The sequence below is a fragment of the Apteryx mantelli genome, chromosome 4, assembly GCF_036417845.1.
Source record: "Apteryx mantelli isolate bAptMan1 chromosome 4, bAptMan1.hap1, whole genome shotgun sequence".
NCBI lineage: Eukaryota > Metazoa > Chordata > Aves > Apterygiformes > Apterygidae > Apteryx > Apteryx mantelli.
The window spans coordinates 39,318,507-39,461,823 of record NC_089981.1 but is presented as its reverse complement, the minus strand read 5'-3'; the positions used below and the strand labels follow the sequence as shown (position 1 = coordinate 39,461,823).

The 143,317-nt window shown below is 38.4% G+C and overlaps 5 protein-coding genes and 1 long non-coding RNA gene across 16 annotated transcripts; 5 read left to right on the top strand and 1 right to left on the bottom strand.

Annotated features, from left to right (window-relative positions):
- Nucleotides 1–2,389: 2,389 nt before the first annotated feature.
- LOC106498335 (uncharacterized) lies at nt 2,390–37,864 on the bottom strand. Of its 6 annotated transcripts, none has more exons than XR_010884133.1 (6): nt 37,778–37,864; nt 36,844–36,916; nt 35,612–35,680; nt 26,539–26,665; nt 18,479–18,542; nt 2,390–2,740 (listed from the first exon to the last, which is right to left on the bottom strand). It is a non-coding gene; the product is annotated as an uncharacterized lncRNA (long non-coding RNA). The 6 variants fall into 6 exon arrangements; XR_010884131.1 differs by lacking the exon at nt 2,390–2,740 and adding an exon at nt 14,160–14,675; XR_010884130.1 differs by lacking the exon at nt 2,390–2,740 and having other exon boundaries at nt 16,707–18,542.
- LMO2 (LIM domain only 2) lies at nt 15,033–23,322 on the top strand. Of its 2 annotated transcripts, none has more exons than XM_067296283.1 (4): nt 15,033–15,198; nt 15,381–15,558; nt 19,609–19,824; nt 22,318–23,322. In XM_067296283.1, exons 1-4 carry the CDS (start codon nt 15,141–15,143, stop codon nt 22,535–22,537), a joined length of 672 nt encoding a protein of 223 aa, XP_067152384.1. In that variant the 5' UTR covers nt 15,033–15,140; the 3' UTR covers nt 22,538–23,322. The 2 variants fall into 2 exon arrangements, with proteins under 2 accessions (XP_067152384.1, XP_067152385.1); XM_067296284.1 differs by lacking the exon at nt 15,033–15,198 and adding an exon at nt 15,257–15,278.
- FBXO3 (F-box protein 3) lies at nt 37,783–56,347 on the top strand. The gene is made up of 11 exons (XM_067296281.1): nt 37,783–37,921; nt 41,493–41,582; nt 43,880–44,043; nt 44,900–45,014; nt 47,452–47,656; nt 48,903–48,948; nt 51,262–51,346; nt 52,211–52,333; nt 52,792–52,907; nt 53,293–53,483; nt 55,259–56,347. The coding sequence occupies exons 1-11, from the start codon at nt 37,815–37,817 to the stop codon at nt 55,382–55,384; spliced, it is 1,368 nt and encodes a 455-aa protein (XP_067152382.1). The 5' UTR covers nt 37,783–37,814; the 3' UTR covers nt 55,385–56,347.
- A 2,440-nt stretch (nt 56,348–58,787) lies between these two features.
- Nucleotides 58,788–65,692, top strand: CD59 (CD59 molecule (CD59 blood group)). Its single transcript, XM_067296280.1, has 6 exons — nt 58,788–58,873; nt 59,926–60,066; nt 61,172–61,244; nt 61,904–62,005; nt 64,037–64,189; nt 65,444–65,692. The coding sequence occupies exons 3-6, from the start codon at nt 61,181–61,183 to the stop codon at nt 65,581–65,583; spliced, it is 459 nt and encodes a 152-aa protein (XP_067152381.1). The 5' UTR covers nt 58,788–58,873; nt 59,926–60,066; nt 61,172–61,180; the 3' UTR covers nt 65,584–65,692.
- A 7,411-nt stretch (nt 65,693–73,103) lies between these two features.
- On the top strand, nt 73,104–120,256 carry LOC106498134 (golgin subfamily B member 1-like). The gene is made up of 30 exons (XM_067296279.1): nt 73,104–73,269; nt 76,266–76,323; nt 77,550–77,693; nt 78,779–78,925; nt 80,095–80,217; nt 80,844–81,011; nt 81,386–81,571; nt 83,119–83,241; nt 84,125–84,238; nt 85,936–86,257; nt 86,643–86,752; nt 87,140–87,257; nt 88,070–88,161; nt 89,126–89,276; nt 92,963–93,117; nt 94,023–94,146; nt 95,104–95,234; nt 95,945–95,992; nt 96,609–96,718; nt 97,007–97,175; nt 97,554–97,658; nt 97,945–108,840; nt 109,117–109,268; nt 110,833–110,992; nt 113,434–113,586; nt 114,711–114,878; nt 116,432–116,529; nt 116,876–117,010; nt 117,802–117,916; nt 118,697–120,256. The coding sequence occupies exons 1-30, from the start codon at nt 73,241–73,243 to the stop codon at nt 118,853–118,855; spliced, it is 14,763 nt and encodes a 4,920-aa protein (XP_067152380.1). The 5' UTR covers nt 73,104–73,240; the 3' UTR covers nt 118,856–120,256.
- A 717-nt stretch (nt 120,257–120,973) lies between these two features.
- On the top strand, nt 120,974–140,769 carry LOC106498226 (actin, alpha skeletal muscle B). 5 transcript variants are annotated; one of them, XM_067296275.1, is made up of 9 exons: nt 120,974–121,000; nt 125,348–125,494; nt 127,383–127,511; nt 131,861–131,971; nt 134,158–134,242; nt 135,483–135,644; nt 136,211–136,402; nt 137,829–138,010; nt 139,818–140,769. In XM_067296275.1, exons 2-9 carry the CDS (start codon nt 125,366–125,368, stop codon nt 139,959–139,961), a joined length of 1,134 nt encoding a protein of 377 aa, XP_067152376.1. In that variant the 5' UTR covers nt 120,974–121,000; nt 125,348–125,365; the 3' UTR covers nt 139,962–140,769. The 5 variants fall into 5 exon arrangements, with proteins under 5 accessions (XP_067152376.1, XP_067152375.1, XP_067152378.1 ...); XM_067296274.1 differs by lacking the exon at nt 120,974–121,000 and adding an exon at nt 123,450–123,542; XM_067296276.1 differs by lacking the exon at nt 120,974–121,000 and adding an exon at nt 125,151–125,176.
- Nucleotides 140,770–143,317: the final 2,548 nt, after the last annotated feature.

The window sequence follows — 143,317 nt, the reverse complement described above, 5'->3', positions numbered from 1 at the left end:
TGTATGAGCACAGAAAGAAAGTAATTCAGAACCAGAGGCATTATGCCTGGTACAGGCAAACAAATATGGCCAGGATTCTGTGTGTTTGTTCCTAGACAGGTCACACACCTGATGCAATAATAAATACTGAGCTCTACCACAGCTCTTCTTCCACTGTAGTGAATCGGGAACAACTGTGCTGCAATTAATGTATCTCTATTTTAGAGACAGGAAAAGGTACTTTGCTAAAAAAATCTTCCCCCAAAAATGCCAAATCATCAAAATTAAAACTTAAAAATATATAGGGTCAGCTTATAGGAATTTCCTATTCAAAAACCTAAAACTATCCATATGTCTTGTTTCAATATTTTCTAAACAGAACCTCATTTATAGCAAAACATGTTTTAAAAGTTATGATTAAAATTAAATGCTTCAAAATTATTTCAAACAAATTGCTTCAATATGCCAAAACCTTTTTGTGTGTGTGTGTTTAAAAGCTTTCTGACATTTAGGCTTTCTGTTCCAATTCAAGCTGAGAAAAATTCTCAAACTTTCAAATATTTCCATTGCTCAGTACAACAGTTGTCCTTATATTAATGAAACATTGGCATTTGCACAAGGAGAATTGGGATGAATTGCATATTAGAGTTACCAAAGGTGCAACAGAGCACAATTAAACTCACTTTAAACTCATAAAGTGTGAAATCAGCCTTCATACTGAGGGCAAAACCCTGTCACTTGAATCCTTCAGACCCGTTAAGCAGGCGAACACTGAAAGAATAGCTGTTTGGGAAGTCTTTCCAAACCAGGATTTCCCTTTAAGCCATAGCAGAAGCATGGTAGTAGGCACAAAGCGTTTGTGTGGAGCAAGGGGTTTTATTACTTGCCCAAGAGACATGAAGGCAGCAGCTACTACTGAGTTTATGGGAATAAACCAGGACTGTCTGAAGATGGAATGAATTTCACCCGAGGTGACTGGAAAGTGATTTGATAACCCCTAAAGTACATTAAAGCTGAAATAGTCTTGGTAAATAGTGGTTCTGTGGGATATATACTGGCAAAATCTCCTTGTCATAAACTGACTGCCACTGCTAATTTTGGTAGGAAATTGTCAGATGCTCTCCCTTTTCTCCAGTTTTGCTGTAATAAGTAAGTACGTGTGCCAATGGTTTCTTTAAAAAGGAAAGATTTGCAAGATATGGACCTAGTTCTGAGTGATCTAAGAATTCAGACAGTTTTAGTTAGCAACAGAGCCCATCCACTCAGCAACAATTAAAAATACTCCTTAGCAGCTTTCACTTGCTGGTTGGGGTGTGGGGGAGTCTTGTTCCTCAGTACTAAAAGCCACTGACAGGACCTGTAGCCTTGGGCTTGCCTCTCATCTGCACCGTAAATGAGGAAGAGCTCCAGCTACATATCTATACTCAGCCCCAAAGCTCCCCATAGAAAGCGCTTTAGACAATAGCAGTAGTTCATTGCTTCTGCACAGTACTATGTAAAAAGTACTTCTTTGGAACCTGCCTACTTATTCATATCTCAAAAGTATATTTAAGAACCTTCACATAACTCTAAACAGGAGAGGAATTACTCTGGACAAGGAAGTCAAAACACTGTATTGAGCAGTATTTATTTGTAGAGATAATCCTTTTCTCCCCCCAGTACTGCTAGGGCCTGACGTTTTGGATACAAATGCAAAGAACTGCAATTAAGTTTCAGCAGTGTCGGATTTTTGCAGGGCTTATCTGTTCCTGTTCTCATCTGAGGTTGATTATCCTTACTGAAATCATTCCTCTGCAAGATCTCATTGTGGGCTGAATCCTCTACATCCCTCTGTGCTGCCACATTCTTCTGTGATGTGCACTCAACCTCTCCCACTTCACTGTAGCTGAGGCCAAAAGTTGCCTGGGAATCTGAAATCTAGTCAGGTCACTGCAGCTTGGAAATAAATGATCAGACTTCTAGTAGGATTTCTGCTCCAAAGCAGAAACAGAATTGCCTCTTCTACATTTAAATTTTATTTCAGCAAATAGCATTTTTGTGTGAAGACTAATAATGTAAAAATGCAATGTCAACAAAAGACTTGTAGCCCTAACTCTCTGTGGTCAGTTATTAAGCAAGTTTCCACACCCCGTCAATGTCTTTCCACCTGTTCACCCTCTTTTGGCCACAGCGGCAAGCATGTACCTTTCCTGAATCTAGAGGGAAAAAAAATCAGGTATTGCTGTACTCCTGCCTCATCAATGGCATCTAGAACCCAGATTTCCACACGCTGGGAAGTGGTTGGGGAAGCCAGGGTCCTGGGAAGAGCGTATGGAAGAAATGACAGAAGCACTGAAGATATCTGCATCTCCTGAGAAGCACAGCATGAACTGCATGGTATGGAAAGCTGATTTTACAATCTCTGCTGCATTCAGGGTTGCCTTGGGGTCCAGACTTACCCTCAGTAGAATTTTAATCATTTTTCTATTTGGTGATACAGACGCATCTCTCTCACTTCCAGCCAATCCCAGAGTGGCATCAAAGGAATAGCTTGTATGACTTGTATTGTTGCAAGAGAACATTTTCACGCAGTGTAGGATTGCCTTTTGTCTGATCATGACGCTTATGTTACAGTAGCATACAAGAAGTGGTCCCACGCTGCTTTTCATTTGGCTTGCAAAGCACCAGGAACACAAGGAGGGAAGATATGGAGCAAATTATTAAGTTGCTCCATACCTCAGTTTACTGCTTTGTATCTGCTCTGTATACTGTGTTTTTGCATCTGTAACACAGAAAATTGTGAGGTGTAAATTATTAACCCCTTTGAACTTCTATGTTGGGAGAAATTGGAGAAGTGCACAGCAAACATTTCACTCATTTTCTAATAAGTTCCGACAGAAAGGTCCAAGTGTGAATGCCTGCACCGCAGCTTAAGACTTAACATGCAACATGTCTTGCAGACATCAGACCTCCACTGCTGTTGCATTAGCCTGTACCCAGCGAGCTGCGGTGCCCAGGAAGAGCTATCGCAGGAAGCCATCTGCACAGAGGCAGCCTATCAGTGCGCCCCGTGCGCCTGGGGGTCTGCAGGAAGCCGGCCGGGCAGGAAGTCAAGCCAGGCCAGCTGCATTCGCAAGCATGTTGCTGTCCCTGACAGTTTTCTCCTTGACACTTTCCATAAATGACACTAGGGAGGAAGTAAGTTGTCAATTGAAATCATCACCTATTATTAGCTGTGGAAGGCAAAGAACTTTAGTCAAGAAACTGATGCATAACAGATTTGCATTTATTTCCTGTAGGCGTAATTAACGGGAAATCTATTTGAAATAGAAGCAATTAGAAAAATGCAGTGTGCCCCTTTCCTGAGAAGAGTAATTTTTGTCCGTCCAGAAATTCACACTCGGTAATTTGGTAAATTCTTAAAAACAGAGAAGGGTTAAAAAGAGGGGTAAAGAGAATAAGAAAAAAGAGACCCAGTCACAGAAAGCCAACAGCACAGAATGCACCTATAGAATCTCACCAGACAGTCTCCTAAGAAAGCAAAACTGATCCCAGGTTCTGAATTAAAATGACATGTTTTCCATGGCTATATAGCAACTGACACTTCCATTAACTGTACAATACCCACAGGGTGGTGGGAAGAAAAGAAAGAGAAATACGCTGAGACCACAAACTATCATATTATTCATAATCACAGTTGAAATACTAGGGGAGTCATCCCAACTTGGAAATATTTTTCCTCTGTCCAAGCTATTGGGTATTTAACTATTACATTTCCTATTATGTAAAATAACCAAAATATCTTTAGAAAATTCCCTGAACCAATGTTACTAATAAAAATCTTCCTAGATTGAAACTGCGCACCTTAAATCTATAAAATAAGGTTTATCAGTTCAATGTAGACAATGTTACTTTAACATTCTAGTGATTTTGTATTATCTTAAAATGATCATAATTCAGCCTTTCTACCAAACATACACTAGCAAGTTAAAAGTATGTAATTTCTACAGTACTTCGCGGAGGGGAAGAGGATTAGAGTTTTGTGACACTTCTATTTATCTATTGCTATCAGTCTCACTCAGGTGAAGGCTGGTCACACTCTAGTCTGGACAAGTCTACATTACAAACTTTGGCTGGCACAGCTGTGTCAGGCAGCGGTGCGAGAAGAAAAGATGCCTGATCAACATAACAGTGTTGGCAAAGGCTCCTAGCACAGAATAGTTTATACTAGCAAAATTGTACTTTTGCCAACATAGCATGTTTCACCTGAGTAAGGCCAGAATAAACTCTTCCAGCAGAAGCTTATGGCTTAAGCTGTGGCTACAAAACAAGTATTTTGCTAGTACAATTTAATAGCATAGGCAAACTATTCCCCATTTAGATCTGTCCCAAGTTTCCTACTCAGCAGGTAGTAAAGGAAATAGGAAGTCAGATGTCAAAAAGACAATGAAGAAATCTCTGATTCTAAAGTGGTATCTTAAAAGTAGTGAACTCTCTAGTAAACAGGAACATTTGGTATCTTCCTGTAAAGCTACCGCCCTGCCACAGCACTAACAGCCCTTTCAGACTGCAGAATAACCCAGCTGCAGAAGGAGGAGAAATTGTGAAATAAGCTCAATCGGCACAGAAATGAGGAAGGAAATAATGTGTTAAATGATTTAATTTTCTAAGTTCACTTTGTTCCTTACAGATAGACCTAGAATCAGAGCTGATTATGGTGGCTTGTTTTGATTAACAGAGAGAGAGAGAGAGAGATCTAAGACAGAAACATTTCTATCACTTTCAAAGATTATCCAGATCCAGTATTTCATTTTCATAGTGGGGTCAAGAATTCAAAGAACAGTTCTCTTTCATTCTTTATGGCTAAAAAAAAGTTCTCAATGATGCTAGTGTAAATCTAGTCAACTCTACTGACCTTACATTTTCTATATGTCAGTGGAATTATTCTAGATTTACACCAGTGTAAGCCAGTGCAATATTTGACACTAAGAGAATTTACAAGCTTTAAACAGTCCATACATGCTTGTTTTGTTTCTTTGGGACTTAGACAGAATTTAGAGATAATAAATTAATTTAATTGTGTTTCAGCTCTGCATATTCCATCAGTCAGGTTTACTGCATAATGCAGCCAGAATTTGGAAGTTAATGGGCCAACCTCAGGCTCAGATACACCCCAGAATGCTGCTGAGATCTGGGTCCTCAGACCATCACTCCTTCGGCAGTGCCTGACACATCTGAGCACCTTTGTACTGCTGCAGGAGATTAAAGCAACATTTCTTTTGTACTACCCAGTAATCTTTATGCTTGGTGGTAAAGTTAATGTACGGGATTGTCATTCGCCAACTCATTTCACACAGGCTGCCAAAGAACCTTCAGAGTACAATGACTTTCTGTTACCACCAGTCCACAGCAGATTTGAACCAGTGATCTAGAGGTTAAAGAATTACACACCCATTTGTTTCTCAGTTTCAGAGAATATGCAGCATAAAAAGCAATCACTGAAGAGGGAATGCAATCACCATCACTTTTAAATGAATCATTAAAAAGAATCTAGGATTCCTGATGCTCAGTCCTGTCATAACTACTAGAAAGCACTTCCACCCCCTGAAGTCTAATTCTCAGGAACTGCAGTTCTCTTGAGGCTTGGTAAAAGGGAAACAGCAGAGAAATGTGTATCAGACAGCTCTGTTCTAGTGAGTGTGCTTCTTTTAATAAGGAATGAAGACAGGCTTACAGAGCCTGTTAGTTGTTCCACATACACATTCATCGGGAAGGGGAATTAGTTTCTGGCTAGCACACAACCACTGGGTAATACAAAGGAAAGACTCCTTTAATCTTCTGCAGCAGTATAGCAGTGTCCAGACTTGTCAGAAGCTGCGGAAGGAGTGATGGCCTTGCTGCTGACAGCCTTCTAATTGGGTAGTAGAGGGGGCCAGGAGAAAGCGGCTATAAAAGATGTGTTTGTGCCAACAAGTGCGGCTGACATAAAGAAAGATCTATTGAGAAATGCAGAGGGAGAGTACAGCAGTACTACAATGCTGGATGCAGTCCTAGCCTAATAGGGCTTGTGTTTCACAGCCAGGAGAGAGTTTGATACTGCTAAGGTTACTAGGAGCTGGTGGAAAGCCACAGCAGAGAACAAGTTTGCCTGGAGTCAGTAACACTCAGAGCCAGGTGGCTGGTTGCTCTGCAAAAAAAGGAACTCCCTGTCCTGGCAACAGGACTTCAGCTCATAAATTGACTAGAAGATGGGAGACATGAACTGCAAACATTGGAAAGAGTATGCATACCATGCCTTTGTGCACTGGTTCTCCAGTTCTCTCATGTGCCACCAGTACTCCCAATGCTGCGTGCTGCCCTCCTAGCATCTAGCAATCTACAGCCACCACTCTATGGCATTGGCCATGGCTTCTCCATGGACACTTTGAAGCAGTGACAGAGCTGGCAGAAACTTCACGCTGGAAAAGACAGGCAACTTTCTAGTACTACTTTCACCTAATTATTAACAGGAGATGCCTGATAAATCCACTTTGGGACCTTGATGGAACTCATTTTTCTGAGTTACAGTTCTGAGTCAGTTGAGGCTGATATGTATGCTGATATGCACTTAGCTATTATATGTATGTGTATATGTGCTTAGTTAGCTCTAGAACTGAGTGAACAGAATGGGGAATTGAAACCACAGTTTAATCTGAAAATGCTCAGACCCTAAGGTTGTGGAATGAAATGCCTGATTTAAATATAATTAAAGGTTGAAGAACTTACTGCCTAGCATATCTGCAGACAGAGCTGTAACAAAGATGGGACAACAGAGGCGGCCTGTTCCAGGTGGAGTCTCTAGATGGAGCACAAAAGGCAGGCAAATATGCCCAGATTTTGTCAGAGATTGCTGTTGTTGCTGCTGATCAGGAAGAGAAGCTGCAGCTTCATAATGCTAATTTAAGCGGGTGACATCAGTAAAGGAATCTACAGGGCCCAAAAGGGGCTAAGAAACTAGATGGGAAAGCTCTAGGGAAGAGTGTGCTCAAGAGCAAAATGTCTGTTGTTCTTCTGGGCAACACCAGCCTGATGGTGCTTCCTGCATCCCCCAGCAAGCCAGAGCTTGCACTGACATGAAGTCCACACAGAGCTTCTGTCAGCAACAGCAAAGAGGCAAATATCAGCAACTGATGGCAACCAGCCAGGGTGGGAAAGCACTGAACACCCTGTCAGCAAGCCTCTCAGCATCCTAGCTCTCCTACTTTGCTATGCACATGTGTCAACATCCTGCATGAGCAGAGAGGTGGCACTGCTAAGAGCTGTGGAGGTGCTCCAGAGATGAGCCAGGTGCTTCATAGCTACCAAGAGCGTGGAGGCAGAGTGACAGGGAACCGCCAGGAGCAGATTCCCCTGTTGGTCATTCTCTGCAACCTCATGAAGGCAAAAGAGTTATACTAGGATGATTTTAACCTGCATGGACAAGGCCACAAGGGCTATAAGGGCTACAGTCTTTAAACATGTGTCAGGTGTGATAAATACTCTGACAAACAGAGCAGTTCGATAGGGCCACTGTAAACAGAAGATGTAAGATGGAAAGAAACACCAGTCATGCTGCAACCAATGCTCAGTTTTCCACTTAAATAATACTCACTTGCAGACTTGTGTGCATGGAGAGGAAGCTGGACAATTCATACCCACAGCACTTAGAGGCAGCAAATAATTTGGTCAATGGTGAAGTGCAGCCTGTTTTGCTAACATCTGTGGTAACTGGAAATTTACCCATCCAATTTTCTTCTCTACCCCAGCCACAACGGGAGATCACTCCAATTATTTTGCAGACAGAATTAAGGCTGATGTTTACCATTATCTCCCTGGTAACCCTCTTCTCATGACTACATTATGCAACATAATTGCAAAGCTGCCTCAGCTCACTGGGATTGTTATTAAACTTACTCTGTTTTTTTTTCCCAAGGTCAAGGTTAATAATTAGATGGCTGGTATGCCTGTGACAAAGCCTTGTTAAGTAGAAAAAAAACAACTTAAAGGATGTATCAGACATTCCCAAGTGAGGAAATTTCTGTTGAGTGTTAGTAGATCTGTTGAAGGTGGACCAGTGAAATAGTGTGAAGTAGTGAATATAAAATCTCCACTACACTGGTCTATGCATAAAGCTCTGACAGATTCACAGGATGAAACACATATGTTGAATTTCTATAGGGAATGTGGAAAGTGAGTGATGAGATCTGAAGCTGAACTCCAGCTTCTGAGATGAAGAGATGAACCTGGATCCTCTGTGGTGCAATTTTCATTTGAGCTGGTGGAACAATAATGAATAGAGCTGTTTTTCTTCCATACAGTTTTCCCCAAAGATCCGTGGTACTGGCACACAAAGTATGCACCATACAGTCCCCAGACTATGCATTTTTGGGGAATATCTGACCTACTCTGCATGTGCACTGTGACGAGGTAGCACCTGAGCAGTAGGTCTCTCACTGTTACCGTCGTTCATCTACGATACACCCTGAACAAATACTGAAATTTGTCTGGTTGAAGTTCTGAGGTTGGAAAAGGAGGAGCAGACATCCAGGAAAGAGGTGACTGCTCCCAACCCTGAACCGCAGAAGCAAGACATCCACCTGTTCCTGAGCTACACTGTTCCCATGTTATAGATGGAGAAGCTGAGGCACAGAGAGAGTCTTGCCCAAGTGAGTTCTCTACTCAAAGGCAGAGCAGGAAATGAAATTCAGTTCTCCTGTCTGCTGTGTGCTGCCCATTAGACCAGTCTGCCTCCTTGGTGGCACCAGAATGGTTATGTGAACTAGGTGACTCCAGAATAACTCTGCAGAATTACCCTCTATTACATTTAATTTGGGAAATTTGTGCTATCACATGCTAAAGCCCCACAAGTAAATAAAACCAGAAATGACAACTTCACATAGAGGAACAGCAAGACTAAGGTACTCCTGGAGTGCTGTTAGACTTTCTGGTATATTACAAGCTAATGCCAAGGTTACTGCAGCTACTTGGTGGCTCACTCAAATAATATGAAATAGTGTATCAACTACAGCCAGTGGTAATCTTGAAAAGCTACCTTTGTTTTGGAAACAGCTTGAAAAGCAGCAAAGTATGAATGTACGAATCTTATAGGTCTGTATGTGTTTCTGTTTATGTATTTACAAATACATACACACATGCACAAATGTATAATTATATGCACATTACATACACAGACATCTAAATGTATAAATATATATACACATATATACACATACATATGCATACTATATATATACACATATACATATGTTATATAAACATAAATAGGGAGCCTGAACTACAGAGGTTCTGGTTGGTATATGTCTACCTCTAAAATTTTGCCTGAGGGAGTTGTATTTCCAGTCACTGGTTACTTCCTAAAAGAAAAGTATTTCGGGGTCAGACTCCAAGCCCATTTAGGTTAATAGGTGCCTTTCCTCTGACGTGTATGGGCTTTGGATGAGACATCTAATACTGAAATAAAAACTATACATGGGGTGACTCACATGCATGAGCACAAGAGAGAGTCCTTACCACAGAAAAGACAGAAAAGGTGCAAATTACTTGAAAGAACGATACTGTAGAGCAGTAGCCTTATGAAAAAAAAGCCAGTAATTGGATCCTGCTTGCGTGCAAGGCAGTGAGGGCTTGATGGGAGCAGGAGAAATCAATGAAAGAAGAGAGCGGAAACAGGGAGGGGAAGAACCTTTCACATGTCTGCAGTGAAATATCCCTTCATCTGCCTGCAACTTACTTTTCATCATCTGTGGTGTGACCTGCGGTAGAAGATTTCTCTCAGCTATAAACATAGACTTTTTTCATCTGTGTTGCTTGTTCAAGAAAATAAGGCAAAATGAAACAAAAACTTATAACTACTCAAACTTCTTTATGCACCAGGCTTGTTATCTGAAAGTCTGAACTTCATAATCCCAGGGCAAACCTCACCCTAAGTGTGGTTTTTATTGTTCTGGTTTGTTTTTTTCCAGTTCAAAGGAAATGTTAACCCCAAAAAAGAGAAGCGCATCCTTAGTCAGGAGTCTTTAAGTCCTTTAAATCATGCCTTACTGAGAGCCTCCAGAGACATTAAGGTTAGTGCCTGTGGTCTTCACTCAAGGAAAACTCCCTGTCCTTGCTATCACCACTTCCATCCCCAGGCAAGTTAAAAAGAATGCTAGCTGGGGAGTTCCTACTACAACTAGGAGAAAGACGTAGTCTTGGACATGAAAAAAACAGCACTTGTGGAGAAAGAACACGTAACATAACTTATTGGCTAAAAGAGTTTTCCATGTCCATGAAAAAGCAAAAAATATATTTTTCCCTGTATTATGTGTTGCCTTTCACCCCTGCAATGCACCCCTGCTGCAATGTGACAGCAAAATGATTTGCTATTGATACAGCATTGACTCTCCAGTGATGTCAGATGTCCTCAGCAGTATTTAATCAGCAGTTGATTAATATTTCTCAAGTATTCTGTATTCTTTAATAGAGACCAGAGATGGACAAATAGAATTGCTCCTGAGCCTCCCAACTTGTTTTGGAGTACCAAAATTGTGTCCAAAAAACCCAAAGAGAAAACAACTTTACATTTCTTTAGAACATCAGCCAAAGATCTCGCATGCCAAAGCACCAGTTCAGCTTGTGGTGTGAAGGAGGAAGAATCCTTCCATTTTGCAAATAGGTAAATTGAGGAATCAAAAGGAGCAGTGACTTTTTGAATACCGTATGCTAGATCAGTGGCAGAACATAGCCAAGATTATAGAGGTCCTTATCCCTCTTTCTCCCCCACCTATCATATTAATCATTAGACTTTAGCCATGGTCTTGACTTTTCTACCCCATAGCAAGTACTAACAGAAAATCTAGGCCACAGTCATTGAGATTTTATTTTTGTATCTGTGCAGAGACTTAAATCTTCATCAACTGCATTTTAGGCAACAAACATTACTGATTATTGAGGGCAGCAAAGTTAGTCTTACTATTCTCAGACTTCTCTAAATGAGAGTGACCTGAAATAGTTCAATATTATCCATCAGCTATAGGGGAAATAAAGCTAGGATATACTAAAGATGAAATAAAGGTAGGAACAACCCGAGACTGACTTACAATAGTGCAAGAGGGAATCCTGGGACCTCAAATGAGCAGAGTTCCAAAACAAAGGTGAAAACATTCACCAAGTTCAAGAGGGGATGTTTCTTTGGAAACAGGCACATTTAGCTGTTTGTTTCAATGACATCACTCCTAGAAACAATGCAGTTTTACATAAAATAGTCTTATTGAAAAATATACAGAAAAGTCTAGCCAATTTATTCACGGCATTTTATTCCAAGCACTGAATATTAATGCAAACAATAATACAGGATTTTATCTTAGTAACACTCCAAGAATTTGTCTATAGTATGATCTATATTAATAAAAGTTAATTGAAACCAACACTCATCCCTCAGTCTGTCAATGAATACAAAAAGCTGCGCTAAATAGCACTGGAAAACATAGCCTCACAGAGAAAGGGACAATGGAAAGAAAATCCCTCACTAAAAATAGTACTAGTCCTTTTGTCCCTGTGCAGGAAATGTAGGCACCACAAATACTAGCACTGAATAATGTTTTGTCTTTATGAGCCTTGTTCAGCAGGAGGCAAAAGTAAATCAACCACAGATTCTGTTGAGGGAAGTAAACATTCACAGATGGGAAAATCGAGGCACAGAGGTATTAAGGGACTTGCCCAAGCTGAAAAAAGAAGCCACTCTTGTTTGCTGCTCACCTGTTCTGGTGGGACACAAAACTCCTCAGGTGGAGCTGCCAAGTTTCACTGACCAGAGTGAGTCTATTATATATAAACCTAATAAAAGAAAATCTGAATTGTCCCAGAAAACTATACATTTCCCTTCCCCAAAAGATGTTAGAAAAAACAGTTTCTGGGTTAGAATATGGAGAACTGTATTCTGTGAGGGTAACAGTGCACTGGAACGGGTTGCCCAGAGAGTTTGTGGAGTCTCCTTCTCTGGAGATATTCAAAACCCACCTGGACGCAATCCTGTGCAACGTGCTCTAGGTGACCCTGCCTGAGCAGGGGGGTTGGACTAGATGATCTCCAGAGGTCCCTTCCAACCTCAACCATTCTGTGGTTCTGTGAACCTACTTGGTGGGCTTTCCACTGTTAATGCAGTTGGAACTGCCACTAAATACCACAGAAAGTTTGAAGAAAAGGTGCTTACAGAAATTCCATTCAGGCAAAAAAACAACAGTTTGGTACATACCCATCAGTACAGGACACTGCTTCCTGGCAGTTTCTGTTTATCTTCTGCCACACCGATGCTTGCAAAGCAAGCTTTTGGTTTATTTTGAAATCCCACCTGAGGCAGGGAGCCAAGTGTTACCTTGTGTCTTTCCTGTGCAGTTTGTTCAAGGTACCATGACAACTTTAATCCTCATGCAGTAGCTCCCGATTACTGTTTGTTTAAGCAGATTGAGTTGAAGCACTCTCCCATTAAGCACAGTGGAGCAACACATTTATTATGTTATGTACCAGCAAATTGACTGCTTTTTCACTTTTACTAGTTCTCCTCACATTACTTTGCCTAGCATCTCTCCTTTATAGGAAAGAAAGAAAACAACGAATAATCTTGTGGTCATCACTACACATCTTTTTAGACCAGCAGACAGGTGGTATCTATTGGAATCATGTAGAGATATCAGCACTATCACAAGTAGTATCCACTTAAGGAACTGATTTTTCTTAGGAAGTTTGTTCTGGATCTGAAAGCCTCAGTCAAGCTCTGCACCTGAATGAAAGCATGACAATAAAACACGTACAAATTGTCCTCTTCAGCTTCTTTACTTACACACTATTCCATCGTTTTAGGTAGAAAAGCTTCTCGCAGTTAAGAAATTGATCTTGCAAGGCAGCAAGCATTCTTGCCCTGTCCAGCAAAGCCTGTAAACATGTACTCAACTTTGAGTATATGAAATATCTCATTAGCTTCAGTGAGGTTATCTGCCAGAGCTGAGTTAGCCTGACCAGACGGAGGAATATAGGTGTTGCAAAATTTAAAAAATTACATTTTCCAGTAATCACTGGCCACTTCATATTTGAAAATCCTTGGTTTTAGGTTATTTTTCTAAGGAAGTAAGTAATTCCTTATGTGTCAATGTCTATGTGCCTATCCCTTACCAAAACTTTTGAACCAGTTGGTCTCTTTTAGACAGACAGAGTGACAGAAGTCTTAAAGATATTAATTTCCTGCAAATTTTGGGAAAATAAGTAGAAGGGAGAGACTGCAAGTACCCTGCCAATGTGGCTGCAGTGTATGCACAACCGTGTTATTTGAAAACAGACAATTTACCTGGTATTACGAATGCACCATTAGGAACTATACCCCAACTGTCAGGGAAATTTTGACTCAGAGTTTATACCTTATTAGACGTTAAGACACAGAACCAGGAGGCACCAACCTCACAGAACTGTTTTTCTTTTTTAAGTGCCTGAAGTCCTTAAACATGTTTTTGATCCCCCAATAAATTCAATTTCTGATCTTTTAAACCTTCTTAATAAAGTTCCCTGTAGTTAAATTTTTCTGTCCTATAACAGTTTAATTATTCTTTCTGCCTGAAAGGTTTACTTTTTACTTTTCTGATCCCAATGTAAATATATATGAAATGAAATATTCATCTTATAATTCAATCCTGTGAAACCTAACAAAAGAAGCATTTTCCCTTTAACAAAAACATTTGGTTATAAGAGTGACTGTCATACTGTAATAGCTTAAAATACAGTGGAGATGATAACTTTTTTAAAGCATAAGAATCTCCTTTATTTATATTTTTATATATCTTTTTAATCTTTTTTTTAAGAATAAGAATTCTTTTTTAAAGAATACAAATTCTTTTTTAAAGAAATAAGTGTTCTAATGACCAGTGATGGCTCTAGAGAATTGTGAGAGCTTGGTTCAAAGCCCCTTGAAATGAGTTCTTCTGCTGACATTACTAATCTTCGAATCAGGCTTATTAATGTATTTCAGATATTACAACCCTAGCTGCCAAAAAAAAAAAGCTGAAAAAAATGAGAATCTAGTCATAAAAATAGACATCAAATATATTTCTGATCTGGGAATTAATACAGAAGTTAAGGATTTCTACTACTATTCACTAGTACTTTATTACAGACCTTTCTTACTGTAGCTAAAAGAATTAACAGGGCAGGCAGTTCATCTCATCCAGTATTCTGCCTCCAGCTATGGCCAGTATCTAATGCCACAGAGAATGGGAAAATGCTATAATTGCTGTAATAGTTTTCACTCTAGCACTGTAAATCAGTTCTTTCTGGGATGTGCTGTGCTGATGGAGAGGAGGGGGGAGAAAGGATAGGAGGGGAAATGGAGATGTTCAAGCAAGACTTTCCCATCTTTAGCTTCTCTGTGATTAATTACAGATCAATACTTTGTACTCTCGAGCTTTTACAGCTCATTACCATCAAACAGTATCAAGATACAAATTTGTTATATGACTTACCAAGAACTAGGTGGGGACACCTAGGAGTAGACACCCACAAATGTTCACTATAGAATAAGAAATGAGACAAGTGCAGTTTAGTTGGCCAATTTGAAACCTAGGTAGAAAATAATACTTAGCTCCTTACCTAGCGTCTTTATGTGCAGATTTCAAAGTACTGTACAGAAGCATGCGTGCGTGCGGGCATGTGCATATCTAAGAGAAGGAGAGGAAGAGAAGAGAGACGATGACTCTAGTGCTTTGGTAATGTGTGGAGCTAAGAAGCCAATAAAGATGGAACCAGGCACTTAAATTTTTTAAGCCCTTCGGATCATTTTCAGGTTGCATGGCTACCTGGGCACCCCCTGCTCACTGATAAAGTATTCCTAAATTACATCGTATTGTGAAAATGCAAAGTCAGCTCCCAGGCCTGGCTCGGGGGAGACGGGCTCTGTCTCTTTAAGAAACCGACTGAGTCGTGATGCTGCTGTTTGTATTGCTAAATCCCCAGGAGTCCAGTTAAGAAACGGGCAGCTGTCTCTTTAAGTGTGATTTCCTTCTATTGTATTTGAATCGTGATCAGGAAAAAGGAAATGAAACCAGAGACTCGGGGCCGAGCTAGAGAGCAATACTAACGATGCCGCTCTCCGCATTCGCAGCCTCTGCACCCCTGCGCCGAGCATGTTCAGAGCTGCCCAGGCAGCGAGCCTGAGCGGAGCGCCGCGCAGGCAGCCGCGGGGTAGGCAGCGGGGCCGGCCGCGGCGGCGGGCGCTGCCGGCCGCGCCGCGCCGCGCAGCAGGAGCGGGGCAAGCATGGGAGGTTAGAGCCTAGGGGTCAGCCCTGCGGAGAGGCAGCCCCGCAGCGCGGCGGCCGCGGCGCAGCAGCCCCAGCCCATATTTCTTTCTCTCTTTGGTGTTGCAGGAGGAAATCCTGTGAATGTCATTGGGGGGCGGAGGGGGAGCTCAGCTGCTGAAAAGGCTTCAAGAGCAGACAGCCTTTGCGGGGGCAGCGGGGGCAGATCCCACCACAGGCACACTACAAAGGAGCCATCCCTGCCAATGTCATCGGCCATCGAGAGGAAAAGCCTCGATCCTTCCGAGTAAGTGGCCTCTTTTCTTTCAGCCTTCCCACCCCTTCCCGTGCCTCTCGATGGCTACTGATCCTCTCCGGCGCCGAGGCGCGCTCCGCGGCGACTTTACGAGCTCCCTCACGACCGTCATTGTGCGTGTCACCCCGGCGAGCTGCTTGGGGCACGGCGGCGGCGGGGAAGGGGGCTCGGAGCAACAGCAGCCCGCCGCTCCTTCCCCCGGCTTGCAAGCGCCCCGCGGGGCGAGCCGCGCCGCCTGCCAGCCCCGGGCGGCAGCCCCGGGTCGCAGCCCCGCGTAGCATCCCCGGGGGTCGCAGCCCCGGGCGGCAGCCCCGCGTAGCATCCCCGGGCGGCAGCCGGGGTCGCAGCCCCGGGCGGCAGCCCCGCGTAGCATCCCCGGGCGGCAGCCGGGGTCGCAGCCCCGGGAGGCAGCCCCGCGTAGCATCCCCGGGCGGCAGCCGGGGTCGCAGCCCCGGGCGGCAGCCCCGCGTAGCATCCCCGGGGGTCGCAGCCCCGGGCGGCAGCCCCGCGTAGCATCCCCGGGCGGCAGCCGGGGTCGCAGCCCCGGGAGGCAGCGGCAGCGGCAGCCCGGGCCCGGGGCGGCCGGGCTGCCCGAGCCGCCGGCGCCTCCGCGGGCTGCGGCCCCGGCCCTGGCCCCACGTTGAGTTGACGCCGGGTTATGGGTTGATCGGAGCCCCCAAGTTCTGGGAAACACCCGCTGGAGCAGCCTCCGGGCGCAATGCCGCACGGGCCGGGCATTTTGCGCCCGGTCTCGGGATCCAGGGGTGCGGGGAGTGATTCGGGGAGGTGGAAGGCATAATGCTTTCCAAAACTCAACTTGTTTCCATTTTGACACACTCTCTCTGCCCCATGTTTGATCTGCCTAACTCGCTGTAGCTGATTACAGCGAAAGGTCAGAGCTGCTATCTGATGGGCGCCCAACTTCCACATTTTCATAATGCAAGGCGCTTTCAACTTTCAAGAGCTTGTATGAACTGCTTTGGTGGGGGCAGGGTGTCTGCAAAGGCACTGGCCATGGAGAAAGCCTTGACTGATGGGAAGGATGTAGAAGATGAGAATTTTCCTCCCTATTTTCCTCCCTACGTTCATGGAAGGGACCGACTCTGACATTATGACCGTGTTTTTCTGTCTATGTTCAGCAGCCATCCCATCCCTTCCGAATCCAAGCGCATGCAGTCACCATACTTGCAAGAGGCACGTTAACTCAGAATAACACCACAGTGCCACTTCATTGCTGTACATTTGAATAACTGAAGTTATACTTGTCTGGCATCATAAGAGAGAAGAAAAAAATTGTAAAATCCCCATTCTCAGATAAGGCTTAAAACAGTACTCTTAGTAAACTTTAGTCATTTGTGTGTGATTTGTTTCACTTGGGGTCTTTTCTTGAAGTCTCAAGTGAACACACGAAGTGTTTCTTATGTGGATTAAATCGATTCATGCCATGTTACATTTGATGTTTTGTATTTGTTACATTTTTTTATTTCATACTGTTTTTAAGAAATTATCATCTAACTTCGTAGGTGTATGGCATCCAGGCTCGAAGTACAAAGTTTTAGCAGTACTTATTTATTTACCTACTTTGTGTTCTAGTGACTAAGTACTGGCTTAGAAATCTATGAACATCAAAAGGCTAATGCTTAAAACAGAAATTCCGTTCTGCGTAAACATCCGTCAGCCTGTTCCGGACTCTAGGGCATTCAGAGAACTGGCTTGTGATTCCTGAACCATCTATGAGATGAAATATTCTGGGGTACATCTGAAGCTTCAGTTAAAGGATAATAATGTCTATTCCTTTATAGTTGCATGTTCTAGTGGAAGGCTCTCAGAGCTTGTCCAAGTGGAGCCCACACTTTAGGAAAGGAAGCATGTGGCACAAAAGAATAAACTTTGAAAAAGTGGAGCCTGATCACATACAAAGTTCCCCACGATTTTCATAGAAATGCACAGTACAGAGAGCTGGTAGGAGTGGGATGTTATAACAAAACTTTTAGGGCACAGCAATTTAAACTTTGGAGAGTGAAAACCAGAACGGGATGCAATCAGATAATATCTTAGGGCTCAGCTTGTCTAAACGGAAACTGTTTCTCAGCATGGAAGTTTTTGACCACTGGTCATTTCTGCATGCTGAAGAAAGTAATTTTTTGCCTAGAAAGCTGCTGACCCAGTAAATAAGCATTGAGAACACTCTACATAAACCTACTTGAAGCAGTAGTAAAATAATTTTTCCAGCAGCCTGCTGGAAACTCCGAGTAGCCTGATTCTTTCCTATCAGTGTAGTTCCACTCTGCCCCCACCAGCCTGGTGGAGGGCAGAACAGCGACAGAAACAAAATGTTGACAGACAGTGTGCAACAGTGAGGACTGAATAATGTATTAAACAATTTGGGGCTACATCTGCCAGTCATTGAGCTGCTTGGTCAAGATCCAGCAAAGCAGATAAGCATAAATGTGCAAACAAATGACTTCCTTGTCACTAGCCACAGGTTTAAAATTAAGCGAGTGCTTAAAGGATTGATCCGATAGTCTTTTTATTAACTTCCCTGGGGTTTGGATGAGGCCCTCAGTGGCAGTGTCAGGTCATTGCAAACCTTGCAGAACTGAGCTCACACACCTTTCTTTTAATTTTTGCTGATCTTTTTTGGCAGAAGTTGTAAAATTACACAAAGAGGTAAGGAAGAGAACTCCTTAAGAAAGTAGATTTGAAGAAAATTATTGCTTTATCCCCTGGTATTATCAGAACCATCCTAGATTTCAGAGCTTTTTAAAAATGGAAAAAATATCATGCATGAATAGCTGGTGCAATATCACAATAAAGATTCGTGCCTCTTTTCACGCAGGGATGTGTAAATCCCAATTAATTGTTTGACAACACTAGAGTTTTGTTGGCATAGAACCAGGATGAGACCCACCTCATGGGATTCATGTCCTTAGCTGCATTCAGCAGAAGGATGTGAAGAAGTCCTGCAGTAAGATCTAGTAAAATTAAAGAAAACAGCAAAACTTAAATCAGTTGGGCAACAGTCTCATCTGTTGTATTTATTCATTGAATACTGTTCAGAGAGATGCCATCTCCAGACTTAGTCTATAAATTTATGTTTCCCCAAAAAAAGTTGATTCCATGTAAAAACCCTGGAGGACATTCTCAGGTATCCTTTTGAGCCCTTTAGCCCTCAGAGAGACAGAATTCCCTTTGATTCTAGCAGCACTACAGCCACAAGACTGCAAGATCGGTTTACAAGATAGGCTCATACATTTTTGGGTTTATGCACAGATGCTTTATGGTAATGCTGAGATTTTCCACTAATTTAGAGGTAAATCCAGAGGTTATATGGGTTGATCAGTTTACTTACAGTTGTTTATTGTTAAATCTTAAAAACCTTGTTGGAAAAAAGTTATTCTCTTCAGGGAAAAGAAGTGTCGAAGAAAATTACTTGAAAATGCCAAGAGTATTATAATAGGTCCAAGGACTTCGTAGTTGCTGGTATCCATCAGAATACACAGATACACAATCACCATTTCTAAAAATTAGTGAATCCAGGCATCTTTTTGAAAAACTGTCGTCCTCAATCATGCAAGAATCATGTTATGGGAGAATTATTTCTTGTATAGAGTTGCATGGATCAAAACTCATGACTGAGCAATTCACATTCTGTCCAGCAGAAGAAAAATGATGTACTATACAGATACTAATGTGCTAATAACATACTAAATGTCTTTACAGCAATGAATGCACATGGGTGGTACAGACATTGTCATGATTATGCATTATTCTTTGCAGGAAAATAAAAAATTAGCATGTTTTCTGATGCTTTAACTCCTTAAATTTTAAGCTTTTTTTTTTTAAGCAAAAGAAGAGCAAAGTTCTGCTCCCTCTCATGTCAGAAGGGGATAAATCCTTCACTTTGCTGAGACAAAAAATGAGGACATAATACATGTTCTAACTTGGCCAACCTTTTGTTTTGTTTTTCCTTCTTCTCCTTCTCAATTGCATGGTTTCAAAGTACATTTGCCTTCTCCAATGATTCTTTCATTCTCTCAGGGAGCCAGTGGATGAAGTGCTCCAAATTCCCCCTTCACTGCTGACATGTGGTGGCTGCCAGCAGAACATCGGGGACCGGTATTTCCTGAAAGCCATCGATCAGTACTGGCACGAGGACTGCCTCAGCTGTGACCTATGCGGGTGCAGGCTTGGAGAAGTGGGGAGACGGCTGTATTATAAACTGGGCAGGAAGCTCTGCAGAAGGGACTATCTCAGGTATACAGCTTCCCCAATCCACTTATCCTACCCTAGCTCCCCTTCTTTCTGTCATTTCACGTTTGCTCAGTAATGTAATGAATGTAGAGGTAGTGAATAAAGATCCATAAGGGATTCGCTTTGATTACCTCTTAAGCGTAAAGGCTCACAGTAGTCACAGTTGTAACACAACAAACACCATTTGCTAAGTGATGCTGCCCCATCTGATAGCTCCAAGCTAACTGTGCCATCTCAGCATGTGCATGGCATTCTCTTAGGAGGGAATTGGGAAAAGGTGATGAATTTCAGTGAGAATGACTCCTCCCTCCAAGCTGACAGTAAGCCAGTTCCCTGACATGGTTTTAAGTAGTTCTGTGCTTCCGCAAGTATTGCCTTTGACTTGAAATGTATATAAAAACAAGTGCCAAGATCAACTACTGATGAAAGACCATTTAGTGCTCTCATTTAAGAATATGGTATTCAAGGTAATTGAATTCAATTCATTTTGCCAATGCAGTAATACCACCTAAATAAGAGATGCTTGATTCCACTGATCAGCAGGGCTGCTGCACTTGTATAGTTTCTGAAGTAAGTGTCTTTCAGACATGGACTGATCTCTGTCTCTTTTGGCATCACTGGCAAAGTTCTCTAGAACACTTCAAGCAGAAAGACACTATGTGCTGTATGTTTATTGCAAAGCTACAGCTCAGTACAGGAAAGTTTGATCCTGCTAAGTTGGACCCAGTAGATTTTTATCATTCTTAAGCCTGGACCTGAACAGACATGAACTTAAACATTTTGCTGAATCAGATCCTACAGATCCACTTGTTACAAATATTTTCATTAATGTCTCTGCCTATCTGATTTGTCAAAATTTGTAAGTAGAAAAATTACATTAAGATTTATGTATTTCCCAACAAACTGATAACACAGGATCTTTATATTCTTGGTTACAATTAAATGTATTGATCTTTGCTGTGCTGGTTGTATACCATTTATTATAATGGATCCCTAGTGTTACAGGAAGTTTGTGGAATAGAATAACTTGGTATTTTATATTTTTTCAGCTACCTTACTGATGTCTACTTTACCTGCCAGTAAAAACTAAAACAAAAACTCAGTGGAGTCCTAATTATTGCATCCCAGGGCTTTTCCAATGGGAATTTTGCCAAGCAGAAATTGAAAAATTGAGTTCCGCTTATGAGACAAATGTAAATACTCTGCATACACAACATCCTGCCAATGAACTTTCCAAATTCTTTTCATCATAAAATGGAAGCAATGAACCATATGGGAATACAATTAATATATTTTCCTGCAGTGAAACTGAATGTTTTTATTTACTGAATAATGAGACATATATTATCTTCTGTTACTAAGAAAATTTGCAGCTTTGTGTAACCTTTTATTACTTTCTTTGGGCAGAAGTGAACACTGACATCTCCTGGTAGACAAAAGAAATGATGTATTTTCCCCGTAAATATCTCGCTTAATTTAGTGGGTATTCTTTTTCCAACTCAGAAGGCTATATAAAGCAAATGCAGTATATGTAAGAAAAGTATAGGAGGTGGACAAACAATTTCCAGAATTATTATGGAAACTTAGAAGTCAAACTTAATAGGTGTATACTTTGAACAAGTAATATATTGCATTTCTCCCCTTTTTCTTCTTCTTTTATAAGAAGAAAATAATATGTTGGTGCTTATTTATTAATGATTGGACTTACAAACTCTGTAATCAGCAGACTGCATGGAAGGCTGGCATTTCTGCTGTCATCACACATAGCTGAGCATGTCAGACTGTTCCAGTCGAGTGTGGTACTGCAGGCTATGAGAGGGCTATGCAGTGCATTCATTAGAGGCTCCTTTTAATAGACAACACAGTAACGATGATCTCAACAGGGCTTCTTTATGTGGATGAAAGAGCAATCCAGATGATAAAATTATTTGGGCTAACATAGGTGTCTAGAGGGTCTTGGTATGTATCCTTCTGAAACTGAGCAGGAGTGATTTCATGCATATAAAAATGTTTGAGTTTGAAAGAATCTCAAATGCAGAGGCAACAAAAACGTGGTGGAATATTAAATCACAGCATTTGTCAACTTTCTGTAAACTGTACAATAGCAACAGCTGAAGACAGGCAAAATTTATCAACTGAAAGGTAATTTCTATTGATTGTACAAGTGGGAGCAAGTATTAGCATGGCACAAATTTATGGTATGATCCAGAGAACCTTTACTGCTACTGAAACTTCTCAACACTTTCAGAATAAGGTTGTTGATCACAAAAATCAATTACATTGAAAATAGGTGAGGACCTTGAACTTGCTACTTCAGATTTTGGTATTGCAAAGTTTAGAGCTCTGCTCAGCAGCTTTCCATGTGACCTCTATGTATCTTGTCAATACTATGACTAATGGAACAAGGCACTGATGTTGTGTCCTTTTTTAATTTTTCCCCATCTCTCCTGCAATAGAAATCTGCTTACTTCTTTGTTGTTGTTGTTGTTGTTTTAGGCTCTTTGGCCAAGATGGCCTCTGTGCCTCCTGTGACAAGCGAATCCGGGCTTATGAGATGACCATGCGGGTGAAGGACAAAGTGTATCACCTTGAATGCTTCAAATGTGCTGCCTGCCAGAAGCATTTCTGTGTTGGGGACAGATATCTCCTCATCAACTCAGACATAGTATGTGAACAGGACATCTATGAGTGGACTAAGATAAATGGGATGATATAGCAAAGACATGCCTCATAGTCTATAAAAGACATCTCACAGGTGACACAGATGAATAGCTGCAGTGAGGAGATAATCACTTGAGCTATGTGCTTTGTCTAAAGTGGGGGGAAATACCACAGAGTAGGCCCTTTTCAAGCAGCACTACGTAGAATCTAAACTACATATAAGTGAAGAAGGGAGACTGAAGCAATAGTAGATAGACTGACTTCTGTTAAAAAAGGCGTATTGACAATAACTGACATCAGCCATGTAGGCAAGAGTTGAGGAACAAACACAATGTGATAATGAATTCTCGTAACTGGAAATACGGTCGTGACTGATGTAAAGAGATGTTATGACTTTGTCACCTGCAGACTAGGATTGTGCAACTGATTTTTCTTTTCATCTTTTTTTAGTTACTCAGTTTAGACAACAGCTCCTAATGTAGACATAAAGAAGGATACTGGAAAAAAAGGGCCAGTCATTTATGTGGTCATTCTACAAGGCCTTACACTTTGGATAGGAGAGAAAGCGGGAAGAGGGTAGGGGTTATTTTTGCATGGATTTTTTTTTCTGTGAGAATGAACAGTGCATCCTCTAGTCTCAAACTGTTCTTTAAAAATATCCTGCTGAATAGTTGTTTTCAGGCATTGCTGTTTCAAGATGAGATGTTCCACAGATCATTTCTATACAAATATAATTCTAAAGAGTTGTTCAACTATTTTATTAACTTAGATTATATCGATAAAATATTTGTTGTGTGTAGTAAGACTCTGCAGCTTTAATAAAAATAACAGAAGATTTGAGTGTTGTTATTTCCTTTTTATTTGGAGCTGGACTGGATGTTTTTTGTAGCAGGGTTTCTACATTTGGACTACAGCTGACACATATTTGATTCGCTTCAGGGCATTTTTCAAACCAGTAATATGAAAACACTGACTGGTCTGAATAAGCTTCGTAGAGTTCTTCATGACAAGGAGAAATCAGATAGTATTGTGTGACACTGAGGCTCTTTGGTGTTTATGAGGATGTTTTATGGCTGGCTGCCACACAGAGAAAACCATTTGGGGGTTCCTTTGCAACAAAAAGACAGAGGCCATCTGATCTCAGAAGAGACCATGTAGGATTAGGGTCTCTGAGAAACGTAGCTGGTCCTGATTTAGCTCTGGATTATTGAATCCAGTATAATAAAACTAGAGTCAATCAATACTTGCTGGTGTTAGAATTAAATTCAGAGCCCTTCTTGCAAAGACTGCTGTCTCTTGCTTCTTAAGCTAAAAGGGAGTTTCTTATCTGAATAGTAATGTTAAGAACATGACAAACATGCCTGGTCTGGACAAAAGTGGACATTAGGTATCTTACTCCCAACAGCAAAAAGCAGTGGCTGCTTAGGGAAGCATAGAGCAAGGCAAGCATGGAATGAGGTGCTCTTCATGAAGCCTTTGTTTGAGCTTGCTTTCAGACTCCTCTGCTTAATAGCGACTCGTACACCTATTCTCCATGAGTCTGCCTAGTCCCTTTTTTTTGACTCTTTTACACTTCCGGCCTCCGTAATGTCCTAAAGCAATAATTTTCACATTCTAATTCCATGATGTGTTTATTTTAAAACCTGCTGCCTGATAACTTCACTAGGTGCCCATCATATCATGGGAGATAATGAACAGTCATTTTCTGTAGACTTTCTTTGCACTATACCTGACTTTAAAGACTCATATTGTATCCCCTCCAATTTTTTTCTTTCTGAGATATAGTCTAAGTTTCGTGTTGCATGAAAGCTGTTCCACACCTCCAATAACCTCTATTCCTCGTCTTTGTACATTTTCTAGTTCTACTTTATCCTTTTTGAGAGTGTCACTAGAATTGCATGTGGTGTTCAAGCGTGTATTCAGAAATCAAGCTTATAGCAAAAAATTGAACAAGACTCAGAAAATGGTTGGTATGTCCATACACCCCATCAGTACTAAAGTATAAGCAGTAGCATCTAAACAGATGGAGATTATCTATTTGTCAGATTCTTTTCAGTAAATTTGTCACTTAAAGGATCTCTCATCCAAGCGGTAGTGCAATGCCAACATCTTGACTTTTCAAATGGCTTTTCTGAGAGCTCTTTTTTTGCTTTGTTGTCACAACTAGTGTTGGGGGCAAAAAGCTTCAAATCTTCTTACTACTGCTGAAGTTGGAAACTATATAGGGGACAAAACAGGATCGTGTTTGAAGGGAGAAAACATAGCCTCAGTGCGCTGCAATTCAGTTCTTCTCAAGTGATATGCTGACCTCTGGAGGCCACAGGCAGCTGGTATAATTATAACTCAACCTAAAATATATCCAGGCCAGCACAGGCAATAAGGCTATGCACCCAGAACAAGGAGAATACAGCTATCATCTCTCTTCATCAGCAGCAGCTCTTTACCAACATTCTGTCCAGCTAGAAACTGAGTCTCAATATCCCTGTTCCCTAGTTTACACAGCTTGCTGAAAATGCAGGGCTGGATGTAACATGATGTTAATGCAGGGTGCAGGTGCACAATCATTCTTCAGTTCTGCATGTGGGAGTGTATACACGTAGCAAGCTCCTCATCACCAGACAAGGGAGTAACAACACTTAGTGGCAGATGCCTTTAAAGCTTTCCAGGTCATCATACCCTGTCACGCTGTTGCTATGTCTCCTGCAGAGCCCCTCTCCTTTCATGCTTCTGCTTTCCCTAGGTAAATATACCTTGACAGCACTGCTGTACAAGCAGGGGAGAGGAGCGCTTATAACTTCATGAACATCTGCTAGTTCATGGCAAGATAATTTTAAGGAAGATAGCAATCAGCTATAAAGCTGATCTCTCTGTAGTCACATACTAATGGCATATTGAGACAAACTGGTATCAAAGAGAGTGTCATGCACTGGGGAGCCTGGAACACTAATATAACACATGGACCTGCCAACTGAAGAATCTCTGAATGAATGCCATGTATTTTAAATAGCAGGTAGTGTTCTGCTGACATTTATGACTATGCTAGAAGAAATGGGAGATAAAATGAGATTCACTTTGACAAAGTAAGCAGTGATTTTGACTTTTCAAAATTGCTATTAAAGAGGTTTTCAGTCGCATTCTGATCTCATACAGTATGATGGTATAACAGAAATCACAGAATTATACTAGTATGAAGATAGCATTGACGTGGTCAGAATCAATTGAGCTCATTACAGATAAGAGTTTTGACACTTATTCCCTAATCCCCTTTTGGTGCAATTTTTAACCTGACTCAGGCATACTGCAAAGTTATTTCTATGATCCCACCTCATATCTGACTCATATTTTCAGATCTGACTGAAAATTGAGTGTAAGTGGCCTCATTAACACTGGGGTTGAGATTAGGTAGCAGTGTCAATAGTTCAGAGAGGCTTTGTGGTTTTGTACTAATGAGAGCAAGATCTAGGTTTTGTTCCCACATCAGAAAGTATTTCCTGTGTGACTTATGGAAATACGGTTAAAAATTCTACTCCCCAGTTGCCCAGCTGTGAAATGGGGTACTATTACTTATTTTGTAAAATCCTTTAAAACCTTGTAATGGAAATACACTCAGTATCATGTACACAGGAAAATATTTTTTAAAACCTAAATGAAAACATTTTTAATGAAAAGATGCTGCAGTGTCCAAGGTGGATATTCTTATTTTCTTATAAGACCACCATTTTAATTTGGTCTATGTAACTTCCGAAAGGCCTTAAGCTAAAGTGGAAAATGACACTGGAGCCTCCACTTGAGCAATACTATTACTCTGCCTGTATAATTAGAGCAGTCTGTTGATGCAGTTTTCCCAGCCAGATAAGCCTTTAGACATCAAAGAACATAGAGTATGTGTGTCAGCAAAGAGAAGATGTTAAAAAAAACCATAAACAACTATTAAGTATAAAAGTGTAAGGAAAACATTATAGTCATTCCTAGCATTTCTTTTGCCATTAGATTTGTTTACCAAACTATTGCAGCTTACCACTCTTTAAAGTCAGTTTCATAACTCATACTACTCACAAGTTACTGATAACTCTTCTTCCTTGGATCCAGGAGGAGAGAGAATAGATTTCTCCTGGAATTAGTGTAACCAACACTTCACCTTTATCCTCCTCTCAAGTGTATTCCTTACAGTACAGACCGTCTCCTGAAATTATAAGAAAATAAAATGTTTCACAAACAATGACAAAAATAAAAGCAAAATTATATAAAGTAATAGGAAAAAAAGCACAATAATCTGAATATGACTTTATCAGCCAATATTCAAATGCATTGTCCTTTACATGTTTTCAATATCAGCAGTATTTTAAAAGGCATATCATCATTCAAGATTTCCCTTCTTTGTCCCCATTATTCAATGTCATGGTAGGAAGATGAGAGCATTACCATGAATATCACTTTTTAATTCCATGCCCTTGAATAAGGGCAATAAGAATCCTGCATAACAGAGTTTTCAGTGGAGAGAGTAAATGGGAATCGGTTGTTAATTCAATACAGGATACAGCAGCTGTCTCTCCCATCTCTTTTCTCAAGGTAATACTGTGCCTCCAACTGTCATCATATCCAAGAATCAAATTATTTGAATTCTGGACACATCAGCACAAAACTGAAGACTCCCTGCCAATTTCGTAGTCTGTTTCGAAAAGAACATCACAGAGCATCACTCATTTATACGACTGCCAGTCTGAGACTGTAAATTCAGAAAATAAGAAGGCCTCAGGTGCTGCACTTTAACGTGTCTTTCTGCTCCTGAATCACCCCCTTTACTACCCCCATCATATACAAGGTAACATTTCATCTCTGAAAGGCAAGGCTTTCAAGCATCTGCCAGGATGAGCACAGACCCTGCATGGCCTGCATGTGAATTGAAAATGAGACTATTAAGTATATTAATTGATAACAGTGACTTGTGACTTTGAAGGAGATTCGTAACACTTAGAAAAATAATCTATAAAGATTTTTGTTGCTCTAAAAAGACAGTGCAGCATCAGCTTATTTCACTTGCAGCAGGTTCATTTCTTTTATAGAGCATACTGCACTGCAGGCAATGGAAATTTTAATGGACACTGGAACAAATCATCTATCCTTCTGTCCCATGACAAAAAAGAAACCATGAAAAGATACAGAACAGAGAGACTGAGACATGATATCAGAAAACATTTAAGGAATTGTAAATTAAATTAAGATTCAGAAGTCTATCAATGAGATGAAGGTTAAACTGAAAGAAAGTTGAACCTTGTCTGAAGCAGCCTATTGCCTCCTGCTGTGGGTTGTTTTGTACTAGTCTAATTAGAGGGCATATCTCTAAAAGGATCCTAATAAGCCAGCAGATCTCTGACAGTTAATTAATAAACATATTTTGCAGAAGTATACCATGTTCTATTCAACACTCTTCAAGTACCTTGCAAGCATTAATGGCCTTAGTCCATCACTCTTTCCCTTTTTAAGCTACAAGTCCCACTCCACAGGTGGGGAAACTGAGGCACAAGATTAACATGACTTGCCTAAAAATCACATGGTAACTCAGCCAACCTTATACAAGAACAGGACTCAGATATCTTGACTTGTGTGTAACCATTCAGCCATGGGCTGTTTTGCACCTGCTGGTGAAATAGGTATCAGTATTGCACGTCCTCACTTACCCAGCAGTGCGAATACAAACCTCCTACATTCTCAAATACAGTTTGAACATTCAAATAATATTTTAAATGGTGACTTTCTGTGAATTATATATGAAAGTGATTGATACACTGATGAAGCACTCTCCTCCCTGTATGAGAGACAAGCTGGTATATAAAGTTCATCCATGTTTGCAGAATCAGGAGTTAAAAGCCTGTAAGGACATTTGGGCATTGGGTCATAAAAGTAAGTAAGTGAGGAACTATAAGATGAATTTCTGCTAAAATAAACGCATCTGATGACAACTATGGTTTATTTTTCACATATATAGAGAGAGTCACCATTTCACTGTTTGTGGCAATACTCAAGCAATGCTGAAGCACCCTTAAGCCCCCTTATCTATGTTCTTTGCCAACAACTTTGAACAGCAGAAGTAAGGACCATTATTGAAGGATAATCAAAGACTTTACTCAGTAACAGGGATGATCAAAAAGCTCCCATTACACTGTTTTTCTACTGAAAACTTGGTTTTCAAATATATAAAATTTTTGGTAGAAAACACATCATACATGAAAAATCCATTTAAGATTTTCAGGGAAAAAGATTTTTCCTTTTTAATGGAAATGTTAAAAACGCTTTTTTGCTAAATGCTTCATGATCGTCTCTACTCTTTCTCTGACATATTCTGATTACATTTGTACACTGGTGTAACTCAGTGAAAGCCTGTAATCAGGGGTGAAAGAAAGAAGTGCAAAAAGTTGTATTTCTGTGAAGGTGCTGGAACAGGTCAGGGGGAAGGGGATGCTGTAACACTGGTAGCTGGAGTCAGTGAAAAGTAGCTGTTGCTCTACAGTGCTGATAGAAGAATAACCTTTTTAACACATGACCCAAGTTAATTTGGATTTTGTAGTCCAGCAGCCCTGTGCTAGCTACCCTTCACAAGATTGCTGGATGTTTTCTCTCCAGGGCTCTATCTTCTTGGTTTGTTTGGTAAGAGCTTGTGAGTAAGAAGGCTATGAAAGAAGCCTGAAAATCAAGATAGGCTTTTGTTTTCTTGTTTGGTTAATCATTGCAGCCCTCTGTCTAAAGGACAAAAATGTAAAGGCATTTCTCTTGTGTGACAGCTACCACAAATGGGTGCCAGGCTACTAATGGCAAAAAGGCCTGGATTAGCCAAATGACACTGGATGCACAAGTGTAGCATGTCAGCAAATGAGCATCTGAGACATAGGAGACGAGGCAAAAGCACCTAAATTTAACAGGTGAGAGTTTAGACAAGCTTATTCATAACCGACTGATGATACTCACAGTAGTGAAATACAGTATGATAACTCCTGCTGTCTACATAGCTTCAATGACATATGATATCAGTAACAAGATGTATTTTCCCTTTCTATGGCAGTAGGTTTAGATTCTTCTTAGTATATGGAGTAGATTCTCAACCATGTTGGCTGACTCCTAACAACTGGTTTGAGCAGAAATCTCCTGGGCAATGGTCAGGTGAGCCCTAAACTTCAGTCTCCAGCCTTCTGACTTTTCCAGGCCTCTGATTCTGGGCTGAGGTTACGGTTTTGGTTTTCTTTTCTCTTCAGATACGTGTCTTTCATCTCATATCAGATAACTTTACTGATGTATTTTCCACTACCTGCTAACTGGTTTTGAGATAGACTATTTACCTATTTATATTTATGTTAAAGAGACAATCACATTAAAACTGAAGTTCTACAATAAGAAATGTAGCCTTCAGTCTGTCAATATCTTGCAATGTCTTGACAGCTACATAAAACAGTGTTACGTATCATGTTGGTAGCTTATTAAAATATCTCAGATGTGGAATCATCAATCTAAGGACACTTTGCAACACCAGGAAATTCTAGGTCCCACTTGTAAAACAATGGTTTGTCATAGAGTGGTTATGCCTTTTTCATACTCAGGAGGTGTGAGCGCCGAGAGAGCCGTGGCGCAGCTCCCCTTGAATTCTTGGAGCTGGACCAGGAGTGAATTTGACCCAACATGCGTGAGAAGCATGTTGTTCAGCTGATAAGGAAACTGAGAATGTGCATCAGCAAACACAGTTTGTTTATCCCGTAATAACTGTTTTTGAGTAGAACAGCAAAAAAGAGCCTGGGGCTGCACTAGACAGATAAGAGTTCTTACCAAAAGGACGACCAAAGGTCACATGAAGCCTCCTGGAAACTTCAAAAGTGAAGCTTTCAGTGGGAATGGATGACTAAGGGAATTGCAAAGGGTCTCTGGAGTCTTTTATCTTTGTGCTACCTCTTCAAATCTAGCTCAACACTTCAATAATTTATTGTTGTCATCATCTGATGAATGTTCACTGGGCTCAGCCTTGTTCCTACTGCACAGGTGTTTAGAGCACAAAAATTCCCACCACTGCAACCAGGGCTAACTGGCTGCCTTGTTAACAATCTCAGCTAATAATCTAAAGAAAGAACATGTGGAACTGAAAAGTAAGCTGTTATCATCTGTTTCATACAGCTGGTTTCTTTAGGTCAGGAAAGAATCAATAACAACACAAGTTTCCCTAGGGTGTCTTACTATTCTCCATGGTCTTCGGGTAAAGAAAGACCTTCAGAACTTTTAGGCAAATGCAAAGTTCAGTCTAAACAACCAGGGTCCTAACACTTTCTACAAGATCATGAAACAATATTCCTCCAATCCTTACTTTCAATAGTCTTTCACACATCCCTTATACCATGTCATTTTGCATCATGAATCAAATACAGTGAAAAGGTTGTAAGCATAATGAAATTATAAACATTCCCGAGGCTTTAATACTGTCTTTTTTACCCAATTAAGTTGGATTAGTTAATCAAATTTAGTTTGATTATGTTAACATGGAATCTTTCATCTGAAGAAAAATGTCCAGTCTATTAAAATTATTCTCTAAGTGGTATTCATAACTTTGCAAACATACCTAAATATTTTAGACCATTTCAGAGTTAAGAATCTGAGAGACAGAGATTTGCTAGTAAAAAAAGACAAGCCTGATGTCACAGAGCACCTTGACTCAGAGCTGTGCAGCACAAGATAGGAAAGGAACAGAGGTAACTTTCTGACAGTCTTAGGCCATCAACGTATTCAAGAGCAGCTCTGTAGGGCCATCTGGCAATTCAAGATAGACAGAACACAGTTTTATTACCACAGTGATCCTTCTCTAGCTCATCTCTGTGTCAGGATCTGCAGGGTTCAGAGGCATGAGGATATGATGCTCTAAATCATCCTGCAACCTTCTGTACTAAGGAATCCACCTGGATTACTGTACTTTTTCTACCTTGTACAATCCAGAAGCACAGAAAAAGCTGAGAGTAAGCCTCCAGCTACAATTGCTTCTAGTGTTTCTCTCTAACCCCTGGATAAAATTAATTGGTTAAATTCTTGGTGATACCAAAGTTGTTCTGTAGACCACCTTTGGCTTCACTTGACCTCAGAGCTGTCAAGGGCTAATTTACCACAGTGTGAGAGAGGTTCAAGTGGGGTGTCACTGTTGTTTGTGTCTACACAGCAGTAGTAGGAAGGGGATTTTTTTTTAAACAGTTATTTCATTCTATCAGAGGGAAGCCTGAAGGAGTATTCTGAAAGATATTCCATTTGTTACTAAATTGTCTGACATATGTAATATTTAGTTTATTCATGTACACATTTCACTGAAGTTCTGGCTCTGATCCCTTTAGTTACCACCCTGTCATCTTTCAAATCTCATCTGAGATTCACTTCTGTGAAGCCTGAAGAAGTGATCTGGTTATCAGTTCATATGTAAATCCTCTACCTTTCAAAGGACTACTGAACATCTTTATGTTCATGTGACTCACTGGAGTCACTGCATGATCATACAGCTGCCACTTTGATTTTTCCTTACCTCATTCCCTCCATACTATTTGTTACACTCATTGTGTCATGGCTAATTTTAGATTATCAGCTTTCCAAGCAAAGGCCATTGTCTAGTTGTTCCTACGAAGCCTTGACCTGATTGCATCTTTGCATGGTAAAGAACAAAACCAATATATAAAAAAATAGATTATAATAATAAAAATTTCTCCTAAGTGGCAAGTGGTAAGAGGCAGTATAGTAAGTGAGTGTAGCTTCAGTGTCCCAATTGCATAGTATGTATTCACTGTAAGCCTTGTTGTAAAACCCCATGTTTTGGCATAGCCAGTGCTCTGTCACGTCATAAGCATTACAGAGGGTGGGTACTGTGTTAATGACATTATACCCGCCTACATCCTATGGTTTCTTATTATCTTCTGACATTTCTGTCATTTGGATACAGAGATAAGGAGCAAAGCTTATCAAACTCAGCCAGATGTATATAGGTTAAGATCAAATTACTGTAAACGTTAAATAATGACTTAGTTATAAAGATTAAAAGATATTTTGTGTTGTAGTGTGCATAAAATGGTGTCAGTTAAGAACTGAGTCTCTGATTATCCATACAACAGATACAATGGAGCATGAAACTCCTATGCTGCAATTCATTGCTCCCTCCCTTGTGCCTGTTCAAGGGTGTTTGGGGCTGGACTCTAAATTGATTGAAATGACCCTCCCAAACCCACTTTCACCATGGACCACATTAATAATCCAATTTACAGCAGGGCCCTACAAACAGATATGCCAGAAGAAACAGGAAAGTGACAGACTGTGGCTCAGATTAGGAACAAGAAGCTAAGAGCGGAATTTCTTCAGCCAGCTTTACTCCTAGTCAGAATCTCATAAAATCATATCCAAAACCCTATCATGAAAACCAACAAAAGTCATGCTACAAAACAACAAAGTGTTCTGTATTCACACCAACAATCCTGCATCAGCAAACCTCAGAATCTTTCTTACTACCAATTCCCTGAGCTGTCAACTCCCCACAAAGTATTAGTTCTGTCCATTTATTATTCTCCATTTAGAGCATTAAGAAACTGATCTTGTGAAATGTTGGCTATTCCCTGATAAAAATCTTAGCACACTAGGTAAATTTCAAGAGACACCCAGCACCCTGTGGTAAAGATTCCTAGTGTATCATTTCATTAGATTTGCAATAAGTAAAAATAAATGAAATATGCTAGAATCCTCGTCATCTTCCAAAGATTAAATATGAGACGCACAAAGTAATCTGAGAAATTTTCAGCCTGAGGAATACCTCTGATGTGTCTAGCCATTTAGACTCTACGACTGGTGATAATGGAAGAAAAACTATGATACATTATTGAAATGAAGAAGAACCTTTTTGTCCAGACTGAGCTGGAAAAATGCCATGATAACATATTCATTTCCACAGTTTGTGCAGCTGTTAGTTATTTGATGGAGAATGCAAAGTTTGTTGTGGGTAAAGCATTTAAATGCTAAAAATGTGAATGTTAATTTTTTTTTTTCTCTATGTTCAAGACAGACATTCAACAGACATTCCTGTCTGTTCAGGAATAGACACTTCTCTTTTACTATGTCTTCTTTGCAATTGTTAGGATATGCAGTAGGAAAGTAAAATGGCAGTTTATTGATGCACACTTGAGCTGCCCATAGTCTAACCAGTGTAGATAAATAGTTTGTGTGACTAACTCCTACAGAACTGTAGGCCACTCCATTTACATCTTTACTGTTACCTGAGCCACGGAGTAAAACTGGCTTAGATACATTTACTGATACTGCAGTTTCACCTCTGACTGCTAGAAAGACTGTCCATTAACTGTCAGTCCATCTCAGAAAAGAGACAAAGATCTAGAAACCTTCAGAGTTGTCTGTGTGGAGCTATCTTTGTTCATTTATTTTGGTGTTAGCAATGGTGGAAATTTAAATGTGAACCTGCTTTCAAGATAGTTTAAGCTAATACACTTATTTTGGAACATCATTAAGTAAGAACGTGTATGTAATTACTACAGTTCAAATGACCAGCAGTTAACTTAAAAAACTGTAGTAACTTCTTTCCTTGCAAACATGTGTCAAGCTCAAATATATGTATACACCAGTTACTGTCACCAATATTATCTGCCAAACTTGCAGTTTCGTGGGAAAGTACTTTTCCTACTTTCTCATCTTTCCATGTACTGCTGCAGATCTTGAGAAATTATTCAGATATTTTTCTGACCTTACCTCATAGCTTGGCCCATACTTTGCCTGCATCTGATGATTCCCCATTCTTGAATCCCCTAACTGCCTTAACAAATTCTTCCACTGTGAATGATTCTGTAGCACTGTTAAGATTGGAGGCTTTTATGCCCATAGGCCATTTTCTGTAGGTGCAATCCAAAATTTAAGAGCAACTATGGATTTTTGGGAAGATGATGTTAGAAAATTCCCCCTTTTTGAATGGTGGGTGGTCATTGCAATATGTGATTATCAAATTTGATAACTTGGTGAATTGTTACACATTTTCAGCTTCCTTAGCGAAATCATTAAGATACCTTTCTAATTTTCTGTATTTGCTTCTGTTGCAGTTGCTGCTTAGTTAGCAACTCTTGATTATTTGGCTTCCTTTTTACTCACTAAATTGTTTTAATTTCTGTTTTGAAAATTCCAGAAGCTTTTTATTTTTTCAAGATGATACATGCTTTCTGTTATGCATAAAGGATAACATATATAGTAAGCATATGATATATGAATGCTTTCTAGTGTGTCTCCCTCTCTTGGTTTTCTGATTTTTCAACCTGTATGATGTTTTATACTGGTCTGACAGACAAAAGATATGCTGTGTGCTGTCATTCAGAATGTGAAGGAAAATTCAGACCATGACAAGACATTATATTAATAACAGAGGGTTTTAAACACTAAAATGGGAGCAAACAGTGAATGAGAAAAAAAGGTAAAGAAGGAATCTGAGAAGGAAAGAAAAACAGAGAGTACTTTGTCCAGTTTTGTGAAATATCTAACTTGGTTGTTAGAGGGACTAAATTCTCCCCCAAATATATATGAATTACATGGAAGTCAACTCATGTTCACTTACATGGAACTATAGCAAATTAAATGGAGCGCAATGAGAGTACAGTATAACAGATTCAGCTCTTCAAAAATATGACGGAGTTCAGGCAGGTTTTTAAAATGAAATTAGACAGAGTTGCAGAAGAGAAGAGGTCTTTCCTCTCAAGACAATATTAGAAAACTAAACCAAAGATTTTCATTATTTGCAAAAAAATGCAACAATTGACAACAGTGCAAGCCTTAGAACTATGCAAGTCTTGGAGTACCAGCAGCAATACTCAACAGGCTTTGGATCTATCTTTTGGCAAAATCTGACAAAAATGAAGCATTATGTGTCTTCTCTTAGCTCCGCACTGTTAAGACTTTATGCTGGACCACAAAATGAAAAAGAACAAAGACAAATACAAGTAATAACATTTTAGTAACATTTAAAATATACTTCTACTCCTCTGTTTTCTTCTCTATAGGGAAATTTGTAATTTTACAAATTATAAAGGACAAAAACCTCCCAAATGGCTACCAAAAATGCAGTCATACAACCACTAGCTTGTACCTTTCTAGTTCTTACTTGAGTGATGTTGCAGGGATAGCCCACACTGTTTCAAAAACATCCTCCTGATATCTGAAAAAGAGGAGAAAAAAAGGACCATTAGTGTAAAGTCATGCAGTAGAAACAGTTCCTTCTTTCATTTTTCAAACAAGCACATTTATCTTTTAACATTTAACACATTTAAATATCCAACACTGTGAGAGGGACATAAAAGAGGTAGTTTCTAGTTTTTCTGTGGTTGTCACATATTGTCTTAATTTTTCCATATAAAATATAATTTATTTAATATTTATGTACTTCATAGAATGCCTGTGAAGCTTGATTCAGCATTTGTGAAATGCTTTGGGAATCTTAGTTTTACAGGACTACAGCATTATAAATTTATTATTTTTGTGACTATATTATCTAATAGTTACATTTAGGACCAACTGGAAACAGTTTGCTAAGCAAACAGACTTTGCTTGCTGAGCTTGAAATGTTTCATCTGAAACATCTTGGGTTTGACAGACTTTTTCACTCAATTCAAGATTTCTGTGGAGCAGCCAAGGCCAGGAACTAGTGGTTCTGTGGCTCAGGGGATGGAGCTGGCAGAGGACACAGCCAAGGGCCTGGGTTCCCGGACTGACAATACTCAGAGATGCAGCTGTGCCTGAGACACCAGGCTTCCTCACACGGACCTGGGAGCCTGGAAGCATGAGAACTCAGGGTTGCAAAAGTTTCCAGGCTCCTATCAAAAAGCCAGGACTCAGAATCCAGAAGCCCCATTGTAAGCTTAGAGGGAAGTAACTGAGGTTCAGGGGAAACTGGTATCTTGGGGCTTCTCTTGTGTTACTTTATATTCAGTTCTAGGCATAGTGTTCTTGAAAAAATGTCTTCTGAAATGAATGAAAACATACTTCCTCTGAAAATATATTTCTTCCATAAAATGTGGAAGAGACTTTTAAAAATGCTGATATTTGTCTATAGCTTTAAGACACATTTTTTGTTTTCATTGTATATATCTCAGTAAGTTCATTTTCCCTTTTATGTGTACCATTGCCCTTCTAATTTCAGTCCCAGTGGATTCTAATCATCCATTACAATCAACCTGTAAAGACAGGTTGAAATATAAGAATGTTCATATTTGTCCTGTCAGTGCTATTCTAACATTAATTCTTCTGGCTTTGGTAAATGGAAGAAAAATACTACAAAGCAACTGCAAGCACTCTGATGCTTGAAGTAGTTAGTGCCCTCACCTCCCATGGATGTCCGTGGTCTGATCCTGCCAGCACATACCCATGAGAAGATTCAGTGGTCCAAGTAGTCCAGCTGCAAATAAATGATTTTCTTTTTTAGAAAAGTAAACTAAGAAGCTGGATCTCCCAAAGTCTTTTAAAAAGTAAGGCATAACTTCACATGCATGTGTAAACCTCGGACTGTCTGTGACTTCTGTTTATGTGAAATTCTGATGGGATGGGCTCCCTCCAGCCGCCTGACCACAAGAGCGAGGTGCCAGCCGAGACGCGCTAGAGGATGAGGGACACTTGCGCAGGGCTTGCAGACAGAGTGGGGCCGAGGAGACTTGTGCCTTGGCGGAGTACCACCACAGGACTAGGGGCTGCTCTTGTGGTCAGGTACGAAGCACTGCCCGACTTGTCCTTAGGTGTAAGGCCTCAGCGCCCCCCTTGTCCGCATCGCTTTAAATTAAGCGGGACTCACTGAAGTACCCGAGGTTACACTAGTGCAGCACAAATACAGAGGAAAGTCAGGTTATGCTGCGTCTGCTCTGATGTTTGGCCTCAGCTCCCCAAGGCCGCCAGAGCGTGGCTCCCTTTCCCCGCCGGGCCCTGAACCTCCGGCACCCGTGAGTGCTGCACACCTTCGCCAGCATCTCACCTCCCTGAGGGAGGCAAACGTCCCGCGCCCGCCCGCCGTTCAGGGGCGAGCGGGCCGGGCGCGACGGCGGTGCCCGCCCGCCCGCCCGCCCCGGCACTGCTGCGGCTGAGGGGGCGAGCGCCGAGGGCTCCTCGCGGGCCGCCCCGTGACGGCGGGAGCCCCGCGCCGCGGCGCCGACCGTTGCGGCCCGCTGAGGCGGGGCGCCGCCCGGGCGGCAGGGGGCGCTGCGGGCCGCGCCGCGGGGCCCCGCGCGCCCGCCCCTCCGTCACCCCGCCCTGGCGGTTGACAACAAACCGGCGTGAGGGGGCGCCGCCGCAGGACGTGTCTCAAGATGGCGGCGTCCCTGGACGTGGAGCCGCCGGCGCTGAGCCTGGAGCTGCTGCCCACCGACCCGCTGCTGCTCATCCTCAGCTTCCTCGACTACCGCGACCTCATGAGGTGCGGGCCGGGCGCGAGGCTGCGCGGGGGGCGCCGAGCCGCGCTCCGCGGGCGGCGCGGGGGGGGGGGTGGCGGCGCCGAGCCGAGCCTCCGCGGGGGGGGGCGGGCGAGGGAGGCGTTGCCCTGCGCGCCCGGGCCGCGGGGGGAGGTGGCGGCGGCGGCTCCGCGGGCTGCCCGCGGGGGCCAACAGGTGCGCGGCGACCCCCCGCGGCGGGACGGGGCGGGCCCCGCGCAGCGGCGGGCGCGGAGGAGGGGCGAGCCCTGGCGGAGCGCAGCGCAGCGGAGGGGGCGCGGGGGGCGCCGGCTGCCTGGGGAGTTACCGGCCGCTTGGTGTTGCGTAACTTTAACGCACAGGGGCGCCCGCGCTGGCAGGCGGCGGCGAGCGGGGTGCGCTTACGCGGGCGCTGCGATCAAGGCAAAAAGCGGGGCAGGGTACTCCTAGGGCGCTTGTCAGTGCGTGGGGGAAAAGGCTTGGCTTAGTATGGAGAAGCTGCTGTTTGGGAGGCATATCCCAAAGCATCGTTTGCTTTGCAAACCGATTTTTTTTAATTCTATTTTATTTTTTTTTAAGCAGAAGGGACTGTTCCCTGTTTTTTCTTTCCCCCATTATATAGTGTTTTTGTTTGTACCTAAATTTTAATTTAGAGATGACTTAATAACTGAATTAGTAAAGTTAGTATTTCTCTGCCTCTGCTGTGTATCTATTGGCAAACAAAGGACAGTCTTGTTCCCAGTACTTATATTCAGTTATTTGAAGGAGCTGTTATTTGAATCTGAGGAAAACTGAATAGGAGGGCTTTTCTGGCAGGAAAACATGAGTGGAAGTTGCAAGCTGGACAGTTTGCTAGGTGGCTAAAGAGTTATGACTTACAGTGAGCATGGATCTCTTCAGCTCAAATCATATCATGGTTCATAGAGAAATGCATTGGCAGTGATTGAAATCACTGCCGTTTAATCAAAGAAGGAGGAATACGTAAGAATTAAATAGAATATTTTCAAGGGTTTTTTTTAATAAACATTAGTCAGGAAAGCTAAAGACATGAGGGAAAGATCTGTTAGGGTGATAGCAAAGAAGGGAGTAACTGTAAGGAAAGGAAAAATTGTTACAATTTTTCAAGTTTAGTGTAGATGTACTAATAGCTGAGGTGTAGTAAAGACAATTATGTTCATTACTTATTCTTGTTACGTATTTGGTGAAAGGAGATGGATTTTGTTGTGCAAAGACAACTAAATACTTTTTAGGTCCCTTATAAGTAGGAGTGATAATAGATAATTCTGTATAACTGGCTGTTTGTAGTCCTCAGAGCATTAATTGAGGAGGTCTCTAGCTTGCTTATGTTTTAGTGACTTGTATAAACTCTATCACAAACATTATAGCTTTCCTAGTATTCTACAAGTCAGTTAGCCTCACAGTGGACCTTAAATAATGGAAAAACTGACATGAGAACAAATATTTATGTAATTAATGAGAATGGCTTTAATTCCACTTTTGACCATGTTTTTTGAAGCCACATGCTCCTCTGATAAGGTGGTGATTTTGCTCCTCCAAGAAATTACGTGCTTGGTTGATAAACATCAATATAATAGATTTCTGCAAGGCATTTGACTCAAGGATAGTCATCCATATCATTCATATCGTGCATAAAGTGCTTGCATGGCCAACTGACAAGATTTTACTGTTAATGAGCAGTCATTGAATAATGGTATTTCTAATAGAGTTCTGTAGGGATTACTACTGAATTCTACCTGCAAACCATTAATAAAAATGTCGAATAGCTTCTTGTTTGAAAGCAAAGCCACTAAAACTTACAAATGCTGCAAGGTAACACAGCAGTCATACAGAAGATCTATATTCTGGTAAAGCTGACCCAGTCACACAAGTGAGTTTTAATTCTGAGGAGCAAAAAAGGTGCAAGATCATGCCAATGGAAAGTGGTGAATAAAAAGATTTGAGAGTTATAATAATCAACTTAATATGACTTATTAGTAGAATTTGCTATGATAATAGAAGTGAATGCATTTGTGTCTTTGTCATTGAGGTGGTATGTGCAGGGCTTACAGGAGTGTTGCTTTTTTGAAATTAATTTCGGAATACTAATACACTTCTGGTTTAAGCACCTTATAGTAGAATTGGGGCAGGGGGATTGAACTGAACAGGTACATACGAAAAATTTGGAGTCTCAGTGTGAAATGTTTTTCCCCAGCCCTGGACTTTGGCCGACTTAGCTTATCAAAGACAACATTGGGAGGCATCTTTATTACAAGATGTACCTATGTCCATTTAAGTTATTGGTTGGTCTTACTTGCCGACTTCTGAACTACACTGAGAAAACAAGAAGCAGAAACTAAAAGCTGAAGCTTGGTAACCTCATTTTGGGAATTTGGATGTTAAAGTGTGTTCTTAATGGCTGTGATTAACTCTTAGAACAAGCTACCAGAGGAAGTGATGTTGCCACATCTAAATTGACAGTATCTTTTTGGAAGTTTCTTTAAAGCGTAACTGAATATTGGACTCAAACACAAGGAGCAACTCCTGTTTTCTGTAAATCAGGCTAGGCTGAATGAGACTATTATCTTTTCTCCTAAATTCTGTGAGTCTGAGTCTTTGAATGACACAGTAATTCTCTGTATTACTGTTCTGCATGTTGCTGATGCTTTGCCTGTTTGTATGAATTTACTGAAGTGCACAGACTATCTTGCTATATTTTAATCAGTCATACAGTCAAGAAAAGCTCTTTAACTATAAAAGTAAAAATTGGAATAGCATCCTGTAGTTTATGGCATCTCCATCAATGCTTTTTGAAGAGCAAGTTAACAGGCATCAGGAATATAGCTTAGCTGTTTTTATCTCCTTGCATAAAGAAAGGATCAGCTTAAATGATTTCTGAGAGCTGACTCCACATTCTATATCCTACAGTTTTTCTTAATACTGCATTTGTGATAATGCTGCACTATGCAGCATATGATTCTTTAACTTCCTGAAGCAGCAGTGTTACCTGTAATACAATGGCAAGAGCTTATATGTGTTGTTTGTATGACATGCTCTTCAGATGTGAGCTTGCAGTACTTATTTCCAGATCTACCATCCTTTGTGTTTCTCCTTTGTGTTTTTAGTTTCCTGTCATGAAATTTGTTATTTAAATAAAGTGGAAAATAACTTTCTAATAGTCAGACTGTATAATTTCTGTAGCTTACTGACTGAGCTTTCAGTGGTATGGCAACAGTGAAAGACCTAGTAGAGTCTGGTGATCCAGATGAGGAAGTGGTTAAAATCCAAGTAACTAGCCTAAGGTACTAGCAGGCTTACAACTGATGGAGTGTTACTCTGGAATCTTTTAGATCATGTTTTCAATGGAGTAGACCTGCTTTACATAATTACTTAATTGCTGATGGTTCTTGAAGTCTATACTTACATTAGAACACTCTGACACTAGCTCACACCTCATGCAGCCATAATGAAGACTTTTAACCATTGTAAGCATGACTCTAATGTATAATATATCAGTCTATATTTATCCCTGTTTATTTTGCTACTCTTTTGCAATCAAGCTTAATGATTTTATATTTATAGTTGCTGCTATTTAAGTCGAAGATTAAATCAACTATCAAGCCATGATCCATTATGGAAGAGACACTGCAAGAAATACTGGCTTATTTCAGAGTAAGTGTGGTTCTTTAAAGCCTTTTTTTTTTTTTCCTAAGAAAATAAGGCCTGTGCTATTGTGCTGTCTGTCTGTGTACACATTACCTCTAGTAACTCATCATCAAACTTGAAGCTATTCACCAATTTAAGAGTTAGAGGTATCAAAAATGTTAATTTCCTAGAAAGGTTTCATGAGGATAGAAATTTTTGTGAAGTTTTGTGGATAGGTAGAGAAGAGATGCCCTATTAATGCCTAGGTTGAAGGAGAAGGTATAGCCTGACCTTATTGGATGCCAAATGTTCCATGGAGGAAAGTGATATTCCAAGTACCATGATTTTTGCGGGGGAAAGGGAGATACTGGGCTGAGTCAAAAGGTCTACATAGGTGATTATTTGGGAAAGCCTATCTTGATGTTCCTGGTTTTCTGGAGCTCATTTTCCCTTTCTCTCACTTGCAGTGAACACAGACATTCTAAGTCTGTTAAATGGAAGCTTAACTATAAAGGTATCAGCCCACATCTTTGCTAATCAAGCATGTTTTTCTCAAGTACAGCTGAGAAGGCTTATAGAATTGACTGAGGTGAATTAGCAACAAATTCTGTTACTGCTTATCTCTTCCTACATCTTGTCTTCTAGACAGTATCTTTCTCTTTAGATTATAAATTGTGAGGCCTGTTAACTACTTAAAACTTAAGTAAGCAGTTCCAGATATTTCCTTTATTGCTCCTTTTATTGTGCAAATAGCCTGAGAGAGCAGAACAGCTGATGACAAGGAGTGTGCATGAATGCATAAGCAGGGTAGTGGGTAGAGGAGTTAATTTAGGAAAACTTCTCCAAACTTGTAGCTTGCAGTCTATATTATGTCATATGGACTCTATTTAAAATTAACAGCAAACAGAAAGATGAATCTAAAAAGTTGCATGTAAAATGAATGTTCTGATTATATACAGCTTATAAAGATGCAACACGGTTTGTAAGAGTTTCATCTTGAGATGGTGAATTCAGTGAAACAGGAGGTGTGGGAACAGAGCTGATGGCAAGAAAACAGTAGCAGGGGGCTTCTTGTTTCTTTGTTGGTGTTTGCATATTATACTCCAGAGTCCAGTTGCAGGAAACTGGATGGAATAGGCCAAGTTTTCTCAGATTCTCTGCATAAAAATCTGAAGTGATATCCTTACTAGAATCAGAACTAAAAAGGAGGATCTGGTGAGGGGCAAGGGAGAGAAGGTAAGGAAATGGGAAGCTCAAACTGAGTACTTCATCCTTTAGAAAAGGAACTTGGTGTGTGGGGGGGGGGAGAATGAGGGGGTTAGGGCTCTGCTAAAGAGAACTGGCTCTGGGGTTGATTACTGAGATGCTGGCCTCCCCATAGCCAAGAAAGAGTAATCAGGGACACAGGTAATTTCTACAAGTAATATTTACAGGGTGAAAATATACTGAGACTTCTCTCACTTGCTGAGGCATGGTTCACTTTGGGTTTTTTCTTTAACATTTTGGTTTTGATATTAATTTATCTAACTTCCCAGATTAAACTTAATCTCCTTTTTTTTTTTTTTTCTGCCCTCCACTCTTCCTCAAGAAGTAAGGTTCTTTTCTTCTTATTAGTGCTAAAAGATCTTAAGGTGTTATGAAGACTTCTCAATTGTTACATTTTTATTTAGGTGTATGGAGCTGCGTTAAGTCTTTTAGATCCAGAGTGCTGACTGGAGTTGTGAGAAATTAGAATACATCCTTTACCCAAAGATTTAAGGGCTACCACGCTTCTAGAGGCAGGCATCCTTTGACAGATGTTAGCCAGCACTTTTTTGGCAGCCTGTCTTCCCCTAGTTTGCTGTTATGACTGCAAGAAGAATTATATATCCAGTGATTCCTTCTGGAAAGCCAGTTTCTTATCAGGGCACAGAATTCTCATTTAACTATCTGTTTTGCGCCTTAATCTTCTTATTGGGTAAATAAAGGAGTTCATGCCTAATGCAGTCAGTCAAAACCCACAATTATAAAGGCTCTTCCTGTGTGTGTGTGAAGTGTGATCTGATTTAGCCATTCACCAGTTCTAAGGCTTAATAAGAAGAAGCACTCTTTCTTCTGAAGTTTACTCTGATACTGAGTACCTAAAATGTTTTCTGATTTTGTTGCAAGTTGCTGTTGAGTAGCTGCTGGAATTAATTGAATGTGTGTAGCTTCTTCATGTGATGTAGAAGTGTTCCTGGCATAATCCTGTGGGTACTGTTTCTGCCAAATAACAAATACTTCTTGTTTTAGCAATCAAGCTTCTTAGGCTGGAACTCTAACTTACTTTCTTCATGTCTACCTAGAGAGGAAAAAACTCAACGAAATCAGAGCTGGAAAGCTATCTTCATTAGTACTTACTCTGATCTAGGAAGATATATCCGGTATTATGCTACACTGAAAAAAGCCTGGGATGACTTAGAAAAATACTTAGGACAGCGGTGTCCTCGGATGATTGGTTCTTTGAAAGGTATGGTATTGTGCTTACTTCCTCTAGTAGACTGGCTGGTGCTACACTATATGCTATTAAGTTTCATAGTACTTCCATCCTAGGTGTGTGCATCAATTACTGGAGCCCTGATATCAAGCAGATATTCTTCCTTTCCCTCCAGTCAATAAGTAAATCAGAGCATGTATGTGGTCCTTGCCCGGTTACTAGTGATCCATACAATCTCTGATGATAGTTTTTTCTCAGAAGAAGAAACGAAGATTTTCTTCTGGTAATTCCATTTCTTGTCTTTACCCCTGCATAATCAGGAAATGAAGATGTTTTTACTGCTTTTGTCTTTAGTTACTGTGAGAGGTGTTTGTGAGGTTTTTTTTGGTGCTCATAGTGTATAAAGGCAAAATAGCTCTTGCAGTTTCAACTTTATTCAATCTTCTGTAGGAAATTGACTATTAGACTAAGAGGTTTAATTTAATACGTATACAAATATATTGTTATTGAAATATATATTTCTATATTTACTATGTGGTAATGTTAAAAACAAAACAGTGCTAAGATTGCTGGGGTGGGCTACTTAAAGGGCTTTGAGATGAGTAAGTTTTCTCTTCAGCAATTGGAAACACGCTATTATGGTAAGACTATATCCAGTTTCTGCCTTATTTTTAGCAATGCAGCTCTGATGAAATGATGTGAAATACAGTTTTAAAGTGAAGATCTTAACACGAATTCTAATATCCCCATTTGTCAGGAACAGTATACTGGGCACTTGGGGGCAGAATTATGAAGCAGCATTAAACTTGAGAGTTTCTTGGGAGCAGCAGTTCTTGATTTCCTCTCTAAAGCTGCCACCTAATGCTCTTGTGTTTCTCTTTGTGCACAGAGAGTGTGCAGGAGGAAGATCTAGATGCTGTGGAAGCACAAATAGGTTGCAAACTTCCTGATGACTATCGATGTTCATTTCGTATTCATAATGGACAGAAACTAGTTGTTCCCGGGTAAGGAGCTAAAACTACATAGTTGTTATTCATTTGGTATTTCTTAGATAGCTTATTAAAGAGAAAGAGATAAAAATGTCTGCTGAACAGGACAGATGAAATACTAAATGCATTGCATCTAAATGAGTGACCATTTGAGGTGACACTTTCAGAATTGGTTCTGTTCCATTTTCAGAAGTAACTAAAAATCCAGTGTAGATTTCTAATTGCTCAAATTACTCTTGCACTTCAATCCTGTTTCCTTTTAATCAATGCCCCCCCCCCCAAAAAAAGCTCAAAACTTAACTGTTAGCAGTTTACACCAGTATAATTAAATGTCTGTCCTGAGGTCTTGCTTTGAATTACGTAAGTAAATTCAAGATTGAATAATTTTTATTTTTCTTTAAAATGGTTAAGGAACTAGCTTTCAAACCAGGTAGTCACTTTTAAATAGAATTGAAATGTCAGTTCTGCAAATTCAGGTTTTCTAAATAGAAGATTATACAACTTTATTCTGTATCAGTGATTTAAAAACTCCTTTTACATTCAGGTTAGAAGACAAGTGACTAAACATGGTGTCATGTCTTCTAACTATAGAAAGAGTTCATGTTGAAGCCCTTTGTTAGCAAGCTGACATCTGCTGAAGTGCCACAAATGTTAGCAAAAAGTTGGAAAGCAAGGGCAAATCATCAGTCTCTGGGGCAATGCATTCATGTTGCCCTATTTATAACTTTCACTAGTAAAGAAGAATACTTCTTGGTGCAGCTTCCACTAATTCTAGTATTGTGCATGCAGAAGGAATATGGGAAACAGTTCTGTGCAACCATAAAGATGACTTCTAGTTTTGTTTTCCAGGAGACGCTTTAGAGGGAAGATAGGTGCCCTGATTCTGTAGACCTTAGATGTAAATAACATCTTGTTCCATTTTGAAAGCTGTTCTTTCTCTTGCCTGATAGTCATAGCTGTCAAGCACAAACATACTATCATTGATCAGTGGATGACTTTCCAATAGCTTTTATCAACATAAATGAGATTCGTGAAGCTTACTATGTTAATGTATGCAAAATACAGCTTGTGAGCTTAGGTTGGAAGCGATCAAAATGCAGCTCTGCAGCTTGTGCGTTCTGTTCTTCCTACCTTTTCCCTGCCCCATAAGCTGCTACTATGATGAGTAATGTGCCTGTGGAAGGGCTGCAGCTGGGGATATGCACTTTTAATTGGGCACGCCTTTCAGTTTGAACATCTGCCAGCAGGCTGTAGTCCACTGCTGTGAGGGAAGGAGCCTTCACACCGATAGACACACCTGGCTGGTGAAGCCCTGACTGGGGGGCTAGTTAGGTCTGACACATGGGACCCTGGAGAAGAAAGGCTGCCACACTGCAAACAGAAGGTGTGGTGCGTTACCTTTCGGGACAGGCTTGTTTTCTGGCTCTGCAATCCTGAGCTGCACTGTAGGAGATGAATACTGGAAAGATCAGGTGTGGGTAGGGGAAGTCTATGCAGTGAGCTGCTGGGATGGGCATGTTATGCCAAAAAAGGAGGAGATTTGGGACTAGACATGGCTGCATCTTGCAGGTTGTCACTGTTAGGCACTTCAGGCTGGTTGTTAGCATTGCTCTGTAGAGTGTAAAACATGCTAATTCCAGACAAGACTGCGTAAGGAAAAATGAGAGGAATGGAACCTGTTGTCCTAGAAGGGAGCAAGCTATACCATGTTGACATGTGGCAGCCTGCGTCTGAGTCACTGCTTTCACAACACCAGTAAAAGCTCATCACTTGCAAGAATTTACTTCTGAGAATGTCAGTGAAAGGCAAATTAGAAGGGAGTATGGGTGGGGAGGCGTGCATTACAGGCTTGTTTTCTTGGCTTGGGAAAAGAAGGTTGTGGCTATCCACCTTGCAGGGGGAATTAGTGCATGACATAAAGTCAGGAAGGTTAACTGCTCCTGCACAAGCCATGACACAGATTACTACTTAGTCCATGCTATACTTGAGTGACATTACTGAAAGATTTATGGGAGGACCTGTCAGTTTTACTCTGACCTTAGGAGTATTTTTCTAACTGCTGTATCAAGAATACTGTGTTGTTAACAGTGGCCCCAGCCAGCTTAAATTGGATGGTCAGATAGCTCTTTTTGGATTCTAGTGACTTAGAGCTAGCAGCAATCCTATGGGGAAGTTGAATGTGAAGTCTCTGGATTTCACTTAGGATGGGAAAGTGAACAACGAAGTGCTTCTCTTAGAGCCATCAAGAACTCCTCTGTAAAGGTTGGTGTTATGAACTAATAACCTGAATCTGCAGCAGATGTTAGAGTTGAACTTCATCTGGGTTTAACAGGCATCTAGAGCATTGACAGAGTTAATACTTAAAGAAGATTTAATGCTATCTTTGTGTTGTGAATAGTGTCTTCTGTTGATCTTTTTTTTTCTTTCCTCTCTTCCCTTCTTCCCTGTTAAGTTTGATGGGAAGTATGGCACTGTCCAACCACTACCGCTCTGAAGACTTGTTGGATATTGACACAGCTGCTGGAGGTTTTCAACAGAGGCTAGGTCTGAAACAATGCCTTCCTCTTACTTTTTGCATTCATACTGGCCTGAGTCAATACATGGCCTTGGAGAGTGTGGAGGGTCGAAATAAATACGAGATCTTCTATCAGTGTCCAGTAAGAAAGATATGCTTATACTTATAAATGTACTTTTTGAATGATTGACAGTAGCCCTTTGCATGTTATCAGACAGCTGAAATACTTTCTATGGCTCAAGGTGAATATTAAGAGGGCTTGTTAGTTCCAGTTACTTGTCCTTGAGTTGCCTTCAGGTTGTCATCAAACCCACAAGTGGAATGGTTAACAAGTGAAATAAATTTACATGAAGTAGTTATTGGCTATACCACCTTCTATAGGTTTATGATAGTGGCAGCATTTGTTCTTGTTGGAAGATGATAATTTGCTGAAACTATGGCAAATGTATACTCCTGTTCCTGTTTCTTAAAAGAAGAAAGGTTTCTCCGTTATGGAAGATCATTATCTGTATATATCTCCTCTCCCAAATATGTTAAATGTGAACTTACTAAAGTAGCAATACTCTCTGGTTTGTAAGCAAAATCTGCTCTCCAATGAAAGACCAAATTGGTCTGGACAGCTCTTTTGTAGAACTTAATTATTTGAATATTTTTCAAAATACTTACAGCTATGGTATTTTAAAATAGGGGTCTTGTTGCTAGTGAAGCTTAACGATTTTATACCTAACAAAACTTCAGCCACCCCACCCTCCAAAAAAAGGTGCATGTGCCTCGGGGTTAGGGTGGAAATAGAGAGTTTCTTGTAAAAAGATGGAAATCTTCCTGCTGCTGAGTTCCTGGCTATTTGTTTCCAAAGTGTGTAGCAATGAAATTTCTATGGAACATCTTGCTAATGGGACGCTTTAAAGGGGTATCTTAACATCCTTTGTATTATGCTGAGCATCTAAACCTTCTGTGTAATACCTGCGAACTTGAAAGGTTAATTACATGTTTGTATTTCTGTTCATCTGTGGATAGCCCACCTTGTTTCAGGGGAGAGTGTAGTATTATGGGAGGTTTTTCAAGTTGTCTTTGTCTGTTTTAAGGCAACATTTTGTCTTGTTTCTTAAATGACACATTAACTTTATGTGCATGAACCTTAGTGGAATGTCCAAGCTGCATATTTTATTATTAACTCAGGGGACATTATTATTAACTTAGGGACAGGCATTTGTTATATATTGTACATTTGAGTATCTGACTGGGAATATAATGATGTATTAAGAAGCCAGAATTTTGTTTAGAGAATATAGTGAAAATATTTCCTATGTTACATGTAAGGTGTTGAATTTTACCTTGAAAGTCTAATCATTTCCTTTTAATACATCCATAACTTCTTTCCCTTTTAGGACCAAATGGCTCGCAATCCATCTGCTATTGATATGTTCATTACAGGTAACACTTTAGAATAAAATACTCTGCATAATGTTTTAATGGCATTGTTTAGAAAATGCATGTCACTATTGTGCAATTTTGATTTAATTTGTCAAATACAGTTGACTTGAACAACAGAAGTGTTCTAAGTTTTCTGTGCTGCTTGTACAACTATAACCTACTTCAAAATGTCAGTGGTTACTTGGAATAAGATTCGAGTTTTCCCTATAAAGGCTTATCCTTCTGTGTGTCTTGTATACAAATCATTCAGCATACTAACCTGTCTAACAAGATGAGCAAAACCTTTAAATTGGCCATCATGAGTGATGTAAGCAGTTATTAAATACAGCATCCAAGTAGGCAGAAAGACTTTCCAGTAGTTTTTGCAGCCGTGTTAAAAGTTCAACATATTTTTGTATCCTTTAATGAAATCTAATTAACTATAATCATAGTTGTAGAAGAAAGCCTTTCTGGATTTTTGATTTGGCTGACTGCTTTGTTCAAAGCATGAAGGAGGGAAGGTAAAAACTGCATAGTTGTTTGGTTTTATGTTAATCCTTTGTGATCATCTGTCTGATGTACATTGACTGGAGTAGTGTTTTGATTTATTTCTGTTAGTTAATTCACTGGACTCCGGTAACTGTGGCAACATCTAAATTAATTCCTTTCACTCAGTGGAAAGCAGATGTGTTCTAACTGGTGCTGAAATTAATATTAAAAATTTAGCCTTGTATGCTTCTTAGTATATATGTAATAAAAGTAATAGTGAGAAAACCACATTAGATAATGCTATGCCATTGCTGTTTTGGGTTGAAGGTCGTTAAACTCTTAGAAAAGTTTCCTAAAATCGATTTTAAGTGGCTATGTGTTGATTGATTGTGTGAATTCATTTCAAAGTGCAATAGTCAGTCTATCATCCGTTTTACAAAGGTCTAATAGCAGAATGAGTTATGTGCTTTAGGACCATCGTAGGAAAAATATAGCAAAAGCTCAAGAGTAATAGTTGGGTTACTCACTTCTGTCCACATGAGGATGATGTAATACTTTAAAGCAACTCCGTGGTGAGCTGGTATTGTTACTCCAGGTTGTTGCTTTTATGGAATTGACTCAGTGGTGAGGTGACGTGACATCATACTTGAATGTATTCCACTTGGTTGAAAGGGTTACTCTTGAGTCCTGAAGTATTCCAGGGCAGGGGGAAGCTTCATGTACAGCACTTACCTAGTCTTTTTGAATGTGGAAGAGTAAATTGCTCCATTTACTTTCTCTGTTTGAAGTTAACTTTATACAAGGTTTGTGTTTTGCGGATTAGTGGTAGAAAGGAGAGTGATAAACTTGGAGGTTCATTAGAGCCTCCAAAAGATCAAAGGACAGTACAAATAGCTCTCGCTCAAAGGAGGAAGTTTATTTGAACAAGTGAGAAATACACTTATTCAAACAGAAGTGGTAGTACTTGGTAACGTGTCAGTGAAGGTTAAGATAATGGTTTCTTAAAATTTCTGCTTAAATCCAATTTTGTATTGCTAATACTGACTTTTTTTTGTGGATGGAGATTTTTTTTGTTTTGTTTTCTTTTGTTGTAAGAACTCTGTGTATTCTTCTGTTGAACTCTGTATTACATTGTTTTGAAGAACTATGGCTGATAAATTGGTTCACCAGTATCTCTTGTATGGAAACCTCTTCTTTGAGAGTTAAATATGACAGCTTGAATATCTGCTTAGAAATCCAGCTGTTCCCAAACAATGGCTGAAGGTGTATGAAAATGCCAGGTTCTCTGAGTGACACATAGCCTTAGTCTTCTGGGTTTGTAGTCAGAGTGCAGAGTATATCACTGTGTCTAAGCCTCAGCCCTGTTCTTGGGAAGAAGCAAATTCTGCAATTTGCTAACAAGTTTCTTAGAAACTCTGTTCATATGGAAACTTGCATATCAAGACTAAGTTTGTAAATCCACTAGTAGGCCATCAGTGTTTAGTAGGTAGAGTATTGGTATTATGTTGGAGCAGTTTATCTATGAAATAACTATACAAATAACATGAACTGCTATACTTGTTGTCTTTCCAAATCATAGCAACACAGCTGTGATCTGGAAACAAGGTGATGAAAGACACCAGCATTTGAAGACTATGGTTATAATGTGAAATACTTAACTAAGAGATATTTCTGCTTGATGTGTCATATCTAGTGCATGCCTTCTTACCTCTTAGTTCTTGGTTGGTCTCTCCAGATGGTCTTTGTTTGTTGAATGGACTAGAATATTGACCAACTCATTTATCATAATATGCATAGTGATAGTTTTGCCTGTCCTTATGAACACTTTTCTTCTTTGGCATCTAGGTACCTCTTACTTGGAATGGTTTACATCTTATGTAAACAAAGTTGTAACTGGTGGTTATCCTATCATCAGAGACCAGATTTTCAGGTATTGTGACTGGGATTTAAAGCTTCACTGCAAGATGCTGATACTTGTTTTAGAATGATAACCTTTTTCTAAATAACTAGCTATGGGTATTTGATATGAAGGCTGATGGTGGAGGGAGGAGGAAGTGTGTGAAAGTTGTTGAAGATATAGCTATAAAATGCAAGGCTTAAAGAAACTTTTTTTTTTTTTCCAGAAGCCTTGGAGTTAGTAACTTTGTATTAACAGGACTGGAATTTTGCAATAAAACTGACCTGAAACTTAGCTAACAAAATAATATTTCTTGTGTTCCCTACAAGTGTGCTGCAGCTGTAGAACTGTTCTGAGTTATTAAAAATACTTTTTGAGTGAACTAGTTTCTAAAACAACACTGTGATGAATAAGTAAATAAACAGGACTTGTTGAGGTGTTTGTGTTATCATGCACTTTTAAGCTTTTTTTTTTTTGAGAGAGAGATAGATAGGAGCTCTAATTGTGTCAGACCAGATGCCATAGAACCCAAACTCTAGATCTCTCATTTAATTTGCTGTAGTTGTTAGTTTTCTTTTCCAAATAGCGTAAAGACACATCCTTATTAAACAAGTGTGTCTTGGTTGAGGTTGACTTCAGATCAAATTCTACACCTAGCTTTTAATACTAGCATTAATGCAGATACAAAGAGATCCAGAGCTGTGTTTTGGCAATGGGGAAGTATCGGTCACAAAGACTGCATACATGCTTTAGATGCTTAAAGCAAAATCAGAAATTACTCTTTTAAATCTAGCATCACAGTGTTCTTGTTAATGATTAACTAATCACTTTATATGTTTAGTTTTCTGTATTGAAATTACTGAGCAATTTGCAGAATTAGCATTTTCCTTTTTGTAGGTATGTGCATGATAAAGAATGCGTTGCTACCACAGGAGATATTACTGTTTCTGTGTCCACATCTTTTCTACCTGAACTCAGTTCTGTACATCCACCTCATTATTTCTTCACTTACAGAATCAGGTAAGAATAACAGCTGAGTTAACTTTCATAACATGGGAAAGACCTATGTAATGCTTAAGTCACCAGTTGTTGCAAACTTGCAAACAGCATTCATAGATGTACTAAAATGAATAGGTCTAGATGCCACATATTTGAATGTGCATAGCATGCAGTACTTTTAATAAAAATTATTAAATCATATCTAGTCAGATATGTAAAGTACTGGTCAAGTTGGTAATTTGTAAAGTACAGTGATGGGGTGAGGGAAAGAAGTTACTTGTAACTTAGACTTAGAAAGGGATAAATAACAATAAGGAAGCGGAGACGTGGAGCTGGATCCTGCTAACTGATTTGGTATGCTTTACCTTAGCTTTTGCTGTCCAGGCTACTTTCAGAGAGGTACCCTAAAGATACTAAAGTGTTTCTCAATGGTTATGTAACTACTTCCATACATGTTAAGTATGCTGTTTGGCTTCTAGAATTGAAATGTCCAAAGATGCTCTTCCTGAGAAGGCTTGTCAGCTGGACAGTCGATACTGGAGAATAACAAATGCCAAAGGTGACGTAGAAGAAGTTCAGGGTCCTGGAGTAGTTGGTAGGTACAAGTATAAGATTGCTTTTATGAATCTGATGGGGAGTGTTTCCATGTTTAATGTACGTGTTATAAAGATTATGTTATTAGCCTCACAGTGACAGAGCAGTACTTGTACGTTTTGTATCAACATCCATTTTCTTGCTTGAAAGGAAGAAATAAGCATCTGTTTTGTTTTTAAAGCTGCTTTTCAAGGAAAGTCTAAACATCCTGGTAGTTGATCTTACTTCAGTTTTTTTAGTGTCAGTAGTTACTGAGAATTACTTATGTGTCCACTGGATTATAAAATGATCTGCCTGAATCTTGTAGAGTGCAAATGCTCTAGCAAAATGCTGAATTGTAGTTCTACTTCAGTCTTTACTGTTTCAAGTTAATGTTTTACCAACAGGGGAGTTTCCAATAATCAGTCCGGGGAGAGTCTATGAATACACCAGCTGTACTACATTTTCCACAACTTCTGGATATATGGAAGGATATTACACCTTCCATTGCCTCTACTACAAGGAGAAATTCTTTAATGTTACGATTCCCAGATTTCATATGGTGTGTCCAACATTCAAGGTGTCTACAGCACGGATGGTAAGTGAAGATGCAGTTGTTCTTATACTAGACTTCTAAGCTTGTGTTTGCGGAGGACACTTGTGTTAATTTTAATAGGACAGTGTGTGTTAAACTTCAGTGTCATGAGACTTTCAGTTTTGGAACCTGCCTATTTTAATATCAACAATCCAACATTTTCTAGAAAGTCAGTCTTTTTTCAGATCCACTCCTCAGAAAAGAAAAAATCTAAAAGTATCACTTAGTCTTGGCTTTTGACAATTTCCAATTATATGAATTCTTCTCAGCTTCTGGAGTGTTTACAGGCAAGAAAACACTTCTGGTGTAAAATTTACAGTACTGAACAGTATTCAGATTGATAACTCCATACAAAACATACTGCAATTAAGCCTAAGTCAGTCTGGAAACTTGACTGCAGTAGAGTCTGTAGGCAGTTTGTACTTTGGTAATGTCATGTATTCTTATTGCTTTGACATGTAATGCTTACCAATTTAATTGAAGATCCTAGCTTTCATAGAAAGCCATAAATGTCTATAGGCCTTCCTCCTTGAGTCCTTACCTCTGCCTGGAATCAAGCTCAAGTTTGGTGCTATGAGTGAGATCAGTGGCCTTCTGTGTTACTAAGAGGTAGAACATGACCATTCTGTTGTCATCTCTTTGAACACAAGTGCCCGTCAGGGTGCACAAATACATGCATATGTCTATTCAGGGTATATTTCAGAGGTTTATGCAGATTACAGCAGTGTTGTTTACTTGTTTTCCTTTCCTTTTTTAAGGAACTGTCATATCTTAATTTGTTCCTAGCAACATGGCATTGTATTAGCCCGCTGGATTTCATGGTTCTCTTAAATACTCTGTCTTGGTATGGCTGCACTATAGTCTGTTTTAGCCAGAATAGTGTATCTGCTTTCTTGGAGAACTTTTGATTTGACAACTATTTAAAAATGGTAGCAGTCTTTCTGATGTTCCACTAGTACTCACTAAAAGTGCATTTCATGAAGTCACTTAGAGACTTAGCAAAACAACAATATATTTAGCTTACTGTTAATTATTATGTAAGCTCAGTTTGGAAATTGCTGGTAAACCTAAGTATTTTTGGGTTTTGCACATTTGAAGAAGAATACTTATTTGCTTTATTATTAGCATAGCTTTTATTTAATGACTGATTCAGATAAAACTTAAAGTTTATTTTGACTTTTTTGTGAGTACTGAGCCTTTCCTCAGAGACAGGCATCTATGCTGTTTTTACATGTTTTCCAAGGGATTTGAGAAACTCATTACTACTAGCTATAACAATAAGTGCCAGCAGAGGTCGAGCTTGTAACAGAAAATGTCACTTTTAGCTCTTGCTTATGTTTATGTGAATTGTCACCTCTCCCATTCAGTTGACTGTAAAAATCGATGGCTTTTCTCTCTTGTTGCTCTGCCTCTTGTTTTAAAATTAGTAATGACTCTATTTTTAAACTACTTATATTAAAAGTCTACACAAGCCAACAGGTAAACTGGAATGACTAAGGTACTGAATTGTGGCTTTACATAGTTGTATATATGAAATAATTAAGGCAAATAGATATCTTTTGTGTTAAAGGTCAAATAGTTTGGCAAAATTCTCTGTTGCAAGGTAAGATTTGTAATAGTATAAAACTGCTTTTGTTGAATACGTTGATAATTACAGTATCTCTACCTCAGATAGCTGTGATAATATAGACTTGAAATTTTTTTGGCAGTTGTTAATGTCTTCTTATAAGTGGCTGGGCTACAAGATTTTAATTAAATATGGATGTGTCTTGTATTAGGAAACAAATCATAATGAATATGCAGTGGATGAAGACGAAGATTCCACAGACACTGATGAATATGAAGACAGGCATAGAGTGTTGGACATTCCTGCACCTTCTGGTCGCTGCCCACGTCATACCTGATGGGATTTTTTTTTTCCCAAAATGGAACAAACTGTTGGTTGCAGAAGCTGAACTCTTTGGGGCTAGTGCATAAGAATATTTCTGACTCTTGTAAATGAACTTTCTGTTGCACATCAGGGCAACTAGCATGAATGTTGGTGCCAGTTCTAATATTCATCAGAGTATAACTTTTTTTTTTCCCCATGGTTTGGAAGGAGGGGGAGGCAGGGAGGAAGAGAAAGATGTTTGGGTTTTGTTTACTTTTTTTCCAAAGTGCAGAACAGCTCAATAGCCTGAGGTAATCATATCTTACATTTTTAAACTATTGCCTATTTATGATCATATTGCAAATATGGTGTGGGGATTTGTTTTTATACAAGCATTTAAAAATTAGCAATAGACAAGACTGCAAAAAAGGTGTATACTATTGTCCTTTCTCATGGGTTTCTACTGTTGATAACTTCTGCTAGGAATGAATCTTGCAGTTTGGTCTAAGTTGCCCAGTTGGGTTGGATCAGGTGCTCTTATGCATTTTTTATTAACCTAAAAGTACCGGAAAATTCTGGTCATCAAATGCATAAATTTGGAATGAAACTGGCCTTATTTTTAGACAATCTGTCTTTCAGCTTAATTTTATGCTAAATGACTCTGATTGGATAATGGCTTTTGGAATGTAGTGTATATGAATAATCTGCCACTCAGTAACAAAGAAATTTCTCAATGACTACAAAGTATGAATTTGTACCTATGTTTTGAGTTTTTTCTTTATATGATGTTTGCTGTTCAGACTTTGTCATAGGTGACAAATTTATGTTGAAGTATCATGTTTCCCTAAATCCTCTTTGGATTTTTGTAACTACACCTGAATCAAAAAATTGGAGCCTGATAGAACATCAGATGACTAGAAACTTTACATATAAAGAAGTATCTGTTTGCTTTATCACTTTTATTTTTTCCATCGTCATCAATAAATACTTAACTGCCTCCTTTGCTCTAAAGTGCTACTTGAGACTCTTTCTGCCAAGACCTTAGAAAAAAATTGACTGTGTGACTAGCATCATGGTAGTAGATTACTCTTTTTGACATCCAGAATTAGTAGTTTCTCTGAGGGAAACCAGTATATTGTTGTTCCAATAGAATCCTGTTACTGGCTAGCTACAGCTACTATGGAAAAGTCTGAGTGGGGGTTTTACAGGACATAACACTAGATTCTCCATGTGTTCATCTTTCTCTAGTGCCGCACATCAGTTGGACCTTGCAAGGTGGTACAAGGTAGAAAAACAAATGTTGAATGTTACCTCTGCAACAGTCATATAGATGAAATACCTAGAGAAGTAAAAAAAAAAATGTGTGTGCCCTTCACAGAAGTCTGAGTAGCTGTGTGAATTATTGAAATAGAAGTCCTCAAAATGAAAACATTTAAAACTCAGTATTAACTGGAGGGAAAACTCTGTGGCTTGCTGCCTGTTCTTAACAGAAAACTTACAGACTGTTAAAAGAATCAGTAAACAAGGGATTGGAAGCCAGTATTTACTGGAAACAAAACTTTTCCAATGCTGTAGGTCTGTTTGTGTTTAAGGACAGATGACTGTCATAGCAAGAGGCTTGCTCTAATGCTTCAACAGGATCTGAATGTGCTAGTTAAGTGATAGCAGCTGAAGGTCGTAAGAATCTCCAGAAACACTTCTGGCTGTTGATTTTACTGAAACACAGATGGTGTTGATCTTACTCCTCTCAGGGAGTGGTTCTCCCTTGAGTTGTTAAAGGTGAAATATAATTATTGCTTATTGTTGCAATAAGGCACAATGGAGGGCCGTACTATCCCATCAACTTCTGAGCACTATAATGCAAAGGCTTGTGGCTTCTGGTCCAAGCACAACGAGTAGTTGGAGTGCTCTTGCTAACTTTGCATGTGTGAAGTGAAAAGGTAACCTGATAAGGGGAACAGCTATTGCTGATATTGTAGCAAACATGTATTTGTAACAGGAAAAAGGTTATTCCTTTGCTTCAGGCTGCTTTTAGTACAGTGCTACACTGCCTAAAGCTGTCAGATGCACTGTTACTGCAAATGCTGCAACTTGCCATCATTTGCATCTGAAGTAAGGCTCATGCCAATGGTTTCTCCCACCTGAAACTCTGAAGCTTATGTCTAATTTGTATGAAAAATGAAGCAGCTGAGGCCACTGAGAAAAACAAGGCATCAGTTACCTAGGCCAGCACTGCTGGACTGTAGAAATCCTCGCTAGGAAAGAGAGGGCTGACTGTCAAGATCCCACGGAAGAAGGCAGCACTTCGCCAGTGCTCTTACTGATGCAGCAAGCGGGTGTTGAGTAGGTGTATCAGTAGACGCCAATATAATGTATCAAACTGCTAAAAGCTTCCTCTGCTTGCTGAGTAATCTGTGTAATATACACGCTGCACCGTTCTTTTGTTCAGCGACCATCCTTCAGATTCAGCCTGAAGTTCTGTTGGCTTCTTCTGACTGACGTGCTAAGAGGCTGATGTTGACTTTTATCCTTCGACAGAAGGACTACTTAGGCCTTGTTGAACATCTGTAAATTCAACATATACTTAAAAATTAGCTCATCCCATGTAAATAATTAAGTGAGATCTTGTTGTGTGGAGGGGAAAGGCCTACACTGGCAATCTATTTATATAGTCTTTGCAGACCCTTCTGAGGGGTTCTGCTGACGCAGTAGTTTAACAGAAGGGCCCTTCAGCCATCCTTTCCTCACTATGACCGCATTGCAGAAGAATGCAAACAAGTGCTGTGCTAGCTGGTGCTACTGCAGGTGACAGCTGCTTAAACCTTTGCTACTTACTTATCATGAGCACTTACAAAAAAAAAAATTGTTATTCTGGTGCCAGGTTTATTCCTGTTATTGTTTAAAGTAATTTTTCATCATCTGTGCAGAGAATGTAAGGTAGAAACTTCAGACTGAGGTGTGGAAATAGCACTTATATAATGCTGAAGACTTTGGGAAGAGACAGAGGCAACTAACCATAACAACATTTAACTTCCTTGTATGGAGTTCCTCATTGAAATTAACATATATAATTTTTTAAATAAAGACTTAATTTTGGTGGGTTCTCATAAAATATTTCTTGAGACACATATAGTAACACACAAGCTTTTTATTTACTTGACTTTTACATGCTTTTGCTTTTCAGATTTTTACCTCTGACCAAGCCATAAATAAATCTTGTTCTTTAATATTTGTAATACCACGTGGGACGATGACATTCTTAACTACTGTAACGCACCAGCGGAATCGGTTTTGAGATTATTTACGGTTGACTTTAGTCTAATCGACGCTGTGTTGATAAAAATAACTGCGCGCTGCCGCTGGGCGCTTCACACGCGGTAGCGAGGCGGCTCGCGGGCGGCGCCGCGCTCCGCCCCCGGGGCGGGCTGGGGCGGGGCGGCCGCGGGAGGCGCCGGCGCCGCCCCGGCAGTCGGTGCGGAGGTGGTCGGCGCGGCGGCAGGTGCGGTGCGGGTGCGCGGAGCAGGTGAGGGACGCGGAGGCGGCCCTTCCGCCGGGAGAGGCCGGCTCGGCTCGGCTCGGCTCGGCTCGGCTCGGCTCCCCGGCGCGGGGCGCGGCGCCCCGCGGTGCCGCAGAGCCGCGGAGCCCCCGGCGCGCTCGGTGGCCGCCGCGCCGCGCCGGGTCCGCCCGCTGCGGGAAAATGGCCGCCGCCGGCGCGGGGGTGCGGGCAGCAGCGGGGCGGCGGGGCCCGGCTGGGCGGGGGGGGCGGCCGCCTGCCCCCGCCCGGGGCTTGGGGGGCGCTGGGAGGGCGCGACGTCTGCGCTTGGCTTCCCCCGACGCCCGCGCCTGAGTCATGGCGGCAGCGCCGCAGTGCGCCGCGGGGCCGCGGGCGGGGGGGCCGGGCGGGCCCGGGGCTGCCGCTCCTCGGCGCGGCCCCGGAGCGGTGCGGCTCCCTTGGGCGGCGGCGGGGAGCCGGGGCGCCGCGGAGCAGCGCAGGAAGCGGCGGGGCGCGCGGCGGGGCGGCCGCGGAGGGGCCCTGCCCCGCACAGCGGAGGGGCCCTGCCCCGCACAGCGGCGGGCAGCGCGGCGCCGGTCCCCCTCCCTTACGGCAGCGGCCGCGGAGGAGGGAGCCGCTTCAATCAAAATAGAGATTTGGAAAATTCAGCTCGGGAAATGCTTTTTTCTCTGCGTTGTTTCGGTGTAGTTTCTCCGGAGCTGCGTCGTGAATTGCTGACTATGAAAGGGATGGGGAGGGTGGGAGGAGGAAAGAGAGAAACCTAAAATTTTCCTGGTGCTTCATCTCTCTGTAGTTCAGGAACACGGAGGGGGAAGGACTCCTTTTGACCAAACCAGATATGTTGGTAGAGTTACTGTTGTCAAAGCAACTATACTAGCACTGATGATTTTTATTAATCTGCCTTATATTATTCTGGTCTCGACTTAGTTTTGCCAAAGGCAAAGCTGTTTTTCTGCAGGACTCCGCTAATAACATTGTATTACCGAGGGCTCCTGTAAGATCGAGAGGTTCGAAGGGAAATTCTCACTGCCGTTCCTAATGGCCGTTGTTTTAATCATCAGACTGACAGCGCTTCTGCAATTTGGCACCAGGGCAGGAAGAGCCTTGAGGTGTTGGCTCTTGGAAGACTTTTCACTAAGTCGTTCATCCCAGAAAAAGATCTGGTCTTGCACATTAAGTTTCTTCAGCTCTTCTGCTTAGGAGTAGGTAATAAAGACAGGAAAAAGTGGGTTTTTTTGGTTTGGGTTTTTTTTGTTTGTTTGTGAGTAGAAAATTGGCCAGACTTCAGATTGAGAAGGATTTCAGTATTGTTTTATTATGAAACCCTGTTTTCAAGTCTACAGTCTTCTGGGAGGAAAAAAAACTGTCCCAAAGTGATTATGGTCTGCCACACTAGGTTCTTAACTGCATACAGAAAAAGATTCAAGCAGTATCAACAGGGTCAAGAGCGATGATGTGAATGTTTTGTCGCAATCTTCTTCTAGGGCCAAGTCACCGTAAAGTGAAGCTTCTCTGAATTCCTTTAGTTCTTTGGGACTTCTGGGCTCGCTTCTTTTTGAAGACGCACATGATAATGTGCTACAAGCACAAGTGTGGTCCCTGTCTCTTCTTCCTCCTGGGTCTGTTTGATACGTAATCTGAATAGCCTCTTTTCTGTGATTGCAGAAAAGTTTGCAGTAGATGTTATGGTGAGTGGTCCTGTTTGTAGACTTTGTGTGCAGAAGCCTGTATCTAGTAATTCCAAGCTCTGCTTTGGAGCTCCTATGTTTTTTAAAAAAGCCCATCCTTCCTACACATTAGAGTAATCATGGAAAACTTGAGCCATGACTGAATTCACATGATGAGTTATTGCATGTGTCAACATTTCAGTGTATTTTGGGGCACAGTTAGGAGAAATTTTGGGACAGGAGGAGCAAATGTCTGTGTAGTACCAATAGATCTCTTACAAACCTGTGAGACGGAAATATGGAGTACCGCCTGGCTCCAGAGAAGCAAATTTACTGGTAAATTACTTTAAAAGAAAAGGCATTCAGGACCTAAATGACCTCTTTTTGTTGCGTGTATTTGTGAAAGGGAGCTGTTTGAGTTAGCTAGACCTGTTGAATGGTATAATGGGGGGGGGGGAGAAAGATTGCTTGATCTACAGCCTGTCAGGAGGCTCAGAGCTCAGCAGTTTTCCTGGCCAATGACTTCAGTTACATGCTGAATCAGATCTTGAGACATTTATTCCTCACCATGTATTTTGCTAGTTTCATGTAGATTTTAAATAAAATAAACATTTAAAATCTGTTTATACTTTCCAATTAGGGAAGAAGCATGATCAAGATGAATTACGTCCTGTTAACTGTCGTCGTTGTTCTGGTTGCTTTCTGTAGTTCTGGTGAGTATAATGGAGTTTCTTTGCTGATGTCAAGTTTGGGGAGGGGGGGGTCTGAGAAGGAAAAATAACAAGAAAGGCCTGCATTATTTAGTACCATGTTTTGGAATGAGAGTGACCTTATAAGTGGGGCTTAGTTTCTGTAGCTGATTGTCTTTGGTCAGTAGAGAAAACTGGGTGCAGAATATGATGCTGCTTAATGTAGCAACAAAGCGTTCTGTTTTGCTGGTAGAATATTGGATTCTTTTATATAAACTGGGAATGGGTGTATAGCACAAAAGGGAATTGGGGTAAAATAAAGGGTAGAAGAAATTCTGATAAGTGCCTCTCATTATCTATTCTTTTGGAAAAGGCAATTTTTAAGATGAGAAAAAAGAAGAAAAGGAATTTATCATATTCTGAAGGGACATAAGCATGAAAGTTTTTAGAAATGATGTAACTGTGTAACTGCATACTTGAAAAATCTTACTTTCGAAATTGTCAGTCTCAGTATGTGCACTGAAAAAAAGCTGATAAATTTTAGGTTGAGTCCTTAGTTTAATAACCAGGGGTGTGTTTTGTGACAGTCAGATGCGGATAGTGTTTCTTCTTTTTCTTTCTTTTAATGCTGCTAATGTTTCAGTACTTTATTCTTCAGTAAAGATAATGCCCTGTCTTCTTAGGTTATACCCTAAGATGCTACCACTGTGAGAACAGTCCTACCTTGTGCAAGACCAATAGTACTTGCTTATCTACTGAAGATACTTGCCTGCAGATGAAATTTGGTATGTATACTGTCCTGCAGTCCTAAAACAAGTGTGGTTATATCAGTTTACATTGTCTGTGCACTTCTGATCTGAACATAAAATGCATTTCTTAGCTTCACTCTAAAGAAGGTTGTGAATAGTTTTGAAGGTCATGCTTATAGTAAGTTGATATATTTTGACTTCTGAGCAACTGATAATGATAATTTATATCGCTGATTTGTACTTGTACAAGTGTATACACAGATATCTGTATAGCCAGATAAAATAAAGAACTAAGGTATCTAGAAAACAACAGGAGACAGCACTGATTTTAAAGGACAACATTTTTGCCTTAATTTGTTACATCTGGGAAAAAAAAAAGATAAAGCATGTGTAACTCAAAACAAGCTTGCAGCTGGAGACTCAGTCTATGAATTTAAACAATTAAAGCAAATTTATTTTTTTCTGATAGTGAAGTCACCTACATTTCAGCAGGATTGTGAAGGGCATTTGGGGCATAGATACAGTTGCTGCTCTAATTGTTAAGTAACATTTGACTTTTTTACTCCGGGTGACAGGAGTTTCATTGGAAAACCAGATTTTACCAAGAAGAACTCACTACGTATTGCATTTGTTTGATATACGTGTTACTTTAGACACCCTATTTCTGAAGGGGCAAGAATGGAATAGGTCACAACAGCATAGAGGAAATAACTTTTTCTGAATGTGATGTTAAATATGATCATTTTGAAGTTTATAATTTCTAATATAAATATGGAGCTTAATATATTTTTTATAATTTCTGATATAATATGGGGCTAGATAAATTCCTCAGCTGATGGTCATTTCTAGCTCTGTAACTATAAAGTATTTATTTATATTACTATGGGCTTGGAGTTTTTGCATGCTATTTGAAATGTAGATGCTAAAATGTGGCAGTCTTCACTTTGGATCATGATTTACTCAACACAACCTTTTGATTTAATTTTTTTTTTTTTTTTTTAAGGACGAGATTCTGAAATTAAGGACCATCTTTGTTGTCCAAGCGAAATGACAGCTTGGCATCCTGCACTTTGTATACAAGGATGTTTGCAGTCATAGGTAGCAGGCTGTCTGGCAGGGAAATAAGCACAAGCTATACCTAAATGGATCTGCCAGCTGAGAGTACCGTACTAGATCAACTCTTGCAGCTGTTGTCTTAGTGCAGGTCCCTTGACAGTGAAGTAATGAGTAAACTGAGAGAGTTTCCTTCTTTTTCAACTGGTTCCCCCTGTGCAGTTGGCTGTGCAGTTTTTGGATGGCAGGAACCAGATGCTCTCCCAATAGCATCCTAAAGAAATTTTTCTCTTGCTCTTTCTCTTGAGCCTAAAACTTGATGAAATGAGCACAAAGCAAATGCTTTCCAGCCTACAGTAGTTGTCCGTTGTCGGAGTTGGGAGTCAAGTACTTGAGGTGTCAAACTAGGGATGTGACAAATTGGGCTGACTTCTGGTGTTTTGGGGAATAAGTGAGAAGAAGGGAGGGAGGATTCTCCAAGCTCTTCTTCAAGCTCTGTCTTCTCCCATATATTCAATGTGGAAAAGAAGTCAGTCTGATCCTATTGGACTTGCCTTCAGCACAAAAGCTAGCAGGAGTTACTCCACTTGCTCTTATCTGGGTGGGGGATGAGCACCAGTGCTGTAGGTCAATGCATGAGCTGCACAGTGTGAATTAACAGAGAAGTTGAGACAGATGACGCATTGTCACTGTCTGCCAGGAGCCCCAGAGGTGGTAACATTCAAGCTCTACCCTGTCTCCTAGTGGGTCGCTTGGTTTGAGTGTGAAGCGCTGCTTCACTTGAACTAGAAATTTTTTATGTATGGGTAAGAGCCAGAAGAGTGTGCAGTGAATACAAGACCACAGTTTCCTATTGCTATTTGCACTACCAAATTACCAGTGAAAGCAAGTTTGAAAGCTTCTAAACACATGAAAAGAAGCTAAAGCAAGTATATGGCAGTCTAGGCAGTGATTCTTTCCCAATACCAGAAACCATATTACTTTCAATATTCTCTTAATCTGTTTATCTTGTAGGTAAATTGAGAACTTTCTCCTGCTGGAAGACATCCCAGTGCAATGTGAATGATATTGCTGTATTCTTTCAGTTGGATAATTTCAACTACTTTTGCTGCCAACGAGACTTGTGCAACAAGAGCCCAATTACTGGGGTTAACAAAGCAGCTTTCGGTATTGCCTCTGTAATTACTGTGATATGGATGCTTCTCTAACAACCCTGATTTGTATACTGCACTTTCAAGCTGAAATTATACACATTCTCACATTTTCAGTTCCTAACTGTAGACTGAAATACTACCTTGTAATGTTAAATTCTGTTTCTTAAGGTTCTTTCTGTTAAATTACTGTATACATTCATCTGGAAGAGATGTATGTTGTTATCAGATGCAGGGAATTGATGTATTTTGGCATGCCATGTGCATGGGGAAAATAAAGTTGTTCTGAAATAGTGTTACCTTGTAGAGAACCTGGGCAGACTTGAGTGGGAGATGTAGTGAGGAGGGAATACTATAGGTTTTGTGCTGAAAAAATGCAATTTCATATTGTTTCATAAATTGTGATTATTTTTGGTTGAGGTTTTTTGGGGGTTTTTTTTGATGATACTTTGTTGCACGCTGGGCAGTAGATTTGCCCTCAGTGCAGGTAGTGTTGGCCTGAAGTATAAACTTGTTGCACTGTTCATGGCAAGTGCTGAAATATTTAGTTTGAAGTTATGTAGAGTCGTTGTTCCTAACAGAGAATCACTTTTTTTTTTCCCCCTTTTTACAAATGAATAACGGAACCTCGTAAGTACTGCTATTTTTGGAGAAAGCATCTAAAGTTCTTAAACCAAAAGCTAAGTAATGCTATAAGCGAGGAACACTTTTCCTCTTTTTATATTTCTGTGAGCATGTGGACAACACCAAACTAGCTTCTTTTGTAACCTTTTGTTTTCAGTTTTGCTTATATTTCCTCCTGTATCGAGGATTTAAGCTAAGCATGTGCTTTGCACTGAATATTTCTTGGTATAACTGAAAATGTTTATAAAATGCTAAGGAATTTAAATGGCACATCTAGTTTATTTTCCCATGTGGATAGCTCTTGGTTTTGTTGAAAACAAAACAGGTAAACTTAGCCCTTAAAGCTTCTGCGTAAGTGTGTTAAACAAAAACTTGCAGAACTTTATATTTTGACTTTTATGCAACTCTGTAAGTGCCAACACAATATATCTACATATATATCTACATATATATATATATAGCATGAAGAAAAATGCTGAGTTTGTATGTGTAAGAGGTTTAGAGGTCAAATATTCTGTACATTGTTCTGACCCATAGAGATGGAGAGAGACCTTTGATACTTCAGTACTTAGGGACCCTCTCAATCAGGTCTAAAGACAAATCCTCCTTTTCTCTCTTGGAATGAAGTACCTGCTTGTCTCTGCAGGAGCAGTGGTGCGTTGCCAATGGCGTTTTTCCCTTCTGAGCGGCTTCGCTTGTGCTGTCCTGCCGTCCGTGACACCAGTTCACACAGTCATGACAAGGGCAGGGGGTATAGGGCTGTGTTACTTCAAATCCATTCTGTAATATATCTCTTAGTTAAGCTTATTTTCGGTACGAAAACATCCTGGGATCTGTCTGATCACTCAAAATGAAAGTTGTCATGTCTTTGATTAATAAAAATATGAAAAAGAAATGTAGAAAGTGTGGTTATTTAATAGCATGATATTTACAGTTAAATGCCATTCTAGCTGTTTCCACGCGAGATGCATCTGTATTTCCCATCTAAAGCCTCTCATAAGTGAAGGTCAGGTTTCTCTCACTTCTTACCTGGATGTGGCTGCTATATGTAGCCAGTGGTTATTTGCTTTAGGGAGAGCTGTTATGCTTGGAAACAATGAATATTAGTGACCTTGCTCTAGGTGAACTAATAATGGTATGAAAATGAGGGGAAACAGTAGAATATATGGTCTCTAGATCTCTTCTACTTGGGAGTTGTGTCTCTCTGAAGATACTAATTTCCTGTCTTTTGGGTAAGCAAAGAGTGCCTGGTTCATACATCAGCAGAAGCATATAATGTAATGTGCTTATTATGTTAAAGGTGCAGTTTCTGTGTAGAAAAGGTCAAAGAGGTGTGACATTTTACAAAGGAGAACAGAAATGTGTAGAAGGAAAGTCAAAAACTTTCTAATATTTAAAAGGTGGTATTTAAAAGGTTAATTCTATAATCACAGAGGTAATAAATTTGCAGCAACTGTATGTAGGTTCTGTATTATGGAAAAATCTTTTTTACTGTGAGGATAGTTAGGCACTAAAGAGGCTGTGTAATCTGGTATTTGAGAGTTTTATGCATAGGTTGTATAAACATGATAGCAATAGAAGTATATTTGTTCTGTGATCGGAGCAGGAGCAAGGCAAGCCAGATTCCCTTTTTAGAGCCAGACCAACTTGGGATTTCAAAGCCTCTAACTGTCTTGCTGCTCTCAGAACCGTCCTTTCTTGAACTTCCTACTATTGCACATTATTTTCCTAACTATTGAGGCACCTTAATGAGATTTTCTTTAGTGGAAGATTTGTTTGTTTCCCTCCCAAAATTTTTAGTGCCTACTTTTAGTTAATTTCTAGTATCTGTTTCAGGAGGGAACATAGTTATATTTGATGCTCCCCAAGTTCAGTGATCTTAGTAGAAACAGTTTGCTTTAAGCATATAGCAAAGCTAAATAAAAAGCATTTTAGTTCACATGTGTGAAGCCAGACAACTGGAAATCTGGCCTCTTCTTTCACAGGCTTTGAGCCTTTTCATGGGCATTCTCAGTCTAACAGGTAGTAGAAACAGTGACTTAATGTTATGCTACTATATAACCTATGTCTCTCCTGGACTTTCATTTGATGGTTGGTACTTAAATCTGTTTGATTGCCAGATGGTCTGTATATGTAAAAATACTGATTTCTTGCTTTTTATAGCATAAAACAAACTCTGTATTTTGTCTCTTTGATAACAGTTTGTGAACAATTGTTTTTCATATTTGTGGGTTTGGTAGATTAGATTAAAAAAAAGAAGTGTTCAGGGCTATCTTATTTATTCATTCTGTGTTTCCTAGAAGCATCTTGAGCAATGTTGTGGCTTGTGGCTCATGCTCCAGGAGGCCACTGCTTTTGTAAACATCAACAAAAACTCTGTGCAGTCCCTGCAGAGAGAATACATGTAGCAAAGTAGAAGGTGATTTAAGGTCTCATGTTTTGGTTTATATTTGGGTCTTCTAAGCCTGTGTGATTTGTGTGGTGAGCTGTTTTTACAGAAGGAGCTGTTGAGCAGTGATTGTTGCCTGAACATTTGCTTTTCTCCCACTAGTGCTGCGTTGTGTCCAGATTTGACAGCCAGTCCTCAAAAGTGAGTAACCAGAACAATCAGCAAAACCTTAGACCTAATACAATTCCACTGAATGATAATAAGACAGTATCTGCATGCATAGTAGTAATGTACAGGGTATCACAGTGATCAGTTGCATATACACAGTTCTGAAGTGCCAGTGCAACTACTGTAGTTGTTTTTGTTTTAGACCTGCATATGCTTTAAAGACAGTTTTATCTTTGCTCTGAGTTAGAGGCAACTTTAATAGGCTGTTATGAAACCATGCAGAAGTAATTGGTCATTTGTGTGTATAGCCTTGCAGCTCCTGATGTTATTCCCGTACTTCTAAGGCCCTTGCTGTCCTGTGTGAACATAGGCCTTTGCAGCGTATTCTTGGGAAACCCTAGAATAGTCTTGTGAGTGTTCACTTTCACATAGATCCCTGTTCTAAGTCAGTGATTGTTCTCTCTGTCTAACAGTAGGGTTGATGTATATGATAATTTTCTCAACTGTTTGTTATTTATAATCTAACTATCTATGGTAGTGTTATTGGATGGGCTCACTGCATATCGTTGGTTTAGTGCTTGATACAACTTAAACAGCCCCTTCAACCACTTCAGTGGCTAAAGATGATAATGAAACGTTCATTTCTGTTTTCTCCTTTCTTACAGCTATTCAGAATGCTACTTTTTGGCAGGTACTGAGAACAAGCAGAGCTATGGAGAATACTGCAGGATGTAGTGAAAATCAGAAAGGTTGCAGGTTCAGTAGGTGGAGGTTGTAGTTAGACACTGTTACTTGTTCTGGAGACTGCTGCAAGCCTATGTTGACTGAAGGCAGAAGCAGTGCAAACGTAACTGTTCACCTTGTTCTCTAGTGGATGCATTAGGGGGACGAGTTTGTGAGTGTAGTAGGCTATTGGCTTAACCATTTCAGCTGCTTTTTAAGGATGCAAGCTTTGTTTGGGTTATGCTGAAGTGCCTTCAGGCATTTCCTATTAGTGCAACACTAGCTAGCCCAAGTGTTCTGGAGGCCATAACACGGTCCCATTGTTACCATTTATAGGATTCTCTATGAAGCCTTGTATTCACAAGAGCACTTTGCACTTCATTCTGTGCCGGGAAGCCTGTGGTCATGACATTGCTGAGAACTTCAGTCTGAAGTGGGAGCTCCCAGCTGCGCACTGCTACAATTCTTGCCTGGTAGCTGTGGCTATGCTCTTGCTGTGTGTAGTGCAGCAATCCTCAGCTGAAATGCCAGGTACTCCTGTGATATAAATAGGTATTGTTTAATAATCAGATGCCAGATGTGAACTGGAAAGATGGACAACAGAACTGCACAGATGCTGGTCATACTGGGAAAGTTGTCACACCTCAACTCCAAGTTAACCCTGACCAGAGCAGCTTTAGTTACTGCGGAGCTATAGTTCATTTCATGCTCATATTAGTATTTGCAGGGATTCCAGTATCTTTCAGAGAACTTCAGACATCAGTCATCAGCTATCATATTATCTAGAAGGTCAAGGCATGGATGAGAACAGACACAACACTGTATAATATATTGTAGCTTGTATCTGAAATGAATGAAGACAGAATGCAACGTTGTACAGAAAAAGATTAAAGTGATTAAAATGACAAACACATCTTGAATCTAATCACTTTTAAAGTATGATTTTTTTTCCTTCCTGTTTCCAGTCATTTTAATTTTGTAGTCTCCTGTAAATTAAGGCTCTGTTCCATGTACTGTAGGATGAACTGATGCTCATCTATGAAATGCTGGGGCTGTAACTGGGCCACACCAGGAGCCATAGTGTGCAAGATACCGCTAGAAAGCTACAGTTTGCACACAGAGAAGTTTATTGCCTAATCTATCACAGAAGGAAAAATATGAAAACTGTACAAAGACTGCTGTCAGATACAGAATATACAGCTTGCTTTTGTACCTGTGAATATGTTCTATCCCATATAAAGCTGTAAGTGGTTTTCTTTGTTTTCTTCCCTTAGAGAAAAAGGACTTTCAATCTATTCCTTTCCCTGAAAACAAGATCAGTTATACATTTGCTAACACTGAAGATCTTCACTGAAGAAAATCCTTATCTCCATAGGCAGTCTATTACAGTGCTTCACTTTTTCCTAATGTCTAACTTGATCTTTCTTGCTGAAATTAAAGCCTATTACTATCAGAGTCACATATATACAGAAGATATTTTCTTCCTTTTTGCAGTCACATTTCTCCCCCACATGAATGCTTTAGGCTAGGAAAGCACCAGCAGTTCATTCAGTCTTTCCTTGATCATTATGTTATCTAGTCTTTTAATGCTTCCTTTCTACTTGCTGGACTCAAATTAGGCCACACTTTTCCTGAAGTACAGTGCTCAGAATCAAGCACCACAGTGCAGCCCAGGCTTCTCTTCCACTGAGTAGTTACCTTTATTGATCCTCTCAGGGGCCAGTTTTTCTTTGGATGACACTTCTTATGCTTTTATTTGCTTTACAAGATCACATTTTCAACTCGCATTCAGTTTGCAATCAGTTGTACCTTTGCTACTACTACTGATCAGATCTCTGTAGCCCAACACACCTGTGGAGCTGGGAAGAAGTTTTGTCTGCTTCAGTGTAAGCTAAGGGTGAGGAATAGAGGTAAGGGCAGGGAAGTGAGGCCTTTCAGAGAACTTGCATCCCTGTGGTGTCCTGCTCTAGCCCAGAGAGCTAAAATGGGGCTTAGCATGGGGCTGTGGCTTAACACACCTTTGGGGCTTGAATCGGGTCTTGTCTGCTGCAGGATAGACTTAGGTTGTGGGTGGGTGGGGTGTTGTTATGTTTAGGGAAGTGATGGCTTTCAGAGCTGGAATTTCACTGGAGTCTTTCCCAGTGCGCACAGCAAAATGAGGTCTGGGTGCAGGATGTCCCCACCAAGGCAGGTGGGGCCTACTGTGCTCTGCTGTAGGGTAAGGGTATGGTTAGGGTTGGAAAGTGAAAGACTTCAAAGCCAGAATTTCACTGGATTTCTGCTCAGCCTGGAGAACTAGGATGAGGGTTGGGCTCACTGTGGGGCTGTGCCTCAACAGCTTTTGAAGCTGGGAGTATGTCCTAGGACTGCCATGTGTGAAAGACTCACTTCTTACTTCTTTGGAGGATAAAGAGAGGTAGCAGGATTCATCTTGGCCAAAGGAGGTATGTTCTTTTAAGCCTTTAATGACACAGAGCTTGTATTTTCAATAGGAGGGCTGTGTGGGATTCATAATATAAGAATTTTCAAAGTGATAAGGTTATACAGAGAATGAAAGAAAATTTTGAATTTATTGTCAAGGTTTTTTTCCTCACATTTTTCCTACTGCAGCCCATCTGCTGAGATGCTACACTTGAGAAAGGAAAGACAGTACAATACTGCCTGCTGTGTTTTGTTTGCTAAGTACTGCTGCCAGTGAGCAAGTTGATGGAAGTAACTGCAAGTTGTCAGGAAGCAGCACCTTCACTCGACAGAATTCCTTTGGATCGTTTTTAACACACCGTATTTCAGTCGCCCTCTAGTGGCAGTTCTAACTGTAGTCTTTCCTCAAGGGAATTTGATAGCCGAATTCTTCACGGGAAACTGATTGCACTGCATTTGTGTTTGAAAAGTGTAAAATAAAGCAAGGCGATTACAGTCTGTTTTTCCTTAGCTTATAGAAGAGATGAAAAAGCAATCCTATTTCAGTGTCTGAATGCAGGAGTTAATACCTGTCAGTGACTTTAAGGTCAGCCTTACATTTTGTCCTCACGTTCTCATAAACTAATTGAAGTCACTTACTGAAATTACACAGAAACCAAAAACCACCATGGAATCGGTAAGTATTATAAACAATTTTCAAACTCTTTCAGACTCTCTTCTTTTTCAAAAGTCATTGCTTTGTTTTCTTAGTTTCCTTATTCTTTTTTCCCTACACCTGAATCTAACAAAGTTCTATATACACCTTAACAGTAAACTGAAATTAAATTGTGCATATTATAATTTATGAAAACAAAAATAATAAATAAGCAAAAACAGAGTTGAAGTTTTGTGAGGATAAACATGAAGACAGAAGCAGCAACTTCAACATCAAGGAGCCTCTGAATATGTAACATTGGAAAAAAGAGATTTTTGCAGCAGAACATCAGTAGAGCTGATGTCCGCGGGGCCAAGGCCAGACAAAGAAACACTGCTATAAGGTCACTGCTGTAACGTCACATTACAAATAATCCCCTAATACTGCAGCATAATGCAATGGCATCTCTATCCTCAGTAAGGTAGTCTGCATACAAGAGCTGTCGTCATTTTTAACAATGCTGGAGCATGAGTTCAGTTTGCTGGAAAAGGGGGAGTTCAGGCCGCGTTTCTTATGGCGGGTTGTCACCTGCACGCGGGAGGCGCGAAGCCACCCTCGGCGGGCACGCAGGCCGCGGGAGACTGCCCGCGGGGCTCAGCTGGCTTGCAGAAAGCCCTGTAGTGGTTTTTGGCCGTTCTCATCGGCTCCCAGACAAACGTGCCGGCAGACAGCACTGTTGCCCCGTTTCATCCTCTCAGGCACGTAGCGGGGTGAGCCGCGTCCGACTTTGGGACAAGCGGCCTCTCCCCGGCCTCGGTGTGAGGGAGGCGCCCGGGGAGGCCTCGACTCCAGCGGCGCCTCCCTCCCCCGGGACGCCGGGCGGCGGCTGCGCCCCGCTGCGCCGGCCCGGCCGGGGCCGTTGGGGCCCGGGGCCCGCGCTCCCCCGCGGCCGTTGGGGCCCGGCGGGCCGCGCTCCTCCGCGCCGCCGGGGGGCGCCGGCGGCTGCGCGCCTCGGCCGGGGCGTGGCGACGGCGCCGCCATGGCTGGGGGCGCTGCGCGGGCCGCGCTGGGGAGGGCTCGGCGCTCCGGCCGCTCCGCGTAGGGCCCGGCTCCCCTGCGCCGCGGCCCGGCCCGGCCCGGCCCGGCCCGCAGGTGAGTGGGGCCGCCGGGGGGAGCGAGGCGAGGCGAGACGGGGCCGGGCCCGGGCCCGGGCGCCCCGCGGCCGTGAGGCCCCGGCGCGGGGGCGGCCGGAGGGCCGCGGCCGCTCGCGGGACGGGCCCGGCGGGGCCCTTCGGGGCGGGGGAAGGCGCTGCGGCCCCTCTGTGCCCTGCCTCGTACCTGGGCCGAGGCCGGGGCGGACCGCGCTCGCGGCGAGCGTGGCCCGGCGGTGGCGCGGGCGGCCCGGCGGAAGGCGGGCCTGCTGCGGCGGGAGGGCCCAGCTAGCAGAAAGGCACCGGCGCCGACTGACCCTTCTCGTCCGTAAGTTATAAAGTTGAAAACTGGGCCTTTTGGTGCGTTCGCGGACGCCACGTTGATGCTAGCGTAATGGCAAAGCGGTAGCTGTACCTGCCGCGGGCGTGGAAACCGGGGAGGGGGAGGGCGGGGGGGACACTGCGCCCCCCGGCGCATCTGGGTCCCCGTCTGCTTTTAGGGCCGCGCAGCTTCTCGCCTGAAGAAACGCCGGTCTGAACCAACCTCGTCCGGCTGCTCAGATTGACATGTGTAACTCTGAGCAGCATGGTGCACCTGCGTTTCACTGTGCCCTTTGCACTGATACTTTCTTTCTCCGCTGATGCACTGTAAAAAGTATGTGCTACAAAGGAAGCATTATTTTTAAGGGAAAGTGTAATCAATATTATTAAAAAATACGGTGTTTGTAAGAGACACGATCGCTGTATAAATGTACATTTATATTAATTTTACAAACTGCTTGTAGTCTGATTAACATGGCTTCAGTGTTTGTTCTTCTTTGCTGCGTGTCATACATTTGTGCAATTCTTGTCCAGGAGCTTGTAAGTAATAGAGATCGTACAGACCATTTGAGAACAAGTTTAACTTAATTCATCAAAAGAATCAGCTTCTTGGCAAGCCATCAAACAGGGAGATCTATGGATAGAAGCAAACTCATGCAGATATGGTGAGAAAACAAATATATTAAAATGGTTTTCTTTCAACCTGCATGTTTCAAACACAAAATTATTCCAGGAAATGGACTTAAAATAATAAAACATTTATCTGAGTTTTTACACACCTCTGTTAATATTTGTTTTTCTATTGTGGTCTCGTGGAAGAGGACAGAAAGGGAACTACCCTTACCATGCTTGGTAATAAGGGGAGAGCAGCTCTGTCTCAGTGTTTCCTCTCATAGTTCTTATTTCTAGAAAAGAAGGGGAAAAGTCATACCTCAGCTTCAATACCTTACTTTAGCATACAATAGCTTCATAATGAGAACTCAAATGATTGCTCGTTCAAGCCATTTTTATATCAGAATGATTTTGAACAGATGAAGGGCAGATTAGGCACATGTGAGTAGTTCTGTGGGAGTCAGTGGGCTCCTTCTCTGTTTAGAAAGTCATCTGAGTAGGTGTTTGTTACAGGGGCCAGTAACCTGCCATGTAGATTATTCATGCTCAAGCTGGGGGGCTCTGTGACTGCCTAAATATGAGGTACTGCTGAAATGTGTCTTGCCTTCCAGTCTGTCCACCGTTGTGTGAGTATCATCATTGCCCTTGTGCTGGGCCCTGTGTTGTCCAACTCAGGGAACTAAACTACCCAGATGAATACATGATTAGATTTTTTTTTATTTTTATTTTTTAGCTGTGTTTGTCTGTGGCAGGAGGGATACGAAAGCACAGCTGCACGTGGGACTTTTCTTTTTGGTAGCATCCTATTGTGAGAAGAACCAAAAGTTCTGAGTTGTATTTCAAGCATTAGGAGAAATTGTTTCCTGAAGTTAAGCAGGCCTTCTCTTACATCTCCCACAATTTGTGAAAGGTTTGAGTATCCTGCCTGTTGCTTTTTAATGAAGAAGAGATTAAAGGAAATGAGTGCATAGTGGATGGCAATAATATTGATACAGTAGAATATGTAAGAGGAAGAGCAGGATGAGCTTCTAGCAGTGACGAGGTAGCATGGAACCATGAAAATGAAGGTGAGGAGTTTGAACTTGCTGGGAAAAGACAAATTATCTATCACTGAGAAAACTTCAGAGAAGTAACCATAGATAACTGATGCTCACTGCTTCTCTTATGCTGGATGACTGATAATGCTCTGCCCAGGAAATAGGCTTCCAAAGGAGGGAAAATGGTGATTAAAAAAAAAAAAAAATTCTGTTTAAATGTACTGCAAGGAGAAGGGATTGAATTAAGTATTCCAGCTTTCAGATTGCAGTTTCAGCAGATTCAGTGCTTTACTTTGTTGTGTGTATCTCAGAAGAAAAGCAAAAACCATTATTGGTTGACTTCATGCTGGGTAAAGAAAATTTGTTCAGTTTTGTTTCCCGGCTTGATTTGGAGAACTTGTCAACAGTAAATCCCTAATATAAGTAAAAATACATCAGAAAGTAGTAATAAGATATTTAGGTAGGAAAACTGGTACATGAAATGAATCAAAGTGATTGTATCAGTCAAAGCTGGAAATGAGCTAAAATATTCATCAGTAAAATGTAAATGCATTACCATTACATTTAGTGAGTCATTCTGCCCTCTTTGTATGTAGGTAACCCTTTTATGTATCTGGAAATGGAGCTTTTTACTGAGAGCAGATTTGATCTTATGGCCCTGGAGGAGTTATGGGAGAGATGTTTACTTACAAGTTCTGTAATTCCCTTCCCCAAGCCTGTATCTGGTTTGTTGACTTTTAATGTTAGAAAAGATTTTTAGCATAATCTAGTTTGACCTTGTAGATAACGAAGGCCATAGTTTTCAGCCTATGATTCCTGGTTTTAGCTTAGTAATGTTAAACAGCTTTAAAAGCAGCCTCTGCTATCGTTCTGCTTACTTTTTAAGATAAACTATGTGCTAATGTTTTATTATAAACTGTTTTCCAAATTCAGTAGCATTGACTGATACCCTGTGCGTGCATATTTCAAAAGAAAGTAATACAGTTTAGAAGGGACAGATTATTTTTCTTTGGACATTACTAGTTCAGCATGAGACTTATTGAACAGTTACAGCTCGGCTTCTCCCTTCATGCTGCTATTTGGAATATAATCCAGAGGTAGAGCAAGATATGTTATTCTGCCCTTAATATACATCTCCAAGACACAATTTGGAAAATATTGCATGAGCTGTTTTAAAGACTTTGCCAATTTTTTTCTCGTCCAAGCTTGTCATTGTTATTCAGTAAAGGTCTTTCTGAAACTTTGAGCTGCCTTGTACCTATTTGGTTTTGGAGGTTTTGTTTTTTAAAACCGTATTCTGGCACTTGTGTTTATTACGAAACTACAGCTTGCCGTGATCAAAGAGTGTAGTTATGTGCAAGTCTGATACTTTGGTACCATTTAGAAATTCGTGGGGCTCCGTTCTGAACAAGAGAAACAATGAACACTTGCTGTTCCTGGAGTTTCAGATGCTGACGTTTCAGATGTTGATCCATGATATCAAGGGTTGCAACCTTCATTTCACGTGTCAGATATGCAGCAGTTACATAGCAATTAATGCAGTATGGACTTCTTCAATGTTTTTACTCTTTATGTATGATTTTATAGAAATGTGCATTGACATAATCCCTGTTGTACAGCCATGGCAAGTAGAGTCTGTTTAAGGTCAGGTTAGATATTAGCAAGCTATATATGGTTTGTTCATTTTTTTTCTCTGTGGAAATGGCACCTATGCTGAATAATACTTTATGGCATTTTTATTTTTGAGACTAGTTTTCAGATTTTTTTTTTGTAGTATTGACACTTAACTGATTTGCAGTTTTTAGAAAAGGCATAATACACAACAATACTAATTTTATTCTTTCCCAGCAACTACCAATGGGAGCAATCAGAGTTGCTGTCGGAATTTAACAACCATTTTGAGTTAGCTTCAAGTATTTTACACTCACATATGTGGAGAGAAGTACAAGTTAACTAGTTATCTGAGTGTCACTGATATTTACTGTGATATTATTTTCTTTATTTTCTCATAGCCATCTTGAAACTATGTGGAAATGGGGTAGTGGAGATGATTCTTCTTCAAAACCAGTAGTAAGTATTGAATTACTATTAAAATGACAATTTCTTTAAAACTTCTGAAGTAGAAAATTTTGAATTGAGGATATACTAATCATATTTGCTTTTTATAAGGAAGTTTCTTAACTGGTTTTACCAAGATTCAGTGTTAGGATGCCAAGTCAAGTTGGCTTCTTGCTTCCAGTCTGCTTGGTGTTTAATTCTCCGTGTGTAATACAGCTGCTTGATTCCTCTTTGCTATGCTTATCTTGCTTTAGGAAAACATCTGTAGAAATTACATAAACTTTGTTGCAACTGTGTTTTTCATGTACAGTATGTTCAATATAAATATTTTATCACCAGTAAGTTCAAGAACACTATTACTGGAAATTATGATGAAAATCCAGTAAATGAGGAAGCTCAGTTTTAAATACCAACAGGCTTTGACTGTTTTGCTGTATTCCAAGTAAATATTCCTAACCCAACTTCTAAGATTTATAATTTCATGTTATTGGAAGGAAGTTCTCTGCTAGACTTGTGGCAGTATTCCTGAGTAAAGGAGTCCTTGTACATAAAATTGGTTGTCATTCAGTGTAACTATTTGTTATTTTTGTGGTTTTCTTTAACCATCCAAAATGAGGCTCCCCCCCTCACTTTTTTATTTGAAATGATCTATTACTGTAATTGTGTTCAAGTTTATTTTATGAGAACTTATTGATGGAAAGGTGAAGAACGCTGTTTTTTTGCTTCTTCCTTAAAAACTTAAGCTGCATTAGAAGTGCTGGATAGAGCAAATGTTCTTGAAAGATTTTGTTTGTTAATACACACAGGACTTAGGTGATTTTCAGGAAGACAGAGGGGAAAATTGTTGCTCATAAGAATTTGTAATCTAGACATGGGTTTATAAAGATGAGGAAAAGGAAGGTGCTGAAAGGAGTCCCTGAAGATGGGAAAATACAGGAATTGCTTTATCATGTTCAAATGTACTAGCATATTTTTCTGACTAAACTGTTAGGAGTTTTTTTGCACAGAAGAAATCAGATTATTATGGTTATGTTATGAAATCTTTTAAATGAGATTCTGTATCAGCCCTTCTGCTATTGTATCTATCAGACTAGCTAAAAACTGTCTGGATAGTATGTGTGAGTTTTAGTAGTGTGCTCCAATAAGATTTGAACGTGCTAAAAAGCTAATGACAGGTTTTGCACAAACAGTGTTGTTTGCACTGTTTTGTTTCTTCAAAGTGAACTTAATGTCTGCAGGCCGCTGGCTCGGAGCACGTGGGCAGCATGTCGCTGGCTGATCTCATGGAGCAGCTGAGGAGCACTGAGCAGCTGGTGGCACAGCTAAAGGAGCTCGTCAGAGAGAAGGATGCGGAGCTTCGCAGTAAAGACCGGCAGTTAAAGGTACTCTGTGTGTCGTCTTGTCAAAAGGACGGTTCAAAGAAAAAGAAATAAGAAAAAGGCTTTAGTCGTTTTCTGGGACACAAGTTTAAAGTCAGGTAGATCAGCTGTAGGAAAACAGGAAGCGGCGTTCACAGTTAGTTGGTTATGTTTCTTGGATGTTAGAGCTTTTTGCCAATGCATCTTCTGTTTCTAAAATTGTAACCCAGTTTGGGTATTACACAAGCAACGTGTTCCTTGTAAGAACAGGTGCATTTAATAAATGTAAGGGACAAATACCAATTTCAGACTGACTTTCAGAGAAACTCATGGTCATTTTAGGCTATATATGGAAAAAATGCCATCCCGATCATTACTGGACATTTAGTAGAGTGCCAATTTACCTCAAACTGAGTTTCTATAGATATTTTTCAAATTTCTTCTTCCATTATAAATTTTTTTTTGTTTTATAGTAGTCATATATTGTTAATGCTACTACATGTTATCCTCTGCTTTTGACTGGTGTTACTAGAAGGAATTTATATGTAATGTCCTGAAGACTTTTGAGGATTTGTCATTCTGTGTGATTTTTTTAAACATCAGTAAGTCTGGTCTGTTCCTGCGAAAGAGTATTTTTTATGCTTTTTAGAAATTGTCTTCTGTGGAGAGTAAAAATCAAGTGTTAACATATGAAATTTTCTAAAACTTATAAATTAAGGCTCTCCCTTAAACAAAATAAAATCTGCTATTGTAGTGTTATGAAACTGTCCGTCTTTGGGCATCAAAAAATAAAAGAATCCTAAATCAATGTTCTTGTTAAAAATGTAAGCCTTAACATTGTATTGACATTGTATCATAATGCTGTGGATTCTATATAGTAATAATATCCATGTGCAGAAAGTTTAAATCATGAAAGGGAGATTGTTTTCTATACGCAGACCTGTAGCACAGGTCGTAGTAATGTCTCTTCAGAGGAAAGATTTTTTGGTAATTATTTTAGATTCCTTGGGGGGTTTTGGTTTTTTTTGTTGTTTTTTTTTAATGGGAGGATTGAAGGATGCAGTTGTTCACATATTAATTTCATTCCTTCATTACTCTGGTGTTCGCAGGAGGAAAAGGAATCTGCTGATGCCAAACTTTCCAAAGTAAAGCTGCAAAACAAAGCCAAGGTCGCATCTCTAACCTCACAGTTGGAAGAACTTAAGAAACAGTTATCGGCATCAGGAGGCCTAGAGGCAAAAGCAGAACAAAAAAAAGTAAGTGTCCTTACATTTAAAAGTAGACATAATTTCTGTGATGCTGCAAAAAACTGTGTGCTGTACCCAAACGTGGAACCGAAGTCTAAATTTTGAGCTGAGTCAGATTAGGATCATGGTAGGGTGTGCAGGTGTTCTTTGTCCATCTCTGTGTTTCTAACTCATTCCTATTCTATCTTTTTATAGTAATTTAGAAAATTATATATTCCTTTTGATATCTTTTAGTAACTTTTTTTTTTTTTTTTTTTTTTTTTTTACTAACCTTTGTCTTTAATATTTGCAGCTCAAACTTTTAACACATGAATCAGGAAGATAAGTTGATGAGGAAAAGTGAGAACAAAACTAACTTGTTTATTTTAACATCCAAGATAAAAATAGAAATGTAAAAATGGTATTGGTAGCAAAACGTAAATGCGTAAGAATCTCTCATTTAAGAGACCAGTGTTCTACTGTTAACAGATTCAGAGATTTTAAAACCTGTTTTTAGTAATGGAGAGGTTTGAGTAGACTTGTATATCTTTAAAGTAACATATTTTGACTTCATAGAACTTACAAAATAACTTCAGTGAGGCTTTAATGTTTCTAGGTTGCTTCTTTTTTTAAAGAGATGCTGAAATGGGACAGAGATAGATCAGTCTATTGGAGTCCCAACATGTCCTCCAAAGCATGGAGTAGCTGATTATTTATGCTTCCGATCTATTTTTCTAGTAAAACATATTCTTAGCAATTGGATTTGGATATTTTTTGTAAAGGCAAATAATTTCTGTAACTCAGTATTTGTACCTACTGAATTTTGGTTAGAAACGTTGTTCTTTGGAGCTGTTTAATTTACACTTAAAGAAAAGTCCCCCCCAAATACTTCCTTGTTCCTCGGACTGGATTATACAGATTACACTTGTCAGAGGAATTGTATGCCCTTGTAGCATGTTTCAATCCACTTTGCCTCAATGACTATCATTAATAATTAAAATTTGAAGATTTTTAGAAGCTTGATATAAATACTGTTTCTGCTTTGGCTAGTTTCTACTTGGAATACTTAAAATATGAGAGAACTGAAACATGAACCATGAGTAAACTCCACTTTTTTTCACCCGTACTGTTTGAACAGGTAGAGGTGCAGAAGTCAGTCATTACTTAATTATGGAATGTAAACCTTCCTGCCCTTGCAGGCATCAAGAGATGGCGACCAGGAAAATGCTGCTGCAAATCGTGGGAAAATATTAGTGCTGAGAAGGAGAATTGAAGAACTAGAATCCCAGATCATACAAAAAAATGAAGAGTTGCAAAAAAAGGTGGTGTTTTATATGATGCTAAGTGTATGTTTTTTTCACATTCGTGGTGTGGATTATATTTAAAGACCTGACACACATGCTGAGAACGTTCTCTACTGAGAAGACAGAGAACAACCTGCCTAGGCCAATGCAGTGAGAATTCTCTCATTTGTGTCTTCAGTGAACACTGAGGCCTCAAGTATGCTTTTATAGCAGTTTGAACAGAAATGGAATAGACAAACAAAAATATGAACTTTGTGGGTTAATGTTAGCTTTAAATCTCTCATTTTGAATGAAAATGCTGTTTTGCTTCTGTTTTTCTTGTTGGAAAAAATAAGTCATAACAGGAAGAAATGTAAGCAAGGAATGATTTCATTTTATGGTTTATAGTTGTTCTGTGCGGTGATCTGGTCTGTGGACATTACTGTTGACTGTGGAAAGCTGCATGAATATGAATGCTGCAGTACTTCAGAGAGAAAGAGGCTTACTAATTAAATGATTGATAGTCAAAATAGATTCAGGCTGTAAATTTGATTTTAATTGTTTCAGTATCCTAAAATAGGCAATAAGGAGATAAACAGTTCAATCCTGTCTTCTATGCTGTAGATGATAGACGTATAGGTTAAATGCCCTCTTTTCATTTTCAGAATGCTGAGTTGGAGGCCCAGCACTGTCGAGGGGCTGAAATGGATGCCATGCTAGCAGAAAAGGAAAAGAAGTTAGCTGAAAGAGATGCCTATATCATTGATTTACAGATAGCATGTGGATCAGGTGGTGTTGCTAGTGAAATATTCTTGCCCGATGAAGAATTGAAGGTATCATATTAGAAACTCAATTATAAAATCTCCATAGATGTTTCAAGGAATCAGCAAATTCTGATGTGTTAAACAGTGGATCCTGCTCTGAAGCACAAATCCTCTGCAGTTATTCATGTGAATAAAATTTCTCTATTGATTATTTTCATTTATGTTAATAGATCTGCATTTGTTTGCTTCTTTTCCAGAATCATTTATAGGAGAATCTTGAAATGTTTTGCAGTATTATGCTGACAGATTTCACTTAAAAGCAGACCTGAATTTAGATTTTAATGCTTTAACTGAAGAAGGCGCTAGTAGTTAGCTTCACGATGATTGCTTTGTCTGTTTCCTGGGTACATTCCTCTAATTGTTTTATGGTTTGCATTCTGAAGAATCAGCTGTCCATGAAAGAATCATCACTACGAAGCATGGAGATTCTGGTTCAGAATCTTACCAAGAAGGTTGGAGACAGTGAAGAAAAGTGTAGCTTGTTCCAGGAACAGATTGAGAGTCTTAAAAATAATCAAAATAAAGAAAGAGAGCGTTTCCAAGAAAGAGAAGCTACATACATGGAAAATGTAAGTAAACCCACTGTAAAATGTTTACATTCTTTGGTGGAAGAAGTAGTATCCTGGCTGTGCTGCCACTATCTCAAGAACTTCTGTCTAACTTCACTAAGAACTATTTTCACTAAGAAATGCTATTCTTACCTTTGGAGGATTCTTGAGTGAAGATTGAGCTGGTGATTAGATGAAATGAGAATAATGAAACAGTAGGTATTTTGTGCTAGTGATAACTGAAGATGAAAGCATTGTGTGAGGAAGGACTTCAAAGATGTGGCTAACGGTTGGGAACAGAGGAATTAACGTGTAGCAGGGTGAAATGAGTTGTGCAGAGTTCTAGTCAAACAACTGCCAAACCTCTCTTCCTTATTTCACTACATCTGATGTTGTGCTGCCAAAAATGTACACGTGCAGTGGCTACTAGTGTTTTTGGATTATTTTAACTATTATCACAATATGGCTAATTGGCAGATTGCTTTCACTTGTGCTGTGAGCTGTCTGGCACACTTTTGAGCGTGGGAGCATTGAAAAAATTGTATTTTCCTCCTGATTGACTTTGGGGAAAAAAGCTGAAAAAGTTTGGTATACTTAATGGGGAACTTTTCTAGAAAAGTTAGTGGCTGGTAAACAGGCCAGGACAAACAACAGCTCCTTAAATAATATTAAAAAAAATAAATAAATTGGAACTAGGGAACACATCGTCCGTTTCTTGGTGCTATGAGGCTCTTCCAGCCTCCTCTGAAGTTAAGCCTCAGATTTCAGTGTAACGTGCTTGACACTTCAGAATTTAAGTTCTACCATGTGCAAAACTGTTCATCTCAGTATTGCCTACATCATTTGATGTTTATTTACCTGTACCAGAAATACTACTTTGATCCTGAACATGACTGCCCCTGTTTAGTACCACATAGGTATTAATTTTGATACAGAAAATAAAGGAAGAGAAACAGTGGAGACTATAAAAGCCATCTTGATGAGCACAGTGTACTCACTCATCTAGAAATCTGGGTAGGACTTTATGTGAAAAAGTGCTTATGTTGAAAAAGAATCTTGAATTTTTATTCAAAGTATCATTAGCAAGTTCCTCAGAGTTATATCCAGTTCTTATAAAAATCATAAGGTAGCTAATGAAGACACACTGGAAGAAGAATACAAGTATTTGAGGGGGGAGGCAACTATGTTTCAAAGCTGCCACTTGGGATTAATTCATAGAAACATGCTAGAAATGGATGTGGTCTGTGTGAACTTTTGGAAATGAAATAAGTATCAGAACAGTGGCATCCAAGAAGTGAAAGTGGAGATCTGTGATGTTAACAAGGATTAATAATAATATCCTTCTCATTTAAAGTTTGCTACTGTGAAATTGAGACAAATTTCATTGAAGTTGAGGGTTTATCTACATGCACCACTGACTTCCAAATCACTGTGTAGACTGTTAAGTGGAAGCAAAATTTAGACTTAAGATAGACTGTTATCTCACTGTACTTTTAATTAGACAATTCAGTGTACTTTTAATATAACCTCATGGACTAGTTTCATATTTAATTTCTATATGTTTTCAGGTTTGTATGTTTCAAAATATTATCCAGGAAAAGGAAAAGGAACTGGAAGCACAGAGAGAAAAGCATGAGCAGGAGCTCTTTAAATTAGCTGCTAAATCTGACGCAAGTGCTGACCTAGAACAGGTATGTTGGTTTGGAAACACTGTAGCTTGTTTTGACTTAGCCATGGGAAATTTGGAATCATATAATTAATAAGTTCTGCGCACAATTCAGATGTCTGGTTGGGAAAAAAATAAAGTTAAGTCTTTTTCTTTCTCTTCTGAAAGAGAGAGAGAGAGAGGAGGAGAAGGTCCTGGTGGACAAGTTGACCATGAGGCAGCAATGTGCCCTTGTGGCCAAGAAGGCCAATGGTATCCTGGCCTGCATTAGGAAGAGCATTGCCAGCAGGTTGAGGGAGGTGATCCTCCCCTTCTACTTGGCCCTGGTGAGGCCACACCTGGAGTGCTGTGTCCAATTCTGGGCTCTCCAATACAAGAGAGACAGGGAATTACTGGAGCAAGTCCAGCAAAGGGCTACTAAGATGATTAAGGAACAGGAGCATCTCTCATATGAGGAAAGGCTGAGAGAGCTGGGACTGTTCAGCCTGGAGAAGGCTGAGAGTGGATCTTACTAACGTGTACAAGTATCTTAAGGGAGGATGTCAAGAGGATGGGGCCAGACTCTTTTCAGTTGTGCCCAGCGATAGGATGAGAGGCAATGGGCACAAACTGAAACACAGGAAATTCCATCTGAACACGAGGGAAAACCTTTTTACTGTGAGGGTGACTGAGTGCTGGAACAGGTTACTGAGAGAGGTTGTGAAGTCTCCTTCCTTGGAGATACTCAAAAACTGCCTGAACACAATCCTTGGAAACATGCTGTAGGTGACCCTGCTTAAGCAGGGGGGTTGGACTAGATGATCTCCAGAGGTCTGTTTCAACCTCAACCATTCTGTCATTCTGTGAAAGTTTTAACTCCTTTATTGATTGCTTGATTTTTTATTTTTATTTTTTATTTTTTTTGCTAGTTACTAAAGGCCTTGAAACAGAAGCTCCATGAAAAGGAAGAAGTCATGCTGGGAAGGACACAGGTCATAGACATGTTGCAAAAAGAACTGGATGCCAAGGACCAGCAATTGAAAGTAAGAAATAGCTTATATGGACCACTCAACTCATCTGGTCAGTAACGAATTCAAAAAGCTATTTGGTTTTGTACAAAAGATAATTTTGCATGAAGTGTTTACCCAGTGCTCTCGGAGGCTTTGACATGTGCTAATCAACCATAGTTGGGCAATCAAATATGAATTTCAGTTAGGAAACGAACTTAAAGAAAAAGTAAAGCCCATAAAATATAGCACTGTCAAATGACACCCTTAGCTTGTCTTTATTCATTTTGGGAACTCGCCATGTAAGGAAGGCTTTTTGCTGTCCAAGATTTCAGTTTCTCTAGTTAGCTACTGGAGCGAACTCCAAAACTGAGACTTTTCAAAGAGAATGTTTTGCTAGCAGCGTGCTTTTCCTTTGAAAGTGTTTCTACTGATTGCAAAAGCAATCAAGCTTATCAAGATTCTTTGTGTTTAAGCACCTAGCATGAACCTTTGAGTGCTGCTACTTCAGTTCAACAATGTAGAAAAAGGACATTGTGGTCTCTCAGATAGGATTTTAGGACTCTTTGCTGAAACAGGCACACTATAGCCTGTCCAGGAAATGACGGGTGCTAGGTCCAGCATTTTAGCTATAATCTTTTCAGCAAATTCTCATCTTATTAAGAGGGCTGTCAGAATCAAAATCTGTTAGAAATAGTTTCAAATACATAGTCAGGTAGAGGTGATTTGTACTGTCCTGCTCAGGTGGTTAAGTTCCATGGCAGTTTAAGCCTAGATAAATTGGTGCTTCATTTGTCTTTTCCATTCATTCTTGTCCTTTGCCTTATGCTGAGTTTTTTTTTCCTTCTGAGTTAGATTTTTGTCTGGGTTAGACGTATCTTCCTACACAGAGGTACTGCAGGAATAGATGGTACTGTAATGCTAGCACACTGTGGGGACAGAAATGCACACCTTGTGGGTAGGAGGAAGGCTGGACTATGGCAGCATTAATTTGAAGCAGTTTAAGCAGGAATGCAACCTCGGCCTTAGTATTAAGAAAGAAAAAAGCAGGAAACCTTTATTTATTTACATAAGCAGTTTTAATCATGTTTGAAAATGTTCACTCTGTTTTCTGCACAGCTTCTTTACTTGGACAGTTTATATTCCTATGATACATAAGTTTTATGTATCTTGAAAGTAGTTGCTGTACAGCATGTCTAATATGAGTAGACTTTTCCATTACAGTGATCTGCAGTCTTTTCTGCCTCTTTATATATTAAAATAACTAATGTGAAGGCATTAAAAATAGAATAAGCAAGAGAACTATCAATAAAACAGAGTGTAAAGATGAATTAAATCACAATTCACTAATTTCTGAGGAGGCAGGTAACAACATCTGGATGGAATTGTAGCCAGCATTCTTTATCTTTGGTATCACCATTAGAGAGATCTTCTTCCATTTTTTTTATACTGCATAGAACCAAACATTCTTCTTTTTTTATTCCATTTGACCTATGAAAGAGGTTGAATATAGTTTTGACTCAAATCGTGATGTCCTTTTATTGGAGTCTCAGCTAATGCCTTGCAAAAGTCACAACTGAAGTATTTGTTGTAGAGCCAGCTGACCAACAGAAGCACTGATTTTTGATTATAACATTTGGAGAGGTATATAGGAATAAAGATATAATATTTGACAGTGGTACTGAAAAAACTTTGTGTTAAAATATAAAAGAGATTTTTTTTTTTTTAAATAGGAGGTTAATGAAAACCTGAAACATCTTCTGTCTGAAAAAGAAAACCTCCAGTCAAAACTGGATGCTGAGAAACATGTAATGAGAGCCCAGTTAAGAGACATGATGGAGAAACACGAGCTTGAAATGACAAAAGTTCGGGAGAAATATAGTGCTGAACTGCATGAAATTCAAGAGAAACATGAAACTGAGCTGCAAGAAAAAGATCAGGCCCTGTTTCAGCTTAAGAAACAAGTGGCAGAATTAAGTGGTAATGGACAGAATAACTCAGAAGAAGTTAGAGATCTGGAATCTGTAACCAAAGAAAAGATGGAAGAATTAGAAGGTATCCTATTTAAATGTAATCCTTATATATGAAGGGTTCCTTTTCCACACCGTTACCTATTTTATGCCAAGTTCATACCTGTTGCAAGTAGAACTTCATCAAATTCAATGGAAGAGTTATCTCCAAACTAATTAAGAAGTATCAGTACTCAAATACTATGATGGTGAAGGCTTTAGGCATAACAAAATAATCTCATGAACTGTAAATTTCACCCTACGTTTCCTGGTGTTATGTTTTTCTTCTCTAAATGCAAAAGCTGTCTAAATTGTCTTGTAAAAATGTTAATTACTTTTAGTAATGGAGTTAAACATAGATCTTGAGAAGTACTCCAATTGCATTAATAATCTTTCTAGGGTTTAAAATAATTTTTATGTCTGTTTCTTAGTACAAGTGAAATTGAAAACAGAAGAGGCCAGCAAATCTGAAGCTAAGTTTCTGAAAATGAAGGCTTGGTCTAAATCAAGAATCAAACAACTGGAGGATGAACTGAAAAATGTATGTGTAACATTTTGTATTTAATATTAAATGCCTGTTTTTGAATCTACTGTGCTTGTAGATCCGATTGGAAAAAGTGAAATATAATGTGAATAGAATATTAAAAGAATTTCTTCAAAGTATCCTTACATATGAATAAATATATAAAATTTGGATGGATGTTAAATGTTGATACAAGAGAAAATTTCAACAAAAAATAGTACCAACTGGTATTATCAGCATTCAAAGTAAATCTGTTAGAGACTAACTAGTTTATTGTACTTTCAAATACTAGAAAAACAGCTATTCTAAATCATATTAAAAAATCATTTAAAAAGTTGCATTGACTTTACTGTGTTTCTGGTATCTTGATGCATTTGAAAAACTTTTAACTACTTTCTCCTTTAGTTTTCATCAAAGAATAATGACATATCTGCCTTAAACAATCGTGTCTCAGAATTAGAAACTGAAAAGAAAGAACTACAGTCAAAACTGCAGTCGTTACATGAAATCAGAACTCAAAATGGTAAAAAAAAAAAAAAAAAAAATCTTTTGAATTACTTGTTTTTTGTTTTCTGCTGAGGATGATTCAAAGTAAAGTGACAAAGATAAATGGATTTTCTTGTGTTCGTTTTAACAGGAATAATTTTTAAAGTGTTTTTTCTGTTTTTTTGTTTGTTTTATTTACAGATTACGAAGTAGCTTCGTGCAAACGTGAACAATAGCATAGAGTGCTTAAGTCAGAATTACAAGTCAACTTTTCCTTCCCTAAATCTACCTGTGCATAACACTTCAGCCCTTGATGTGTTTAGACTTAGGCTTTGGCAGAATGTGCGTAAACTTTTCCATTAAGTGCAAAAGGCATCTTCTTAGGATGAAAAGCAAGAACAAATATATTTGGAAGATTTGAGAGTATTACAATAAACTTTAAGAGTTGTGAGCTTTTAAGTAAATGAAGAATTATCTCAAATATTTTTCCTTCTGCAAGTATTTGAGGGAGAATTTCCCTAGAGAGGGAACTAAGCTTAAAATGAAGCTGTGTGAGGGGTTTTCCATTTCATGTTGTGATATTTTTTCCAGCTCCCTTTTTGTAAACTGAAGATGGTGGAATTTTCAGTCCACCAGTCTAAGTTGTTAGTTATTTAGATTTAAAGCATTCATCTGTATTTAATAATCAAGAAATCAATTTAGTAGTTAGATGGGCAGCATAGCCCAGCAGAAGTCTTTCAATTAAAATAAATCCTCACCTGAATTTTAATTTTGAATGTTACTTTCAAATTTTGACTGATCTTCCTGTTAGTTTTGTGTCCTAATGAACCTAATATATTGTTTTTGTAGAAGAATTGTTGACTAAGCTGGAAGTCTATGAAGAGCAGCAAAGGAAGTTGCAAGCTGATCTTGACCAAGTTACAAAGAGAGCTGCTTCACAGGTTAACTGCTTAAAATTGATTTATATGAATGATTTATTAGCTCAAACGGTGCTAATTATACTTTCAAAAGTGTGTTAGCTGGATCTTGGAGTGGAAAACTAATTTACTAATATACAAAACTGACATGATGTCAGCAACTGTCCAGTTGGATAACAAGCTTTGAATTACTTAAAGATTGATTTCTACCGACTTTTTCACATACCTTAAATTACATTTTCTTAACAGTTTACTATTTATTTAGTTGCATTTCACATAAGTTATCACATGTTGCTGCTATTTTCTATGCAATCTGGATAGCTTTCAGCAAGCAAATAACAGGCAAAAATCTTAACAAATGTACAGGTCCAGATGACAAAGTGAGAAGAATCAGAAAATTTTACTAAAGGACTTTAGATGTATACATTAATCACAGTAATTTTGTACTAGCAGCAGAACTAGTTTAAAACAGATTAATGTATTTTGCCCCCCCCCCCAATATATATTTTAAATTTTGTAGAGAAGTTGGAGTGGTTTTTGTGGGGTAAAATCTTGCAATAGTTTTTATTTTGATGGGAAGACGGAAACATTTTTACTAATTCTGGTTAAGAAAAAAGGTAATAAAGGTTTATTTTCCCACATAAATAAAGTTGAATTTTTTTTTCTTTTTCTATGAGACATCGTTGAAGATGAAAACTTGCGACAAAAATATTTTGGTTAAAAAAGCCATTTTTGGCTTAAATTTTTTTTCACATTAAAAGTGCAACCAACAATAGTATTCTACATATATTACTAAATGATAAGACTTGCTTTTTACATAATCTACCATGATAATTATCTGCTTTATTTTCATGGGATTTTGGTTTATGCAAAGTGGTGAATTATAATGGATTGTTTTCCCTGTGAGTGGTTTGCGAACTTACAATGTCTGTTACATTTGCAGTGGGATTTGGTAAATATATTTTTCATGCCCAACTTCTCTTGTTAGGCCAGTGAATCAGGTAGTGTGGATGAATTGCAGAGTCAGCTGTTGGAATGGCAAGAGATTGTACCAGAGTCCGAGGAGTCCCATGATCAAGTCAGAGAAGTCAAGTCTGCTATGGCTTTGCAAATGGCTCAGATTGAAGAGGAGAGAGAAGGTGAATTATTTTATTTACGATAAAACTAGGTGATTGTGTCATCTGTGTCTGCAGAAGTTCAGATTAAATTGATATATTCCGCCATGATTCATTTGTGTAGTCATAAGATGTATATAGCCAGTGAAATTGCTTAAGCTTGCAATTTCTACTTTGTCCTATTTCCTTGAATCTGTTTCATAAATTCATCCTTTTCATATTTTTATGAGTAGATGTGCTTAATCTATTTGCCATCTGAGTTGCTGCTCTTTACGACTGCTTGAACTTGCTTTGGAAGCTTGCTGTCTACATACGAATGGGAACTATAGTGTTGGTCAGAACTTGATGATAGAAGATGGTGCTTTAATAAAATGTACCTGAGTTGCAAGCTCATTATAGATCTCTTCAAAATATTGTCAATCAGAAACCTTTTTAGAACATTTAGGAATCTGTTAATAAGCGTCACCTGTATAGATCAATTGAATAACAGTAATTGGTAATCATTTGGGGCTGGTAAAAAAAAAAAAAAAAAATTACCTACAGAAAGTAATAATATGTCAGGTAGTCTCAAGTTTTATACTTTCCTAAATTATTAATAAAACAGTTAATGAGAAAATGAAGCAGTTCCTATTAAAACCTATAAAAGTTAAGTTAAATTTCAGATAGTTTTAGTGTTCATTTTCCATGTCGTCTAGTACTTTATTATAACTTTTCTCCTTTTATTTAGCTGTGTGTGGATTAATGGCACATTTTAATGTGCACAACCTACCATTATAATTAATACAGTTAGTTAATTTGGGTAGTCTCTTTTAATCTGTGATTGAATTATTTTTCATTTACATGATCAATTTAAAGTTCAGTGTAAGCATATAAATGTTTTAAGAATCACGTCTGTTCTTTTTGAGGGATTTGTGCACGTAATGCTTTGGGCATTGTAAGAGAATAATATTCCCTTCATTAAAAGTACCTGTTATCTCATCTGTGGCAACTACAGATCCACATGCAATATTAATAACAGTTGTAAAATTTCATCTGCATCAGTCCACGTTTAATTTTGTTTTTTTTCCCCTTGGGGTAAGCATGACCTTTCTGTTTCTTTTTTTCCTGCCGTTACACCTGATGAGCACTCAGCGTCCCTTCCCCCTCCACTCCTACCCTCCACTGTGATTTGGTCAGCCAGTGAGAACATAGTTTCCCATCAGTTTTGTGCATGCAGGTTCCTGCAGCGATGGCAACTTGTAATATACTGTTGCTGATTTCTTCTGTTGATGCCTCTTTTGAGGAAATTGCCAACAGTACCTTATAAGATTTGTCATTGATGGTATGTGGTTTTTAGTAATACATGTAGCAAATGCTGTTTTTATCTTGATTTTTTTCCCCCTTGCAATGCCTATGACTTTATTTATATTAACTGAATCATCTTTCTGCATTCTTCTTTATAGTAATAGCTGATTTCATATTTATGTTGTAACCTTATTTGAAGAAAAATTTCTTGGCTTGCTGCCATTAGTTGTAACTAAGTAAGAATCAAATTTATTTAGATATTTTTAAGAGTATGTGAAATTCAGTGATATTTAAAACATATATATATATATATTCCCTCCCATAAATTGCAGAACTTTGCATGCATTAATATTACTAATATTTTAAGCAATTTATAACGCTACTACTCATTCCATGCATGGAATAGACAATGGGAATTTGCCATATATGGCAGTTGTCTGTGTTAGAATGAATGTGCAGGGAGCTGTGTAAGCCTAGAGGATGGCAGTATTGATACCATTTATAGACTCTGGCTTGTTTCACCTGCAAACCAATAAAGATTGTGATACTTGGTGTGAACAGTCACACCAGGAAATGTAGACACATAATTAGTTAATTTAAATACAGTGTGTATCAGAAGAGTATTCTGGAAAGTATTTCAGTTTTTATGTTAGATATAATTGCAAATCAAAGGCTTCTTAAGTTGTTGTAAAATATAGAAAATATATTTACTTACTAACTGTTGTTAAAGCAATGCTGAATTTACCTGGAGGCATTTTAACACTTGCCGAAGTGTTCTAAATCATTCTAAAGCTTTGATTTCTAATACCTTCAGATAAGAAAAATGCTTTCTCCATTGATATTGTCACTTTTGATGTGACAATGGTAATTTCATTCTTTTTTTTCACTATCAAGTATTTGATGATTTGGGTTACTAAAGGACCATGTATCATGCTTTATGATTATACTTAAAAACAGATTGCATGGAGATCAACTTTAAGAAATTTGAATTTGTTTTTTCAGAGAAGGGATCAAATTCGTATACTTATCTGAAATAGCACTTGCTCCTTGAGTTGTTCTGACTACAATGATATTTCTTGCAAAGAGAGATTTAAGGCATGGGATCAGAAAGACATTTATTTTTACAGCTTTGAAGAAATGTGTATTATGATTTTAAAAATTAATAATTTTAGAATCCATATTTGAAAACAAAGATGTGCAAAACAAGCCCTGATAAAGTGACAGTGCAAGAAACCACAGTGTAATTAAACCCAAAAAGTAAAATACAGTTTAGCAGTCCTATTCAAAAGGTTTTTTGAAGTCATCAACTTTTTTTCCTCCAATTTTTTTACACGGTTCAGTATACAATTGCAAAATATTACAGGAAGAACTCCTAATTACAGTTAATAGGTGTTACCAAAGTGTGTTTTAATGATATTTGTGGTCCAAGTTATCCTGGTACAACTCGGATGAAAGCTGAGAATTCCCAGTAGGACTGAATCTCCTAATAGTTTGTTTTTTACCTCACTGGTGCACAGATACCAGTTTTCTGAATTTTATGGGCTGTGAGGACAATGGTGGATTGATATGGTTAAGTCGAAAATCGAATTTATGTAGATGTGTTACCTCTTCAATTAAAGTATGGAGCCGCCTTTATTTTCATTTCTTTGCACTGGCTTTTCTGTTTTGTCTGCTTTGCATGAAACATCTGTTTTCTAATCTGTCACCCCAAACATGTTTTGTCATATCACAAAACAGATGGGAATGTACTTAAAATGAAAATTCATTTCTAACAGTGAACAGGATACATACTTAAATTTTCATATTCTGAATTTATTTAGTGTGTGTATTTGCAAGTGATTCTGTATTTGCCTTGAAAAGGATGGTATTAATGTCTCATTAGATGATTTTGATGCCAGTTTGCACGGTAACACATGCTTGTGACTTCCTCAAACTCTCTGACTTTGTAGCTAACACTAAAATTAAAGTTGAGAGGGACACATCTCATTTTGATAGAAATGCATGTGGTTGTTTAGTTTATAAAAATTACAGCTGTCTCAGCTGATGGCTTTGTTATACAACTTAGGTATTTTTAACCTGGTAAATTTAACCTGGTAAATTGAAATGAGGTGTAATTTGGCATTTTAATTGGTTGTATTCTTCTAGTATCAACATAACCTCACCCCTCCCAGTCTCTTCTGTAAAGTCTTCTTTTAGAGCTGATGAATAAGTAAAGTTAGACTTCAGTTTGCTTCCTCTTAGTGAGATATGCAGACTTTTTTCTTATGTTCTACATAGCATTGTTGGAGGGAAATCTCAAGGTGAGTGCAATAGATTGCTTCTATAATCTTGTTCCTGTCATTCATTCATAGGGACTTTGGTCTGTCCCTGATCTCTTTTTCTGTAGTAGTGTCTGATATAAATGTAATTGCTTTCCTGTGGCACAAAACTGATTGAGGATGACTGGTTCTTTCCTGGCTGCTCTGATCCAGCCATAGTCTCAGGGCAACAGGAGCTGGAGGAGGAACTGACCACAGTTCAAGGAATTGGCAGGCTACACCAGGCAAGAAGAAAAAGCAACCAGACCAGCAGGAAGCTTCAGGTGGGTTAGAGGGTATGAGAGTCTATTTTTACATGTATGCTAATTAAAAACATGGAAAGTCTTATTATTTATATAGCGCTTTACACTTAAGTTCTTAAGCCCTTAATGTGTTTAAACCAGTCATGTAACTGAAAGGTAGACAGACATAAGTAAGTGGTTTTGGTGGTAAAATAAATGATCGTGTATGTAGCCGGAAGATGAGGAGAAGCTCTAATGGCATCATACCTTTCTATTTCTTGAGTCATGAATCTACTCAATTTTACACTGAAATAATGAAGAGCTATCCTATGAAGCAATTCACATGCTTGAACCTATGTACATGTTTAATATGCAAAGGCTGTTTTTGTTCTAAATACAGCCTTTACAAATTTTTTTGTCAGTGGATCATTACTGAATAATCTGTAAATAGTATCAGGTCATTCAGATCGTCTTCTAGGTAGTTGGTGATGTTACTTGTAAGAAAAAAAATCATAATCTTTTATAAGAAGAGTTAAGGCTGTCAGTGTCACATTGATATTTCATTGGAAGAATAATTTTATGTTTATTAGCTCTAATACTTCACCCTGAGTTTCAGAGGACCCTATTAACTGTAGGAACCAGGGGTCCAATTGAGGTATCCAGAGGTAGCTATCCATTGACCTTTAGATGCCTGTGGGTATCTTCAGAGGCCTGGCAGATACTATACAAAACCTGTGGGAGACCTTGACTTTTCTGGAACAACAATTGGCTGCTGGGCAATTACTCTGGTGTCCACAGTGATACTACATGCTTATATTTAGCACCTGAATCACTTGCTGGGCTTCAGGATTTTTAATTGAAAATACCCTTTTAATAACTGAATATGTATTTTAGCCTTGCTTCTTCTCTTCTTTTAATTAAACTTCACTTTCATGTTTTGTGCATAGGAAGAATACAGCTTTGATAGAAAACAATGCTTTCAAGAGTTGAATGTCACCTTGGATAGCACTGATTCAACTGAAGGAGAAAACATGGGAGGTTGGTGGCCAGAGTACACTTCACCTAATGCAGGTGTGATAGCGACTAGACAGTTTATTAAAGCATGCACAGCATCTGTATTTTGTGTCTATTTTTGTTTTCAAATTCAACTAACAAGCCATTTGTGGTGTATTCTAATCTTTGTTGAATTTTTTTGGCTTTCATTTTCTTCTGTTTCATTTTGAAGCATGTGCGTGCTGGATGAACTGCCTAGTTTTGATTCAAAAGTAGGATATAAATATGGTTAAACACTGGGATTAGTTGAGCCCTGGTGTCCATCAAATATCCTATGTGGCAAGATCATATGTGTTTTTAAGTTATTAGTCTTGTTTCTGTGAATGTGTTTCCAACCTATATGACTGTATGTTGCAGAACAGAATTGTTGTATCGTTTCAGTTTTAATCTCAGAGATCTAGTTTTTTAATTTTTTTTTTTATATATCTATGACAAAGGCTGAAATTACATCTTATTGGTAAAATGGAGTAGATTCCCTTGTGGATTTGATACAGTCCAGTTTACTTTGTTTATTAATTTATTAGCTCTAATACTTCACCCTGAGTTTCAGAGGACCCTATTAACTGTAGGAACCAGGGGTCCAATTGAGGTATCCAGAGGTAGCTATCCATTGACCTTTAGATGCCTGTGGGTGTCTTCAGAGGCCTCTCTAGAATCTGATCCTACAAGTACACAATTAGCTAGTGATTAAAGCAACATAAGCCAAGTTACTGGTTGAGCCACAGTACCGGTTAGGATACTTTTGCCAAGTTCTCTAAGAGTTCTTGAGCTATGCAGGTTGATTTTAGTTTTTGAAAAGTGTAGGATACTTTCATTGTCTGCTTTTTGGATGTGCAGGACCCATTGGAAATGGTTGGGAGCTGAATGTGCCCAACATCAATGAGAATGAGAAAGTAAAGCTGAAAGCCATTTCTAGACTTCGGGAATTGTTAAGACCTTTCTTGAAATACAATTTTTCCTTTTTGACTTAAGTAGGTTTACGGACTGTAGTTGAAGAGTTGGAATTGGAAAGAAATCAACTGCAGGAACAAATTCTGTGTCTAGAAGAGCGTTGTCAGGATTTGGAAGATAGATTGCAGCTTCAAGGTAGAATGGAGGCTCTTCAGGTGAGCTTTTGCAGTTGTGTAAAATCTGTTGCAAAGAGAATTATTTAGTTCTCTGTTTATATTCATATAATCATGGCCCACAGTAAGGCAAAAATGTTAGTTTCCAGCTAGCAAAGTGTCTAAAGCCTGTTTTGTACTTTATGTTGAAAGAGAGTACACGTTCATAGTGTTTCATGCTGTCACTTAAGCCTGTCACTTTTGTTCAGCAAAAGTAGAAGTCATCACACAGAGAAACTGTGAAGCAGTTTGGAAGGAAGCTTTCTTATTTGTTGTAGGAACGTGCTGAAAGGCAACATGATTTTCATCATGCTCTGTAAAGGCCTTTATCAGAAGGTCAAGATTTTGTTGCTGCTGGCATAAATCCACCTCATGTCCCTGAAAATTCTTTTATTTATAAGTATGCATGCATACACATATATGTACACATATGTGCACACGTATATAAAATGCACCAAAAGGAAAAGTAAACAAAACATTTATTGGAAGTTATTTTTAATAGTGCTTGACTGATAAATTGTATGTGATATTCTTTAAGCCTAGTTTTCACAAAATGACACAACTGATCTCTTTCTCAAACTCCTCTGCATTGGTACATGCCTCACAGTTCTTTGTTAAATTGCATATATAAAAAATGAATTTATTATTAATATTGAGATGCAAGATGTATTAATTAATATTTGAGACTTTTGTAACAAAGCCTTTCAATACAGGTAACATTTGGTGTAGAGGAAGAAAGGCAGCTATTGAGGGCGGTACAGGTGTGTTTTGATCTTCCAAAGCGCTAGCTTATTTTCACTAGAGGTGACAAGTTTGCCATGTTTGTCCTATTTGCTGTTGATTCTATATGTGTGTTCTGCTTTTGGTTTTTGGTTGACGTTGCTGAATTTTTTTTTATGGTTTTACTTTTGAATTGGTGCAGTGAATCTGACTAGAGTAGGAGATTTATACTGTACAAAAAAACCTGGCTGTGTGAATGAAGCTTGCTTTTTCTTCTTCTTTTTCTCCACAACTGCCCATATATTATTCTAGTCTCCTGCAGGTTTTTGCATTCCTTCAAACTGAAAAAAATATGCCAAGAAAATTGCAGTTTTGGTACTGTCTTCAAACCAATGTGGAGAGTGTTTTTTCAAAGCAATAGCTTCCCCTGTTAAGATAAGTAAGCTACCTTAACACAGTATGAGTGTGTGTGTGTGTGTGTTGTTTTGGGTATACAGTTGTATTTTTGCACTGATATCTGCTCATATGCTAGAATGTGTCTCTATTACTGTGTAGAATGTAAATACCCTGAAGAGGCAGGTTTTCAGGACTCCAGTTCTCTTATGCTATTCTGGACATTTGTGAGCCATAATTCTCTTCATTGTTGTTTTGTTGCAGAATGAAAACGAACGTTTGCAAACTCAGCTTGCCCAATTACGTAACCAACAAACACGAGATGCCGAAAAGCATCAAATTCTAATCTCTGGTTTGAATGAACAGCTGAAAGGGTAAAGTAAATGTTCTTTACAACTCCATGCAGGATTAGCTTTCTTTGCTTTAAGTTTAAACATCTAGTGAGCTACGGGGAGTATAATCTATTAGAAAGCTTGAAAATCAGTTACTTGATTCCTGCTTCTGTTTGTAGTTCATATTATTTTTGGAAGTTTAAATGTAAAGTGTATAAATAATTAATTTTTTAGGAACATAGTTTGGGGTTAATAAGCCTGGAAAGCTTAAAGCAAGCTTTGTTTTCAAAACAAAATTCTCAATGCTCTAAATACATATTTTCTTGTTAGATTAAATGACAGAAATAGCTTTCTTGAAACTTCTCTTGGGGAAAGAGAACAAAAACTGTTGAGCACGACAGAAAAACTAGAGCAAATCGAAACTTTGAGGAAACTGCTTCAAGAAAAGGATCTTCTAAACAAAGAGCTTGGTGAAAAGTTCGTGCATACTGAACAAAAGGTGAGTTAAAGTTTTTTCTTAAATAGTATTTTACTTACTTCTGTTCCAGCAGTAATATTGCTGTTTTCCCTGTCTGAAAGCTTTTGCTCTTTTGCTTCAAAGCAGTTTTATTTACTTCATGTAACTGCTGTACTTCAAGTTGGGTGTAAAGATTTCTTATACCCAGCACAGAGCTCTCTCTATGTTGCTTTGGACAATTAAGTATTTTTTTGTTTTACACAAAAGTGTTTGTATTTTATTGGGCCAATAAGTAATCCTTCTGTATTAATTTCAAGGTATAAACTCCAGTGTTATGTAAGCTCAGTATTATAACTTGTGTTACATTTTAAATGTAATTTGATATATTTTATTGCGTTGACTTTATTTTTTAATACTAAGCTCAATGAAGTCTTAAAGAAATGCAGTGCATATGAAGTGGAGAACACTGAGCAGAAAACAGCCATCAATGACCTAACAGAAAAAGTTGCTACTCTGAAGGAAAAGGTAACTCATTAAAGTGAAGTAAGAGGAAAAAAAAATGTTCTGCTTTCGACATGTTGCATTTAAATGTCAGCAAAAATTTCATACACTAACCTTTTTGAATGCTAAAACAATCCTGAGATACCACATTATTATCTCATGATGATACAGTTACTCAGGTAATTTGTTCAGGGATTAAGTGAGAGAGATTTATTAGTTTAGATGATAATTCTACATGGGGAGTGTAACTTTCTTTCTCCCTCTACTATACGTTTGAAGTATTCTTGTAACATTGTTTTCTCATGTTTAGACTTTGAAACAAGATGGCGTGGTAGAATTGATGCAGCTGGATCTGGACCAGACAAATGAAGAGCTTGACAAATTGAATACAAGCCATTTAGAGGAAAGATCTCAACTTATTCAAGATCTCCAGAGACGTGAAAGAGAAATTGATAATCTTAAAGAGACACTGGCAGAAAAAGACAGGGAGATGTCTGTCCTGTCTTTGAATATGACAGAATATTCTGAACAGGTCATCATCCTGAAGCGTCAAGTACAATGCAAAGAGGAAGAAATACGAGGGATGGAAGAATCTTTATTAAAGGCTGAAAGGGAAACTCACTTGCTGAAAGAAGTACAAACAGCTGATGTAAGAGATGCAAGCGTAAAGATATCTGTCCTTTCTGAGCAGAGTAATACAATGGGATGGGAGCTAGAAAGAGTTAGAATTGAGAATGAAGCTAAAACCAAAGAAAATGAGGAATTAATAAAACAAATCAGCGAGAACAGCATTACTATTAAGGATCTCCGTTCTGAAATCAAGGCCAACAATGTCACATACCATAACAAGCTTATGGAATGCGAGTCACAGATTACTTTGCTGAAAGAACAAATTAGTAAATCGTCTGAAAAGCTACAACAAACTGAGAATAAACAAAGAAAAGAAACTGAATATTTGAAAACTCAGCTTGAGGAAAATAATACTCTGAAGGAAAAATGGAACAGTTTGCTTAAAGAGAAAGAGAGTAAGGAACAGACACTTGAAAATGAGTTAAAAACAATTGAAGATTCATATAACAAGCTAGTTTTGGAAGATGCTAGAAAAGATGAAGAATTGGCTAAGTTATCTAGACAGCTTACAGAACATACTGAGCATCAGAAAACAATTAAAAAAGATTTACAAGAGAAACAAGAGATAATTGTTTCATTAAAGCAGAAGCTTGGGCTTTTGGAGCAGGAAAATGAAGAGACTAAGTTTAAATTAATTGGAGATCTGAAAGCCAAAGAGACATGTTGCAAAGAACTTAATAACCAATTAAGTGAAATACACAAACAAATTAACAAGCTGGAAATGGCGACACAAGAAAAAGCTTCAGCTAATAAGCAATTACAGGCAGATCTTGAGGGGAAAGAAGAAAAATTGGCAGAGGAAATAAAAGCAAATGAAGATCTGAAAAAAAGTATAAATATGATGGAAAAAGAGAAACAACAGCTAATCAGTGAAAATGAGAGTTTGTCCAAACTACTGGATATAAAAGAGAGTGAACTGTTAGAGAAAATCCAGGCTGTGGCAGAAATAGAGAATAAGTTATCTGTTAGCACTGCTGAATACCAAAAAACTCTTTCAGTACTAAGTTATGATAAAGACACACTGGTAAAAGAAATTGAACAACTTTCAATACTTGCCGAGCAAAAAGAAAATTCAGTTGCAGAACAGCTGCAGAAGAAAACAAAGGAGTGTAATGTGCTAGCCGATCAGTTGTTTGAAAGCAAGGAACAGACGCAACAGTTGCATGAACAAATGCAATCACTCCTCATTCAGCTGAAGGATACTAGAGACAAAGAAATAAATAAAGAAGAAATGTTAAATAATAAGTTATCTGAATGCAGTACCCTAATGCAAGAGCTCAGCCGTAGTGAGGAAAATAATTTACTACTGGAGAAACAAATTCAAAGTATAACTTTGGATTTTGAAGCTAAGAACAGGTCTCTAGAAGAAAAAATCCTTCAGAATGATTCACTGCATAAAGAAATGGAAGAGAGTAAACTTAATATTTTAGAGTTGCAGGATGAGATTAAAAATCTTAAAGATCAAAAAACAAAGTTGTCTCAGTGCATAGAAGAAAGAGACTTGACTGTAAAAAGTCAAGGTTCAGAACTTGAGATGTTTCATAAGCAAGTTTCTGAAAAAATGGAAGAAAGCACAGTGTTAAAAAATCAGTTACAGTTACTAAGCAAAGAAGTGGATGTGCTTAAGTATGAAAAGGAGGACCTTTCAAGTTTATTGAGTGAGAAGTCCCATGAATGTGAAGTTCTTCAGTCACAGCTGGTACAGCACCAGTCTGAAATTATTTCAGCAAGGCAGCAAGTGCATACAACAACTCTAGAAAATGAAAAATTGAAAGTAGACATTGAAACAGTTAATGCTACGGTAACAAAAAAGTCAGATGAAATAGCTGCTTTAAGTTCACACTTGTCCCAACAAAGTCATAATATTTTAGCTTTGAAGGACCAAATTGATGGCCTAATAATTGAAAAAGAAAAGTTAAAAGCTGTCCTTGAAGAAAAAGAAACTCTCCTTTCTTTAAAGGAGGTTTTGATTCAGCAAATGAAAGATAGTAAAATGACAGGAGAGCTGCAATATTTGCAAGTTGTTTCAGATCTGCAAAACCAAATACAAGCCCTGGGGTTTGAAACCAGTCAGCTTAGACAAGCAATGCAGGAGAAAGAAAATGAATTTAAGAAGCAAGCCCAAGATTTAAAGTTATTTAAAGATAAATCTGAAGAGTCTGATGTGCTCAGGGTTCAACTGTCTGAGAATATGGAGGTTATTTCTGACCTTCAGTATCAGCTTCGAAATGTGACAGAAAAAACAGCCCAATTGAATGATTCAATTATACAGAAGGATGAATCTTTAAAACAAAAGTTAGATGAATATGTCAGTTTGAAAGCACACCTTTCTGAAATACAGGCATCTTCTGTTATGCAGCAGAAACAGTTAGAGCTTTTAACCTCTGAAGCAGAACAATTAAAAGTGCTTGTTTCAGAAAAGGAGTTGACTGTCAGTAATATTTCATTATTCAGTGAGAAGTTAAAGATGCAACTTCAGGAAAAAGAGAATGAATGTGAGGTCTTAAAGAAACAGGTTGTGGAGCTGGAGGAAGTGAAAATGAATCTACAAAAAGAAATACAAGATCAAAAAAGTGCAGTAATTGAGATCAGCCAGTCCTTATTAGAAAAGGAATCTTCACTTATGGAAAATAAAAGTCTCCTCAAAACTCTAAATGAGAAAGCAAGCAAAGATGAAGAGAAAATAGATTCAATTTCTCAGCTTCAGAGTCAGATACATGAGCTAACACAACAACTACAAAAATCAAAAGAACTAGTCCATGAGAAAGAAGATGCCTTTTTATGTCTTCAGGAAAAAATTGCAGCACAGTATGAACTAAGAACTGAACTTAATGCAGCTCTTAGTGAAAAGGAAGAGATTATTACTGGACTACTTAATTCTTTAAAGGAAAAAGATACCAGTATACAATTGGCAGATAGCAACATTAGTATTCTTTCTAGTGAGACTGAGGTTCTCAGAGAAGAATTAGAGAAAAGTGGTGTAGCCATGAAAAACCTTACTAAGGAATTTCAGGAAAAGAATAAAAACTTTGATATCAATCAGAAGAAAATTGATTCTTTGACAGTTGAACTTGATTATATAAAAAATGAGCACCAAAAAGCACTAGACCAAATAACTACATGGAAACAAGATTTACAGCAAAAAGAATTAGCTGTGGAGTCTCTGCATGTGAAGTGCACTGAACAGGCTGAAAATATAGAACATTTAAAGTTAGAGTTGAACAATGTAAATTCCAAATCATCTCAAGACTGCCATGACAAGGCACTTCTAATAGCTAGTCTGCAGCACCAGTTAGAGTCTTTAGAGAAAGAAAAAAATCTATTACAAGAAGATGCTGACAAACTGACAGTTGAAAACACACAACTCATTGCATCGGAAGATCATTTACAAAAGAAATTGGAAAAGCTCCAAGAAATTAATGAAAAACTAGAAACGAGTGAGAGTTATTCAAGAATGCAGATAGATGCTGTCAAACTGCAGATGAAGACAGAAAAAGAGAAGTTACAGATGCAGGTTAGTGTGAAGGGTGAAGAACTCTCTAAATTAGAACTTAAATTTGAAGCTCTAGAACAAAGTCTGCTTGAGTCAGAAAACAAATGGGTGACAGATCTTGACAGGGCAACTTTGCAAAATAATAGTCTTACTGAGCAATTGAGCAGTTTAGAAAGTGAAATGAAATCAAAGGATAGCAAAATTGAGTCTTTACAGCAAGAGCTGGATCTTATAAAAAAGGAATTAACTCAAAGCTTATCTGCATTATTTAGTAGTAGGCTTTTATGTACAGAAAAGAATGCACAGACTTCAGATTCCACACAGCAGCTAACTGATACTAAAATTCAGTTGGAAAATTTCTCCACCCTGATAACCACTATTCTGAGCAAAGAAACAGAAGGAGAACAATTGCAACTGATTCTTTTAGAAAAACAGAAAGAAATGGATGTCATAAAAAATGAATTAAAAAATATGTGGTCACTTGAAAAACAGAAGGATTTGCTGCAGAATGATATCGAAAAGATCAAGTGTACCTACAAATCTGAAATTGAATGTCTATCAAAAGAAGTAGTCACTGTTAAGGAAACATTATGTAAACAACAGTCTCTTTTGCAAGAAAGAGAAGAATCATTTGCAGAAATGAATAAACAGGTTGAATTTCTTCAGGAGAAGATAGATAAATCAGAAGAAATAGTTAGAACCAGCCAAGAAAAATTGAATGTTGAAGGTAAAAAAGTAGCAAGTCTCCTAGAAGAAATGGGGAAAAAAGACCAACTCATAGAAAACTTAAATTCCCGGGTAAATCAGCAAAAGGATTTAATTTTTGCTCTAAGTCAGCAAGTGAAAGAAAAGGACTGTTCTGTTACCGAGGTCATGGAATCATTGTCTAATGAAATGCTGAAATTTTCTGAAGAGAGAAATATATTAAATGCCAAATTGCATGATCTTGAAGCTGTTCATAATAGGTCTGTAGGAGACCTAAATCGAGTATTGCAGGAACTTGAGCATTGTAAGAAAGAACTGGAGCATAGTCAGGTTACGTTAAGCAGTAGAGAAGCTGTGTTTAAAGATGTAATGAATGAAAAAGAGGAGATGCAGTTTAATCTTGAGAAAATTGGCAAGGAAAAAGAGAACCTGAAAAAGAAACTTCAAGTAGCGTTGATAATGAGAAAAGATCTAATGCAAAAAGTTGGAAAGCTAGAAAAGAGTGGACAGGAAGAAATAGAAAAAGAGCAAAAAAAAACAGAGGAGTTGTTGAAGAAGGTTAATGAATTAACAGACAAGCTAAAATTTGCTGAAGTGCAAAATAAAGATTTTGAGTCTCATCTTGGAACTTTGAAGCAACAACTTTTAGAAAAAGATGCCAAAATAAGTAATCTGAATGAAATTTTGTCTTCAAAAGCCTCCTGTTTAGAGGAACTTCAGGGCAGTGTTGCAGAACTAAGTGATGTCATTGCTGAAAAACAAAATATATGTGAGCAGAACCTCAAATCTTTAGAGGAAAAAGACTGTATGCTTGCTCATATGCAATCTGTGCTGGATGAAAGGGCAAGTGCATATGAAGAGGAACGTTCTGAACTTTTGCTGGCTCTTGAAAATGCTAAGTTTGAAATTATAAAGAAGGAAGAATTGTTGAAAAATTCTAGTTCTGACAAGGCTGATGTAAATGCCGGAGACAGGAAGAAGTCTCTGGACCATAGCAATGAAATTAATGTAATGAATCAATTAGAAAAAGAAAAAGAAGCCTTACAGAGAGAACTTCTGGTCAGCAAAGAAGATACAAAAAAAATTCAGAAAGAAAGGGAAGAACACACTAAACTTGCAGATTTTAATGAACAGAAGAAACAGCTTGAGCATCTCAAACAGGAATACAAAGCACTCTGGAAAGTTCTTCAAAGGAAATGTAAAGAATTTGACTTTAATCAGTTACAAAAGTGTCCTCCAGAGGAAGAGCTGGCTTCATGTGAGGCAGAGCTGGAAGAAGAGGAAACTGACCTAAGCAATTTGGAATCAAACAAACCAAGAAGTAAGGTTCAGGATGCATCCTTAAAAGAGTCAGAAAACTTAATAATTTTAATGGCAAGTAAAGATATTGAGTTAGAAGAACTAAGATGTAATTATGCAAAACTTCAGGAAGAAACAGAAATGTTAAAGAAAGAGTTGAGAAAGGTATCGGTTGAATCTGGTGACAGAAGAGAAGAAACGGTCAACTTCAACTCTGTGAGACAGCAGGAGCAGTACCAGGAGCACCGTAAAGGCAGCATGTTGGAGGAGGTAAGTCAGCTACAGAAAAAGCTGAAAACATGTGAGACTGAAGCTATAGACATGAAGACAGAACTTGAACTTGTGAATAATGAAAAAGAAGCACTTATTAAAAAGAATGAAGAGGATTACAAGATGAGCCAGGAGAAACTGGAAAGGCTGAGAAAGGAAGCTAAGAAGGAGGTTGCAGAAAAGAATGAGGAAATAGAGGCATTGCATTGTTCGTTTGTGGATTTCAAAGATAAGCTTGATCAGGAAAAGGAAGCATTGAAAGAAGTTATAAAGGAAGGCCAAGAAGAAGCCCACCATTACAAAACAGCATTTGAAGAAATGAAGAGTGAGAAAGAGGAAATTATCAGTCATTTAGAAAAGTCCAATTTGGAGCTAATTAATATGAAAAGGGAGGTAAAACATTTCAGTGAAGAAAACAAAAAACTATTGACAGAGCTACGGACGCTACGTGAAAAGGCTGAGATGAGCAGTCCTGTGCTATCATGCAAAGAATTTAAGGAAGAAAATGATACTGAAAAGGAATTGGGACAGTTTTGTTCAGAAGTTAATTTGCTTCAAGGAAAGTTACAGGATAAAGGTACCTGTTTTCAGCTCTCAGAGACTGATTACTCCGGAAAAACTAAACTAAAAGAAGCAACAGCATATGAAATCCAGAAACAAATGCAAATGGTTGAAGAGCCCCTGGTAAAACCTGCAAGTGTAAATGACTCCAAACCACAAGATCAAAGAACTACAGCAGAAGAAAAGTCCAGAGAGCACCTTCAGAGAAAGTTACAAGCAGCTTTAATATCGCGTAAGGAAGCCTTGAGAGAAAACAAACGTCTAAAAGACCAGATTGATAAACTGCTTTTGGAAAGAGAAGAACTGGTGAACAAGACAGGTACTCTTGAACATTTGGTGTCAGAGCTTGGTAGAGAAAAACAAAGTTCAAATGCTGTTTCTCCATTGTATGAAGAGGACAGCCTTGTTTCTGAAAATGCTAGACTTTTGACTGAAAATGAAAACCTAACTGCTGCGTGTGAAAGTCTTAAATCTACCATGGAGACTATAGTTCAGGAAAAAGAGGCCTTTTCTTTCCAGCTGAATACTTTAAAAGATTCTCAGACAGTTGAATTAACAGGATGGAGGGCTAAACATAATGAATTAAAGCAAGAGTATGAATCACTTCTTCAGGCATATGAGAATATCAGTAGTAAAATAGCAGATATGAGGCAAGTTATTGACCTCACTAGAAAAGAGAAGCAAGAGGCTATTCAAAGACTCAGAGAAGGAGAATCTGAGAAGGAGGCACTTAAGGAGCATTTTCAAAAGCTCGTTGATGAAAATGAAGTTATAAAGAACCAACTGAAACAACTCAGTGAATCCAAAAAATTGGAAGTTGATGAATTACAGAGTAAAGCAAAAAGGCAAATACGAGAGCAAGAGGCAAGGATGGAAGAACATCAGGATCGTCTTCATGAACTCACTCATCAGAATCATCAGCTAATGGAGGAAAATGAGCAGCTGAAACAAACTTCTGAAAATTTAAAGCAGGCTTTAGAGAAAATTCAGAGTGAAAATGACATCCTTCATAATGACATCACTGTAACTAAAGCAACTTTGGGAGACCTCCAAGTTCAAATGGAGTTGTACCAAAATGATATGCAATCTAAAATCAGTGATGCATTATATGAGAATGAATCATTATTAAAGGACATTAATATGTTAAAGGATAAACTTTTTGAAAAAGAACAAGATGTGCTTGTCCTAGAACAAGGAAGAAAATTAATTTCAGAAAAATTAAAAAAAACTGAAAAATCTTTGGATCATAAAAATAATTGTTTCACAAAGCTAGACACAGAATGTGAAAGTCTTACACAAGAAATTGTTAGTCTGAATGAAAAAGTTAAGATTTTAGAGGATGATAAATGTCTGTTACAGGAGGAATTAGAAAATGTACAAGAAAGTTCTTACAAAGTAAAGAATGAGAGAGAATTTCTTGAGACAGAATTGCTGAACCATGTTAAAAAGGTTGATTATCTTACTGATAGAATGAAATCAGCACAGGTGCAGAATAACTTACTATTACAGCAACTGGAAGAATTAAAGGCAGAAAAATGTAACATGATTAGAGAAAAAGAACAGCAGTTGCATCTTGTAAAAGTGTTTGAGGAGAAAGTGAAATGTGCTCAGAGAGATAATAGTGGAACTAAAACCAAAACAAAAGAATTACAGGAACTCTTAAAGGAGAAACAGCAGGAAATCAACCATTTGCAAAAAGATTCAATAAAGCTCCAGGAGCTGATCCTGGACTTGGAAAGATCTGTGAAACTATCACAGTCAAAAAGTGAAAAATTTGAAAAGGACTTAAGTAATACATCAGAAAAGCTTGCCAAATCAAATGAAGAAATATATCATCTCAATGAAAAGCTTTCTTCACAGGTGAACTTGTTGGATAAGTCAAAGAATGAACTGGACAGGCTTACAGCTGAGAATCTAAATTGGAGAAAAGAACTTAAGAAGAAAGAAGACCAACTACAAATCCAAAAGAGAGAATATGAGAGAGACTTGGAACGTAATCTTCAACAACTAAAATCAGTTCACAAAAGAGAATGGTTGAACCTAGAGGAAAGACACAGTGCCCTTCAGCGAGAAAAAGATCGGGCAGTCAGTGAGATTCGTGAATTGCAAGAGGAAGTAAGCAGTAAGGACTCACAAAACAGGAAACTTCAAGCAGATTTGAATGCAACTTTGGCCCGATTAGCTGCTTTTACAAAGTGTATGTCTTCTCTTCAGAATGACCGGGACAGGGTAATCAGTGAAATGAAAAACTGGGAAATACAGTTCAAGGAGACCATTCAAAGTAAAGAGAAACAGATAGAAGACAGTAATAAAAAAATCTTGTCTTTACAAGATGAATTGAAAGACAAAATGGCTGAAATTCAAGAACTGAATATCAAATATTCTGTGGCAGAGGAAACAAAGGATGAACTGTATCTGAGGCAAAAATCTGTTGATACACAGCGCTATGAAGAGCTCTGCCGAATAAAGGAAGAAAATGTGCTTTTTCTCAACAGGCAGCAAGAGTTGGAGAGTGTTCTTCAGTCAAAAGAAGCAGCTTTTCAAGCACTCCTTAAAGAAAATAATTCTCTTAATGACCTCATAGAGAACAGTAAAAGTGCAGAAAAAGAGATAAAAGCACTGGAAAGTAATTTTACTAGGAAAGAACAAGAATTGCAACAACTTCTAGCTGAAAAGGAGAAGACTCATACTGAATTGGAAAAGCAAATTGCCATTTCTGAACAAATGAAGATAATGTTAAATAATAAAGATAAAGAAATTTCCCTACTCATTTCTTCAAAAGATGATGAAATTTCTGACTACCTGATTCAGGTACAGACTCAACATAGAGAACAGATCAAAGAATATGAACTTCAGTTACAGGCCTTGCAGATAGAGAGACAACAATGTGAGGAGTCCTGTCAGAGGATGGAAAATGAACTGAGAAGTCTCCAGATGAAAGCAGACAGAGCAGGTCAAGATAAAGCTGCAATTGCCAGTGAAATAGATGCCTTTAAAAAATCAATGTCATCTCTTCAGAATGACAGAGATGATCTTTTTTCTAAATACAAAGAGCTGGAACATCTTCACCAAAATGTTTTAAATCAGAGAGACAGTCTCATAATTGGCAATGAAAGTGAAAACAGCGCTCTGAAACAAGAACTAAGGATGCTTCTCAATCAGATAGATGATCTTCATTCTGAAAATGCAATGTTAAGTGCACAGCTAATAAAGTATAGGGAAGATCTTAACCAAATTTTATCTTTGAAAGATCATCAGCTGAAAGACTCACTTAAGCAAAAATTGGATTCTATTAAAAACCTTGAACAAGAAAAATACAATCTTCAAAAACAAATAAAAGAAATGCAACTGACCAGTGAACTGCAGAAGGATACTGCTATATCTTTGGAACATGAGAATAAAAAATTAATATCTAAAGTAAACGATTTAGAATCTTTAATTGCATCATTAAACAAAGAGAAGCTTGTTTCTGAATCTGGAGAGAAACTGCTATCTAGTGACAGTGTTCAGAAAAAGGAATGTGTATCCAATGAACAATGTGAAGAAAAACTTCAGAAGAGGATTCAGGAAGTCCAGAAATCAGTAAGCAAAAATAATAATGGTGCAGATGAGAAATACAATAAGACCGTGTTGACATATGAACACAGCACTGAAGCTGATGCTTCTGCACAGAAGATGATATTAGAAATTCAATTTCAGAATAGAGAACTAAGATCCCAAAATGAGGCCTTTGGGAAAGCAGTGACTGCTCTGCAAAATGATAGAGATAGGATAATAGAGGACTTCAAGGTACTTCAAAGCAAATATGCATCTGAACTCAAATCTGAAAAAAAGAAGGGAGATGAACTTAAAGCCGAATTGGACAACTTTAAATTGCAGCTCGTCAGTGTACTCAAAGAAAATGCTCATCTGAATCAGGTGCTTTTTGATGCTGCAAATAAGGTCACACTTGATCAAATTGCTGAAGAAATTGGAAATCTGTGTAAGACATTAGCCGGCCGTGAGTTGGAGATTAGCAGGCTCTCATCTGAGCATGGGAATTTCGTTCACCAGATTGAAGCATTTTCCAAGGCTATGGCCAGTCTTCAGGATGACCGAGACAAATTGCTGCAGGAACTCAGCAAACAGAAGCTAGCTTCTGAAACTAAACAGGGCACGGCTTCATTTGCCACTGCTTACAACAGCATCAATGAGATAAATTCTCTTAAAAGTACTTTGGATACACCTCAGATCGATAGGGGAAGATTGGTAAGTTTTAATTAGGTACATTGCTTTGTAGGTTTTTTTTGTAAAAATGCAGAGAATGCTTAGAGATACTCTGAAGTTTAACTTTGCAGATTACCTGAGTGCTAAGAAAATATAATCTTACTAGGAAAGGTATGGTTAGAATTTGAGAGTTTAGATAATCATCCTGTTAAACAGGAGCAAATGAGAAAGCTAATTCTGTAGTTAGAACTCTAGCACTGCTAGTCTTCAGTAGTGTGGCTTTCATTCTGGTTCACTAATCTTGTTTATTAAATGTAGGCTAAAGAAGGAGCCAGCCTTGCAGCCATTGAGATATCAAAACTGAAGACCAAGGTTGATGATTTGGAGAGGGCGTTGCATCAGACAAAGGCCTTCCAAGCAGAAACTGAGAGAGAGATTGCATCATACCAGAATGAGCTTGCTGTATTAAGGTGTGTATGTTAAATTTAACAAATAGTGGATGTGGCTTTTGTTTAGAATTCTTCAGTGGACTTCACCACATGATGTGAAACAGACACAGAAATAAAATTATGTCTAGTTTACCAGAAAGTAGGATAAGAATGTTTCTATAATGTGCTAAGTCAACTTTCACACCGTTTTCTTTGTTCACTGTTATCTTTGTCTTTTTATGTAATGGTCTCTTTGTGAACATAAAATTTTGAACAGTCTTAATTGAATGGTTTCTGTCCTGTTAGCGACTAGGATATATGGAACTGCAGTTTGAGAATCTCATTTCTATGCTTGATATCACATTCTCTTCTCAGTAAGAGTAACCATTTATTTGGCTGAACATTTTTCCCCCAGACCTCTCTCTTTAAAGATGACTGAGATGTTGCATATTTAGCCAACTACAATATTGAAAATTAACTTCATTTCACATTTGAGCAATATTTTTGCAGATTTAGGGGTTCACATCAGCACTTTCCACAACTCTCATCATCTGTGATAAAAGAATAATGCACACATTGGGCCTAATCCTGTGAACACCTCCCGAGGTCTGCAGGTTGCTCTTCACATCTAAGATGGCAATATAGGCATTTTAAAGTGATGCTCAGTGGAGGCACCTCAAGATTTGGTTATCTTGGACTGCTGTTCTAGTTAGAGCTTGTAAATTAAGACAGATTCTAACTAACCTTGTGCAGATGATTAGAAGTGAGAAAGCAGTTATGATCAGTGGTAATTTTGTTTGGCAGGCAGTATCATAGTGTCTTATTGCATTTTATTGTCTGTAGTGCAATTTCTGTAATTAAGATCTGCTTCAGATAATATCTGTTTTATGCTAGAAGTTTAGGGGGGAGGGTGTAGATCAAAAGATCAGTCCCACATTTATCTTTGCAGATATGAACAAACAAGCATGAATTTGTGAAATCTCATTCGAACTGGTAGACTTGAGCCATGGACAGCATGAATAGTCTTTTTTCAAACTTTTTTCAAACTTCAAAAGCATATGTTAAATTGAATTCAGAAAGATTTAAATTGCTTTTATGCCCTTTGTGATACTGCTTGTATATGACTACATTTTGTGGACATGTAGCATGTTGATTTATTTCATAAAGTCTTTTGAGTCTGGGGTATGCCGCTTCAAATTCGAGTACTTGAAATAAGCTAGACTATCTTGAGCAGCACTCTATACTGCTACAACCTAGAGCTGCTTTGCTGCCCAACCTTATTCTTCAGGTAGCTCAGGTATGTATGCTGCATTAACAGATTTTTGTATCTTTACAGTTGATAAACTTCTCTGGTCTCCAAGTCAGCAAGCCATACATGATATTATCATGTTCAAGGCTTTATTTTCCGAGTTTTTTCTTAGCAGACATCTTTAAACTGAAGTAGGTATTGCAAATGTTCATATAGTGCTCCATATTTGTATATTGTCTGTGATTAGAAACTACCATTATTTATTTCAGAAATACCAGTGAGCACAGCTTTGTCCTTCTCGTTGACTTGTATGTACTATATTATCATTTAACAGCTAGTTTAATATTTTATCTTCAGAATGGAAAAAAACCTCCTCCTCTCAGAGTCCCAGGCACTGCAAAATCAATGTGAGATCACAGTTGCTGAGAAAGACCAACAGATTGCGGAACTACAGAAGCTGCAACAAGACACGATTGTTAAGAAATCAGTCTCCGATGGGAGCAATTACCCAGTCAAGGTAAAGAAACAAAATGTAGCAGGAGGCATGAATCTACTTTGATCAGTTAGTAGTATTAAAATTGCAAACTTCTTCCCAAATGAGAACTGTACAGTATATTATACTGCAGGAGAGGGGATGACAAGATATTGTATGTATTTCAGTACTGCACTGAGGTCAAACCAGCAAGTTAAAACTACTCCTAGCAAATGAGTTGCAATAATTATCTTAATATTGATAACTTGCTTTAAAAAAGAATTGTTTCTCATATGTTGATAAAATAATAGAGGAAACTCACTGTCATGATATATTTTAATGGTCAAAAATGTGAAAAGCACTTTCGTAAAGAAATGAAATAGTAGTGAAACAAAAGGTGAAGAACTGTCATGAATCTGTTACTGATACTTAACCAAAAAGTGTCACAGTTTGCTATGGTTAAATGGTATGGTAACAGTATTTGCTTGTTACTGAGTTACTTATATTAATAGGTTACTTCAGTAATCCTGTAGTTTACTGTCATAGGTTAGTTAAATCCAGAATGTAATATGAAGAGGTTCAAGACATGGTTCAAACTAGATGAATGAGCAGGAACATGCAAATACTCAACAGCAGGCCCGGTGCTGCCAAATTCAGACACAGATGTTGGAAAGGAAAAAAAGAACTAGTGCAATTTACAGGATTCTCCGTAAATTCTGTCAAATCAAGAAAAGGACAGGGAGGTTTCAGACAGCTCAAAGAAGAATTCTTCTAGTAGCTGAGATGAAACGTGTTACGTCCATGAGCAGGAATGCTAATTAATTCTGGCTTCTTTTGCCAATTTCGTATGTATTGTGTGTCTCTTATTATTCACACCATTCTAACGCCAGTGTCCTCGTGTGTTCCTGTAGCATGCTTGTTCAAAGAGAATAAGATGCTGTACTATCACTTGTAGGTTGCCAACAATGTATTTGTTGGCCCCCAAGTCCTTGCATGCTGATTGACTTGATCAGCTGCCAAACAGCCTGTAGTACAGCTGAATTCTACCTGTCTCTCTCTCTCGATAGGTAGTACAAGTTGGATTTGTCTTCCCCAGCCACTCAGCCACTAATTATCACATTAAGTACAGAAACATCATAATTTCTCAAGACATTGACCTTCCCCCTCCCGCCCCCCCCCCCCAAATTTGGTTTCAAAATTGACTGACCGATTCAAATGTTAATGGGGGAACAGATGGACAAATGAGATGACTTTAATTTTTCTCATTTTTAGAAAACTCATTTAAATTAAATGAATTGCTTGGATGCTGAAGAAATGGTAGAAAAAGTGACACAAAAAACAATTCTTGACTAAATCATTTGTAGTGTATTTCACCTCAGCTGCTTCACAGAAGTATTGCATTGCAATATAAAAAAAGTTTCAAAGGAGGGAGGTGAAAAGCATGATACAGAAAACAGAAAAAAATTAAGAAAAGATTGGGATTGTTTACAGTAAGAAGGAAATAAATGAGAGACAAAAGTACCTAATAGTAGCGAAGGGTGTAAATAGGTGAACTGAGAGTCTGCCTTCTCCTTTCTTGTAAACCCAGAACAAGCAACATTCACTGACATTTGCAAAATTAATAAAAGGATATGCTCTTTCAGGTACTGTTAACATTTTTTAAGATATCATTACTACGATCTGTTATCAAGCACACAGTTTTTAACAGGATTCAAAACGGAATTAGAAATTTACACTGATAGCAACAATTTTCAGTATTTGTGTTCTTGATTTGAACAAATCTATTAAATTTCATTCTTCAGAGCCTAAATCAATCTCTTAATTATTGAAGATTAGAATAGGACCTAACTGAGAGAGAGAGGGGAGAGAAGTGCCTAATAGAAGTATTCTTGTGTGTCTTCTGAAGCAGCTGGAGCTGGCTTCTGCCAGGAACAAAAATACCCAATTTAGAAAGACCACAGCTGAGACCCAGTCTGGCAATTGCCATCTACTTTTGTATCATTAAAGGTTCAAGGAAAGTGTTTTTTCAAAATATTATTCTTATTTGCCTTTTCTGTTCCAAGAGAAGCAGAAGTAGATTATATTCCCTTTAATTTCATTAAAAACATTTTAGTTAGTCAAGTTTATGGCTATCGTTTGCTCTTCATCTTTTGTGATAAAATCATGAATAAAAGGTATTAAAGAGTAATGTCTATTGGGTTATGGAACAGTTTGTTTTTAATATATGTTAAATATATAACTATTAATATTACTAAATTTGTAATATGTAATGTTTATATTTCTATTGAAGTATTTAAGTTAAAAACACTATGTAGTTGAATTTTTATATAAGTAAAATCTATTGTAAATGTGGGATTAACTTCTGAAAAGATCTTCTGAAAGGGAAATTGTTATTTAGTCCATGTGTATATTTAGTATTGGAATTATATATAATTGTTTACAAAACTCTTACACCATTGACCCTGAATATATTAATACTTTTTAAGATTTTAGAAACTGCCTCCCTTGCTGGAAGTGCAGACATTCCTGAGGAAATCAAGCATGTTTTAGCTGAGAAGAATCAGCTTCAAAATGAACTGCAGTGTTGTCTTCAGGAGATACACCAGAAGGATCTTCATTTTCAGCAGATTAATTTGAAGGTAATTTAAAACAGCATCCTAAATGGTTAATGTGAATTTGAACTGGTATCAACATACAAATATTTTTCACTGCTAAATTGATGGTATGTTGTATATTTCACATTTATAGTGCTTTAAAACTTGGATTCTTCAAAACAACTCTGTTGGTTCAGGCTAGAAATTGCAAATGAAATCTCAGTAACGTCTTTCTGCTGCAGCTTTTGTGACTAGTTATTTGACAGAGGTTTATTTGAATCTGCTTTCTAAAGAGATTGCTGGGGCACTACTGAAGTTCTGCTCCAAGTAAAATATTTTTCATTATAGACAGAAACAGATATCTTCCTTAGCTGGAACAAGATCTTAGCTATCTCGTACCAAACTTTAAATGCCTCAAAAATGTTTCCTTACAATTTCTGGATGAACCATTTTGTGGCTGTAAAGATGATAAATACGTATGTTCAGTTTTGTTCACAGAAGTTTGTAAACATTCTTGGAAATATTTCCCTTAACGCTTACCTCTCACTTTGTAGCCTGGTATTCAAGGCAAATTGGGCTTATGTGACCTTTCAGCCGTCGTCTTTATCTGTCATTGTGTCTGTTCTTCCTGCTTCACGCAACATTTTTTACACCTAATAATAGTTTTAACCAAATTTTGAAACAGGCATAGAAATCTCAAGTTCCTACAGGCAAAGGTGAGTGTCTAGGTGAAGGGAGGAGACCCAGATGACTTCCTGTTTTTGAAAAGATGAAAACTTGGCTGCTTTACATTCATCGACTGCCTGATGAATATGTGTATATTGTCAAGCTGACTTGGTTATATGCACTGTTCTGAAGTAGCAACCGCATATACTGTGTTTTGCCAGGTGGTGATGTCACAGGGAATACTGGGATGGAGGCATGGGGGAAAATCTGGAGTTTCTCTTTTGGGAATATTGATGATAGAGGAAATAAATACACAGGTTTCATTATTTCTGCTGTTCATTAAACAACTATTTGAATCTTACCAAACTGTGACCTTGCCAAAAAGTTGATGCACTTTTTGAAAACAGTATTCAGTCACTGAGATGAGAAGTCTCAATTCTGTAATAATTTCCTGGAGGAGATAATGCCTGAAATTTATTTATTTAAATGTTAATTTCTTCCAGGTTGTGCAGTCAGCAGAAGAGAATGCCATCTTGTCTGCCCAGCTGAAGACTATGTCTCAGACTCTAAGGGATAACCAGCTTCGTTACACTGATTTGCAAAATCGTTATTTAAGACTGGAGAGGGAATATCAGACAATGCAAGTGACATCCTTTCAAGGCACTGTTCAGGTAAAATGAATATATGGAAACATTTTAAAGTTTTTTGTTTTTTGTTTTTTCTTCTATGCTCATGTGTTTGCTTGTTTTCCTGCGCTGAACACAAAGTAAATCATTTTTATTTTTACTGATACTTTTGCTTTTGCCCGTGAAGCACTTATAAGGAAGATAATTGTCTGTATTGCTCCAAAGCTATTTTTACTTGACTTTTCAGTTAAGGTAGGTGTTCACAGATGCTTTTGTCATTCTGAAGTGTCTTCTTTTTTGAATTGGCCTACAGCTAGCAGAGATAATTTAATCATCACTAATAATTAGATTATTAGGAAATTAGTGATAATTTCACAGCAGTTGTGAATCATTTTGCAAGGTGTTTGAGTAATATTTTCAGAAGTGAGATCTGTACACCCTATTCAGCATTTTTGTACCCTTTGTAATCTCTCATATTCATTTACAATCTTTTTCCTTTGTGATCTCTTTATTTTTAAAAAGTCCTCCTGTACTGCATTGCTTATTCAGTAATTATCCATTAATACAAGACCCTAACATACCCTACAGATTTGTATATAAAACAACCCTTATTTTTACAGAAAGGGAAATAAAAACAAACAAGAAGAACTACGAACTGAAAAAGAAGTGAATCCCCGCTTCTTACCTCAGAGACCGCTCAAACTTCACATCCGTCACAGTTCGATTGCAAAGCATGGGGCTGCTTGAGCACAGTTCCCAGTGTTTTCACACGGCCTAAGGCCCACTAGCTCTGAATTTAGATGTTGCTAATGGGCATACTTTAAGCTTTATGTCAGGCATAGATTATCTGAGAAACAATAAAAGGGAGATTTCAGATTCCTAACATCATCTCTTCCTCACATGCATGAAGCCATCTATTCCCAAACAGTTAATTACTGCCACCCCTGCTGCTGATCCCAGCTTGCTCATGACTTGTCCTTTTCCTACAGCAGGTCCCAGAATTTCTGCCCTGATCATACTGTTCATGTTATACCATAAAGCAGGGATCTAGGCAGCTCTAGCTGCAATGACTAGTCTGGATAGTTAGAGGGTATCATGAGGACTCAAAATATCATGGGGGAATTCTGTGCCTGCAATGAAGTCCACAAATGCAAGATAAAGAACGCAGTACTGCGTTCTTTATCTTAGCTACCTCTGCGTGAGCTGGTGTGTGTATATGGCACACTGTGATACCACACGTAGTTTGTTTCAGATTTTGTGAGCAGAATAGCTGCAATACTTATGAAACTATGATCAGTGTTACATTAGTGTAGATACATTTCTTTCACTTCAGATAACTCGGAAATTGCTGCACAGTCCTGTATTATGTAGTGTACATGGACCCTTCAAGTCCTGCAACATAAACAGGCATTGTTTTTCATCAGCTTTCCATTGGAAAACAAGTTTGGATAATTGCAGCTCCAGAAATTAAATGACTAAATAGCACAATTGTGGTTTGTTCCACTGCTCTGTGGTGCTTATGGATTCTTTAACTGAAATAAAGATTTTTATAACTGTAAAAATGGTGACTGGCTTTTTTCCCCTTTAATATTTTCCAGGATGAAGCTAGAGCAGAAGTTCCCCCAGGAGCGCCACAGGAAAGATCTGCAGTTATTGTTGAGATTGACAATATGGAGCTAAATGAACTCAGAAAAAGGTCAGGACTGAGAGCGTGTATTAGCAATATTGTTTTCCTGACAGTTGTATTTTAAGAACAAAAGTAATGCTTTTCCATCTCGCTAAGGTATTTTGGGGGAAAAAAGAGAGAAGTGGATTTATAGTGGATTAAATGAATCTAGTCATATTCTTGAATTATTATTATTTGTTAATATTTAAAGTTTATTTTTATAAAGAGATATGCTTATAGGTGACCTTCTTTCAATACCTAATCTAAAGTCTCTCATTATAATTTATTTTTTATAACAAAAAATAAATCTTTAATAAAAATGAAGACGGAATTAACTCTTTCAGTACTTAAAATATTGACTTCTATTTTGTCATAGGCTTGCAGAGACTGAGCAACAATATGATTCAGTGCAGCAGGCTCTCTCACAGCTGACAGAAATGCTGTCAGAAGAGAAGAGGAGAAGAGAAGCTGCAGAAGAGGCTCTTGGACTTTCTGAAGAGCAAAGTAACAGGTAAATATTCTTGTAAGACATTTTTCTTTCTTTAAAAAGTATATGGCAGCTAGACTGCTACATTAATTCCTCCCATGGGTATGAAATAACTTGCATGTTCAGAGAGCTTAAGCCATCTTTCCCTTCCTCTTCCACTTCCCCTTGAACGAATGCATTGTGAGGTTTTCTGAGGCACTATGGCTGTTTTAAATGCTAAGTGTGCTACAAAACTGAAAATTTGAGTGTCAAATTTTTTGTTTACTCTTTTTTTTTTTTTAGTGAGATTACTGATAGGAAAACGTATTAGCTTTCTGAGGCAAATAATAGAACCTGTTTGTGAGTACATGCAGCAATGAAAGTCTGTGGTCCTGCATGTGTGACTGTGTTGAAAAGCTAGACCTAAGTCTTTGGGCCAAGAATATATTAAGAGTTTTGTGGTTTTTGGTTTTTTTTATTTCTTATTTCTGATGTTGGACTCAGTAGTCAGTGGTATTTTTTTTGCCAATTTAGCAGAAATTAGTAGATTTAAAATATGTTTATCCATCTGCCTAAATAAAATCTCCAGCACTATAGTGATCTGAAAATCACTAATGAGCTAGAGGTGATGGGGTTATTCTGAATAAATGAAGCATCTTGAGAGTAGATTAAAAATAGAGACTGAAAAAGACCTGGCAGCATAAACCAAATCTTACTGCTTTTTTGCGGAATCTCCCCCAGTAATTTAAGTATGCAAAATAATGTTTATGATGAGAATTTGGTACTTTTCAAAAGTAGATAATTCAGTACTCTGTACCCTTTTAATTTTTCTCTAGATTTGAAGTAAGTGGTTACAGGTCTGTACCTACAGAATACACTGTTCAGATGGAATCTGAGGAGGAAAGGGAAGCCTTAATTATCAATCCTAGTGAACACGTTATTGTGCGAAAGGTAAGTAAATAAAAAGCTTTTAAAAATCCTGAATTATAAGCTATTCGAAAGTGGTGTGCACATTGTATACTGCTAATTGCAGATTGGACTGAAGACAGCACAGAACATAAACTCCTTCGTGTTAGTCCTTCCTTTTCCCCATCTTCCCTCAGCCTTACCTGTGTCTCTTTGAACTCTCATGCATACTTGGGGCAGATTTCTCTTCTCGGTTACTGGGAGTCATTGATTTTTGGGTTGTCCTTTTTGCATGTAAACAGTGGTATGAATCAGCTACTTGTATGACTCTGCCTTGTCTCTGCTCATGAAAAGCAGAATGTGAAGTATTCTTTTATAGTGCTAGGTATCATAGGGGTGGGAATGCCATAAAGAGGTTCATTCAATGTAGCATGCTAAGTACAGAAAACATGTCCTTGATTTCTTTGTTTGGGTTGCCACGTAACACCTCATTTATGTTCATATTAAAATGTGAGTTACCATATTATATATTACACATGTGGATGTTAAGTAAAATGTGTATGAGTGTAATTATTCTTCTACATCTCTAGTAAGCATATATAATTACATAATACACAAATATTTTGTATCCTCTTTCCCCCCACTTCTATTAATGTTAATTTCTTTTTGCCTTTAAATCCTTTGTGCTAATGACCTGTGCTGTGGCATCCATTACTGCATCCCAGCTAGAAGGTTTATAGTGCCCCCAAAAATCTAGGTTACAGCGGAGCTTCTTCTTATCTGTCTTTCTGATTACTTATTTGATGTTTTTTGTTTCCTAACCAGATGAAAGGAGGAGCCCTTTCCTTCAGAAGATGGCTTCGAGGGCGAAGTCTTTACTGTTCTAAGCTGCTGACCTCCAGAGCAAAATCACGCTATTTATTCCTTACGTACCTAGTGACACTACATATTATTGTTTTATTGTGCCTCACTGGCATTCTCTAAATACACTGCATTTTCTGGGTAAATTATTTTCCTATAGGTGAATGGTGTGCCAATTCAAGATACTAGAGTTTTCACATGCTGCTGTTAAGCTATGCACTGGACACAGTTGTATATGTTCTTGTTATACTCTGTGGGTCTTGAGCTTCTTATAAGAAATTTGTGTATATCACAGTTGCTCCAAAGTTGACTTGAATTGCTCTTTAACAGTGGAATATTATATTTGCTAAGGAGAAAATATTCCCCTCTGTTTGCCCTATAAAGGAACTGCTGCATACAAGTTATTTAATATTGTCTGTGAGTACATAATGATTGATTACTACTGATTGGGTTGTAAATGGTATCTTTTCTATATAAAATTTATTTTAAGAGTTAAACTATAAATTTTAAAGGAATATTCAACTATTACTGTTTATTGGCTTCTTGATTATAACAAGAAGTTTTATAGAGTGCAATAAAGGAAGAACAACTGGATTTTTGATGGGGTTTCTTTTGACTGAAAATAAAAAGTTTAAGAAGTCAATGTTCTTCTGTGGCTGTATGAAGTGTAAGTTCTTCCAGTTTGTAATGCTGACAAGGTGCACAGATATGTATGTATATGTGATTGAGGGAAGCCAATGATCAAGCTTAAGTAAAGAAACAAAACTGAGATGACATGAAGAAACGTCTTAACTTCTTATATTCCTAAGCTGTTGTTTCAAACTGCACTTTCTACAACTTTTCTTATGGTTTTTATTTTATTTATAATAGCCATTTCTTGTTGTTTTGTTAGGTTTAGTTACTGCATATCTTTGGGGAAAACTGTTACACATCTGCTCAGTACATGAAATTTGAGCTTATAAAGATACAACTTGACGTATTGTACATACCTAGGCTTCAAGATACCTTTTTAATATAAATGAATACAGGGTACATTTTCAACTCAGAGGTCATAAGAAGCAGAAGATTTGCCTTCGGTTTCTGTAGACGCCTAACGGAACATTAGTTCTCTGAAACTGCACAACTATTTGCCTGATTCCAAAAATAGCTCACATGTGAATACTATGGTGACTGGCAGCTAGAATGATGTTTTTACACCCTGTACTTGCTGAATAATCGATCGTCTTGTTCTTTAATCATGATTTCGCTCTTTACCTGTTATCTCTTATAAAGCAGGTCTATTCTCAACAAGGAAGAAACTTTTTTTCATGAAAATGTAAATTGGCTAATATTAGCTGGTACTTTATCTAGGATCTGAACAGTCTTTTAATGTAACATTCCACACAGTGGTGTTAATAACTAAGGATATATATATTTTTTTATATGCTCTCCTAATCTATCAAATCAGTTTTACTGTTCTCTTGAATACAGTCATCTCTCTGCTTTTTCACATTGTTGCACCAATAATGTTTTCTTACCACCTTTTTTGTTGTTTTGTTTTTTGCGAAATGTATTTATTAGCTATAGTATATTGTTCGTATCATATAAGATAAGTGAAATTACTTTTAAGTAGCACCTGAATTGAATGTTGGTGTATTGAGCCCCTTAAATAGTGACACAAGTTGTGTTTTTAATATTTTGCTTAACAGAGTTCAGACTAAAGTTTCAGGGAAAGCCAGCAAATAAACTAGTAGAGGTCATATGTTGTGTTATAAATAAATACTTATCTGATTGGAAAGTCACAAAAAAGGAAGAGGAAAAAATACTGTGATTCATATAAAAAAGAGGTTAGTTGTTCAGATGATCAGTATAAAAAGAATAAAATGTAGTATTTTTGTATTTTCTCTAAAGCTCAAAGCCTTGCAAACACCTAAGGGAATGCTGGCCAATAAGTCCTATCTATTACAACTTAAAAGTTAATTAGCAATTCCTTTTCCAGCCTTTCTTTAATCTTGCGCCTTACTGTGATGTTTTCATGTATGGAACTTCTTTGTTTACCTGGGATTACTGACATAGCTGTAACTAAAAAAATTAAACTAAAATCTCTATTCTTTTTTTTTCAGAATGGAATATCAAGCACTCCCTAAGCCGCCTCTTATCTTATTGAATGCTTACTCAACGTCTATGTTTCGGTGCAATGAAAGTTGTGTCATAATGAATAGTGCATGTAGCACCTCATGACAACGAAACTTAATTTAGTGTATAACTTCACTACACCCAGGATTCAGGGTCAGGCTCAGCCTTTTATATTATATAAGTCCTCATCTTTAACTTTTCTTGGTTCTTTGCTGTTACACTCCTTGCTGAAAACCAATATTCTTAAAATACTGTGTTTATTCAGAATTGTTTCACACGGTGTAGAACTTTCAAATTTATGGAACTGTACCTGTATTGGTTTTCTTCACTTAATTGTCATCAGAAATGCAATGTTAGGACTATATTTTTTGAGTATGGAAATGAAAGGAGTCTAGGTGTTTCACTGATGGACAAATGCAAAGTTGACTGAATGGACATTAATGAAGTGGATTATCTGCTTAAGGTCCAAGGTTTCTCATGTATGAGGTCTGCTGCACAATCATGACAGGTGGGAAAGAGGAATTGATTGGCCCTTGACATTTGCAAAGTTAATGTTTACCAAATCTTACCTGATGTTCTGCATCATTTGCTTTTGTCATGTGGAATGGGGAAATATTGCCAGCCTCTGTTACCACTGTAGATAAGTCCTGTAAGCTTGCTCCTTTTGATGGTTCTTTAGTATTTCTTAGTCTAGTAAAGGTCTGGATTGCTATATAAATCCAAAATATTCCTATATAATTGATGGCTTTCAGCTGTAAAATAGTTATTGCTCATCTCTTTTGAATGACTTATTGCTGATTCAGTCCCTGTTTTCAGCTATAGTGTCACCCAAGTATTAAGATAAGTCAGCTATTTTCAGTCCTTGTGCCACACAACCAAATAACATATACAGTTGAAATATGAGTACAGTATATGGTAAGAATTTTCTTTTTGTAATTAGTAACAGCTTATAGATGGCTGTTAACAGAATGATAATGAACTATTTTTAGCAGCAGAATGCTCTCCAGTGACAGCAATGGACCTACAAATCTTTCCAGTGTTACTCATCTAGCATGAGGGATTTTTGTCTTCAAGGGAGAAAAAAATCCTGTCATGAGGCATAGCAAGTTAGTGAGTGGGAAAGGATCCAGAGTTGTTAGAAATGCTGCCCTAATTTATCCAGGCGTTTATACTGTCACTGTGATAAGCACAAGCTGAAAAAAAGGTTTCCAAAAATGGCTTGACACATGTAGATATTCTGTGAACTCCGTTCCAGAAGCTGATATAAATGTAATAGAAGGTGAGATCATTTCATTTACAAAGAGGCTTTTACAAGTCACTGCCATTTCCTGGGTAAGTATTACCGTGAGATGTTTTTTTTGTTATAGCTCATTATTTTAATGCTTCATTCTACTCGGAACTTGGTCTGAGATCTCCTATGGATGTATACACTTTTTGCTCTTTCTAAATTGTGGGCTTGGGTGCTGCTTGCCTCAGCCATTGAAGTAAGTCCAAAGGGGCTCCTAAGATAAGGTGCTTCAGGTTTGTCCTTATTATCGCAGTGCAATGTTGCAGGGCTTTCTCATCACTCAAAAGATTAGTCGTGTACAATGGGACCCTTTTAATCTATCTGAAACCTTGAAGAACTGATGTATGTAAACTGAACAGCACGTTATGGGCAGCAACAACAGAAAAACGTAATGATGGAGCGCAAGGTGCACTTTAATTTATTCTGTCACATTTGGTTTTCTTGCAGCATTTTGTACCAGAAGACTGCATACATCATTTTTTGTAGAATGAATGCAGTCTTGAAAATGGATGTTCCTGTGAATTTCAGTGCTGCCTAGACTTGCCTAAATTTGTAGGGGGGAGGGAGGAATGGGTAACTTTTTGTGAGACAGACTTCTGCAAGACTTAGAGGTTTAAAGTTTCAAATTAGATACATCATTATATTAGAAATAGGTAATTCAGATATCAGTCTTGTGAATGGTAAAACTACCTAAACATAATAATAATTTGGTAAGCAGTAAATATCTGAAAAAAAGATGTCAAAATAACTGCTGTGTGAAAATGATTAAGCCTAAAAATTCAGCAACTTTAAAATATAACATGACTCAATCTAGGAAGAGTTTGGAGGTTTGGGGGTTTTTTTCTTTTTGAAGTAGCACTCTTAATCAGTTTTTTCACCTTATGATTGTGTAATAATAAGCAAACTGCTTTTTTTTTTTTTTTTTAACTTGAACAAATTTGGTTGCTGTTATTGGTTCGTTTCAGTGGCTTCTCTGGAAACTAACCAGTATTAAAGGAAAGTGTAAACGGGGCCACTCCCAGCACTCAGATGTGTAACTTGTAAAGATAACTGAGTTTTCCTTGTGAATTTTGTTTCCTTCAGTATGGCTATGACCATAGTTTTGCATACAAAGATATATATAAAATATTATTTGTGCATAGATATGAATAGGGACATTATTTCTTAGCATGGAGGATTAAATGTCTTTGTTCTGCTCAGTTTTCTTTAGAACCAAGGAACGATGTTGAGCCATCAGAGCTTTGTGGGAGAGATGGAATTTCTCTGCTTTTAAATTTTAACATCTTATCTGATATAATTCTTGCATTTATTTGTTTATTTATTTATAAGAACTGAATTTCTTTCAGTTAAGATTTACGCTGAGGTAGTCAGAAGCTGGATACAACTCTGCAATGTTGGATACTGCTGGTAAATGACTTAACTGCATTCTACCAGCCTTTTCCTTAGGGTTTTAGAAGGAAATAATGAACAACATATGGAAATGTTGAATGAATGTTCAGAAATACTTGCTATTAGCACTAATAGTTAAACATTCCTAAATTAAACGTGTTAACAATTTTAGGTGATTGATTCTTATGAGAAAACAAGTCTTCCAGTTACAGGCAGATCAACAAGAATTAAAATTATTATTCTTATTTTTAAATATTTCAATGTCATATTTTTGACTTATGCTTCCATTTCATGTAAAAGTGTGTTGATCAATTGTGTCATGGTCTTGCTTCATAAAGCACACGGGAAAGGACTGAACACTGGGTCAAGGTATACAATAACCGCTCAGTTGTCTGTTAGCAGAAAATCTTATTTCTAAATCTTTGCAGACTTCAGCATTACTGCCAGGATCCTCTGAAAAGCATGAGGAAAAAATCAGACTCCCCAAATGGGGTGGCATGAGTTGGTTAGAAGAAAGACCTCACGGCTGTCTGCCACTGCTAGTGGCCTGCCCCTGTACATTGCACTCAGGCGGAAGGGTCATGCCATCAGGAGCCTGATTCTTTTTTACATTGTTAGGGATAGAGCGGTCCTAAAACCGCTCCTTAGGTCCTAAAACTGCTCCTTAGGTCCTAAAACCCTTCCTTACTGAGTGAAGTTGCCAGGGAAGGAAGAAGAAAATGTTTCCCTCTTCTTGACCACCTAAAGAGGTGATCATACAGTCCTAAAAATAAGCAAGGAATCTGAAACAGGAGTCGTAGTGAAATTCAGGCTCTCCCTCCGAGGGAGTTTTGCCACCAATTTCAGTGAGTTTAGGACTTGGTCTGATGTGTTGGCCAACTGCTGAAGTTAAGTTGGTTTTGGTTAGTTGTGCCAGCCATGTCTTGTTCTATTTCCCAGAATAGCCACTTTGATAAGGTATTTACCATTTACAAATATGGAATGGATTCTGTAGTGAGCACTTAACAGAGAAGCTGTCATTTAAAAACACATAACAAACACTTCCCTGAAACTTTTTTTGTGGACTATTTTTAGTTGTTTGTTTAAGATTGATGACATTCAAATTGAAAATGCCATTAGGGAACAAATGTAGTATTTAAAGGAATGAATATTCAATAATTCTTATTTACTATTTAATGCCAAAAGACCTCCTCAACAATGAAACAAATCCCTCTCCCAAAACAGCTTTCCAGGTAATTTGTTTGGCTGTACTTCAGTTGACTGCAGCAAAACTTGAGGAGGATTTAGGGGAAGGGTAGTTGTGGGAGCTTTTTTATTTATTTCCATTATAAATTTTTAGTGTTCTGCAGTACTAGCATTTTAACTGGTAGATGCATATAATTAAATTACTTTTAGCATATCATTAATTTACTTTTAACAAAATATCTAGAAGACAATTCAGCCTTGGAAAAGATGGGGTTTCACCTCCTGAAGTCCAGGTGGAGGTGAATGCATACCCTTTAGCTGAATTTGTCCCATGGTAACAAAGCCAATTAACATAGGGTATCACAGGCCTCCTTGAGGCTGCATCAGAAGAGACTTCCCTTTTGGGAATGAAGGCTGAATGTCCTGATTAATTTGCTTCAGTAAGACCTGTTCAAGTTGAGATTTATGTGAGTACTTAACATGCTTTGCAAAATTTGGGCTGTAGCATACGCTTTCCTGTTTAGGCTTATTATTCCCCCCCCCCCCCAATTTTTTTTAGTAGTTTGCTGTCTAAATGATGGAGAGTCCTGTTCCCTTCCATCTGCTCCTCCCACCTCTCTCACATTCCTGTTTTGCAGCCGAAGTTGTGAGGCACTATGTGTGATGACGATGAAACCACTGCCCTTGTTTGTGATAATGGTTCTGGGCTTTGCAAAGCTGGGTTTGCAGGAGATGATGCCCCAAGGGCTGTATTTCCATCCATCGTTGGACGTCCTCGACATCAGGTCAGCTGGTACCAAAGTGATAGTGCTGTCTGTTTTTATTTTTGGTACTTAGTTATGGCAGTGATAAAGCATCAGTGCTGTCCTTATCCAGGCAAAACTCTCACCAATCCTTGTAGGAATCCAGCTTGTGAAGAACTGGAGGACTGAGCTGCATGTCTTTAATACTCAGAGGTAAACTGCTCAATCCATTAGAAAGGGTGTTCTTCAGCTGTGAGGTGTTGACTACAGAAGAACATGAGCCTGTTTTGCTGGTATGAAGATGTGTTATGGGAAAAAAACTTACTGAAAAAATAGTTAAATAAAGAGCAGTTTGGGTTGGGATAGTCACTGGCTTTTTCAAAAATATAATAGTACATATATGCAGCTTTCTAATATTGCATGATCCTCCGTTGTAAATACTGGTCAATAACAGAAAATCCTAATCCCACAATGGTGTCTCAGCATCGTGCAAATCACGTTGATTAGAAAGGGGTTTTGTTACTGTTTTGTTTGTGCCTAGTTGTAAAAATCTTTGAACATTTGCACTTTGGATTCCAGATTCTTTGGCTTGTTGTCCTTCTAATAGCTTTTATTTGTTAGAAAACCCTGAATACAAAGGAAAAATAAGATTGGCAGAGCATTGTTAACATGAGACAACAAATGAATAATTGTGATAAGCTCCTTTTATTGTGCCAGTAGGCAACAGCAGGGCCCATTAAATTTCCCAAAAAAGGTCTCTAACACATCACTTTATCAGCTCAGGACTGGAAAGAATAAATGTGGCTTTTCTTGAACTGGAAAAGGGTCTTACTGCTTGATTGCTTCTAATAGTTCCTTTATAAATATAAGATGCAGATTTTCATTTTTATTTTATTTATATCTAAGATTTTAATTTTCTGGGCTGTAAAAATTCTTCCCTCAAGTTCCCTGTGTTCTTTTGAGAAGATAAATAGGCCTGGCTTGACAGGCACAGAATACTAAGCATTTTATAGAATGTATTTTGAACACCTCTATGAGTTATTAAACTTAAATGTCAGTTCTTGAAAACATGTCCATTCTTTAACCTCTAAAATTGTGCACTGGCTTTTATTAATGATTAGGGCTGGCATGTAATTTTACACAGTTGAACAGCTCAGTGGCTGTATTATGGAATGAATGGAATTAAAATATATCCATGGGAAAATTAAATATTTCTATGCCAGTTGCTGAATAATATTGTGCCTAATATGTTGGTAATATTATTTGGGGCAATCATGATAGATTCGCTAATGCAAACAAGATAAATTTAATAAAACTATTTTTAAATAAACTAGTTTTCTTCTAAAAAAAAAAAAATGCCTCTTTTCCACCTAAATTAATGAGTCTGGAGTGCTCTTTTGCAAAATATATTTTTTCCAAAAACAAGTGTTTTTCACTTTGCCTGTGTTCTAGGCAGGTCTTCCAGCAAGGGGGAGATCTCACTGTTCAAAGGCAGTAATGGAACTGCCTAGGCACATTTGTAGCCAAGCGCGTAAAGTAAGTTTGGGGAGCAAAGAAGAGTTTATATCTTTTTTCAGCTATAAATCCTTTGCTTTGTTTCTTTGTACAGTGACAAAGGGCTCACCTTTTGTGGAGAAACTATGAATTAACCGATGCCTGCCTTGATTGGGCTCCCACAGGGGCGTTAGTTGCACCCAGTGTGAGGTAACTTGCTTCATTTTAGAAGCTGCCTTGCTCTTCCTAGCATGTATATAGGGGGAGTTAGTTCAGAGTAGGTGGTTATCAGGAAATTCACATTTTAGTTTGGTGTACATTTTTGGCTTTGTGGAAGTATGTTCTGGAATGGCAGTAACAATAGCAGATACAATATTTCATGTGAAGTATTAACCTAAAAAATGTAGAGCTAATATTAGACCACTGTACTTTGCAGGGTGTTATGGTTGGAATGGGTCAAAAAGACAGCTATGTAGGGGACGAAGCGCAAAGTAAAAGAGGGATCTTAACACTGAAGTATCCCATTGAGCATGGAATCATCACTAACTGGGATGACATGGAAAAGGTAGGTGTTTATTTTTAATGTAATTTTGTTGAAGCATCATCTTAGATAAGACATACAATTTGCTATTAACCTTCCTGCAAACCAAAGGAGAAATCCTTGAAGAGTTTGTAATTTCAGAATAGGTACAGTATGCTATTACAGAAGTCCAGGTGTTGATCAGGTCTTGGCATTCTACAGTTGTTATTTTTTCAGAAAGTATATAAATATGCTTATTACTTATCAGACTTGGCAGTCTGTTATAAAAATATGGTAATAATTCATGCTTTATACATATTGTATTCAGTCTTGAAGTTCCAGCTGAGGCTGAACAATGATAAGTGGCTAAAGTTAAAAACGCAGGTTGAGATTCATCTGAGTTGAACTGGAAAAATATTAAAGATATGTTACTTAGGTCAGGAACAAAAACCATGAGGATGAGGGATGATTTTTGCCTCCTTACTTCTTGCCTACACAAACGAGGTCATAGGTGATGCCCACATCTTGTGCTTATATATGACATTCTCTCAGTGTCAATTAAAGACGAAAAGACAGAGTTTGGCTTGCTATTGCTATACTGATTCTCTGAGAGTCTGGAATAGGATTTTTCCCTGAAGCATGTTTTTCCATTGCCAATTCCAGTTATTGTTTAATGTCCTGATGGTGACAAGGCTTATTTATTCCCCATCAAGCACAATTTTCTGGTATTCTGCCAGTATAATGACCTCTTTGTGAAATGTCCATTTAAGGATGTCTCAGATCAGGCACAGGCAATGACGTGTCTCCTAACAGACACTGGAGAGAGAAAAGTCCTAAGGGCACTATAACACTACGAAATATCTCTGATGTCCTACATTTCCTGATCTTTGGAGCAAGCATCTGAGTCTGTATGTGGAAATATTGTATGTCGTCTTTAGAGACAAATTTGCAATTCAGTCCTTTGTCATCTCCAGGTGGAAGGGTAGGGGGAGAATACTTCACAAGCAAATACTTCTAGTATTGACGGCTATTTCTGTGGAAAATACCACTGAAAGGAAGACACAGGGCCTGTGTTGTTTTGTGTTCATGCTTGCTGAGATGAAGTGTATACAGCTATAATACATATATCTAAAAATCACGTAAATTAGTTACTATGTCATGTTCATGAACCCAAATTGATTATTGCTGAGTGTCCCAGGTGAACAGACTAAAATTAATACAGAAGCAATGGGAGTTCCTCAGTTTTGCTTGGAAGTAAATTGCCCACCTACTCCTCCAGATGGAAGCATAGCATTTGCATTTCATTATTTCACTGCTTCCTGGGAGGCCACCTAGGTCTATTCTGCAGAGTTAGTCTACCACATACTTCCCATTACATTGCTCTTCCTGATAATTATGCTGCTGTCTGCATTCAGCAAGAACGTGTAATTTCTTAACAGAACAAAAAAGGGTTGAGGGGAGGAAGCAGTAGAGCACTATTTTCTGTTCTTCCCTCAGTGATTGATCTCCGCATCTAAATATTGTACCAAACATAATACATAACCGTATGTCTCTTTCTGGGTCATGCTCGATGCTAGAGCAGACTATCCAAAATCTAGTCAGGAAAGGGAATTGGAGAGGTTAAAAAAGTGGTGTGTACTTTTTTGTATTGAGATGGCCTAATGGCTAGACTGATTGTTTTCAAGTGTGGGGTCTCTGAGGGTGTCCACAGGTAGAGATTTCAGGCAGTGCTGTAATTCAATAATAATTGTCAGATATTATATGGGTTCTTATAAGTTGCTCTTTTTGTCAGTCTGGCACTGAAATGGGTGAAAGAACTACTTGTGAAAATGGGTCTCTAGGCCAAACTTACTTTATTCTGACATTTAGCTTGCAAAATGCAGTAGTTGGCAAAGATGCCCCAAAATTGAATTGTGCTTAGACTCCTTGCTGAGGCTAGGAGGAGAATGGGGCAGTGAAAGCAGCTTTTAAGTAAATAAGCAATGAGTAAGAAATAGGAACTAAAAGGGAGCAGTGTGAGAGAAAGACAGTAGAAAAGAGGCAAGAGTAGAACAACTTCGCTAACTTTTGCAATTTTGTCGCAAATATAGAAAAAATGTTTTTTCTTATGAGCTTCCCTGATTCATTCAGTCACATGATTACATGAAAATCTCAACTTCCATTGAAGTTCTATAAAACACACACACTCACTCACTCACTCTTCTAGCTGAGGGAAGTTCTGAAATTCAGTTCCTAAAGTTTTGAAGCTAAGGGAAAATCTTTTATGTATGTATATGTATTTTTCCATGATTTTTAAATCAGTTTCATGATTTTGACCTGAACCACGAATTTCTTTTAAAGGCTTGGAAATAACAGTACTAAAAATTCCATGATATAGAAGAAACGAGTTACTGGGCATTGTGCCAAAAATGGGACAAAAACATAATAGTGCAGTGCCCAACCATCTACACATTACAAAAGAGGGGGTCACCAAAAGATGAGACTTGTGAATAAGTATGAGTGTGTGTGTGCATGTGTGTGAGAGCGAGCAAGCATGCTGCAGGATGCATAGACGTTCTTGTGAATCATAAGCAGAATGTGTAGGCAATGAAACGAAGGTTTCTTCTTCTCATGTGCTTCAGTTCACAATATTCAAATTTGGACTGCTCTGTTTTCCAGTGGATAATATTGCAGGGCACTGTACAGCACTGTTAATTTGTTCACAGCAATTGACCTGATAATGTATGGGAGGGAAAGCATTAGAACGGAGCATTTGCTGGCTCTGATGACTACATAAATGTTTAAAGCAAGTGTTGGAATAATCCTTCCTCAGTAATTTCTCTGTGGTATTGTACCTGCTGCTTAAATTTAATTCTTATGACCTATAAAAAACAACACTGAACTTTTTCTTTTTTTTTTTTTTTTGTGGAATATAAATTATCATCAGATCTAATAGTCTGTACAGTGCCTAATCCTGCCTGATATTGAGAAACACCTGCAAAATGATAATGGTTTTGGCAGGGTCCTGCTTTACTAGTACTAGATTGTTCCTCACTGTAGAACTCTTCAGTAATTTCTAATTATGTGAGCAGAAAGGTTTCCTTCTCTCCTTTAGTCATTCCTTTCCTGTCTGAAATTGTGATCTTTTTCTTCTCCTTATATCTAACATACATTTTCCTTTTTTTAAATTTTGCATTACTACTTACTGTTTTACTGAACTTATCCCTGCCTTTTGTTCTAAATGTTCAAATGGCAGATGACTTCCATCCCAAATCCCAGTTCTGGAAACATCTGATTTTTAGGGGATTGAGAGGGATTTGCTTTTTTAGGGCCAATAATTTTCTTGATGAATGATTCCAGCTCTGGATGGCTGTAGACTTTGGAGACTGTGGGCTTCAGTTTAGATAAGATCTGTTTTTCACTTAAGTTCATTTTGGAGTATAATAATGTCTCAAGGATATTTATTTAATAAGTTACCCATTAAAATATCCTGATGTTTTGTGCTCAGAAGTAAGTTCCTTGGTTCAGACAATGCCGGAATTAAAAATAGAAGGAAAGAAAGGAAGGAAGGAAATGTAAGTAAGAATTAAACAAGTAGGCAAGGAGTCTTCTAGCTGACATCAAGAAAAAAATCCCTTCAGTCCCTCATAGCCGTAGCCCTCAGGCAGCGAGGGCCTCCCTGTGTCAGAAGAACAATGAAAGCCAGACATGTTTGATGCAGGTAGCACCTTCCACCATGAAAAATACTATAGTACTCTATAGACTGTGACTAATACGTTTAGTTAGTTTATAATGAGTGAGAGTTTGATTCAAGATTTAATGAAGGAAATGTCTGAGGCAAGGGCCTTTCACTTCTGTGGAAATTATTAGATATATAAAGATCATCTTAGCAGAGGCTTACAACTTACATTCATGGGGAAACTCAGTCTCCAAGCAGCTTGCAGGGAGAAATCTTTCCAGATCTAACAGTTTGGTTCCTGGCTCAGCTTCTGTGTCAGAACACGGGGTTTGAGTGATAACAAGTGTCCCCACTGGGAGAGGATGATACATAATCTGTTTAGGGAATCCTCATTGGAAGGACTCCATTGTGTAGGTTATATTCTATTATTACATTCAATAATAACCCAATGTTTTTTTTCCTAAAATAGAGCAGAACTTGGCTGGTTCACTCTTCCATGCTTTTTCTCTATTTTAATGTGTTTATATGTAACTACTACTGTGTTTAATGTGTTTACACACACACGTTTATATGCTATATGAAATTTTATATATATTATATACAATGATAAAATTATATAAAATTTACTGAAACTGTATCTGGAAAGCTTTCTGAAGCTGAAAAGCTTTCTGTGTAGTTCTGTTATGCGGACAGATTCTTTTCCAGAACATTTTTCTAAACTGACCTTTCATTTTAGATTTGGCATCATTCTTTCTATAATGAACTTCGTGTTGCACCAGAAGAACACCCTATACTGCTGACCGAGGCTCCCTTGAATCCTAAGGCCAACCGTGAAAAAATGACTCAGGTAATTGTCTGTTACCATGTGGCAATGTTTTGCTGCAGATCACTTCTGCATAGAAGTATCCAAAATATCGATAGTCCTGGATATTCAACTTTCTTCTTAATCTGCGAGATAATCTCTTAAAGTTAGTATCGAGGTGCACTGGTTATGAGAGAGCTGATATTTCTGCTGCTCAGTTCCCTGGTTGGCCATAAAATGTTTAGTGTTTGTCTCTTAAAAGCTTTAAGTAAGTTCAGAAGAGTGCGTGTGTCTTCTCAATTCACTGTGTGGGGAAAGTGGCTGAATCACACTTGTGCGAGTTTAGATCAATGACGCCTTTTCTGTGCCTGCCTCTGGCTACAGAGGATGCTCATCTGTAATGGCCCAGCTCCTCAGCTCATGCTGTAGAAACTCCTGCTTTCTAGCCTGAAGGCTGTAGCTTCAAACACTTTTGCATCCAACAGAATGCCAGCTATCATATCAAGAGTGGGTTTTTCTGAAGATATGAATAAAGGCATTTTTAAAGGCCATCACATACATTTTTGTAGAGCTCCAAACTGAAGCATCTCCTTGGGAATCGGGGGAAAAGTGCTTAAAAAAATGGAGTCTTTCTGCTCACTTGGGAAAATGAATTGGTCTAAAAGCATTCAGTCTTAAATGATGCTTTGTTAAACATTTCTGCCTGTGACATGCTCAGTCTCTGGTTTAACAAATTAATATCAGAACCAAAAGTAGACCTCAGAGGTTTGTATTATTATATTAGAGCAACTTTCTGTTCAAAAGTTCATATTGCAAATTTAACTGGTGATGTAGTGACCAGTAAATGTGATTTAAATACAGATAAAGTTTTAAAATCACCTGGGAAAATTGAATGTGGCTCTGCACTTCCCTTTGTGCACACTTTTGGCATATATCTAATAGGAAGATTATACATCAGGTTAGCAACAGTGTAAATAAACTAATTAAGTAGTGAGGTTCATGGCACATATTACTGGGAAATAATACAACTGGGAAATGATAAACAGCAACAAAAATTAAGAAAAGTCTATTTTGTAACAACCAGGAAGTGTGGTTTATGCAGTAGACATGTCTGTGACTGTTTCTTTGTCTTTATGCTGTAATGATAAATCCTGATTTCAAGATTTTTTAAAAAGGCTTATTTTTTATCACTTATTACGTTAACTATGAAATATCAATAATGAATGTATTCTTTAATTGAAAGCGTACAAAAACATACATCATTGGTAAAGATATCTGCTTATGAAATCCCAAGTCCAAGTTTAACTCACTGACTTCTATCACTCTGCTTGTAGACTTTTGAAAGGTGAAGTGGTGAGATGTTGTCGTAGCAGTTCCACCAGTGATGGGGTAACACTGTCTAGAGAGTAGATGGCATTTATTTAGGAAAGGATAGGGCACACATTGCTCTCCAGAGCGTGTTAATTCATTGCATGCCCTTAATGGTTTTACTTAGCAGAGCTCCAGTGGAAGTGCAGTTGGAAACGAATGTTATTCCAGCTGCTCAAATGAAATTACAGTAGACTGATGCAGAAGATGAGAAGTACTGGGGCTTTTTAGAGTAGAAAAGACAATATAAAACATGTTAAGATTGCCATAAAGAGAAAAAATTAAGCTATTGCATTTGGTGGGGACAAAATGAGTTCTAATGGGTTTAAACTACAACAAGTGAGGTTTTAGGTAGAAACTAAGACCACCCCTCTAGGGGTACGGATAGTGTATCACTAGAATTGTTTGCTGGAGGAACCTGGAAATACTCCAGAAGTGAAATTTTTGAGACAGAACAAAAACTTTCAGGAGTGGCTGATTCTTCCTTGAGATAGGAATAGATTAGGTTGTTCCTCATGGTTTCCAGCTGTATATTCAATAAATCTTTAATATTTCAAACTGCTGCATTGCTGTAATCCTGCCATCAAGGTAGAAAAGTTATCTCAAGGAGAGGTGTCATCTTCAATTAATATTATCAATAAAAACCTGACCTAGTGGTCTGAGGTTAATGGAAAGACACCCACTGAGTTAAGTGATTTTTATTAAATCCTAAAGAAAACAGTGCACTGTTCACAAAAGAACCACTGGTCAGGAGTGGACTCAGGAGTAGTAACTGTATGGCAGTATTCATTAAAAAAAGAATTATCATCTCTTCAGATACTCTTAACTGTAGATCCTAAAGATACCCAAACTCTTAATTACAGATTATGTTTGAAACATTCAATGTGCCAGCCATGTATGTAGCAATTCAGGCAGTGCTGTCCCTGTATGCATCTGGAAGAACTACTGGTGAGTCTTTCTGGAAATTGTATTGTTCACATGTCTGTCTTGTGCGTGTGCGTACGCATACATGAATGTATGTTGATTAGGGTACAGCAGCTATGTGTTCAGAAGAACTGATCACTCTGGAAACTGAGTGCTTCCCACTATGCTGCACAAGTACCTCTTGGCTATTTGCAGCTTCAGAGCAGTTATGAGTTATGAGTTTTATGTCTTTCTGCTCCAAAAGCTCAGGTCACTACTACTTACCTATATGAACATTTCTGTTGTGAATATAAAGTGTGTGTGTGTGTGTGTACTGTTGAAAGATGATGCAGTTTAATACTGCCCTTAATTGCCCAGCATACAAAGAAACTGTATCTTAACTGATTGTTTCAAGCCCACAGTTCCTTCTTACTCACTTCAGACCTATCTTTATTGTTGAGCTCCATTCCCAATCAGTGAAAAATACCCTTTTGTAGTTAAATGAAAATATTTAGTTTAAACGTTGAATTTCAGTTGCCTAACTTGATGTTGGCTGTTAAGTGATCATTAGAATTAGCATGGAGATCTTTTCTCATTGCCATTTAGAATCTGATCAAGCGTTAAGACCATAAATTACTTCCTAGCAACCCTTGGGTCTTGATATACTTTGAAAAAAAATTAAAATACCATCTATCTTTGCAGCCTGATGCCACAATCTAATTTTGTATAAAGAGATCGCTGGCTTACAGGAATTAAGATCTGTCATAAATTGTTTTATGTTTAAAATTCAACTATTTGTATGCATTTTTGATATCAGAAATTTTTATTCATTTTCAGTGGAAAACATATACTTCACTTCCTATCCAAGTATATAAATAGCATTGCTCTGCACTGATAAACCATTGTTATATTTTCCCTAATGGGGTGGTTTATTTTAATGGTACACAGATTTTTATATACAATTTTTATATTATGTCTATAAAATGCAAGGGGTCTTCTGAAATGAAATACTATGTATACGTGTAGGATCATTATTGTTAACATCTGTTCAGCAAGAACAATACAATCAAATTGCTGAATGTTTCATGTTTTCTTTCCCCAAAAGCAATTGCCACTTAGTTTATGCTAACAATTTCATCTCGCGTAAACAGATCTCTAATTATAAAAATGACAGAAGGAATTGTCTTGCGAGCATCTTTATTTGTTTGCATGTTTCAATTTAGAATACAGAGAATATAGAGGTTCTCTATCAGTGGAAAATAATCAGCTTTTTTTTTTTTTACAGGAATAGTTTTGGATTCTGGGGATGGTGTCACACACAATGTGCCTATCTATGAGGGTTATGCCTTGCCTCATGCCATTATGAGACTGGATCTTGCGGGCAGAGACCTGACTGACTATCTCATGAAAATCCTTACGGAGAGAGGCTACTCTTTTGTCACCACTGGTAATAAGTTGTGTTTTGTATGCACCTTGCATGCATTTTTTCTGTTAGTTGTGCTGTTACGCTGGAAGCGCGTACCTGGTAAGATGTAGCAAAATCCTTGTCAGTAGATAGGCCAGAGAAAAGCAGTTCATGTTAGCTAGTGGGATTCTCCTGACCAAGGCTTTCAGAAGATACGTTGTGCATCAAGGATGAGGATGCTACCTTATCAGGAAATCTTGCATCATCAAGAAATTTAACTGATGGTTGCCTTTGATCATACCTATTTCACATACAAAGGAGCAAAGTTAGTGGTTAGTAATGAATGAACCTATCAAGATTTGATAAAGGTTTTGTGACGTAAACGTGACAATCTCCACAGTATTCTGTAGTACAGTAGTATGTATTTTATTTGCAGCTGAGAGAAATTTCGTAATGGAAATAGAAAGTATTCTAGTTGAGACAACAGAGAGGTCAGTGTCAGAATCTAACAGACCATATGGCCTTCGTGCACATGCAGAAATGTGTATGAAAAAGTTTGTGTATCCTAGCTATCATACTATATGTTGATAAAACTTGTCTGTCTGCAGCGGAACGGGAGATTGTGAGAGACATAAAGGAGAAGCTGTGTTACGTGGCTTTGGATTTTGAAAATGAAATGGCAACTGCTGCTTCCTCTTCCTCTCTTGAAAAGAGCTATGAGCTTCCTGATGGACAAGTCATCACCATTGGAAATGAACGATTCCGATGCCCAGAAACTCTCTTCCAGCCATCCTTTATAGGTGGGACAGGACTTTTCTTTCTAAGGGCTTGACAGGATGTGAAAAGAATACTTTTTTAAAATATAAAGGAAGCCTTCAGCTGTACGGACTGAGAGATTTATTCTCAAATGTCCTTAGAAACATGCAGCTTCTATTGACTTAATCAGATTAGTTCTTTAGAAGCTATGAACACCACTGCTGCTGCTGGACAAAGATGCCTGTCAGTTTAGAAATAGCAAAATTCTAAGACAGTTTCAGCTTTTATAAATGCAATAGGGCTTTTAAGGTAATGTTTAGAGTACTGTCAGAAGATCATGCTTTTTGTATTGACTGGCTGATTTATAGCTGCACAGTGCTGCTTATGTTGGTTGTGTATCTAGACACTGCTTCTGTATATCAATTTATTATATTAATCTGTAACTTAACTAAACATACAAAATGAAATCCTGTATTATTTTCCAGCAGTTTTATCTGTAATGTCAAAATTCCCATCTTATTCAGTGAATGACTGACATTTTATGGGCAACTTATGCTGCCCTCAAACATTTCCTACTTCCTGCTGAAATGGCACCCACGAGGACTGAGCAAAATGGCTACAGGCAGTTTGGTGCTATTTCCATTAAACTAGATGGCAGAGCCAGCTCTGTTTGTATGTAGAAATCAAACTATTCCAGCATTAATATAGCTCCAAGTTTTGTATCTGAACATCAGCAGGAGTGAGATTTACAGAAATTCTCCTTAATAGATGAAGGAATTTGACTACCAGATGTGTATCAGGAATCAGGGTTGAGGCTAAACAATAGTCAGTATCAGAAACATGGCTCTAGAAACCAGGATTTTCTGGATCACATCTTGGATCACATCTTTGTCAAAATGAGTGTGTTAAGTTAAATTATAGTAGTTAAAGTTCAAATTGTACTTCCAGTACTATATCTTTTCTGGTCCTCTTCTTTAGCAAAAAATGCTAACATAAGTTATCTTTATTGTACTGGTATTTTAGTTAAACTGACATCTCAAAATCAAAGTAGCCCACTGGAATGTCAAGTGGGCTTCTATTTCTAGCTGACAGCATGATATAAGGTTGTAAGAATGACAAATAATTGCAAGAAAATCTCATTTCTTTTTTACCTGATGAAGTAAAAAACTCAGTATGAAAACATAGTGGGGATCTTTCTTCTTCTCAAGTATATTTTGCTTGTATAATTATTAATCTTGTCCTATGCTAAGATGAAGAAGAAGGTAAGGAGTATGTCCTGTCTGTTTGTCCTTCCTCTCCCAAGTATCATATAGCTTTTTTCCTGGAGTTTTATTAAGGGAGAGAGGTGAGAAAACAAGCTTGGACTAATGAGTCTTCCTGTCATTTTAACAATAATAAAAAGAAGGGGATGTAGAGAAGTAGGTTCCTCACTATTTAGAAACAACATGTTGAAAACTTGTTTCCACACAGGGATGGAATCTGCAGGTGTCCATGAAACCACTTATAACAGCATCATGAAATGTGATATTGACATCCGTAAAGATCTTTATGCTAATAATGTACTCTCTGGAGGAACCACAATGTATCCTGGTATTGGTGACCGAATGCAGAAAGAGATTACAGCGTTGGCTCCAAGTACTATGAAGATTAAGGTAATACTTATATTAACACCTGCACGTACCCTTCTTTTGTTGGAAAGTTAGATCTTATAAACAAATCTAAAAATGTCCATAAGGGAACATCCAGAACTTGCATCAAGAAGTCCTGAAGTTAGCAGAGCTAGGCCTTAGACAAGTTGCTTAATACCTCTTTTTCTCCTACTAGCCAAAGCTGATTGAAAGTGTCATTTGAGAGTTACTGGAGTAAAGAGGGTTGCTGAAAGAATGGGAATTGATGAGGTCATTTAAAGGAAATTCGAAACAACAGTTAAGGAGAAGAGTCCTGTAGAATTCCAATGAGATAGGGATATGAGGGAGAAAAGGACTGAGACTGAAGGAACAGCAAAGAGGTCGGGGAAAAAAGTAGAGAGGATAGAGCTGTAAATACCAAAGGGGGCATGAGTAATTTCAGAAGTTACTGGGACTTCAGTGCTTAGCTATAAAGTCATTAGTGGAAAAGGTGAAAGAAGTTTCAGTGGAGTAAATTGTATATGCAGTTACAGGAGAACTCTTCTTTACTAATAAATTCAAAACCTCAGCAGCATGCATGGTTTACACCTTGTTAGCTATTTGAAAGGACCCTTTCAGCTTGGACACAAGACAATGTATAGCTGAGAGTGCTCTTGTGCGCTAGTTTAGAAACAGTCTCTCTGTATGCTATTGTTTTCCAACTGCACAATTGCTTTGCTTCATTAATGGATAGAAGTTATGGTAAATGGAGAAAAGGACAGGATTCAGTGGTCCTTTATTGTCATCTTTGTTTGTGTAATGACACAGACCAGTGCAGATATAGCAGAGTGGAGTACAGAATTGTGATTTCAGCTATTGGCCTCAGAGTTTATTATTATGGGTATATTTGTAGTCTCTTTTCACTGGTGCTTGAACATTTTGGAATGACAAAATATGGAGGATATTGAACAATGTTAACATGACTTAGTTTCCAACATTATATATGATTGTCTCATCTGTACTTAGCTGCATACGTACTGGTGTTAAATGGCTCTGTAATCCTAATGTAAAATTGCCTGCATTTTGGACCTGTCAGGTAGGGGTCCATACTGCAGGACTAAGTCAGGTCTGCGCTGACTGACTTGGAGGAAGGATTTGTCTGTGGACACTGCAGTGAAATTGTCATTTGTGGCAGTGTTACTGTTTCATGTTATTTTACTACCCAAAGTGAAATCTAAGTGAAATCCAGAGCCTCTTTTTTATCAGGCAACAGACTGCCTTCTGAACAGACATGACACCAAGTGACAGGAATGGAAACAGGAACACACAGAAGCAGTGATATGTCCAGTGTAACTTAACAAGTCAGTGGCTAAGCTGGGAATAGGCTGCAGATCTTCTAGCCCTGCATCTAGTGCTTAGCTTACTAGGACATTGCATCTCAACTTTTTCTTTACTTAAAGAACTATTTGATCCTTTAAAAAAAAATCTCCAGACCATTTTGTTCAGTGTTGCCCCACTAGTCTTTATTTGTGACCAAATTAAGTTAACCTTTTAAAGTTTTATTTTTCTTTCTTAAATATTTAGTTTTGGTACCCGTTTTATGGGTCATCTTCATATATCTCATGGGCTGCCATTATTTGTCTGCTTTTAGTAACACAGCAGCTCTGTTGACTTGAGGTAAGACAGAAAATATGGCTGCCTTTTTACCTTTTAGGTGCTTTAATTCAGCTTTAATGCAGTGGTTTTGCACTGGTGTAATGAGAGGACTTTCACCTAGTTATTTCATCCAAAGAGATGTTACTGTGTTATCTATTTGTCATTTTGTTTACAACAGATTGCACTTCTCTTCTAGATGATTGCACCGCCAGAACGTAAATACTCTGTCTGGATTGGGGGTTCAATATTGGCTTCTCTATCCACCTTTCAGCAAATGTGGATCAGTAAAGATGAATATGAGGAAGCGGGTCCCTCTATTGTCCATCGCAAGTGCTTTTGAATGCTTCCATCATGTATTGTCAGTGCTAAGTGTGCTGTTTCTCTGCACATCGCCTGCCCTCATTCATCTCTGAGGGAACTACATGGTTTTACTATCTTCCACCTGTTATAAAATGCACTACATGGGTGTCATGCTAATTAGTATGTTACTTCTAATTTTTAATGCTAACATGAGACTAACATTTCTGGGGGGGTTCCAAGATCAATAACAGTAGTTATACATTTGTGTAGCACTCTCTTCTTCAGCCCCACTGCCCTCACCCCCTACTCATCAAGTATTGTACTGCCATTCAGGAGTTAGCACACAATACTGCTGTATGTTAGTCTCTGCTAATTGATGGCAAATCTGAAGCATGCACATAATAGGCAGTTCTTTCAAGCCCAAACACAATGCAAGATCTAGGTACCATGTGTTTATTTTATGCAGTTAAGTGGTACACAGGATTTTACTAAGGGGATGGGTACCAATATGCATGTGTTCTTTCAGTACAATTTGTGTGGATTTCTTTCCCTTGTATCCTGTAATTGTTTGGCAGGAGACCTCTGTCTTCCTCTGACCACCACTCCCCATCAGTTGAAGAGTTTCAACAAGCTGCAGTACTTTTTTGTGCTTACACGTAACAGGTTAATTTACTTGTTGCGTTATTGTTCTTCTTCATGATCTCCCTTCTTTCCTAAGCAGTTAAATGATGTTTCATTTACTTGCTTTTGTGATATCTGTGCTATGCTAAGCTAATGATTACTGAGTAAATCATCTTTTAAATATGTTATCAAAATACTCTGGGTTTAATGGATCAATAAAAGTGTAATTATCCATGTAAGGCTGATGTGGCTTACATTAATTTCATACTGACTATACTATCTGTTAAACATAGAAATTAGTTATTATTGTTTTAATTTTATTATGAAAACTATTTCATTCCCTTTGAGCATTCTAGATAAGCAATTTTTAAATGAAAACAGAATTGTTTCACAATTTCTGTAAAATTTCTATCTGCTTGTATGGGAAATTTTCGTAATGTTCTGTATGAGGGTGTGAGCCAGTTGTAAAGGTCATATTTTAGTGTTTCAAATATCAGGCAAGTTCATTCTATAAGATTCTGCACTCCAAGATTCTGCATGCCTTCAATTCTGAGTTGATGGTGATGTAAGGCTTGATGTATGTTTCATGATTTAAATCAAATCTGTCAAACCTGTGAAGTGGCAGATAAGGTATATGCTTTTATATAAATGAATATGTGAGGCTTAAGGATGTAGTGACTATCCCAAAATACCCTGATGTGCTCATCTGAGAACGGAATGAAATCCAGGATTGTTGAATCCTAGACAACTGTGCCGTTAACTGGACAATGTGTGCATGCATTCTCCCTCCCTCCTTCTCTCCCTCCCCTCATCTTTCTCTCATTACTGTGTTTTGTATTGATGCCTCCTAAATCTGCCATACACGGCCTTGAAATGACTTGCCAGAAAAGATACCCTTTTCCAAAGATGGGGAAAAGATATTACTTGGATTTACAGACTTCTGTTTCTCATAGCATGGGTTAAACTGGGAGGAAAAGTGTATTTTTATTGGCTTTCACAGAAGTAAGTTTTTCTTTTCAGTTTTTTTTTGGTTTAGAACACTTAGTTAAAGGCCACAGCATTCCAAAAGCATTGAAGAATCCAAGGCTGTTGCAAATAGTTTCTGTTTTCCTTAGAGACAGCATAATGGACAGTGTCCAAGTGCTGCTGTTAAGGGCAATAAATGATCAGCTTATCTCAAATCAACTGATGTTATTGTGAGCAGTATCCCATCTGTTCTTTAGCTAACACTCTGACGCTACCAGCTTGTTCCCCTGTTAACCTAGGATAGAATATTTGATTGATGTATGATCTGCTATCTTTGTGTTAGTCTTGTGTGGAGGGCTGTACAAATGAGCAAGGCTTCAAAGATGAAGGCATACGTATTCCTGTGTGGAAAACAGATAAATGCAAAATTCCAGAAAGATTTTTGCCTTCATTCCAGAATCGCGTTGTGGACTTGGAATTCTCATTTCTTCATCCAAACACTGAACAAGTGTGCCTTCATTTAAGAATTGCGTTACCAACCTGCAACTCAAATGTGCTCGCATTCCTCAGGTAGAATAAGGTTCATAACTCAACTGCTGTTCTGTGAAGGTATTATTAACTGACTCAGCTATCACTTAATAGGTTTTTCTTCCACAGATGAATGAAATGCATGTATAGCTTCGCATCAGTTTTGTATCACAGGTAAGAACTTCCACTGCCTTTTGAAAATGGACCTTAAGGATGTTTTAAAGAACTTTATCAATTCTGACTACTGCTAATTCCAACTGTGGATAATCTCATTTCCTTATCCAAATGGTCTCTTAATGGTAAGAGCGGAAAGGCCATTAAGGGACTGATTCTTCAAAGGCCTAATGTTATCTAGCACAGTAAGAGGAAGAGAGCAGTAAGCAAGAGAGATTGATCTTAACTTCATTCCCACTTTTGAGTGGCAGTCAGTTCAAACTGCCAGTATCCACATGTTCTCAAGCAAATGTAAATCACTGCAAATTTCTCAGCCTCTCAATTAATTTCACTTTAGGTGTTTTAGCTTGGTCTAAGCTTATGTGATTGCTTGCTGCTAAAGTTGCTGATAAATTGGCTACATGTAGGACTGTCAACTGGCCTTATTACCTGTCTAAGCAACATACCTATGTTTTAATCTCAACTTCATGTAGGTGTGATGTTCAACAGCATAGTCTTATGCTCTTGGATCTCTGGAATTCAGTTACTTTTATAGTTCCCTATAATATCAAAGCAAAATTCCTTCTAGTTTGCTAATAACCAATTTGTCCTGGCTTCAATATTAAAAATTAAGGATCTTTAAATATTTTATTTTTTTAATGTATCCTTGCAGTATGTACTCACAGCTCATAAATCAGTGCTCCAGGAGCTACTAGATTAGCCAGTTTGATCACCTGTTTTGGAAGGGACACATGCTGAGAGTTCCAAACCAACAATGCGGTCAAAGAACTGGATTATTGTGGTATTAACACAATATATGTTTTTTTAAAAGTATCAAATTATATTACTTTCTTTTGCATTATTTGACATGTGTGGAAAGAAAAAGAATGGAGTGTACTACATGATTTCACAACAATAATTTTTTTAAATAGTTTTTTAAAAATGTCTGATGAAATGAAACATCAATAACAAAGTCAAAGGTGTTTCTAAGTAAAAAATGTAGGCCAAATTTTTGATTTTGTAAATACATGTTATTGATTTAAATACAATAGAAATATTTCCATTTATATTTCTTAATATTCCTGCAGAAGCAATTTTTTATTCATTTCCTTACAGTAGTTGTAAGCT

Bases quoted from the DNA above. Each gene is read 5' to 3' on its own strand.
- LMO2 (XM_067296283.1), top strand. From the start codon at position 15,141: ATGTTCAGAGCTGCCCAGGCAGCGAGCCTGAGCGGAGCGCCGCGCAGG. The intron at 15,199-15,380 runs GTAGGCAGCGGG...TTGGTGTTGCAG, and splicing joins GCCGCGCAGGCAGCCGCGGG to GAGGAAATCCTGTGAATGTC. The intron at 19,825-22,317 runs GTATACAGCTTC...TTGTTGTTTTAG, and splicing joins TGCAGAAGGGACTATCTCAG to GCTCTTTGGCCAAGATGGCC.
- FBXO3 (XM_067296281.1), top strand. From the start codon at position 37,815: ATGGCGGCGTCCCTGGACGTGGAGCCGCCGGCGCTGAGCCTGGAGCTG. The intron at 47,657-48,902 runs GTAAGAAAGATA...TTTCCCTTTTAG, and splicing joins AGATCTTCTATCAGTGTCCA to GACCAAATGGCTCGCAATCC. The intron at 48,949-51,261 runs GTAACACTTTAG...TTTGGCATCTAG, and splicing joins TATTGATATGTTCATTACAG to GTACCTCTTACTTGGAATGG.
- CD59 (XM_067296280.1), top strand. From the start codon at position 61,181: ATGATCAAGATGAATTACGTCCTGTTAACTGTCGTCGTTGTTCTGGTT. The intron at 62,006-64,036 runs GTATGTATACTG...TTTATCTTGTAG, and splicing joins TTGCCTGCAGATGAAATTTG to GTAAATTGAGAACTTTCTCC. The intron at 64,190-65,443 runs GTATTGCCTCTG...TTGTCTCTGCAG, and splicing joins GGTTAACAAAGCAGCTTTCG to GAGCAGTGGTGCGTTGCCAA.
- LOC106498134 (XM_067296279.1), top strand. From the start codon at position 73,241: ATGGATAGAAGCAAACTCATGCAGATATG. The intron at 77,694-78,778 runs GTACTCTGTGTG...TGGTGTTCGCAG, and splicing joins GTAAAGACCGGCAGTTAAAG to GAGGAAAAGGAATCTGCTGA. The intron at 117,917-118,696 runs GTAAGTAAATAA...TTTCCTAACCAG, and splicing joins AACACGTTATTGTGCGAAAG to ATGAAAGGAGGAGCCCTTTC.
- LOC106498226 (XM_067296275.1), top strand. From the start codon at position 125,366: ATGTGTGATGACGATGAAACCACTGCCCTTGTTTGTGATAATGGTTCT. The intron at 127,512-131,860 runs GTAGGTGTTTAT...CTTTCATTTTAG, and splicing joins ACTGGGATGACATGGAAAAG to ATTTGGCATCATTCTTTCTA. The intron at 138,011-139,817 runs GTAATACTTATA...CTTCTCTTCTAG, and splicing joins CAAGTACTATGAAGATTAAG to ATGATTGCACCGCCAGAACG.